General features: G+C 41.3%; 11 protein-coding genes and 4 long non-coding RNA genes across 25 annotated transcripts; 5 read left to right on the top strand and 10 right to left on the bottom strand.

Moving 5' to 3' along the window:
• Positions 1–528: 528 nt before the first annotated feature.
• Positions 529–10,076, bottom strand: aldh16a1 (aldehyde dehydrogenase 16 family, member A1). The gene is made up of 17 exons (XM_029835986.1): positions 9,783–10,076; positions 8,687–8,786; positions 7,741–7,867; positions 7,486–7,643; positions 7,324–7,401; positions 6,361–6,548; positions 6,003–6,161; positions 5,757–5,912; positions 5,513–5,669; positions 5,163–5,238; positions 4,714–4,819; positions 4,361–4,491; positions 4,098–4,268; positions 3,117–3,321; positions 2,808–2,993; positions 2,432–2,557; positions 529–1,816 (listed from the first exon to the last, which is right to left on the bottom strand). The coding sequence occupies exons 1-17, from the start codon at positions 9,870–9,872 to the stop codon at positions 1,655–1,657; spliced, it is 2,376 nt and encodes a 791-aa protein (XP_029691846.1). The 5' UTR covers positions 9,873–10,076; the 3' UTR covers positions 529–1,654.
• Positions 10,077–10,489: 413 nt separating this feature from the next.
• LOC101073735 (histone acetyltransferase KAT7-like) lies at positions 10,490–25,941 on the top strand. Of its 2 annotated transcripts, XM_011603671.2 has the most exons (16): positions 10,490–10,695; positions 11,612–11,724; positions 11,817–11,961; positions 12,755–12,967; positions 13,644–13,925; positions 13,997–14,079; positions 14,290–14,376; positions 15,296–15,394; positions 15,470–15,580; positions 16,460–16,651; positions 17,242–17,331; positions 18,121–18,261; positions 19,153–19,246; positions 20,275–20,421; positions 21,909–22,015; positions 22,746–25,941. In XM_011603671.2, exons 2-16 carry the CDS (start codon positions 11,674–11,676, stop codon positions 22,842–22,844), a joined length of 1,941 nt encoding a protein of 646 aa, XP_011601973.1. In that variant the 5' UTR covers positions 10,490–10,695; positions 11,612–11,673; the 3' UTR covers positions 22,845–25,941. The 2 variants fall into 2 exon arrangements, with proteins under 2 accessions (XP_011601973.1, XP_011601974.1); XM_011603672.2 differs by lacking the exon at positions 11,612–11,724.
• Positions 25,942–45,401: 19,460 nt separating this feature from the next.
• LOC101064466 (uncharacterized) lies at positions 45,402–49,719 on the bottom strand. Its single transcript, XM_003964385.2, has 6 exons — positions 49,633–49,719; positions 49,263–49,497; positions 48,893–49,068; positions 46,589–47,423; positions 46,013–46,149; positions 45,402–45,952 (listed from the first exon to the last, which is right to left on the bottom strand). Exons 2-6 carry the CDS (start codon positions 49,381–49,383, stop codon positions 45,521–45,523), a joined length of 1,701 nt encoding a protein of 566 aa, XP_003964434.2. The 5' UTR covers positions 49,384–49,497; positions 49,633–49,719; the 3' UTR covers positions 45,402–45,520.
• Positions 49,720–50,514: 795 nt separating this feature from the next.
• Positions 50,515–53,291, top strand: eci1 (enoyl-CoA delta isomerase 1). Its single transcript, XM_003964386.3, has 7 exons — positions 50,515–50,645; positions 51,540–51,665; positions 52,055–52,182; positions 52,268–52,414; positions 52,495–52,616; positions 52,697–52,875; positions 53,010–53,291. Exons 1-7 carry the CDS (start codon positions 50,603–50,605, stop codon positions 53,174–53,176), a joined length of 912 nt encoding a protein of 303 aa, XP_003964435.1. The 5' UTR covers positions 50,515–50,602; the 3' UTR covers positions 53,177–53,291.
• Positions 53,292–53,872: 581 nt separating this feature from the next.
• dnase1 (deoxyribonuclease I) lies at positions 53,873–59,135 on the bottom strand. The gene is made up of 9 exons (XM_003964387.3): positions 58,975–59,135; positions 58,454–58,592; positions 58,087–58,175; positions 57,840–57,926; positions 57,145–57,260; positions 55,243–55,355; positions 54,982–55,136; positions 54,817–54,910; positions 53,873–54,120 (listed from the first exon to the last, which is right to left on the bottom strand). The coding sequence occupies exons 1-9, from the start codon at positions 58,980–58,982 to the stop codon at positions 54,052–54,054; spliced, it is 870 nt and encodes a 289-aa protein (XP_003964436.2). The 5' UTR covers positions 58,983–59,135; the 3' UTR covers positions 53,873–54,051.
• A 1,502-nt stretch (positions 59,136–60,637) lies between these two features.
• Positions 60,638–67,695, top strand: naa60 (N-alpha-acetyltransferase 60, NatF catalytic subunit). 4 transcript variants are annotated; one of them, XM_029836615.1, is made up of 8 exons: positions 60,638–60,845; positions 61,522–61,621; positions 62,070–62,185; positions 62,573–62,702; positions 63,215–63,311; positions 63,861–64,095; positions 64,576–64,748; positions 64,833–67,695. In XM_029836615.1, the coding sequence occupies exons 3-7, from the start codon at positions 62,076–62,078 to the stop codon at positions 64,730–64,732; spliced, it is 729 nt and encodes a 242-aa protein (XP_029692475.1). In that variant the 5' UTR covers positions 60,638–60,845; positions 61,522–61,621; positions 62,070–62,075; the 3' UTR covers positions 64,733–64,748; positions 64,833–67,695. The 4 variants fall into 4 exon arrangements, with proteins under 4 accessions (XP_029692475.1, XP_029692474.1, XP_003964394.1 ...); XM_029836614.1 differs by having other exon boundaries at positions 61,522–61,584; XM_003964345.3 differs by lacking the exon at positions 61,522–61,621.
• Positions 67,696–67,903: 208 nt separating this feature from the next.
• LOC115249904 (uncharacterized) lies at positions 67,904–72,410 on the bottom strand. 2 transcript variants are annotated; one of them, XM_029836471.1, is made up of 7 exons: positions 72,222–72,410; positions 72,011–72,115; positions 71,877–71,943; positions 71,615–71,800; positions 71,430–71,490; positions 71,194–71,347; positions 67,906–68,260 (listed from the first exon to the last, which is right to left on the bottom strand). In XM_029836471.1, exons 2-7 carry the CDS (start codon positions 72,113–72,115, stop codon positions 68,162–68,164), a joined length of 672 nt encoding a protein of 223 aa, XP_029692331.1. In that variant the 5' UTR covers positions 72,222–72,410; the 3' UTR covers positions 67,906–68,161. The 2 variants fall into 2 exon arrangements, with proteins under 2 accessions (XP_029692330.1, XP_029692331.1); XM_029836470.1 differs by having other exon boundaries at positions 67,904–68,260; positions 72,011–72,410.
• Positions 72,411–78,206: 5,796 nt separating this feature from the next.
• LOC101065125 (all-trans-retinol 13,14-reductase-like) lies at positions 78,207–85,510 on the top strand. The gene is made up of 12 exons (XM_003964388.2): positions 78,207–78,607; positions 79,870–80,052; positions 81,170–81,308; positions 81,415–81,517; positions 82,533–82,728; positions 82,856–83,053; positions 83,486–83,605; positions 83,680–83,818; positions 83,898–84,007; positions 84,557–84,723; positions 85,022–85,181; positions 85,362–85,510. The coding sequence occupies exons 1-12, from the start codon at positions 78,442–78,444 to the stop codon at positions 85,508–85,510; spliced, it is 1,830 nt and encodes a 609-aa protein (XP_003964437.1). The 5' UTR covers positions 78,207–78,441.
• LOC105416410 (putative C-type lectin domain family 20 member A) lies at positions 85,322–92,951 on the bottom strand. Of its 3 annotated transcripts, none has more exons than XM_029836770.1 (7): positions 92,769–92,951; positions 90,834–91,018; positions 89,047–89,105; positions 88,016–88,405; positions 87,549–87,887; positions 87,202–87,287; positions 85,322–86,571 (listed from the first exon to the last, which is right to left on the bottom strand). In XM_029836770.1, the coding sequence occupies exons 3-7, from the start codon at positions 89,099–89,101 to the stop codon at positions 86,422–86,424; spliced, it is 1,020 nt and encodes a 339-aa protein (XP_029692630.1). In that variant the 5' UTR covers positions 89,102–89,105; positions 90,834–91,018; positions 92,769–92,951; the 3' UTR covers positions 85,322–86,421. The 3 variants fall into 3 exon arrangements, with proteins under 3 accessions (XP_029692630.1, XP_029692631.1, XP_029692633.1); XM_029836773.1 differs by having other exon boundaries at positions 86,451–86,890; XM_029836771.1 differs by lacking the exon at positions 90,834–91,018.
• LOC101065347 (cytosolic phospholipase A2 gamma-like) lies at positions 91,348–97,327 on the top strand. 3 transcript variants are annotated; one of them, XM_029836768.1, is made up of 15 exons: positions 91,348–91,438; positions 91,695–91,790; positions 92,263–92,324; positions 93,193–93,303; positions 93,665–93,807; positions 93,925–94,111; positions 94,207–94,312; positions 94,422–94,562; positions 94,733–94,798; positions 94,908–95,048; positions 95,118–95,264; positions 95,361–95,444; positions 95,659–95,813; positions 96,041–96,212; positions 96,756–97,327. In XM_029836768.1, the coding sequence occupies exons 2-15, from the start codon at positions 91,754–91,756 to the stop codon at positions 96,947–96,949; spliced, it is 1,746 nt and encodes a 581-aa protein (XP_029692628.1). In that variant the 5' UTR covers positions 91,348–91,438; positions 91,695–91,753; the 3' UTR covers positions 96,950–97,327. The 3 variants fall into 3 exon arrangements, with proteins under 3 accessions (XP_029692628.1, XP_029692629.1, XP_011601975.1); XM_029836769.1 differs by lacking the exon at positions 91,695–91,790 and having other exon boundaries at positions 91,405–91,438; XM_011603673.2 differs by lacking the exons at positions 91,348–91,438; positions 91,695–91,790 and having other exon boundaries at positions 92,029–92,324.
• Positions 97,328–100,964: 3,637 nt separating this feature from the next.
• LOC115250047 (uncharacterized) lies at positions 100,965–102,368 on the bottom strand. 2 transcript variants are annotated; one of them, XR_003888624.1, is made up of 4 exons: positions 102,243–102,368; positions 101,940–102,139; positions 101,736–101,852; positions 100,965–101,641 (listed from the first exon to the last, which is right to left on the bottom strand). It is a non-coding gene; the product is annotated as an uncharacterized lncRNA (long non-coding RNA). The 2 variants fall into 2 exon arrangements; XR_003888625.1 differs by having other exon boundaries at positions 100,965–101,644.
• Positions 102,369–102,485: 117 nt separating this feature from the next.
• Positions 102,486–103,460, bottom strand: LOC115250048 (uncharacterized). Its single transcript, XR_003888626.1, has 4 exons — positions 103,202–103,460; positions 102,890–103,113; positions 102,722–102,813; positions 102,486–102,602 (listed from the first exon to the last, which is right to left on the bottom strand). It is a non-coding gene; the product is annotated as an uncharacterized lncRNA (long non-coding RNA).
• Positions 103,461–110,820: 7,360 nt separating this feature from the next.
• On the bottom strand, positions 110,821–111,810 carry LOC115249933 (putative nuclease HARBI1). The gene has a single exon (XM_029836617.1). It carries the CDS (start codon positions 111,808–111,810, stop codon positions 110,821–110,823), a length of 990 nt encoding a protein of 329 aa, XP_029692477.1.
• An 8,901-nt stretch (positions 111,811–120,711) lies between these two features.
• LOC115249874 (uncharacterized) lies at positions 120,712–121,167 on the bottom strand. Its single transcript, XR_003888503.1, has 3 exons — positions 121,116–121,167; positions 120,948–121,039; positions 120,712–120,828 (listed from the first exon to the last, which is right to left on the bottom strand). It is a non-coding gene; the product is annotated as an uncharacterized lncRNA (long non-coding RNA).
• Positions 121,168–137,797: 16,630 nt separating this feature from the next.
• LOC115249873 (uncharacterized) lies at positions 137,798–138,322 on the bottom strand. Its single transcript, XR_003888502.1, has 3 exons — positions 138,202–138,322; positions 138,034–138,125; positions 137,798–137,914 (listed from the first exon to the last, which is right to left on the bottom strand). It is a non-coding gene; the product is annotated as an uncharacterized lncRNA (long non-coding RNA).
• Positions 138,323–140,516: the final 2,194 nt, after the last annotated feature.

Raw genomic sequence — 140,516 nt, forward strand, 5'->3', positions numbered from 1 at the left:
TCCCCCCTGAATTATCACTGTAATAAAGTAAGCAGAGTGAACCTGTAGCTTTCCACTGATGTAGCTATGCATTGTTTAAGGTGGACTTAAAGATTCAGCCAAATTTAACTCAAGGAATCTCCAGCATATAGGTTAATTCAGATTTAAAAAAAAAATTAAACAGCTGATATCAAATGTAAAGCAACTGTAAATTAAAAACTCCTTAATGCTTATTTAATATACCCGCCCAGGTATGACTTTCAAAATGTATTTGAGATCTGGTTAACGTACATGTGATGACTTGTTCAAAAGGCCACTGCATCTCTTTTACCATTTACGACAGTTCAATGCTTACAAGAAAAAAATAGTAACTTAAATGATGGTGCTTCAGCACATTTGACTGAAAATTCCAGTGACTCAGCACTCCTGCACTCTGTGGCGACTGTTCGCGATAAGGAGGAATCTTGTGACAGGAAACCCGTGACCTCAGTGCAACGCTGACTGGAACCAGTTTGAGAACATAAAAGAGGAACCACGACGACCACCATAAAACTTTTATCAGTTCGGTCTTTTTTATTTGATCTTGTTCTCAGTCTAGGATACAATTGTTTTCACACTTCTGAAATGATCAAAGCTGGAGTATTACAAAATACCAGCATAAGCAGATGAACCGTTTGTGAAACCTTAACTGCAATATTTTGACGGAAAAGGTTGCCGTTTGGCTGAAGGTAGGGTAATAATGTCAAAACAACAAAAATCAAAACACCAACATGTCATGTGCTTGAACAAGTGGTTAAAATAAATGTTCACCAAAGTTTAACTTAAAAAAGCAGACTGTACATCCAAAGAAAAGACATGAGTGAGTCAAATGACCTGTTTATTTAGCATTTTTAAACAGTGTTCCCCAGAAACACATATAGACTTAAAAATGCATACATTATAACAATGTGGCTTCAAACGGTTTGTAAGCAACATTAGTATCAACTCTACCAAAACTGCATTATTGTTGTTCAGTCATTGTGAAAACTAATATGGATGATGTAGCAGAATACTTTTTTCAGTTAAGACCATGATTTAACAATCAGAGGTCCATGCCTGACAGAAAATAGCAATAAACATAAACAACAGAGGTAGAATAACAAGTCTTGTGTTCATTATTGCATAATCCTGGTCATTCTTGTCAAGATTGTCCTTGTACACACATATTGTGCAATTCCTGCCACACCCAGTGACAGCTGGGATCGGCCCCAGAACCAGCTTGACCATCATTAGAAGAAAATACCAGTTAACAGAAAATATATGGAAGCTACTAAAGTTGCACCGCTACCACATTGCCCTTTTGAACTTTAGTGTCCTTCAAAATGTTCACGCTATTGTATCGTTGTTGTTTTTTTGCCATTCTGTAAAGTAAATAAAGAAGTTGATTGGATAATTTAGCAATACAACAATGCTTATAAAGATTATGGATGTCTCTTCACTTGAACCTTAATATATAAAGGTACCACTTTAGTAGTTAGAATCAGTTTAAAAGATTTATAATAACTATTCCAACAATCTAATGGTTTGGAATGTGTAATTACCTGGCTTTTTTTTCCTGTTACTTTCACCAATACGTTAATATTTTCAATCTTCATGTTACGCGTGTGCATGTTTAAGAACTTATTAAGGTTTATATTCATGCAGTAGGAATCCAAATGCTCTTCCACTCCACAGTGTTTCTCCACATTTCTTCCAGAATGGATGGATGAGTCCAGTCAGCCTCCTCTTTGTTTTCCTGGCTGAACAGGCGCAGGGTCTTCAGTGGGTTGGTGCAGGTGTGCTGGAGGTACTGACAGCCCTGCAGCATCAAATCACAAAGCAGAAGCTCAGGTTTAGCAAGATCCTATGAAAGAGAAATGCTTTCCTTCCAAACACATATACCATTTCGACCATCCTTGATAGAAATAGGTCCTTACAAGAACATCACTAAGTTAAAGCAGAGCAGCATGGATACCAGCTCTGAAGTACAAGGCTGAATCCCAGTTCTCCTTTTTACCCCCTCCCCTTCGTCTACCCTTGCTGCAGTGCAGCAGAAGCGACACTTCACTTGAGCCTTGTCATGGTTGCGGTGCTATTTGCAGTGAAGTTGCCATCAGTGTAACTATTAGCTGCAGCTGCATTAGCTCTTCATGTTTTTAAAATACAACTAACAATTGAAAATGTGGTTCAATATTTATGGGTAGTAGATAATTTATTACGTGATAAAAAAATATGGAGTGGCTTTACAGTGAAAATCGATAATTGCGCTTAGTTACATTAAAGTGCTTCCATTTTTTTGTCTACGCTCCGCCAATCACATCATTAGGTGCGGTGTATTGTGGAAACTTTCTCTACCCAGTCATCGTGACTGTGCAAAACTTAGGGCTAAGGGGTAGAATTGGGATTGAGCTCTAAATGTTCATCCCTCCCTCACCTCAGCGCTGCCCCAGTACCAGATGGCTTTGATGACACTGTGATTAGCCAGAGCAGCAGTCAGCTGGTCTCTACTTCCTGTGAGGATACTCACTAAACCTGCTGGCAGGTCACATGCCTGGAGCACCTGAAGAAAGAGAAATGCTTTATGACGACAATATCAATGTTTAAGTCGCAGGACTTTGTTTTCACTGGCACTTGTGTAAAGAACGGTCTTGCTTGGCAGGGCGGAACCCAAGTGTGTTTAAAGTGAGTAATAAATACATAAGTAAAAATAAATAATGAAACCCCAGCGTTGGAGGAATACTACCAGTGTGCTTGAATTTTCCACTTTAATGTAGAATTTGAATTTCTGTATTTACACTGATAGAACACACCTGAATGAACGTCAGGCCTGGCAGTGGATACTTCTGACTCGGGACTATGATGACTGCGTTGCCAGTAGCAACGGCTGCTCCAAGAAGCGTCACCAGAGAGTAGAGAGGATTGCTGTCAGGGAGGAGCACCCCCATAACTCCCACAGCTTCAGGCACAGAGAAGGCAAAGCCGGACTGTGGCATAGGCTGCAGGACAGAGAGTGTGGAGATCAACTTTAACTGTAACCTGGTTTAACATTACAAACACTCCATGCACTATTATATAGTGTCTGAAATATATTTAAAAAAAATAAAATAAAAATCACTCACCAGACTTCCTCCTTTGATTTTGTCACAGTAAGCTGCCCAATCACTGAGCCTAATAATGCTGAGCTCCACTTCTTTCTCAGCCTCGTCCATTGAAACACCTGTCTGAGTGCTAATTGAAGTGGCTACGTCCCGTCTCTTTGCCTCCAAGCCTTTGGCCAGAGAGTTGAGCGACTGGGCACGAGCCGATGGACTTTTTTTCATCCAGCTAGTTCAAAATAGAGAAAGAAATTTAAAGGATGATGGAAAATTTACCAAACACAGACTTCATTAAAACAGATTGCATTGTTTTGGCTGTCATACATTAGCTGTTGATTGATTCTGAGAAATGAAAATGCATTTACTCAAACACAATTTACAATATCAAAACCTAGCCTGAGTATTTCCCTGTGGTACTACTTAAAACTCAACAAACAGACCTTGATGTACTTTAACTCCACTTGAGTTATTAGTTACCTTTTTCTGTAAGATTTGATGTCAGGTTATGATTAGCAATGGAACAAAGTGAACTTTTCTCAATTTGGACTTTTGCATTTGCCACCAAAATGTTTCGACACATTTTTATTTTTCACAGATGGGTCATACAACTTTATAGCTGTGTTGACTCAGCTCATTCTTGCTGGACTTTGAGTGGTGAAAACAAACAGTGCCAGGGTTGCATAGAACTGTACTGTCTGTCAGGACAGTTTAAAGACTCCAAGGCAAAATGTCCTGACAAAGTTTCAGTATTAATTTAACTTTTACAACCGCGTTAGTGGTTATAAGGAAGAGAAGAGCATATGAAGTTTAACACGTTTAATATGAACAAATTAGGTTCTCTGAAATAGAAATTGTGTAATTAAATTATGGGTTTTTTTAAAAAAAAATCCATACCTAATCATATGTGCACATATTTGTGTTGGGATAGGTAGAAAATGGATATATTTTTAAGTGTAAATGACATTTTTTTCGTGCAAAAACAAAGCCACAGTGTGTCTGACTCACCCTGGCTGAACTTTGGATGCAGCCTCCACTGCATTTCGGACGTCTTTCCGGCCTCCATCTGGACAATAGCCTAATACACCTCTGCCCCCTGGGGACTGTATGGCCACACAGCCCCCAGACACAGATTTGCATGTCTTGCCACCAACAAACTGCAGGTAGTGTTTTGGAACACTGAGGGGAGATCAGAGTTGGGGGTGATGCATGTGAATCTGAGCATGTGGAAAGAACCAAGAAGTGCATAATTGGACTTTTCAGAAACTAACCTAGCACCCAGGTCATCAGGAATGACAACAGCAGAGGCTCCTGACGATCCAAACTTTGAGTAGTCGATGGTGGTGGGGGAGCGAGGATGATTAGACGAAAATGAGGGAGCCCGTAAAAACTGGTACAAACCCTGATAGAAAGCAAAGGAAGAGAAGATCAATGACTTTTCCCACTAATATTTATGAATTCTGAGTCTTTTATAATCTTTTTATACTTTTTTTTTTACTGTGTTTGAAACGCTGCCCTGCAATAAACTTAAAGAAACTAGAACACTGGAGGAAACGGTGGTTTGGGAACAAAACAGGTGCAGGATTCAAGTGTTCTAGACTTGATAAACAGCTGAGCAGCTCACCTCCTGTCCACCATCGGTGCAGGTTCCGCTGTCTTTGTGGCCAGAGATCGGCAGGCAGGGGTCAAACACAGAATAGGAGTTAACCCAAACTGCACCAACTGACAGACTAAGATGGAAGGAAAAAGAGGTCAGAGGGGATTTCCAAGTTTCAAACCAAAACAGCACGACTACGCAACAACATAAACAATAACGGCATTAATTGTGTTGCGCAAATACAAATCTTGTCAACTTTCTCAATCAATTATCAATAAATCTTTATTTATATAGCATCTGTTACAATCAAAATTGTTTCTAGGCGCAGAAATAATAAATATTTTATGAAGCTAACACAGAGCCATATTGTGAGGTGATGCAGATGGTTTTGAGAATGACGTTTTAATAATGTCGCATTGTAAAATAAAGAAAATAAGAACAAATTTAGGACACAATGAATAGATGTGTGAAAGCACCTCTTTGCTGTTTCCAGAGCAAGAGTAAGATCTTCAGTCCAGATGGAAGCTGCTTGCCCATGAGGAGTGTGGTTCCCTGTATGTAAAAGATTGTTGCTGTGGCTCAGTGGGAACATCCAATTAAAAACAAACTCTTGGTGATTTTCTGTTGGCAGAGAGTTGGGGTTTGTTTTTTTTACCCCATTCCTAGAGGTTTAAATACTAATTTAGATGTTTGATAATTGTAACTTTTACCTTTGGATTCCATACTAGATCATTTCTTGCTAAGCATTTTTACATTTTTCAACTTTTAAAATGTATCCTTTCATGTAGGATGTTCATTAATCTATAACAAAAAGATACTTCCTTACCAAGGGTCACCGCTTCTTTGCTGCTTCTGAACGTTAAAAGTGGAAGCAGTGGACCAGGAGGGGGGTTTACAACAAATGGAGAGGAGGGGGCTGATTTACACAGCACTGTGGGAGGGTACTGGGCACCTGAAGAGGGGGGTGTGCAGGACTGAACCAACTAAAAAATAGATGGAGATGCACAAAATGAGCAAGTTGGTGCTTTTCAGGCTGCTTCGCACAACCTTGGCTGATCATCAGGACCTACCATCGCCCCCTGGTGCTGAGCCTCTTGTACTGCAGCATCCACCAGCAGCCTATCATCGCTGGACAGGGTGATACATTTCAATCCAGCCATACGTAGTCTGAGGCGGGCTACCACACTCTCCTCCACTCTCTCCTGCACACACAACACCCAGTGGACCTGAGTGGGGAGGGAGGGGTGGACAGCAAGGTTATATGGAGGGTCTTAAAAAAATGGCCCGTTATATTTCCTCTTGTTTGTATCACTCACGTTGGTTTTTGTTCCGAAAGCAGCTTCTATCACCCCGTCCACTGCGCTGTCAATGTCTGCTGTATCAAAGATGATGAACGCACAAGATGATCCGGCACAAACTGACACAGACAAGGGAACCCCCATCCCTGCTGTGGCTTCACACAACATCGCGCCATCCTAAGAGATGCAGGGAAAAACACTGCTGTAATATTTTACAGTTGTTCAAACCAAAATCAGTGCAGGGCATTGTTCCACATTAGAAAATCCCAATTTCCAGCATTAAAGTCACAACTCTATACGTACTGTTCTACTAAAAAAAACTATGAATCTATGTAGTGGATATCTGATGTCAATCTCAACTGTCGCACAAACACACCTGTTTGTTGCCACCGTATGTGACATAGCTGATGCTGGAGCTCTGGGTCAATTTGGCAACCAGTGAGCTGTCACTCCCTGTTAATACATTAAGAGCTCCAGCAGGAAATCCTGCTGCCATAACAAGCTGTGCAAGCAGAAGGCATGGGGGGGCTTTGGCACGGCCAGGAACAACAATGACAGAATTACCTAAAAGGAAGATAAATCAACACCTTGTACACAATGAACAGGACCTTTTAAATACCTGAAAATGCAGTATAATAATTACACAAGGCTTTAATCTAATAAAAGAAACAAAATACAGTGGGACTTCTACTTACGAATGTCTCTACATGCAGAATTTTCAGGTTATGAAACGTCCTAACGGTAAATTTTTCCTCTCGTTACGAAAGAAATTTCAGGATAAGCAAAAATACGCTACCGCTGCTACTCACAGCTCGCGGAGTTTAGCGAACGTAAACATGTTTGTAGCTGCTCTGCCATTGGCTATTGCCTAGCATCTTCCTGTCATCCCACTGGCTAGGAGGGACGTCAATATGTAAAGATATGTGTGTATCCCAGCGTCGCCTTCGTTTAACTTTTATTTATTGTGGGTGTTCGAATGTTTGTCCATTAGATGGCGGTGTTACCACAAGTGTTAACGTTCGTTGCTAGTAATGACGGCTAATGTAAGATTAGCCTGTAATAAAGTTCATTTTGTTCCTGGAGAAGCCTTGCACTAAATTCCTACATTTATTGTGCGGTAATCTAATTGTAACATGTATTTGTTACATGTTTTGATGCATTTTTATGATTTATAAAAAAAATAAGTCCGAATTTTTGGGGGCTTGGAACGGATTAGGGCATTTACATGGAAAACGTGTCTCTAATTACATAATTTTCAGGTTACGAAACAACTTCCGGAACCAATTAATTTTGTAAGTAGAGGTCCCACTGTACGTAATTATTTGTGCGTTTGTGTTACCCATGGCCAGTGCTGGTATGACTTTAAGGAGAAGAGAATTAAAAGCGCAGTCGTCAGAGACAACTACTACCACCACACCTGAAACAGGACAATCAAATAAGCTTGATGTGAAGATGATGAAGGCTGATGAAGATTAACGCAATGCTACTCCTATAATCTCACCCAGTGGGTTCCAGCTGCTGATCAGAGTGTCTCTGAGCTGGGCCCAGCTGCTGTAGTACTGCAGCATTCTGACAATGGTGGACGGCGAGCCAGACACCCCACACAGCCCGCACAGCTCAGAGAAGCACTGCCCGTGCTGGCCGATGACGCTCACCAGCCTTGATTGCGGATCAAAGGGAACGTGTACAGACAGCTCCATGTTAGATGGAAGATGACCAGCGCTGCCGAGGTGTGGGAAAGCACGTTTCTGGTTACCTCAGCAGGACATTGGCCCTCTGGCGACAGGTCAGGTCACTCCACACCTGATAGCCCTCAGCAGCAGAGGAGGCACACTGGGAAATATCCTCATCCTCGGCACAAACTGTGCTGCAAATAACGCTGCCTAAAAAAACCGGAAAAGAGCAACTTTTTAATGATCTTTTAATAATGTAGACAAGTTTTAACTCTGTTATCAGACATATGTGGGTTATATTAATGGACTTGCAAAAACAATTTATAATATAAGAAGGGGCCAATCTTATATGACATGTTTATTATCTCTTGACTATTCTGTTCTTTAGCTATTTACTATTTCATTGTCATAAGTACTGAAAGCTATATCAAAAAAGTTGTGTTTAAATACAGTAAATTGGTGCCATTAATCATGTCCTATTTCATACAACTAGATATTTGCATTTGTATTACATGAATATCAAAGTACACCTGGTACATCCCAAATGATTAATGAAAAAGTGAATTAACCAATCATTAAATAGGCTCCATTGTTTTTATCAAAGTAAAATCCAAGTAATTAAAAAAAAAAAAATAGATGAGCTTGAGCCACAAAAGATTCTTTGCTGAATATTTTCACAAAATGAAGTCGACATAAAAATAGTATTCATGATAACACAATATAATTTAATCAAAGCTACACAACGCTTGTTAACGGGGAGCTTATGAGAATTTTATCTATAGGAATCATAAGTAAAAGCAGCAGCTGAGTGAGACTGGCTGAGAGTGTAGAGAGGAGGATGTCAGAGGTTCCATAACTGCTGGATCCAGGTGAAAACACCAGCAAATAGTAGGTGGTATCTGTGAAAGAAGTTACAGAAGCGCCTGCATGCTCAGGGCGCCCTCATACGCACTTCTAGCGCTAACGATCCTTCCAACATGAGTGATATTTAAGAGCTAAACCACTGCTGAGAGTTCAAGACCCACTCACCTGAAGAATCAGTCAGGGAGCAGCTCTGTCGGTCTGCTGGAAGGACAAATTTGCCATTTATGAACAAACCCAGAGAACGGGAGTGGTGATCCAGCCAGGCCTGATGGAGAACACATTTCTTTCAAGTTTGGCATTAAATGTTGCAATCTGTGGTGAAATCTCTTGGCATCAGAAGCATTCCCAGCTTTGGTGGGATACATGGCCTGATCCCTAAGTTTCTGATAGGACACATCCTAAAAAGAGGTTCAGAGTTTCCCCCCACATTTGATCTGTGATCAGATCAAATGTTGCCATAGGTGAAGGCTGTAAAGGCTGGACACTGACTGCTAATTGATGAATGTTTCTTTCGAAACCTCATCATATATAAAGCCCTGGATTTCAGATGACAACACAACCATCTGACGCCCAACATTCCATCACTGGAAAATGAGAACATAAGATATTCAAACATTTCCAATCATAGAGCAGCTCACCATAACGTAAAAAAAGATTTTACACTTTTTAAACAGTCTGAAGTCATGACAATTTAGGCCAAGAGACTTCTAAGTAATTACTGAATACTCCAGTCCAGCAATCATACTTTCAGATGCTGTCATTGGTATTTTTGCAGAAATGAACAGTCCCCAGTCATTGTGCAGTCAAAATCAGCTCCACATGTACGTGTGCTGGATAAAGAACAGTGAAAAGCCCAAGCAGAACATGTCAGTGATTTACAGACATTGGATCAAAGTTCAGAGTTTACTTCTCACGGAGTTTATCCACAACTTGCAAAATAGGAGAAATTAAAGCTACTATAAAATAATATTCTGGCATTGTGCAATCATTTTAACACAAGTGACTCAATGCAGGCCTTTAAGATCAATCGGGGAGCTCTTAAATCAGACTGAAAACGTAAAAGAAAAAGACACAGACACATCTACTACATGTACAGTCTGTCACATGTTTGTCTTGTGAGCCACAGCCGTCAAACTGTTAATGAACTTCGCATGAAGTAGATCTAACGAGAAAAGTGACCAAACATCCCCAACATGCATCACAGCATAACTTTGGGACATTTAAATCATGCGCTTATTGCCAAACTGATTAATAAATTTACCTGTGCAATAGGGTAGGTAGGAGTTGCTGTTGGCCCGGATTCCATACTTTGAAAAATATCGTACACTGTCTTGATGTTGCCAGTAGCCATAATATTTACAACTCAGAGGCAATAAATCTCCCTAGGGCAACCTACTCAGATCCTGGTGACTTTTCCCGCTATTGTAAAGTTGGGTGAGCTCAAACCTGGAGGTCAGTAACTGTGGATACAAGAAGGGGGGTCCCACTCCACGTCAAAAGCAACGTGCTACCTTTTCCGCAAACCGCTCAAAGGCGTCCGCCGTATCAAAGAGCGACATAGGAGGGACCGAGAGACTTCACTCAAGTTAACTTCCGGTATTGAGGTCTTCAAGCAAGAGCAAAGAAATAACAAATTAGATTAGAAAAACAAAATAGAATTTCTTTTATAGTTTGTAATCAATATGATAAAAATGTATTACAATACCAGTTTGATTTTTAAATTAAAACTGCAGACTTTAGATGTTGCTGCACTCAGTGTTACATAGCATTTTCTTCCAATTAAAATCAGCATAACCAGTTATTGCTGCGAATATGATAAGTTATGATTTTGACCGCGGTAAGGTTTCGATCAACGAGAATTTTCTTTCTTACTGCTGTAATTGGCAGTGACATTAATCATGACAGCTTGTTGGGGGTTTTTTTCCCCGACGGAGGTATTTTGCCAACGGACCTCAAAGGAAAAAGGCAGCTCGAGCATGCGCTGTACGACAACCAGGAAGTAAAGGGCGATTGATGGGCATTTTGAGCTGAGTTGGCTCATATCTGAAGCTGATTTGTTGTTATTACATATACAAACTGGAATCAAGGGCAGATCCGTTCGTGGTGTGGAGTAATAACTTGCCTGACAAGAACCATCTTTTTAAATATTTCTTATGAAAATGCCCCGGAGAAAGGTAATGCAGATATTTGATGTAGACTATGGCAGACTGCAAACATAATAACGTCATAGCTAATGTTATTCAGGGTACAAAAACGTTTTGTGAAAATAGCCTGTAACCTCTCTAGAATTAACTGTTGCGCGCAACATGCTAGTAATTAATTGCACAGTTAGAGTATGATCAAATGCTGGTGTTTTTTTTGTGTTACTAAGTTGTAGTTTGAGATGTGTTGTGCTAATGTTTAGGCTATCTAATGATTATTGCTAAGTTGTGAGAATGGCGCTGTCTCTTCTGTTTTTTTCCATAGCTGTGCTGAATCTTGCTGTTGTTCTAAAAGTTAATGGGAAATTTGAGATACTGTTTCAAACCGTTAATATCGGTAAGCAGCACTTATTACGATGGAGCAGACTATTCTTTTGAGTGTGAGGATGGAGCGAAGCGTCCGCCCCAAAACAACGCTGTGATTGGTCGGGAGTGAAAATGAGCGTGACGTCATCAGAACGTCTCGCTCCAACTCCGCCTCCTCTCGACTGTGATTGGTCGTAAATAGTATTCGCCTGTTCTATTAGCGGCAGTGTTACGCGTTTCTCCCTAATTCTTCTTCTTATTGTTTAAATTGTTGGTGTTTTGGTTGTTGGCAGTTCTATAGTGCTTACTTACTGTAAAAGTAATAATATTGCATTTGATCTAAAACTGGAGACAGGTGAAATACAGAACATTGTGTATATCAGCCTTGTCCATTTTTAGTGGACTTGGAAAACTCCAGATACCTTTATTTTGGGGAATTAGTGATTAAAATAAAAACAAAAATTTACTAGTCAGTAGCTACTTGAGCTCTGGTACCCCGACCCCACTCAGCAGTGTTCTCTAATGGAGAAGGATGGATGTGTTTAAACTTACTGTTAATGTTGTTTTTTCCAATTGGCGGCAGGTATTATTTCGTCCCACACCCATGGTAAATTGCTGAATTTGGTTTGACTGTTTATCGACAAAATGGAGCGATGTTTTTTGCCCACCATGGGATCTTTTCTGTATTATCCACTGGTAAAAAAACAAAAAAATAAAACCCACACACTCATTTTATTTACTGACAACACACTGAGTTGATTACTTTGTTGTTTTTGTGGTTTTTCCAGAGGACCGCTGGCAGCAGCTCAGATGGGACAGAGGACTCTGACTTCTCAACCGATCTTGAGCACACTGAGGCACCCAAGGGTTCGTGCACGCGCAGCAGTTCACGCCTAACTCGAGCATCTCTTCGTCTCAGCCAGAATTCTCAAGGTAAATGTTTAAAATAATTTCTTTACTAAACTAAAATGCAAAATAATATACAGCATAACCCCCCCCATATATAATTGCTGCCATTTTTATGTTTGTGTGTGCATATTTTTCTTGATGCCAAAGTTAATTGTGCATTGTTCTATTTTTATTTGATATTGTTTATGTTTTTTTTTCTGTCGTGTTATATCCTCAATTTCTAAACTCTTTTTAAAAGGAAAATAATTACAGTACGAGCCACAGTGGTGCAGTGGTTAGCGTTGTTGCCTTACAAGAATAAGGTCACGGGTTCAAATTCAGAGGCCAGGGGTTTGTATATCTGGCTACGCTGGCAGTGTACAATAGCCTCATCCACATGTTTGTTTATGACTCACAAGGTTTAAATGCAATTTAACCTTGCATGCTGCTTCCCAAAAAGATTGTATAATTTTATCAAATGTAATTTTGTATGTTTGTATGCATCTGTGTGTGGCATTTGGTTAAACTCTGGAAAAGTCAGCTGAGGACTGAATAGGTTTTCTTTTTTAAAAAGACACTGCTTCACTTGCACAAACTTCTCTTTTAGTGCAAGATTATTCATACCAATGAGGCTTCCAACATGTAGCTGCATCTTTTATTCGATATTTGGATCGAGTTGTATATTGGGATGGTAAACATTAACAACCCTTCAGAATCTCAAATTTCATCTTTTCAGTTGATTTCATACAAAAGTTTCTCAACCCCAAAAGAAATTGAAAAATGTAGTTGCATGTGCCATAGAATGAAAGAAAATTCTTCCCCCTTTCTTTCTCTCCAGATAGTTGCAACCCAGTAAGGAGCAGTTCTCCAGCAGCTGTGGGGGCTGAAGAGGCCCACGACACCGTGGCAGAGGCATCAACAGCAGTTGCTGAGTCCAGCTTCTCATCGGAGCGCATGGTGACACGCAGCCAGCAGTGGGCAGCAAACAACAAAGCCAAAAAATACTCACTGCGCCAGAGCAGGTCTTCAGGCTCCGACACAGAGGCTAATGGTGAGAAGGATTTCCTAAATCAGAACATGACTTAGCTGTGGAATGATTTCCACATTTTTAGACTTTAAAAAGTTCATGCGAGAACAGAAGAATATTTGGAAGAATCTGTGTGTTTCATTCACATATTGAAGTGCTTTGCTGCTAATGTTACGAGGCCTCTCTGATAACGCTCTGTTCCTGATGATAAAGAAGACACCAAGTGTGTTTTATACGTGGGATAAATAAATACCATTGAAGGCATCTGCAGCATAGTTTCAGGCACAATAGGTGGCATATCCACATATTCATTTTTATTACTTAGTACCCTCACAATGAATCTTTGTTGAAATGTGATGCAGGTTAATTCAATTCTTGAAAATATGTGTTGACAACAGAAAATCAAAGGCAAAAGACTTTAAAGCAGACTGTTCTCAGCATTTAGCTATCAGCATATGTTATTATCTTTTGAAATATGAAAAATTGATGACAAATTCCAACAAAAAATGATACGAAAAGCATCTTTGTTACATCTTTAAGTTGAGTTGAGCTGCAAAGGTTGCTAACATACAGATGTGTACATGAGACAACCCATTTTCTTTTTAAATTGTATTATTAGTCAATTAATTTGAAAGAGAAAATAATAATTATAGCATAGACTTATATGAAACACATTTTATTCCCTTCTATGTTTATGAAGACGCAAAACAAAGACCAGACCAAGATGATACTCCTCCTCGCACTCCAACTGGCAACACTCTTTCATCGGAGTCAGACATGGAGGTTTGCAGCCCTAGCAACGAAGTCGTGTCATCTAGCAACAATCCCATAGTTTCACAAGAGGAGGATGAAAGATTGGCCAAAGAGCTGTCACTGAAAGAGGCCGCGGCTCATGACCTTTCCCACCGGCCGAAACGACGACGCTTCCACGAGAGTTACAACTTCAACATGAAGTGTCCCACACCTGGATGCAACTCCCTGGGTGAGGACACAACCACTGTTGTGTGCTTTTCTCGTGTTTTCTACACTCATCCCCCTTTCTGTTTATTCTAGGACATCTAACTGGGAGACATGAGAGGCATTTCTCCATATCTGGGTGTCCTCTTTACCACAATCTTTCTGTTGACGAATGCAAGGTACGTAGCACAGCACAATTTATAGCAACAGTAATTCTCATTTTAAACCTGAAGTTTAAAACTGAAGCAGCTTCACTGTGATGGAGTCTATGGGGCATAAAGATAGCAGCCCAAACTGAATTTGTGAAGCCTAAATGAACATAGAGCTAGCTACTGTAATGATTTTGCTATACGATGTATGAGGGGACACAGTGTTGGTGATTTTTGCAGGGCAAAAACACAACACGTGACAAACCGGCTGAGGAAAGAACACTGACACACCGCCAGGATGAGAACAGACACTCCACAAGGAGCCAGGTACAATGAGTTTTACAAGCTACCTACTCATGGCATGTTCTCATATACTACAGGAACATTGTCAACATAGACAAAGGCACCACTTTAAGCCTAGGACCGTTTCTCGAGTCCACCTGTCTACTTCACCATGAAGGAGTATAGGAGTGTATTTGTGAACCTGGAGGTCAAGATATATTCTAGGCTCACCTTTTTAGCTGCGTTGCCTTAGAGGACAAAATGAAATTCTTCAGAATAAACAAAGGTATGGTGAGTAAGGCCTGTTTGAGATACTGTGGGTGTGAAAGTGTGTCATGCACACGACTTATGTATCGCAAGAGAAGACATGCAGCTGCAATATCACATGCCCATAATAGTAAAACAGAATTTTAATCAGATTTACACTTCATTTAATTATAGTCTCTGTAATATTATTATCTTTACCTCATTTCATAATTTGGCTAACCCGGAAGGACTGACAGCATATGTTTTATTTTCGAACAGTTGGCTGTATCCATATGTTAATTATGGGCCGACACTAATTTTTAATCATAAAATATTGCTAACAAGTTCAAATTTGAGTGGTTGTAGCACAGGTGGCTGATTTGTTGCTCTAATTACATGAAGGTTAATGGTCAAATCCTCTTGCCATCTACATGTTGTGTTCTTGTTGTGTTATTAAGTGTTCTTAATAATAATCACTGGCTTCCAATCACATATCTGTCAATGGGATATAGTGGTAGAAACAATGAACCAATTATAGTAGGAAAACAATCATTTATTTGTGTTGCTGTCTGTACACAAGTGTATACAGTAGATAATTGCTTCTTGGGACCCAGAAGACAAATCATTTTAATTTGTTGGTGGTTTGATTTTAGATCCTTGCAGAATTTATGCAGTGCAGAACTCCTTTTCTTTGCAATGCATGCCTCTTTTGTCTTAGGCTCCTTCAGATCGTCAGCTGCGCTACAAGGAGAAGGTGACAGAGATAAGGAGGAAGAGGAACTCTAACCTCAACAAGGAACAGAAGGATAAGTGCATGGTAATGTGATAACCACCTTTTGACCTACTTCAGAAACTGAATATTTAAAAAAAAAAAATCCTTCCTCACTTACAGGATCATCTCCAAAACCATGGCGTTAGCAGGGAGCCGCTGTTGGAGAACATCACCAGTGATTACGACCTAGAACTGTTCAGGAAAGCGCAGGCACGTGCCTCGGATGACCTTGTAAGGAAGCAATCTCATCATCATCTCCCTCTTTTGCTCTTTTCCCTCCCTTCTGTGTTTTTCTGTGACATTACTCATATTTTGTTTCCAGCCAGTTAGCATGTTTATCAGCCCCTTCCATTTAGTCTCTTTAGGCAGTTCAGGGTGTCGGGCTTTTTGAGAATTTTAAATAGTTATTTTTTTCTCCCAGATCGTGTTGTTTCCACTAAATGTGATAATTTTTGAGTGAGGAAAGAAATATTGGAGACTATGTCATGTGTACCCACTACCTTGGGGAGTTCCTCAAGGATCCATTCTGAGACCAATTATTTTCCCCCTCTACTTACTCCCACTCTGGCAAATGTTTAAAAGACATAAAATATTGTACCACCTATATGTAGATGATACCCAAATATCGAGAGGATGATAGATACACATCTGCTGAACAGTCTTCCAGACTCCTTCACGATTTCTGAGATCAGCAGATCAGTTCTTTCTTGTCATCCCCAAAAGTAAACCACAAAGACCAGGTGGTTGATCTTTTTCTGTGGCGGCTCCTAAACCCTGGAATGAGCTGCCATTAGACAGAAAAATGTCCCCCACCTTACCTACGTTTAAATCTCATCTTCAAACTGCATTTTAGTCTTTGGCTTTTAATGCAAGTGTTCTTTTTTAAAAGGTTGAAAAGGTCTTTTTTATTCTTAACTCATCACATTTTCTTAATCTTTTATCCAATATGTAAATCACTGTGCAGCACTTTGGAATGGAGTAGAATGGATCCTCTCCACAGTGTAATTAGAGACATTCTGCATTTTCCGCTTCGATTTCTTCTTGTTGTGTCTTTACCTTTTCACATCTCCCTGATCTTCCTAATCCTCCCTACTGTCTTGGCACATACAGGAAAAGCTTCGGCTGGCTGGTCAGGTGTCAGAAGGCAGCAACATGATTAAAACCATTGTGTTTGGGCGATACGAGTTGGATACCTGGTACCACTCGCCCTACCCAGAGGAGTATGCCCGCCTAGGGAGGCTTTACATGTGCGAGTTCTGTCTAAAGTACATGAAGAGCCAAACTATCCTGCGAAGACACACGGTTTGTTAGTTGTTGTTTTTTATACTGGAAACAGTCCGAGTTATAGCTTTATGGTAGACAATTTTCTCACTAAATAGATGATTGTGACACGCAATACAAGATTACGCTATGATTCTGTCTGCCAAGTTAAACCTTGGACAAAAGCAAACATTCTAGCAGTCTAATCTGAAACAATAACACTCACCTCCGTCCACCTCAGGTAGAGAATCGCTGAGAATTTATTTCATTTTTGTCCAAATGAAAGTGTAAAATTAAAGCAGGCACAAAATGAGTGCAGGCCACTTCAAACACTATTCACACTGTTTTGATGAAAACCAGGTAATAATTGCATTCTTGGACCAAACTATTGGGATATAAGCTGTATATTTTGTATCTGTGATGCAGTTTGAGAAGTGATACGGCAAATTTGGGGGTCAAACATTACTGGTGTGTAATGATTTATCAGGTCAGAGGTTTTAATGTGAGTAATAACACTCACAAGTGACTTTATTATTAACCTGTGATTCTTCTTGTTCTTGTTTATGTAGTTGGTTGGTTTTATGCATGTGAACTTAGCCCCATTGCCTCCTTTTTCCATATGCCATATTTAGGCAAAGTGTGTGTGGAAGCACCCTCCAGGTGATGAGATCTACAGGAAAGGGAACATCTCTGTCTTTGAGGTGGATGGAAAAAAGAACAAGGTAAGGCGCTAGTGTGGTCTTACCCTAAATACGTAACCTCTCTGTCATTCAAGACGTCTTGCAGCAATGGTTGAATATAGACTCAACAACAAAAAGAACTTCTGAACTGGGGTTTTTCTCTTTATTACATTAATTAATCAGAAGTAGGCCTTAACTGTGGAGGATAGAAGTCAGAAATCTACTGGACTCAATCAAAGAAGAGATCTTGAGGAGAAGCTCTTCAACATTTGTAAGAATGTAGACTAAAAAGTTCCGTTATTCAAGCACTCATATTTTCACTATGCAAGGTTGGATAGTGGTGTTTCTTTTGTATTATGCCTGTTATTGAAGGTAATATGGATAAATGGAAATACTTGTTATCTTAGACCTTTAGGACACAGAGAAGGTTTTGTATACCTTTATTTTATGTGTCATGGTGAACGCAAACTTAAATCAATTAAATCAACAATCAAGCTAAAAAGGAAATGCTTTTTTCTTTTTTGCTAAGTGCATCCCTATTTCCATCCCATGTGGTTTCCTGAGCTTGGCACATGCTTATTTTAAAAAGCAGAGTGCAAAAGAACAGCACAAGCACGTTGGACATTTTTCATTTTCTTAATGCATCATTGCAGGCAAGTTAGATCACATCAGCACTCATCCTCTACATCCAAGCGGAACATTGCTCTGAATTACATGCTAAACATTGAAATAACTTTCCCTAAAATGGAAAGTTGTGTTGGAAGGATGATCAATGCATGTGGGATGAGCCTATTGGTAAAAGTATTATGTATAATGATGTTCTTTTTGCAGATTTACTGTCAGAACTTGTGTCTGCTGGCCAAACTCTTCCTGGATCACAAGACTCTGTATTACGATGTTGAGCCTTTTCTCTTCTATGTCATGACTGAAGCCGACAACACAGGGTGTCATCTAGTTGGATATTTCTCCAAGGTAGAAATGCGAGGCTTCTATAGCTTCACCAATCCATTGCTGCATGGTAAATTATGTCCTGAAGAGCTAAGGGGAATCCGTTCATCATGTGTTGGATTTCCTTGCATTATATGACTGAACACACACTAAAGCCTTGGGAAGATACTTTTCTTCCTATTTTAAGCTTCCATTAATTCAAATAGATTTCAAATATTTCAATAATTTTTCAACCTTGTAGCAAACTAAGTATTATTTTTAGAGATGCTCCTCATTGGAACGCATGATGATTGTATTGAACTAAATTTAATGTCAGGTCCAGTATTTTATAGCTTAACTAATGAACATTATGCACCTCCTATACAGTAAATTTGCATTATACACAGCTCAGGACTAAGACCCATAGGAAAGAAAGAAGTAATTAAAGTGAATTGCAGTTTATTACTTCTTCTGCATTAAAAAGCCAGATGAACAACATTTTTATGGGGACCATTTGTTTGGCTGCAATACCAACGCTATAAACAAGCCATTAAAGCAGTCCTAAATATAAAAACATCATCCAAAATGCTCTGTAGCTGCTGTAACATCCTCATTTTATATTATTATTTCATGGATACTAGGTAGGAGGAGGAAATATTGAAACTATATTATCAGAACACAGATGTACACATAGACCAGTTAAGCAAAAAAGCACCTAAAAATGCTGCACACACGATGCTTACTTCTCTTACATTATTGCATTTTGCCCCAAGATTTGATTAAATGTTTAATTCTGTGTGTGCAGAGGTGGAGTTTATACTATCCTGTTGAATCCTTGTTTGAACATATGACAAACAAAGCTAAATACGTTAAGATAATCGGAGATCTGCTTTTGCCATTAAACAAGTTTTAGAACTTTGCTGTCCTTTCCTGCAGGAGAAGAATTCCTTCCTAAACTACAACGTGTCCTGCATCCTCACCATGCCCCAGTACATGAGGCAAGGCTATGGGAAAATGCTAATCGACTTTAGTGAGTACAGACAACAGAAGTACACCCTATTATTACCACCCTGTGAACTTCATCATTACCTTAAGAGTAGCCAAGAGATGCTGCACAGCAGAGCAACTGATTACTTTTTTGTATATTTTTATTGAAGAGAAATGCTTTTTGCTGCAGTCTGCCACTTTAGAAAAAAACAGCCCTTTTTTTCCTATTTATGAGAGCAGACCTTATGATCTAACTAGCGTGTCAGTAGATGCAGTACGTTGAAGTTGATGTTGTTTTAAATGAAAGGAAATCAAATTTATTTAAAACCCAAAATCACAAACATTGTTTTCCTTGGGTGGCTTTACAAGCTGCACATTCGAACCAGTTAAGGATAGACTTAAAAGAACCTTTCAACATAAATGAGTAACGCTGAAGTACAGCCTGGAAGAAAGAGAAATGCAGTATAGGTCACATATACAGAAGACATCAAATCAACAATATAATGTATATATTCTTTACAACCGGAGATATCATAAATGAGTTGGAGGATGTGGCTTAAATGCTGTAAGGGGACACTTTTGCTAGGGCCAGCCATTCTGTACTATGCTTTCTTCCCTGGTCTCCCTGACCAGTTGCCCCTGAAACATTGATATATGGAAGGCATAATGCTGCCATTAAATGACTGCTACAGCATGAACACATGGCTTTATATTTTTCAAAATAATTCACCCTTGTAAACGTCTATGATTGACTGCATGAAGCAGATGGTTCATACTTCATGACCATGTTTCATGCACTGCGTATAACAAGTGTACCTGGTACAGTTGCATTTACACTAGCCACATAATCCAAACGTGCTTGGGCACAGTACAGCTGCCTCGAAAGAGTGCACCCTGAGAAAAGGGTAAGCAAGGTTCCTTTTCTTCAATTATAGCTTCTACATCACATCATCAGTTTTGATTTCTCCTGAATATTCAGTGTTATTCAGGCAATATGCTGAAGCAGCATAAGGAGACACTATGCTGATGAATAAGATAAAGTACAGCTTACAAACATCTCTATCTTTTCAGGTTACCTGCTGTCCAAGGTGGAAGAGAAAGTGGGCTCACCCGAGCGCCCGCTGTCTGATCTGGGCTTAATCAGCTACCGGAGTTATTGGAAGGAGGTGCTGTTGCGCTACCTGTGTAACTTTCAGGGGAAAGACATTTCAATCAAAGGTAAGAACTACAAGACTACATGTCACAAAGACCTGAGCGAGTGGAAAAAAGAAAAGAGGTTCACGGGGAGATGGTGCTATCGGTAATACAGGCAAATGTAGTAAAGAGTAGCAGCAATAAAGTTCAAAAACGGGATGATCAAGTTAAGCCATCAAGTCGCTTCAGTCTATGCCAGGTCAGAACTGGTTTGCCAAATGCATTTCTGTGTTCTAACTCTTTTTCTTTAAAGGGGACTTTTGTAATTTTCTTTTTCATTGTTGCCCTTTCCATTACCCAACTGTAATGCAGTGCATTGCTATGTAATTGCAATGTAATGGAAACATTCAACTGCATTAATGTGTTGTTTTCTATCATTTACTTTTCACAAATAACTAACTCATGGCAAAAGAAAACTCTTCACACTCGATTTAGTACTTCAGTAATAACACCATGTTCCCTCACCCCCCACCCCCAGTTTTCTTTTGAGCTATTTTTCCAGTGTATCTTTCTGTTATTTTGAATTTTCTTAGGTGTTTTCAGCTCACAAAGATGGAACACTTGTCAATCCTCCCTGTCTCCAGTTCTCTTCAGGCTGTGCTCTGCCTTTACTGCTCATTTTTTGAGAGATTTATAAATTGATCATTTTTTTCCTCCCTAACTGCTTAAATGCAATTTTGCAATTTTGATTGTATCAAAATAATTAACACAACTCACAAAACCACACACTCAAACTGTAAAATGCCTCATATATCCTTCAAAATGAAGCGCTGCAACCAAAACTACATTATTAAAATCAAACTTTTGCACCAAATGGCACACAGTTCTTTCATTTTACCAGAACACTGCTGCGCATGAGTGCTCACCTGTGGTGTTTCTGCTTACTGCCTGTCTGAGCTGATAACAACTCACCACTGAGCTGTTTGGCCAGGTAGCTCATATATTATCCAATTAGCTAATGTGGCTCATTTTAAATGCCCACGTTTGAACGCGGCAAACGTGTAACTTTTGGTCAGATTGTTCTGTCTTATGCAGAGAAGCTGTCATACGGTCAGTGCATTTAAAAATGTGAGTTTTTAAATTGCATAATGTGTGTAAAGCATAAAATATGTTTGAAGTTTTGGAGACTTGAGAAAAAGTTTTTTACGCTGTGTGCCAATGTTAAAAACTGTGCTATGCGTGTTGTTTTAGTGTGTCAGCAATTTGGAAAAAACTAAAAACCAAACTTTATTTGACATGAATATAAAGTCGCGCGTTGATTTATCCATATTGTACACTATCCTGCATAAAATAAAAAATGTAAATTTAATCATTGATTTTCCTTTTTATTCCCAATTTGTCAGCCTGGCTCCTATATTTTCATAAAGCACAAAACATCTGCTTGATGGCTGCATTCTAATTGGCTAAACCAAAAAAACAGCTTGCTGTCTTTAGCATTCAGCTCAGACGTTTGTCTTTGTTACTCAACAGTAGTCTCTTATTCTCACCTCTAATTCTGCGTGTGTTCACAGAGATCAGCCAGGAGACGGCAGTTAATCCAGTGGATATCGTCAGCACCCTGCAGTCGCTGCAGATGCTCAAGTACTGGAAGGGAAAACACCTGATTTTAAAGAGACAGGTTGGAAATGATACCGCTAAATTCCTAGAATCTAAACAAATATTATGCAGTTTTGTTCATTTGATAGAGAATTTCATTTCTAGTTAGATATGTAGTTATTTTGGGGTTTTGGCCATTTAAAAAAAATGCTATTTGAACTCATAGTTATATGCAATATAGCAAAATTATAACAACTGGGTTAGTTGTGAAAAATTTGGGGATAAAACTGTGATGGGTGATGTGTTCATGGTTGCCTGCAGGTGAGTTACTATACTCTGGACTGATGAAGAGGACTTTGATCTGAGCCCACGTATAAGTTACACCTGAATAACTTATATTCAAAATCATGATGTGGCAGCTAAGGCGTTATTGTAGCCAGGCTTAGTTGATAGAAGCTACATTTTGAAGTAAGAAAAAGAACAGTTTAATAAAGGCTGCAGTGACCTTTTACATTTTTCTTTGGTTATCAACAGCAAAAGAACAGAAAGAGCTGTTATATTTCCTAAAATTGATCCAAGGATAGCAAGTACAGAGAGAACAACAGGGGGCTCAAAATGGACCCTTGAGGGAGCCCTTCAGGGCTACAGGGTCACAGAAGAGGAAGATTTGCCAATTTTGGCTGAAAGAGTTTACCTTTGGTGTGTGTCATTAATGTCAAAACACTCACATAAATAATTTTAGTTATTATTTACAGTGCTAATGTTCTGATTTGCATTTGTTTGAGCAAGCAAGTTCCCTTTTGTTTGTGTAGGACCTTATTGATGACTGGAAGGCCAAGGAGACCAAGCGGGGTCATGGCAAGACCATCGATCCTACAGCCTTAAAATGGACACCACCTAAAGGGACGTAGAGGATCTTTTCTCTCCAGATCCACCACGCACACACTGATCTTCCACTGCACAACAGCATGCTCACAGACACTAACACACTCTCCTGTATAAAACATTCGCAGCAGACGCAGTCACTCATTTCCAGTCAGCCGTTACTCTGGGTTCAGCAGTCACTGTTATGACTCAGGAAACTGCATTCAGTCCAGCAAACACACAACTGACATCATAGGATATATCAGATAAAATGACATTAGAACAAGGAAAATGTGAGAAGGGATAATCAGATTAAAAAGGGATTTTTAGGGAGACTGCATTTTCATATGACCCTGCATTAAATTAAATATATTCAAACTATATACAGTAGTCTGTGGAGCAAACCTGTCAGTTTAAATGTTCTCAAAGACATTGCTAAGCTAATTCTAAAATAAGAGTTATGGTTTAGATGTTCAGGAAACAATAGTCATCTAAAGAATGGAGATGGAGTCTCGACGGTGGTCTGTTGAAGACCATGACATAGCACCATTATTAATTTGTTTTGTTTGTTAATTTATAAATTGGGAAAATAATAAGAAAAAAAAAGACAGACTTTTCACAGTTCTGCACTTTTAAATTTATGAAGGCGTGGCACTTATGAATGTGTGTGTAAATTATAAACATTAATATGTTACAATTTTACATGAAAAATGAACCAATTGCACCATTTTTAACATTCCTTATAGTTTAATGTCTATTCGTGTCAGCAGCCTCTAGCTTTTAGCTAACAGACAAAAAGGCCAATTCCCTTTTTTAACTTTAAAAAGTCATGTTTTGGGGCCCTTTCTTATTAATATACACTTTGATCTAAACAAAATATGGCATTGTCAAATTTGTAAAATACTTTACTGTGCGTTCAGTTCCCTCAATCACCCTCTATGATCACAGATAATGCAAAAAGTAATGTATGTAGTTCATGAGCAACGAGGCAGCAGCTGGATACACTAATCTAATCTTGGACAGCCATTATTGAACCTGCACTGCATTGAACTCTGTTCTCGAGACGGTCCGCGTAAGGTCAGAAGGATGTTGACTCGCATTAAGCTGACAAAAGACCTCCTGGCCTGACGGTGACTTAGCAGATAGTATTATGAGTAAATATGCGCACGCCTGAGATTGAATTGAACGTGTCGGTATTCGGTTTTCAAAAAGTAATTTTCCTGTCAGTGCCAGTGTGTGTCTAAACCCAGAGCTGACAAACATTCTACAGAAAGAACTCATCACCTCATCTACTTATGTTAGCCATCCCCTCCTTTCTATAGCTGCCAGTGGCCGTGTTTGGACTGTTACTAGGATGACATTTACATGGATATGTGTTGTGACCACCTGTCTTCTCTTTGTTTTTTTACCTTTTTTTTCGTAATGACGGATGTGGAGCTTAAGTGTGTTATTTTTCTGTCATTTCTGTTTATTTTGGTAAGTTCTTAATAATATTTTATACTGTTTCTACCTCTAAAGTTTATCACTGTATGTTCATTGGGGTGGGGCATGTACTTTGTATGTTTTACTGTGATCTGTCCAGCCTTAGACTGTTTTTATACTAGATTTTGTTATTAAAATATATTTATGTTAAAATATAGGTCAACTGCATTGAACATAGATACAAAGTCCTACTATAGGAACGGCTACCTTGTGAATGTACATTTTTATGTAAATTTGAATATTGTTGGGAAGATATTTAAAGGAACAAGATGAGTCTTGGGTTCTAATATTGTCTTATTTTCCCAAATAAGACGGTTACATTTCACTTTTTATCATCTGCCATTTCTTCACTCTTTTAAAAAGAGACTTCTTACAAGAGGCACTGTTCTAAGCAGCATTAAGATTTTTAAAAGTTGGTATTTTTGACATGTTTACTCTCAAATAGCTTAAGAACAATCGCCAGGCACCATTTTTCGGCCTTAAAAAGGAAAACATGGGATAAAAATTGTAAAATAAGAAAAATGAAATGTAGGAATCCGCCCTTAAGGTGTGAAGGATTAGATGTGTGCTCTTGAAATTTGGCCAGTTTGAGGTTAGTTCTTACTTCGAATTCCAGCATCAAAGGTTCACAACATGGGATTGAAGCTCCACCCCACATCCTGGCTATAGAATGACATATGTCACATTATGACATAAAACATATAACTGATTTTGTTTGTCTTTTCCCATTTCACCCTGACTAAGGCTAGCTGAAGGCTTACTAAAATGCAGACCATAAATGTCAAACTCTTCCTAAAAACACTACAAAAGAGTTCAGACAGCAGTTAGCTGTGAAATCGGAGGCGTTTAGACAAAAGGTGGTCGTTGACGTTGTCCCTGAGTCCGTTATAAATCAAGTGTTTTTTGGTCTTCATAGCCTCAAGGTGTGTTTGCTTTTCTCTATTCAGAACAGTTGTGTTGAACTTCAGTGTCACAGTAGTTTTCTTGTTTCTAGTGTTGTTTTCTTTGTATCTTCTGTCAGATGTGAGATACAGAACATGTATGATTTCTCATTTATTTTTCTTCTCATGTTTGGTTCTGCTGGATCTTCACTATAGTTTTTCATCTTTGAAGCAGTTCTGGTCTCAACACATCCTCAATAAATTCTCAGAAATGTAACGGATGAAAATTATTCACGCTAATTCGTGTTTTTACAGGGAAGTGCCCTTACACCTGTCAACAATTAATTCAAAAATGGCTTGACTGCCATTTCCTTTTTTCGATGGTTCTTGTTTTGCCCATTGAAGCTACGTGTGTTGGACCAGAGTGCAGGGTTTTTATGTTTGATTCTGTTCTCACAGGACTCGTCTTGCCTTTCAGCGCAACATAATATCAGCAAAAGGACCTTCATTGCTGTGATCATGTGGGCGTATTTGAAGTTTAGGAGTCAAAGTTGCAGATTCTAATGTGCCAGTGGCAGCTATAAAAGACCAACATGTCACAGACTTCACATCAGGTGAACACACCTTTCACAGGCCACAGTGAGCTGTTGTAGTTCTGCCGGCTGCTTCCTATTTAAACTGACAGCAGAGACAGAAGTAGCGCTGCATCAACATGTAGCTTGGGTTGTGCTTTTGTACTCGCTTTCCTTCCAGCTTAATAAACACAGATGCTGAAACACCAGTTGAGGTCTGGTCTCCTGTGCTGCTTTGACTCGTGACTTGTGACCCAGAACCTTTTCTGCCTTCAGTTAACAGCCTTGTGGGAAAATCATCCATCAAAGTCAAACCAGTCATGTTAAACAGAAGTGAAATTATTTCAAACAGACCGGAGAACACTGAAGGACATGGGCCAGAATCCAACAAGCATCCTTTTTAGTATGAGTCTCTCTCTCTCTCTCTCTCTCTCTCTCTCTCTCTCTATACATATATATATATATATACACACACATATATATACATATATATATATATATATATACACACACACATATATATATATATACATATATATATACATATATATATACATATATATATATATACGTGCACGTACTGATAAAGTCCTGTTTTAAGCCACTTTGATATTTCCTTTAAACTTTAGGATTTTTTCTATATGTGCTATGTTCCACTATATATATATATATATAGTGTTTATATTACATTCTGTGAGACAATTTTAAAAGCAATAAGTAAATAATTGGAACATAGCACATATAGAAAAAATCCTAAAGTTTAAAGGAAATATCAAAGTGGCTTAAAACAGGACTTTGTCAGTGGTTCATGATTATTTAAACAGATACATATAGTAGTTTTATAGTTATCTCTATTGCTATACTCTTTTTCTTTATTATAGAAATCAGTTTGGTTTCAAATGTTTTCCTTGGATCAACTAGACTTTTTTAAAGAACCTTATAGAAATTCAGTTGCCTTTAACACCAACATGTAGACACAGATACACCACACTTCAGGTGGTACTGTGGTCCACCAGTTATAGTTCAGGTGGTACTGTGGTCCCCCAGTTGTAGTTCAGGTGGTACTGTGGTCCACCAGTTGTAGTTCAGGTGATACTGTGGTTCCCCAGTTGTAGTTCAGGTGGTACTGTGGTCCCCCAGTTGTAGTTCAGGTGGTACTGTGGTCCCCCAGTTTTTACACGGCATCTTTGCTGTGTAATGTGTTATCTGCGTAATTAGCTGGTGGCATCCTGTGAATAGGTCATTGTACCATGTATGAATGTGAATTGTGATCTAAAGACAACTTTGGTTCAACTGGAAGCTAGCCTGAGCAAACAAAGACCACGAGAATAGAATATGATGTCTCTCACCATACTTATGCAGATGACACAGTTTTATATTTCAATGTCATCACATGCATACAGCCCCTTACTTGCCCTCAGGAATTGAATTCAGGGTGGAAGCAGTTGTATTTGGCCCCCATAACAAAAGGTCAAAGATCACTGCTCACCTTGACTCCAAGTCACTGAAGGTCATACATCAGAGACAGAAACCTTTGTGGAATTATTGATTCAGACCTGAAATATAACAATCACTTTAAATCAGTCATGAAGTCTCCCTATTACCTTCTAGAACATGGCTAGAATCCAGGTATTATATGCGGAGAAAATGCAGTGAAAATTGCATTCATTTATCTTCAGTAGGTCACATTAGAACTCAATTGGGCAGCCGCCGCTGTCAGCATCCTCGCTAACACCAGGAAACGGGACCATATTACACCTTTTAAATCACTCCACTGACTTCCTGTGAGTCAATGATAGATTTAAAAACCTGCTGGTTTTCAAAGCACTGAATGGTCTGGGACCAAATTCCATCCTAGGTTTGACCCTAAGATCCTACAAAGCATCCAGACCCCTCAGATCATCTGCTGGGTTCCCTGAATCTGTCTTTTGGGTTCCCAGAATCAGAAAGAACTAAATATAGTGTTGCAGCATTTTGCTCTTAGGCTCCTCGCGTGTGAAACAAATGTCACCGCTTTTAAGTCAGGCAACCTCTGTTTTCTGTCTTCTAAATGCTCTTTTAGTTTGTTTTTATGCTGAGAATGTTTTTTTAATGTGATTTGAATGTCTTAAATTTATTTTTATCTGGGTATATTTGTCTGCCTGTGCAAGGCACTTTGAATTGCCTTGTGCATGAGTTATGCTATACAAATAACTTTACTTTGCCTTGTTCAGATTAGAGGTTCTATTGTGCAGCATACAGTAAAACCTCTGCTAAATACCCCAGTGGTCAACATTGATAGTTCATAAATATGTATGCGGATATATGCAGACACTCCTGTGGAGAAAATATGGTTTTATTCATTCATTTGCAACATGATGCCATCAGTAAATGTTCAAACACAGCGGGGTATTTCTTTTTTTGTGGACAGTTCAGCAGCTTGATTCTTTAAATTAGTGACAACAAACAAACATGAACATAATAGATGTGGGGGGAATTTGGGTGAATGATGCAACTTCACAAAGTGACATTAGGGTTATGGTGCAGACGGTGAACTGTGGCACTGGGCGTTTGCGGCACACGCAGACCACCTGTCACAGTGAGACCCCGCGACTCGCTGCATCCTCATCATCCTCATCATCCTCATCATCACCTGTTCGACCTGGGTTTAAAGCACTTTGTATTTACAGAGATTCTTTATTCTTCTAGTAGTCATCAGAATCCAAATACTCCACCAAATCTGAAAAACAACAATCACAAACAACAGTGTCAAATAACATTTTTGGGGTAACTTTTATACAGCTCATTATAATATTTTCCCTGCTGATCCAGAAACTAATAACGTTCAAGGTATCCAATTATCTAGGCACATAATTGGTGATACATGTATTTAGATATTAGCTATACTAAAAGCAAAGTACTATATTGCATATTGTGTACTATACAGTTATGCACTGTACAGGATAATAGAGAAGAAAAGGATGGATATGGTGCTCTCAAGGGAAATATTACACTATTGGTATACTTACAATAGATGATATTGGATGATATTGGACTTTACACACATGTAAAGATGATGTGTATCAAAAAGTGTTCATCCCAAAAGGTCAAGTGCTATAGCACCACCTAGATTTTATCTGTGCACGCCATGGCTTCATTGTTATCATTGCAATGCACAGCTCAGGACCACATTTCTACCTCTGCAAACCTCTTTTGGGAGCTCACAGTAGTTATTTTCTTGAAATCAAATATAATAATATGTTTTTTGTTTGTTTTTGCTGCGTCGATCCTAGTCTTGGCTCATCTGGTGACCTGGGCAAATTAAAAATTGACCATTAAGGTTTGTCACATGTGTCTCAATATACCATTCAAATATAGAAGTGTGTGTGTGTCTTTAACAGGTGGATCAAGCACATTGTCCAGTACAAACTGGACAAGAACAAAGTTGTTTTTTAAGTATGACCAGAACAAGATAAATACTGGAAGGACTGGGGGAGTGCAGGCATCCACCAAGCAGGTCATTCCCCCACAAACTGTGACTGGTACACGTAGGTTAGAAATATGAGATTACATAACATAATAGGCTGCTTTGCTTTATGAGCAAAGTTTTTGGCTTTGATGTTTTGAAGTCCACTGTCAAAAATGTCAAAGTCTGTTCAGAATTTGGAACATTACTGTACTCGTGTCTTACTTGGTCCATTGTCAACATCTCAGAGTCTTTGCCCTCTACAGGCACGCATTCACACACACACACCCACACGTTTATCCCGAGATCGACAGGAGAGTGGGTTCGAGGACAGGAGATAGGAGAAAGAAGAAAGGAGAAAGGAGTTGCCTCACCTCCACCTAAAGTCCTTTTCCCCATCAGCCCGACAAACATCTCCCCTTTATTTCCTGATGTTGTAATGCAGAGAGTGAGATTTAAAAGGAGCGATACACTTGAAGGTGTAAAGAAAGAGGAACAGTTTCTTCTGCTGCCATACTCACTTTCCCTGCCAAGTCTGAAAGAACGCGATGCACCTGGAATTAAACGTTACAGAGAATGAGACTTTTGAGTGTATCAGTGGATTTGTGGGAAAGAAAGACAGAAAGAAATGGGACAACAATAATATACAATGATAACACAAGAGCACAAATGATTTTTCCTTAGTTTTCTCTACCTGGGCTTCTTCCCATCAGGCCATGGAACTGCTGAGCTTTAGATCGCTTGATCAGGTCCACCAGCTGGTTGGCGATTCTTTTCTGGAGTGGGTAATCCTGAACACACACATGCACACACACACACTGTTCATTTTCTCATTCTCATCACACAGACTATTTCAGTGCTGAAGCTGCAACAGCTTCCGTATAAACTGAACCCTGCTTTCCTGCCATCTCAACAGCAAATAGAATATTACAATTATTAATTTCAAATATACATTCTCACAGTTCAAAATAATATATATTATATTAGCAATGAAATCTCTGCTGCCTTGTAAACGATATAACTATGTGAGTGGTTTATGCATTTAAAAATACCTTTATTGTTAATGTAACAATCTTATGTCTTTACATAAAATACTAATCTAATATCAGGTGGTTTTAAAACTTTTCTTGTGAAATAAGAACTTTCAAGAAAAGCCATTTTGCAGGATAAAAAAATCTATCGATGTCACACTGCATCGGGAAATTAAAGGGCATTTAAAAATAAAAATTAATTAGTATTTACTCAAAACTGCAACACAAAATAAATGACCTGTGTGTGCTTCTGCTGTTGGCTGCCTATTTTGTGCATCATCTGAGAGTGCGACACACGCCAATTACTAGGTAAAAAGACAAAAAACAATCTAAAATATTCTGTTTGGCTTTAAATTAGATCGCCAAAAGCGCTATAGGAACCATAAGGTCATGGCACATGAGGTGATGGTGCGTGCGTAAATTCATTTTTTACTTTTTCCATTACAACTGTCTTAAATGCAGTGCAACACAGACAAGTTATTACAAACCCAAAATCTCAAATTCAACTTTTTTTTACCTTCCAATTCTGCACCATCCATACCTCTCCGTCTTCTTCGTCGCTGGAGAAGCCCAGCGCGCCGAACACCTGCACGGCCGCCACCACCAGCAGCAGGACTCCAAATTTAACAGCCTCCATCTAACGTGGAAACACAAAACAGCCTTCAAAGAGTTTTTATTTTTTCTGCGCGCTTCGGTACTACGTGCACTTCTCTTATAAAGTCCTTGTGCTCGCTCCTCCCCCACCCCCCCAACCTTATATTAACGTGGATTGGCTATACATATAGGCTACCTTTTTTTCTACACTTACCTGACTCAGAGGTGACGTGTGGAGTCGTGCGTGTATAGAATGTGAACTGTTGTTTGGACTCATGATTGTTTTTAGCTTACAGAATATACAGAAACGTATTGTTTCCTCTTTTCTTTATTGATTTTACTTTATTTTTTGCTGCATTATTTGAGGGTTATCTGGCTATTTTGGGGCAGAATGATTCAGTGGTCATTTTTGTCACTATTATTTTATTTTTCCCTCAGCTGTCACTTTTGTGTGTGCGTGATTCTGCAGGTGGATGCAGCTGTGATGAATGCATGCTTACAGGCTGCTGCAGCTTCACTGAACAGCCAGAGCAGATATTACCTGCACCTCACTGACTCTCTTGTGCTCCTCTCTTCTGTTTGCCTTTTTTTAAATTTATGTTTCTAATTTTATTTGTTTCTTATTTTCTTATTACAACCATGGTTTTCATTGTGCTTTAGATTTTAGAGATATTTTGCTGGTAGATTTGTTTCATTTTTTCCCCTTCTGGTCTTTCTACTTGGACGATCACAAAAAAACCAACACCTAATTTCTGAATAAATATGAGGTTTAACAAACACTTTGGTGTAAATTCATAGTGTGTTTAATATATTACAGTTTTTCTGAATTGGTAAAAACTAAACCCAATTCTGTGAACCAAATGCTCAGTGCCCTAAATGCATTTATTGAATCAATCACGCTTCACCAAAACCATGAACAATTTTCACCAAGTTAGACACAATTTGGACATCTCATTTACCCTTTTTGCAGAACTTTAGACACGTCCCTCACTAAACCACTGTGACTCGCTTATGATACATAATGGCAGCCACTGGTGGCAGGAGTCCAACACAACTACAGCACAGGCATCATAGCTTACACACACAACCACTCAAAACTGCTCATGCTCCTCGCTGATGATGAGGAACTAACTGAGGGGCTGAGGCAGGAGAGCGCGAGCAAGAGGTGGTGGAAGATGAGGAGGAGGAAGCAGGCAAGGAAAAGCAAGACCGAGAAGAGCGATTTCAGATGAAATCCTTCCCACTGTGACAGACTACGTCCTTGTTCATGGAACGGCAATAAGGGAAGAAGGACAAAGAGTACCACCCAAACTCAGCATCTCTCTTTCCACCATAATCAGGGGATTATAGAGAAGAGAACAGATGTTAGCTGGTTCATGTTTTTGGAACTGCATATTCCTGTTTTGTAGAGTTGCCACGTGAGGGAACAGCAAGAGGCTCTCATATGGTCCTCTGAAGGTCCATTATACTGCGTGAGATATGTCAACCAGTTGTTAAAGACAACATATTTTAAAAGGAATCAACTGCGTCAGCCTTTCCACCATTGACCGTGTCCTCTAACGCAACAGGTGCACATGAAACACGTATACGAAGCTGAAATTGTGATGGGTGTAATTGGGACCCCAAAGCAGCACTCTGGAAAGCTGGTTGGTAAGGACCTTTATTAGCACACGGGCAAGCAGGAACTCAGGCAGACATGGAAACTGTCTGTTCTTCAGGCTCGGGGCCCACACAAAGTCTATGGGTTTCAAGCTCGGGGATTGGGTTGAGCTGAGCCAGAATGCAGAGCCGAGGGGGAGGACAAGAACCCTTGGAACCGTACTGTTCCGTGTACAGCAGGCAGGGGTGACAGAGAGGGGCTTACAGGAGACTGGGGATGAGCAGCAGCGACGTCAGGACCAGGCGGAGAAGTCAGGACCAGGTGAGCAGACAGGAACCAGAAACGCTGAAGCAGAAGTTGTGGTCAGGGACGGAAGGCTGGTGAGTTTACCGGGAGACAGGCGGTGCAGGCAGGTCAGAGGCAAACAGGTTCAGCAACAGGAGGTCAGGCAGGTAAGAAGTGCTGGAGAGTCTTGCATGGAAATGCTGAAGAACAATCTGGCAAGGAGTGAGAGTGCAGGGGAGGCTTATAAGCAGGGCTGGTTGGGAATAAGCTGCAGCTGTGCTTGCAGGTAGAGTGGAGCAGAGGCAGGGAGAGTGGAAAATTACTGGGGCAGAGGGACAGGAGGGAACTGGGGGAATGGGGCTGTGACAGAAATACCCTTTGGGCGCAACTCAAAAAAGGGCCAAGTAAGTGTACATTCACACAGACACATTCAGTGCTGATTGTTTACAGTGAAATATTACTCTACATAATACTGCCTTGCTGCATTACCTAAATATTATGGATGTATAGGAGTGCACATACTCTAAAGCACATGTTTGTGCTTCTGTAGCTATATATATTTTAATGTATAGATAAGATATATAAAAAGACTCCATGATTACATTTTTATTGTAATGTGCTTTTTGTTAACATTTAGATTTTGTCCTTAGGTGCGTACCATTAGTACCACTATCTAAATTGTGTTTCGAAAAATTTTCATGTACTGAACAGTGTGTTCTGTGGTAGTGTTTAGTGAATGCTCTTGTGCTTACATATTGACCGGCTTGCGTGATGACCTAAAAACATTGTTATATTTGGAGAACAGATAAAATGGTTCTGAGGCAAAGTGCCAGAGTTTGTGTGGATAAAGTGTGAAAATAGGGTTTTGTGTTTGCAGTTTTGAGGAAAAGGGTGGAAGGTTTCAAGAAATGGGCCATTGTGAAAGACTGTAAGGTCCATTGAAGTCCAGTGGCCTCTGATGCCACTGTACCCGTGGCTCTGCTCCACTTTCAGCCTACTGTCATGTAACCTTGTATTTCTACTGCCTATGTGTGTAAGTCACAAAATGGGGGAAAGAACCTGCTTGGCAGAAGTCAGCACTCTCCGAGTGTTTCTATTCCTCGTTTCTATTGTTTGTGTGATACTAAAGAAACAACAACAACAACAAAAAACCCAACTTTGTTCTGGTCCTCTTTAGTGACTGTGTTCATTAATTTGGTCAGTGATATTTTTCTGACAGTCTCGTACAGATAGACTTTGATATATTTCAAGTCACATTTGGCAATTTATCAAAATAAAAGTTGGCATTAACCTCTGCCCAGTCATTGACAATAAAGTCATTGACAGTGCAATATCAAGTTGTATCGAAGCAGATGCCGGTCTTGTCCGAACCCAGAAGGCAAGAACAATCATATCTATTTTTTTTTAGAAAGAATCGTAGGTCGGACAACAATACTGAATCCTCTTGCTGCTCTATTTGGGCTCTACCTTGGAAAACATAAATGTGTAATTTCTTTCACTACCTTAAGCTCTAATTTGATTATTCTGTTTTTGATTTTAGTCTTATCTACTATGTCAATTTAAACTAACATAATGTTTCATTGCCCACTGTTGTTATATACGCTGCAAATTTTAATTTTTGAAGAAATTGTTGGTGGGCTCTGTAACATTTGGCTCCTAACAAAATGAACACAACTCAACAGTCTACAGGTTAAAGATGGAAAGGAGATATAGATGTTATTTAATATCTGTCCACCTTCTGGTGTATTTTCAAAAGATTGAAAATATTTTTAGGTCAGAGACACCCAGAAATAGAGCTGGAAGAATACAACAGACTTGAAGTAAAACTGCACTCTTACTCTGATGAAAATACACAAAAAATTATTAGTATGGGTGACATTTTTCCAAGAAAATTCTTTAATGTGTCGAAACTATAGGACACAAAGGCAGGCAAATTGAATACAAGGGAAAGGTGTTCCATGCAGATAATGACACATTGCAAGTATGGAAACCGAATGTTCCCGATCATCTCCATCTGCAGTGAGCTGCTCATCGGCTGGTCAACGTTTATGCCCCGAAATCCCATCTTACTGACTGTTATTGTGCTCTTTGGTGAAGGTAAAACCCTGAGGCGCACTAACTCCCATTCAAGTTGTTTTTTTCCTCAAATTCAGATACAATACAATATATTCCCATTAACCATTAAGAAAGAAATGCTCTGACAGTGTTTCTATGTTTATAACGTATTTCATGCCTAAGAATGGGCTTATGATGCTAAGATCATAAAATATCTCACAGAACGCAGCTCTGATGCAGACGTGACAAATGAATAACCAACTCTTGCCAATGAGACTCCTCCTGTAGGCCATCTACCACACTAGCTGAGCACTGTTGCGTCAAACACGTCAAAGTCGAAGTGCGACTGTGTTCTGGCTGCAGCAGCTGTGATTAGTCTGTTTGGTCATTATGGATTTCAGTCTCCATGTATTCTGCCAAAGTTGACAGTAATGATATCTTTATTCAAATGAGTGTCATACTGCACACAAAGTTTCTACCAATGTAGCATGTAGCAACACACCTGGAACATCTGAATGCTCCCACATCAGGGGAACATAAACCTTCAAGACAGAGCAGTGAAGTAGGGAGGAGCAGGTTCTCCTCATCACAGACAAACAGCAGAAGCCTCAAGAGTCTCTGAACTATTTGTCAGCAGTTTAACTTGCTTAATCTGGGCCATCAGACAAAGACATCCATGAAAAATCCACAACTGACCACTGATTAGACCTTTATGTGCCTTTTGTAATGACAGAGATGAGTCTATACCACTCAATGTTTTGATAGTAGCTGCTTAAAATACAGGCTGCAATCTATCCCCTTTAGCAATCAGAAGCTATTGAGAGTCCAAGAGCTATCATCATTCGATTGTGCAATTCACAACTGACTGAAAAATGAAATGCCATATTAAAGCATTTCCATGCTGACATCATATAGAGACTCACCCTCCGGCAGGCTCAAAAATGCTTTGGAAAAGCTCTTTGGCATGGAAAATGTTTTGTAGATGAGCCTATTTAATGTGAAACGGGATGAAGCCCCCCACCCCACCCCTCGACGATTATGCGGATCTGAAAATGTTTGATTGGTCGGCGACAAACATCCAGTTTGAAGTGGGAAGTAATTCTAATCGGAAACTTTAAATTCTCGCTACACAGAGTTGGAATGTTCCCTCAGTGCTTGAGTGGTTTTCCTGTTTCGTGCCAGAGTCCAAAAACTTGCACGTCCCATTGATCAGAGACTCTAAACTGCCCCTAGGTGAAAGGGTTGTGTGCGTTTTGTGAGTAACTGGTGATCCATCCGTGCTCTGCTCACATCTCCTGCTCAGTGGCTGTTAGAGTAAGCTCCAGCCACGCCCGCTCCCCCACCACCACAAGAGATGGTTAACAGAAAATATGATATGATGTAAGTGAGGGACATCAGCATCGTTAATTAGCTCTTCTATTTTGTCTGAGAAGACACAAGAAAGAAATAAAGGTGAAATTGAAGCTGTAACTGCCGAACGTGCAGGATCAGGCCACCTGCTCCGCGGTTCTCCAGACAATCTTGCCAAGTCGTTGCCCCTTTTGTCTTCAAGCGTTCTGTCATGATAATTGAAGCGATTCACTGAAAATGTGGGGACGGAAGTGAATGTCTTGGTCATGCCGTCAGAGGTTCTCACTGAACAAAGACAAAAAGGGTCTGAATGAGTGTTGTGTGAATGACTGGATGCATTTGAGTAGATGCCAACAGCCAGTTGAACAGTGGAGGGCCACCGGCTGAACAAGGCTTGGAACCAATGAGGAAACTTTGTGTCAGATGTCTGTCCAGGTGTGAACCCAGGTTGGAATGCCTCAGGGCTATGTTCTAGTAACAGATTCACTGACCAAAAGTCCATTTTAAATGATAAGAATCAACGATTCATTAAATCATCCTGAACTGGATCAGAATTGTTCTTTACTCTTTTTATGTGAACATCAGCTTTGATCAACACACTGCTGACAGATACGTATTTGCATGATTTACAGTGTGCCTCCTCTCTCCGCTACCTGTCCTTCCCCTTCTCTCTCTATACCCAGCCGGCCATCAGCAGGAGGGTCCCCCTACATGAGCCTGGTCCTGCTCAAGGTTTCCTCCTGTTAAATGGGAGTTTTTCCTTGCAACTGTTGCTTGTTGGGGTTCAGGCCCTAGGATCCTGTAAATCGCCTAGAAACTATTTTAATTCTAACAGGTGCTATATACATAAAGATGATTTGATTTGAATTGAATTGATATCTAGTTCCACCCCCCAGCAGCAAACCAGCAACAAAATATAATGATTTGAATATGACACATAAATATACTGCATGCATGAATGCATAGGGTAACTAAGTAGTTTCTAATATCTAATTTGAAAGATTTTTAACTGTAAAATAGCATCAGAAACCAAGTGACTCTCTCATTATAATGGTTATATAAGATGATCTGCTTTTACCTGTTTATGGGAAAGAAGAGACATGGACTCCTTAAATTTGCTGTGTTTTTGGCATTATGGCTCTCACATTGTGCAATTTTTGACACAAAGTTAATGTTAGAACTTAAACTCTGGAGATGTTGCGCCCTATTGCTTTCCGATGAAACATTTCAAATGATGCTGTATGTAAGAGAATATAGGTAAGAGATATATATGTTTCATTTTGATGGTGAATTATCTAGAATGGAAACCTTCCGGGCCTTCTGTGGAACTTCCTTTTATCTACAAAAAGATTAAAGACCTCAATTGAGCAGCGAAAGTGGATGAAGAACAGAAGGTTAAAAACAAGAACATTTTAAATAAAAACATTCCATTTCTTTTCTGGCCATGTTAAAAGCTAAGAGCCCTGAGTATGGTTGAATGTGTTCTCTCTTATTTAGTCATTTGGCTTGAATTTCTTCAGGGTTTTTTTCTTTAAAGAGAAATCCTTTTTGAATTCCCACAGGAGAAATTGCTGTTTTTACACCGCATTAGTCCACACATTATTATACGCTCATATGGGGGATAGGTGTCAGTGTGTCAGACTGAGGTTCGAATATTTCATCTCTATCTCATTTTAAGCCATATTTAAAATGCCTCAAAATCTTTTCGGAAAAGATCAGATTTGATGTGTTGCTTGCTGATCACACTGGTGGGAACGATGATCTGATCTGGTCACCTAAGACAGGGAAATTGGGCTTGCAGTGTGAATGCACCCTTGAAAAGGCCCTGGGGCTTTGGTGCCTTGCTCATAGTCCACAACTTGGAACCAGCCCAGTCACCTACAGACAGCCACTTCTGCTTCACATAAATTTGCTTTAACGGATTTCTTTAAATACTTTTTAAACCTTTCTTCTCCGGCTGATGCTGATGAAGCATTGAATGTTTGTTTTTGAATTCCCTTTCAAAGGATCAGTCTAAAAAAACAATAAAAGTCTAATCACTGATACATGATAATATAGATGTAACTGTCTTTTCCTCGTTTGAACTGCCATCCACATTGAGCAGCTCCGTGTCTACAAAGACCTCAGGAGAAAAGGTAAAGAGATCAAGCCTCTTACAGTTCCTGGCTTCATATCTGAGCTCATTTGAGCCGTGCTCCATTGGTAAATGTATATTCTGCAGCAGGCTTGGAAAAACCATTACATATTTAATGCAGTGTAAATTAGAAAATTAGAAGATCTCAGTGTGAGTCAATGGCTTTTAATATTTGTTTGGTGTCGATACAGAAATTCTCAGAACGATCTTATCTACTGTGTTCTTCAGCTGGTCTCTTGCTTTTACACTTCACCACAAGGCTTACGAGTAACCCGGGGACATGGATGCAGCCATAGTTTGGATACAGTTAACCACCAAGGGAGCGATTCCTATCACACAAAATAGGAGGCATTTCCTCAAGCTGTCCGTCTGTTCTCCTGGGACAGGAAAACACAACACCCCTGACAAGAAGTGCTTCAACTACAAGATTTCTCTAGTCAATTTAAGACTACTTCATGGCTACGTATTACAGAATCTGTGTTATAAAAATTCTCATGCTTAACTATTATTAACTATTGTTTTTTTCACATGAGAGAGCTAATCTCTCCATAGTCTCCATGTCTACAGTACCTCGGGGTCTCCTTCTGGCTCCTAACTGCACTAGCTAATTATGCAATTATGAAAGCAGAGATGCTAATTCCCTGTTATTTCTTTTCTTCAGCATTTATCAGGATCCCAAAACTGCATTAACCTATAGCATGTTTGCTGCAGATACCCATGAATACCCCATTCAGGCCCTTAAAGGTTGAACAATGTTTTTCATCTTTATCCAGCAAGGACAGAAATCCAAAGAGACTCTAAACAAACTGTATTACCTGTGCTGTTGTGCATATCTTCATGGAACTCATTTGTAGATTCATGATGGTTTGCAGGAAGAGTCAGTGAGGAAATGAAACATTCCATGAATAGCAAAAAAAAACTGCTCAGTATTCAGGATGTAATCTCTTCGCATCGATGAGGTAACACAATTAAAATTGAGCCAACTGAGAGCGATGGGGAAATTTACGGCGTGTTTCTTTCTGCTTTACGGGAAATAACCGGTTAAAACCCTCTGTGAAATCAGCTGCTGGTGTATTTATAATCATCGCTGTGCTATCATGAGGTTAATTTTGATATTCAGTATCTTGTTCAATGTTACTCACTCTGAACAGACTGCCTATGCATGGAGGCATTTACATTGAATTAAAACCATAAAACTACCTCTCTGGCTATAAAAATGGCAGCTACAAAACAAAGATTCCGCCTTTAAGAGACTATGAAACTTCATAGTATGTTTTTTTTTCGTACTTTCTACCCAGATTCTTTTCAACCCAGAAGCGCTGTGAATTAATTGGTCCATACGTTACAGCCCGCCTGTTGTGGACCATGTAAACACAACTGGATTCTTTCCACCCACTTCATAATGAGATCATTCAATCATGTGTTGCACGAGCTTGTGCCCTGCTGTGACTTGGAGAGATATCTCCATGTGTGTTTTCACCTCGAATACTTTTACCTACATAATTTATCCTGTAAAGACTTACAGCTGGTGCTTAGTTTTATGTTTTTGAAAAAATAAAAATGATTCCATTCCACCAGAGTTGGCTTTTTTCTTGTCAGAAAGACATGTGTAAGTGCATCCCATCCAGCGATGCCTTGTTTTTGCTAATTGCGCTTTATAACATGTAATTAAATGCATCTTTCTTTTCTTTTACAGCAGGGAGTTTACTCCTTAATCTCCCTGCTGTGAAACATTCGGGAAATAATTTGGGAAATACCTTTGTGATGCAAAAGCTTGACACTCGAGCAGAGCTGACCATGATCATGATCATAAATCACTTAATTCTACCAGCAGTTTATTTTACTTAATATAATGTATTTCTGTATGTATTTTTATGCTCTACATCTCCGCTCCTCTCCTCTCCTACCTATTCTATCCTCTACCTGTCCTCCCCCTTCTCCTCCCTCTCTACCCAGCTCCCCAGCAGGAGGGTCCCCCTACATGAGCCTGGTCCCGCTCAAGGTTTCTTCCTGTTAAAGGGGAGTTTTTCCTTGCCACTGTTGCTTGTTTGGGGTCAGGCCCTGGGATTCTGGAAAGCACCTTGAAACAATTTTGATTGTAACAGACACTATATAAATAAAGATTGATTGACTTAATTGGTCTAATTCTGACCTGTACAAATGCAGGAAATCATCTACTTTGCGAATTCAATTCAATTAATCTCTTTTTATACAGCGTCTGTTGCAATCAAATCCTTCCTGTTTTAACTTGTGATCGTAACCAATGCTTGCGATGTAGTGGAAGAGAGTGAGAAACTTCAATAAAAATATTGTATTTATTATTGTTGTTGAATATTGTTTAAGTTATTTTTTTTGGGGTGACAAACGCTGACATTGGGTTCAATGTAGATTTTATTATGTCAGTTTCTATCACCAATTTTAATCTGTTTCTCCCTCTCTCCCATCTGAACAGGGGTGGCCTATCCAATCAGGGTGTTGAAGCTTTTTTTATTTTATTTTTTTCAAAACCAGAGATTCGTGGATAAAAATGCACAGATTCAAGACTCAAACCTTTAATTACCACGTGCATGGTTAAAAATCCCTTAGGCTTCACTGTAGAATAAATTGAATATATTTGGAGAGGTTACCCAAGAGAGGTTGGTGTCATTGGGAATTTGTGGTAGGGTGGGGGTGAGAGTGGATCTGTCTATAGCCTTATGGCTTGTCGATAAATACGGTCCTTCCTCTTTGAGGTCCTGCTCCTCATACTCCTGTACTTCCTATCAAGACCAGCAGGTGTGTGTTGGGGGTGGTAGGGGTCTCTGATGAGGGAGATCAGATCCGCAGTAGCTGTTCTTGTGCCACACCATTATGTTGAGGTAAGGATCCAGGTGAGGTCGACACAGGAACATTCAGGAACTTGAAGCTGACGGCATGCTCCACCTCCAGGACCATCCCCTTCATCTTGTTCAGGGAGAAGTTGTTGCTGTTGCAGCATTCTACTAGACTGGACTCAACTGGGTATCAAATGCTGCTAACAGGTGGAATGAGAAGTGTGTGCAAGGGTCATGTCAAATATTGATGGATTTAAAAGTAAGACTCTTCTAAAGTTGGTAGAGAAGGAAAGAAGTGAGCCTGGGAGACCTTCAGATTCAGACTGAAACTGCTGGTAGCTTGTCTCATCTTCTTAACCGCTCTGTCCCTTTAAGGGTCCACAATGGGTGAAGGCAGGGTCCACCCCTGGACCAGTCCCCAGTTCATTGCCAGGCCATATATGAGTATTTGTGAGTTCGGTACCTTGCTCAAGGGTACCTTGGCAGTGCTCTGAAGGTGTTCTGGCACCTTCCCCTACTACCAGAACATGGGGGCTCGAACAAAGAACCCTCCATTTCTCAGCTGAGTCCCCAACAGGCTCATGAGAAATTAGGGTGTTGGTGAAACTGGTCAAACATGTCCGGAAAAGTCATTCCATCGATTCAAGAAACCTGAATGCTTCCTGCCTTCTTCTTGCCCCTTTCTGTCTCTTGTGTGCTGCATGGGCAGAGGTGTTGCCTTGGTTCCTGTGTTTCGTGGCCTCCAATCAAACCAGAGCATCAATCAATCAATCAATCAATCAATCAATCAATCAATCAATCAATCAATCAATCAATCAATCAATCAATCAATCAATCAATCAATCAATCAATCAATCAATCAATCAATCAATCTTTATTTATATAGCGTCTTATACAATCAAAATTGTTTCAAGGCGCTTTCCAGAATCCCAGGGCCTGACCCCAGACAAGCAACAGTGGCAAGGAAAAACTCCCCTTTAACAGGAAGAAACCTTGAGCAGGACCAGGCTCATGTAGGGGGACCCTCCTGCTGATGGCCGGCTGGGTAAAGAGAGAGGAGAAGGGGGAGGACAGGTAGAGGATAGGATAGGTAGGAGAGGAGAGGAGAAGGGTAGAGGAGAGGAGAAGTAGAGTGAAGGGGAGGGAGAGGAGAAGGAGGAGGAGAGGAGAGGAGAGGAGAGGAGAGGAGAGGAGAGGAGAGGAGAGGAGAGGAGAGGAGAGGAGAGGAGAGGAGAGGAGAGGAGAGGAGAGGAGAGGAGAGCACAGAAACACACACAAAAAATATGATGTACAATCACTTCAGCGGGGCCGGAGGTCATTATGCAGCTCCGAGGGCGGCGATACCTGTAAATAAATAGGGAATCAGCATAACTAGTCTGCTTGATGAGGAGAGGAAAGGAGAGGAAAGGAGAGGAGAGGAGAGGAAACCATGACTCAGTGGGGTGACAGAGGCCTGTCAGGTGATCATGTTTCTGGACCCCGGCAGCCTTGGCCTATAACAGCATAGCTAAGATGTGACCTAACGATTAGACGACCCCCTAAGTATGATAATTTGTCTGTCTATGATAGTAACTGGAACTACTGAATTGGTAACAATAAGCTTTTTCAAAGAGGTAGGAAGGTAGCATGAAGACCCAGGCTTATGGTGGTTTTGTTCAGGCCTCTAATTTTCATGATCCAAGAAAGCTAAAATTATCTCCTGTTTTGGGGTTCAGTACTGTTCCTCTAGTTGAGATTGCTCAGACTCAAGCCTTTAAAGCAACTTCTGCCCATATTCAATCCTGCAACTGCCAGACCACCTCGCCCCTGCCCAAATTTGTCTGCTTCAACTCTCCTCACAATAAACTCAATTAAGCGGCTCTTCTGCCTCCTGTTTTTGAGTCCAGTTAAAAGAAAAATGTAAAACTTTTTAAAACAATTTCAGGGAGAAGGGCAAAATACCAAAGGAACAAGAATGGACACCCTGGCCTCTGACAGGGGACCCATATTAATACCTCCATGATGCAAGGGGGATTTTTTTAAATGAATTTATGATGTAATATAAATACAAATAGGGACAGATGGATGGCGACACACACACACACACACACACACAAATGTTACCCCAAAGAAAACAAACTAACAAATTAATAAGCAATCTATTTAATTTAAATCAACTCTTTCTTGTGGCTGGCAAAGAAATCTTTCATCATGCATTGTGGAAAACCAGCACAAAACTAAAAGAGAGTGGTCAATATGCTTTGTAAAACGTCTCTGAACTGCCTGTGGTGAAAGCACTTTGTTTAGTTGTTTTACAAATGTAAACTCAGCTTTAAAGGCTGACACCAGAGAAAAACTGTTTCATCTTTAGAGGTAACGCTATTCAGTTTTTTTTTATTAATACGTCATAATGTTGGTTTATTTCTTTGTACTATTGCGCCATCTGCTGGTAGAGATGACCATCTACATCTACTTACTGTACCATAAACAAAAAAACAGGCAATCGGTATAAAGGTACAAAAAAATAGATAAAAATAAAAATTCCTTCTAATAATATATTCACACTGACAGGACCTCAGAAAATTGTCATTCTGTTTTTGTCAGCTTTGGAATTTACTTACATGCCAGCCAGCTTCGTTACAGGGACATTTCCCTCTGTAAATTGCTGTTTGTCTTGTGTGGACTCTAACTCCACAAGAAACACTTTAATTCCATTAAACTAGCCTTAAATAAACTCATCACACATGTTTTAATTACATTGATGGCTGAGAATTTCTCCCAGCATTACAAGACCAGCATTAAGACCAAATCTTGAATTTAAATCAGTCCCAACAAGAATGGTCCAGTTTATCCTGATCTTTCCCAGAAAAAATACAGCTCAAATCTTTTCACCATAAAAGCATGGTCAAACATTTAGGGTCCCAAAAAAAATTGCATAATTCAGGTGGGAAAGCAAAGACAAATTTCTTCCACTTGTTGTTATTCTTATTTTTTGTTCTTATTGAGAATCTAAAATCATCCATTTGAACTGAAATAAGTGCACCGGTCAAATTATTTTCACCACTTTGCAACATTTTAATTCAGGAAAGTCTCATAATAAAAGGTTCACCTGGGCTGTGAACATACTATATTCAACATATCTAACAACATTTTTTAAAATTCTGTGGTTGTATTTTGATAAAAACAAATCTTTGATCCCCACGTGAAGTATAAACTCTAATTCTCATAGACTGTCGTTTCTGATAAGGCAAGAAAGAAAGGTGTTAAGAAGAAACAGCTTGTGTCACTCATTCAATTTAATCAATTGTCCTTGTGCCGGCAGACAGCAGGAAACATTTCCTGCTGACAGACAAGACGGAACAAAAACATTATCTCTTCTACAGAGGTTATAAAACCTCATCTGTGACGTGAATGAAGGCATTTATATCAGTATCTGACAAAATCAGGATGTGTAATGTGATAGATATTACATCAGGCCGATTGAACCCATATGAAAGTACATAAATCCAAATGGTGGTACTATTGTGTGCATGTGTGTGCATCCATGCATGTGAGAAGACTAGTTTTATGATGACAAAACACATTTAGATATAAAATGCTGTTCAAAACTACACATTTTAATTACACATCAAGCAGTTTGAAAATAAATTTGGATGATGAAGAACGGCGACGCCTGCTCTCTAACGTTTGACTGGATTCTTAATGTTCTTCCATTAACAGAACAAGACTGATGTTCTCAATTTGTATTGAGAGATTGGTGGCTGCAATAATCTCTTTAGATCTCCACTGGTCGAGAAGCCGAGCTCCACCTCCTATAGTGTAAGAAATGAGTTGAACTCATACATGTTTAAATTCAGTCCTCTCGGAGCACCGAAAGGACCACAGGTAAGTCCAGGCAGTGGCATCATATGCCACAATTCCAATAAGCACTGCAGTTTGAACCCAGGTCAGGGTGCTTTATCAGAGTTTGTCCACTAAATAGGCCCTCTACAGGAGACAATAATCTATACTTTGACCTTGAAGGGCACCTTAGAGAGCACTTGTTCATGTTTTGATCACTAAAAAGGCACCATTGAGGTTGACTGTTAGGACACCACCAACCACATCGAACTTCAAAATACTGGTTGGGAAAATGATCTATGCTGCTATTTTGTTCAACATAGATCGATTTCTACCTGACCTGTCTATAAAGATGTTATTTTAGGATTTACAAAAAAAAAAGAAGCCGTATCATATACGGTGTACCGAGCAACATATACTGTATAGCTGAGCCAGATTCATTGATCAGTCACTCAGAACATTAAATTTCAACATCATCATGTAACATCATTATGTTCTCCTCATGATGTTACAGAATAAAGGTCCTCCAACTGGATTACTTGAGCAGATATGTAAATTTGAGCAGGTTTTAGTTAACAACATCAGCAAAGTACACTCACGAATCACGCTCTCATCCTTTTTTTGTTTTTAGCTTTTTTGCCATGTTTTCAGTGCACGCGGCCTTAAACAGTGGTCGTGGAATGCGGCACATCGAGGGTCTGCAAGCGATACGTCGGTGTGCGGGTGTGTTTGCGCATGAGGCTGTGTACAGCGTGCCTATATCGCTCTGACATCAGATTGTACAGCAGGGGGTTGATTGCAGCGCTGAGGTAGAAGAGCACAGAGGACACCAGGTTGAAGTACTGAGACAGGTAGTACAGAAAATACTGCGAGTCGATGTGCGTATTATTGAAGGTTGTGTCATTCTCTGTGGTGGCCAGGTTCACTGGTGTCACGGGTTGCGTGTTTGCGTTTCCAGCCTCATCACATTGTTCAGCTGGATCAGTATGTGTTTCATTTTCAGGGATGGAGAAGCTGGTGTCTCCATCAGCGTGTGTGTTAAGTTGGGCTTCTGCGACTACATCACGGGTGGTCTCGTCATCCTCCCCAAGGGCCTGTACTACCGAACTTTCAGTCTCAGATGGGTGATGTGACAAAGCATAGTCGAAGTTGACAAATCCGTCTGGACCGCTGTCGCCAAGCACATGTGAAGTGTTGCCCGTGTGTCTGTCTGAGCCCAAAGTAAAAAAGAAAATGGTCCGACCCACATGGAACGGCAGCCAGCACAGGACAAACACCAGGACGATGACTCCTGCAGATGGCGAAAAGGACAAATCCACACAAAATAAGTGTTGCTCATTTAAAAAATGAACAGCTGGAAAATAATAATCTCAGACATTGATAGCCAATAATTGCTTGAAGGTTATCTGATTTTCTTGACCACTACATCCCCTTTAGATTCATGAAATCTATCTCAGCTCCACATGGGCCAAGGCAGGAGACACCCCTGAATGAGTCGCCAGCTCATTGCAGGGTCCTAGGTGAGCATTTGGGGGTTTGGTACCTTGAAATGGGGGGAAGGGCCAGGACACCCTGAGCAAGGTACCCTTCAAGCCCGTGCCAGGAATTGAACCGATAACCCTCTGCTTCTCAGCTCAGTCCCCTAAAGACTGAGCCCCCACCACCCCACAATTGCGCTCATATTCAAGCAACAGGTGTTTGCAAGGTAAGTGGTGGTGACGGTTTCTCACCCAGCATTTTGACAGTGTGCCGATTGTTCAGATCTCTGCGGCTGTTGTGCGAGCGGAGCCAAAGGGTGCGTCCAATCAGGCTGTACACCAGACCCAGGATGCACACAGGTACCAGGAAGTACATGTTAGACAGAACCAACATGGCTGACAACAGTCCGGAGGAGACGGCGTAGTCCGTGCAGCGGCACTCTCGCACGTCCATCTGCGTTCTGTCACCCCCGTCCATGTCTTCTCTTCCACCTCCCTCGTCTTCTTTCATTTTATTCTGTGTCCTCTTTCCCTCACCTTTGACTGGTCCTTCTTCTTCTACAGCACTGTCTTCATGCTCTTCTTCCTTCTTATTCCTTTCTCCAACTTCCAGAGTTTCGTCTCCTCTGTTGAACCCCTTTGTCACTGCATCGCTTTTACTGCATTCATTTATCTCTTTGTCTTTCAAATTAATTACATCAAGTTCTTCATCCTTCAAAACCAAATCTGTAATTTCTCTTTCCCTTGCACCTATTATAAATCCTTTCTCTCCTTCCTTGCCAGTCCATGCTCCATTCTCCCTCCATCCAGTGAGTCCTTGGTCCTCACTGCCGACTTCCTCCACACCAACTATGACCAACACCGGTGCTGCACTGATGGCTGCACCCAGCCAGATGCAGCCAATAATAGTCCTGGTCCTGCGGCGTGTGACCAGAGTCTTGGCTGTAAATGGCCAGCAGACCGCCAAGTATCTCTCCAGGGAGATGAAAGTAATATGCAGGATGCTGCAAAACGTGCAGCATTCAGAGAAGAACATTGTCAGCTTGCAGGACAGTTCTCCAAAAGGCCATGGTCTGGGCCTCCAGAGCTGGAAGCGATGGAAAAACAAGAGAAGATGAGCCAATAATGCTGCCCTGCTCACATTAGCATTCTGATCAACATGTGACACGAGCACATTTATTGACATTTCAATTTAGCTGCTGCAGGAAGTCCAGACCCTAATTCTCAAAGTGACTTTCCACAGTTGATACGCCATTCTCGAAATTTTGAAATAACTGTGCACATGAAATGGATGCCTAAATAAAGTGAAGTCACCTGTTATATTTATATACATTTTTCTGAACCACTAATTTTCCCTTTCAGGGTCTCAGGTAGGGGGCTGGAGCCTATCCCAGTGGCCTACAGTTGATACAGAGGCACCCCTGGATGAGACCTGAACTCTTTCCAGGGCAACTATGTGAACTATTTTTGACTGTGCTGTGATTCTGCTGCTGATTCACAGTTATTTGCTGGCTTCTCCATGCAAATTAGCCGTTGTTTAATGTAAACTCCAGATTAGCCTGTATTTGCATGAGCTTTACATAAATGTGATTCCCTTATTCCTGACCTGTGCGGTACTATAAACACTTGACAATAAAGCATGGTGGATGAGGGACAGTAACATTCCCTTATAGGTTACATGTTACCCAAAGGGCAATTGGGGGAGGAGGGGTGCAATGGCACTGAATGTTAAGGCATGGAGAATAAGGAATGGCAGGTTGATATTGGCAAGCTGTAATTCAGCTTTCAAGTAATTAATTTTGCGACAATAACAGTGATTTGAATGAAAATAATGCACAATAACTTTGAGATATATTGTTTTTCTCTTCTCTAAATGTTGCCAGTAGAAACCAAGCATATATAACTCCAGTTTCTCAGAAATCAGTATATACATTAAATGTGGAACCTGTTTTGCTTTTGTTGCATTTTGTGTTTATTTTTTTTTATTTTTTTTATCTTTATCATTTGTTGATGGGCCAACTTGATAAGAATTCTTCTTGGAGTCTTTTTGGACTTCTCATTTTTGGTGTCCAGATATCATACATCTTTGAATGTAAGGCATTTGTTTCTCACTTGAGTTTCATCTCTCAATTAACGTCAGTCTCCATCTACAAACTCAGTTCAGTTTAAATCAGTTTTACTCAAAGTGTGCATTCAACAGGGCAGGCTGTCATTATTTTTGCTTCTTTTTTTTAAACACAGCTTGTTTCTTCCCTCAAAGCGCCCGCACGCACACACTGCTGCCATAAAGCTTTTCACCGGTGAACACCTGATGGTAAAAATGATAGAAGAATGATCCATAACTCTAGCTGCCCTATTTCACTTTGGCGTGTAATACAAGAAAACCTAATTTGGCAGCAGGGAATCTCCTCAGGCTAAGGGAAAGTGGACCTATTTTAACCACACAGTGAGATCACAGCACATCAAATAGACAAGCATTTGCAATACATCATCAGGCCACATTAGGATGTATAGTCATATATGCATCCTGCACTCATATAGACTCAATGCATGTACCTTATACAGGTCCACTGGCAGCAGCAGCAGTATCAAGATGTCGCTAACAGCCAAGCTGCTCAAGGAGAGGTAGGTAGAGCTTCTCATGTAGGGTCGAAGCCAAACCACCAGAATCGTTAGTATATTTCCCAGAAGTCCAAAGAGCATCAGTGGGATATAAATGATGGTTACACACACTGGAATATGGAGAAGTGATTAATTTATGTGAACTGTAGTGACTCTAGAACAAATCAAACAAGAATCAATATAGGGCTGTTATAGCTTGGTTGATAGTTGCATGATAGCGTTATATTTATAGTATTTTCAATACCTTGATAAACAAAAAACATGTACAAAAAAGTCTACAAGGTATAGCTCAGTTTCTACCCACCTAACTCTGTCAGTCCAAACACTGGTTCCTCCCACTGGCATTCTTGATTCAAACACTTCTGTAGAAAGCCTGAAGCCAGACTACAGTTTTCGTCTTCACACCCACTGCCGCTTTCGTCCATCTCCAGAAAATCTGTGATGTTGCTCAATGTGGACCATACAGAGAAGTGGAGTGGAGTGTGTCCTCCAAGTTAGAGGACACAGAGCTGGTGCCCACCTATAGATTATCTGTGAAGCTTGATCACAGCAGGGAGACAACAAACGACAAGAATAGTTAACAAACATGATCGCTGTGACAGAAATTACAGAAAATCTAAAAACATGGAATAGAATAACCTTTAAAATTGTACATACAGTATAGTCATTTTTACCTAGCTCGCCATTCTTTATCGCTAGAAAGAACTCTATGTTATTGTACCCACTGACTGAGAGGAGCTCCGTTTTTATCTTGGTTCCGCTCTCAGGTTGTTTGCTGGTGAGTCAGTGACTTACACTTACACATCACATCTGTCTCTCGCTCCCCCCACATCATCCTCTGCCTCACCCTCTCACAGCTCATCGTTTTTTACATTCTAATCAATTGTCATGAACCAGCTCCGGGCTCAGACAAAGTAGGGAGAACACACAGGATGGATTTTAGAACAAAGGGAATTTATTGATGGATAGTACAAAACAACAAACCAGACACAGCCAGGGTCGTCACATCAATATTCCAATGTAAAAAATGTTATGCATGTTTTGACAGATTTGTAATTTCAAAGTGTGATGTCCAGGTGGCCATAAACAGACATTTAGATATACTTGTGATTTCTGGGTGCAAGACAAGTTTCAGGTCAGGGGATTCATTTTATTGGAAGAGTTTGAGAGAATTCCAAGGGAAAACAGCATCCTATGGTAACTTTTGAATATAATGTTCAAGTGTTTTAGTTAGTTTTTTTAGTTACTTTTTTTTAAAGCCTCAGTAATGTAGATGAAGTGATGATAATGGTAAAGCTAATAGATACAGTAGCAAAAAAGTAAACTGCATTTAAAAGTGATACTCCTATAGGTACCTTTACTCCGTATTCTTGATATTACCATCTCCCATTCATTATATAAATGTCAATGAACTATGGTTTTTTATGTGACCTTTTATACTTTTCACAAGGGTATTGAGCTAATATGATTCCATGCACAGTTACAGCATTAAATATACAGTATATAAACTCTTTGAAGGAGGTCTGTTGTCTTTACGCGAGAATTCCACTTGTTATAACACTCCAGTGTGATAGGGGGCGCTAGAGCGCTGCTCTATTGCTGGTTAACAAAAGAAGTCCTGATTCCTGTTCTGAGACAGACGAGATGGCACTTCGAGGGGCATTTAGGACCAGATGCGGTTTATTAAGTATGTCTTCATGTCCATGTGAAACTATTAACTGTTCAACCTATTAATGACTTTATTACTTGGAGGATTCTTTGTGCATTTGCTTGATTGCTGGACTGTTTTCTGGTTTGCAGAAACTAGAGCAAAGGTCAATGCTGTCTAACCCTAACCTTTACACGTTTACCATTCATTGGCCATTTAATTGCAAACGAACACCGCCATTAACTGTTTAATTATGTACGGATAGTTAAGGAATACAGACCAATATAGATTTCCAGGTACTGAAACTGATATTCAAATAGCAAATCAATAAATTAAATGCGCTGGCATGTTTGTAGGGGGGAAAGTTTCACCATAATCTATGGCAATGTTGATCTGCTGTATTTACGTAAAGTATCGATCTTTTATCAAGCAAATTACAAATTTGAATTTGACTGAAGAAGAATAATAGCGTCATTGCTTTTTTAGTCCACTAGATGCTGCTGTTGAGTTTTGTTCCTTTTACAGCAAAGGTTACCATCTTATTTTAATTGCATTAAAATAAAAATTGTATTTTAGTTGTCTTCTTGTCATTGCTTGTTCTGTTAAACTTAAATTAGAACTTTTGTGACTTTTCCATTCATCTATGTTTTATTGTGTTATGCTTTTTTGGACTTTCTTGCTTTTCTGTACTAATGACTAGAAAAAAAATTAAATTACAAAATTAAATTGTATACCTTTTTTAATATTATGATGGAAATTTTTATTTTTACTTTGCAATAGTGAATGTCTCATATTCAAAAGAAGATTTAAAGAGTATGTTACAAGAACAAGAACTCTTTTCCTTTAAACATATGTCACGAGTTGTGTGTTCACCTGGGAAATTTAAGGCAACTTTTTCACTTCTCTAATGTATGTGTTTATGTCTGTCTGCAGGTTTACTTTCCCAAAGACTTCCCCATGGTAATCATGTCAGAGGGTGCGTTTCTCCTTTCCTCTCCACCCATCGGAGGAACAACTCCACCGCACCTAAGATTAAAGTGGATTTTGACCAGACTGCAGGTGCCAAGATATAGTGTAATCTGTTGTGTTCCCCTTTTGACTTAAATTGTGAAGTTTTGGAACATTGTGGACAGCTTTTTGATCTTTTAGCGTACTTCAATTTGTCAGGCAGTGACAGCTTCATTCAACAGACATGTTTCATCAAGTCATCTTAGGGGGGGGGCGGGTGCTTTTTTTCAAATAGGGCTCTTTTAGGTTTGGATAGCATTTTCTCTTATGATGCAAAATACTGCATAATAGCATTATTTTGTAGTTTGTAGTCTAAAAAAGGCAATAAATTTAATGGCTTGAAAGAGTGCAGTTTGATAAATATACAAACAAAAAAGAAATTGGGAAGTGGTAAATTGTTTCTCACAAGACTGACGATTACCTCCTCTGTCCGTCTGTAGGTGTGTCTATAATGACCTTGCAAAATCCACCAGTCAACAGCTTAAGTTTAGACTTCCTCACAGAATTCTGCAGTGCTTTGGAAAAGCTGGAGATGGACAAGAGCTGCAGAGGCGTCATCCTCACCTCAGTAAAATCCAACATTGTTGCTTTTATCATCATTATCAGGTAGAAGTGCACAGTTTCCCATGCACCTGTGTGGTTACTGAATCCAGGGTCAGCCCAAGGTGTTCTCGGCTGGGCTGGATATCATGGAGATGTATGGGAAAAGTCCAGAACGCTGTGGGGAGTTCTGGAGAGCTGTTCAGGAGATGTGGCTGAAGCTTTACAGTTCCAACATGGTTATCATTGCAGCAATTAATGTAGGTATAAGTTAAAAGCTGATTAAATGATTACACATTAAAAGATACTTGATCATACTTTGCCCCCCTCTTTTCCACAGGGTTCCAGTCCCGCAGGCGGGTGTCTGATGTCTATGACCTGTGACTACAGGATAATGGCGGACAACCCTCGTTACAGCATTGGCCTTAACGAGACACAGCTAGGCATCGTAGCACCATTTTGGTAAGAAACCATAAATATGGAAACTGTAGTCATATTCAGGAGGAATTATTCCATATGAATTGACTGATTTCTGGTTGCAGGTTTAAAGAAACCATGGTGAACACAGTGGGTCACAGAACTACAGAAATAGCTCTGCAGCTAGGACAGCTCTACAGCCCCACAGAGGCTCTAGACATTGGACTGGTGGACAAGTTGGTACCTGAAGACCAGATCATCACTACAGCCACACAGACGATGACCAAGTGGTTGGCTGTTCCAGGTATGCTGCATAGTACTTAAAACATAAGGTGATTGTGAGCGTTGTGCAAATTTGGTAAAATTCAGTTTATTCTGATAAAACTCTGGAGCTGTAGTGAGACTTTTTGTATTGCTACTTTCCAAATCATTGCACAGACCACGCCAGACAAATAACCAAGTCCATGATGAGGAAGCCGACCATCGACAAGTTAATGTCCAAAAGAGAGCCAGACATCCAGAACTTTGTCAGTTTCATCACCAAAGACCCCATCCAGAAGTCGTTGGGCCTGTACCTGGCAATGCTTAAGAAGAGAAAGAGCTAATGAAGAGTAAAACCACTACTGCCTTCTGTGTGTTGTGTTAATTGATAAGCTGTGTTAAAGTTCTTAATGGTGAGAATGAATAATACACATTGATTAATAAACATCTAAATGCACTCAGGTTGCACTGCCTTCACTCATTTTCATATTTGCTCTTGTGGCACAAGTCAGCGGTGCAGAATTCATATAAACATTAAGGGTTACTGTCTTAACGGGGTAGTCCTGGTCTTGTGCATCTGTACAATGAAGCAGTGTTTTGTAATGATGTTTTAGGCAGAGGTCAAGAAAAATGAATGTAAATATTGGTGGTCTACCTCAAGCAAAAGAACTCAAATAGTGTTAAGTGTTAAATAGTGTTAAGAACTATACAGTCACTTCAATAACCTGGTAATCTTTTGAAGTAATTAGATAAACAAAAATACTGTGACCAGTACCATGAGGTCATAGGTTTGTGGTCACTACATGTGGCTGAAATGCTGCTGAAATTGACCTCTTTAACAGTAAAGGAATATTAACTGTGTGTAACTTGTTTAGCGATGTAGGTGTTCTTGAGGAGCTTTTAAAATCCTGAGGATTTTAAAGGATTAGGATTTTTTTTAATGGGGACACTGAATTGTACTTTGATTACTTTAATTAATTACATTTTTGATTTGGTATTTTATAGCATGACTGAACTATATATATATAAATATATCATAGTCAATATTTGCACAAGGCTTTCTTTATTTGTTTCACCTCTAATGCACTTTCACATCTTGTTTTCATGAATGAGTGAGTAATAATGCATCCTTCTTAGAATGTGCTGGTGCTTGTTTTAACACTGTCAGCTGGAGACTGCTCCCCATCACAGAGTAAAAACTGCATCATCCTCGGTGTTATTATTCAGACAGGAAGCTCCTGCCAATCAGGTTCACCTCCACAGGAAAATGGTCGCTGACAGCCAAGGCCTGGGAGAGGCAACAGTGGGAAACATCAAAATTGGTCTAATATAAACATTACAACATAATCAGACAAGAAGCGGTGTGCACCCAGGACAAGTCATCACCTCATAGCATGTCTACCATACAGAAAAGAACAACCAGACACACTCACATTCACACCAAATATCAGTTTAGAGTTGTCAATTCCACTATCACCCAAATGCATGTTTTTGGACTGTGGGAGGAAGTATTAAGGGAGTTCCCATGCAGATACTGGGAGAACATGCAAATTCCACACAGAAAAGCCTGTAGCACCATAGGTTCAAACACAGTTCCGTCTTGCTGTGCATGTTTGCTATATTACATATTATTGGAATTAACAGTAGAATCCCAGCAGCTGGACAACTGCAATTTTTGTATCCAGTGATAGTGACGCTACTACCTTTGTAGTATATGCATTTATTACTTGGACCTATTGCTACTGTTTGTGCCATAAGGAGAACCTTTAGGCTATTACTAAGCTCCTGCTAGAATTCTAGGTTTACATTTTGACACGTATTTGCCAATTATTTGCCAAAATATATCATTCTTTAAATCAAAACGAAAAACAAACCATGTACATTAATGTGAATATTGGTGCAAACGGGCCCTTTAAGGATTGTTGTGACCTCAAATAATGGGCAATGTGTAATTAAAGATGGTGTTTTGATTTGTTGTGTTTACCAAACTGTGGATGAGGTTCAAGTCCATCATGTAGTCGTAGACTGCAGCGCTGTGAGGTACCACTCCACCCATCATGTCAGCGGTGACCACGATCCTGCAGAAAGGAGTCGTGGTTTGAAGCCTCTGTTACTGTGGATGAGCGTGAGTGATTCTTAATGTGCGCACCTGTCATATGGACAAATCGTGTGTGTCACCGTAGTGTCTTCATCATCAGTTATCAGCCAGTGGAAACTCTTGTCGGTGAAGAGGCGGATCTGCTGCCACTCAGAACGCGTCACATAGTTACAGCCCGCGTTGAAGTCACCCAGCAGCAGGATGTCCTGTTGGACAAGTGCAATGGTTGAGTTTGTCCCATTCCCAGGACATGTTGTCTGAGTTCCATGGATTGTGATTTATTTTGGGTGGCATGTAAAAAAAGAAGTTCACATTGGTCTTCCAGCGGTGGCGGACATCAACTACCACATCATAGAGAGCATCTATTTCCTTCACAGCGCTGTTTGGAGAGGTGTGCTGGGGAATCAAGACAAAGTTCTCCACAGCTAGAAAACAAATTATGGAGGATGAAATAAATGGAGCAATTGAATTTATATAAATTAGACTGCATCAAAATGTTTAAATATTTAGGGCAAACTATCCATTTGGCCCTAGATTTGGAAGCCAAAAAGTACATGATTTTTGATCAGATAAACATTTCTCAAAACATTTATATTACATTTACATTTTAGGTATTTAGCAGATGCATTTTCAGAAGCAACTGAGGCACAATCAAGCCATCATGAAATTGAGACCATTGAAAATAAAATATTAACTTACAGTCCTATACTACCTTGTACAAACACACCTACCAACTAACAGTACAGAGCTATGGAAAGGGAGTGATGAGGGACATAAACAGGGCGAAGGAAAGACAAGGTGAAGAGAGATAGGAGGAGAAAGATACCGGTAAGTGCTGTTAGGAGAGTAGGTGCTCTCGGAAGAGCTTTGTCTTCGAGAGCTTTTTGAAGAAAGGGAGGATTGCCCCTGCTCTGACAGAGCTTGGGAGGTCGTCCCCCCATTGAGGAACAAGGTATGAAAACCATCCATGCCTAATGTGGGCTGCTACATGTAACCAGTGGTGCTCTATCAGCAGTGGGGTCATGTGGGCCTACTTTGGTTGGTCGAAAACCAGATGTGCCACATTAGTCCAGACCATCTTAGGCAGATTCACTACACACATTGGGACGTCCTTTAGAAGGGCATTACAGTAGTCAATGTGGAAGATCAGCATAGCTCGTAGTAGCAGCTGGGTGGCATGCTGGTTAGGAATGGAGGGATTTTTCTGATCTTGAATAAGGTGAAGCGGACTGAGGCTACATGATCAAAAAAAGTCAGTTGATCATTAATCATGACTCCAACATTTCAAACACCCTTGGTAGAAGCAAAGAGACAACTGCCCAATGTAGCGATGAATGGATTGGGTGGCTGAGAAAACCGAGATCTATGGAAGGTTCAGTTGGAGATCCTGCATCGATGCAGATATGAAACTAAGGGTCCATGAGGGTGAAACAACAGGCACATCTGAGTGTCATCTGCTTAGCAGTAATATGAAAAACCATGTAAGCGGATGATTGGCCCCAGCAAGGTCGGTTTATGGCAAAGGACAGCAGCCCCAGCACCAATCCATGGGGGACCGCAGTGGAGAGCTGAAGGAACCAAAAGCTGACCTTACCGTGACACCCTGACTGAATACCCAGTTAGATCAGATTCAGTACCCTGCTGATTCTGGACTGACATCATCGGTATCTATTATTGTCTGTGTTAGGGGTCACAATTTTACAATAAATCCTTCCTCACCACCCTGTTCAAATGTAAATAAATGACTTTTTGGTTGTAGTGCCTGCCCCCTATCACAGGGGTCGTCAACCCAGTCCAACAAGACCCACATTCTGGCAAGATTTTCTGTCATCCCAGGTCATCCCAGCTTTCATGCAGAATCCCAACGTCCTTTGTGAAAGTGGTTGTTTGCCTAGTTGGACTTGAAACCTGGCTGGAATGTGGGTTGATCACACTACCCTACGCTTTTCCAGTTTTCCTTCTTCCAGGACACAAAGCTATATGTTAATTCCTTGCCTGACTATCTCCCATGATAACTGAACAGGTCCTCAGCAAAGGATACATGAGTTTGATTTTTTGTAATAGCAGTGTTGTAATCCATGAAAAAAAACCAACCCAAAAACCAAATTGTGGGATTGTCATGACATGTTGACTTGTCTATGCATGAAACAGCAAACAGTCTGTTTAGTTCAATAATCTTTCACTAAATAGGAGACCACGGGATGTAGAGTGTACCTGTGTGTTTGGAGGAGAACATGACCACGAAGGGCTCTCTGTTGAAGGTGTCCGTCCCACAGGGCTCGCAGCCATCATCATAGGTGTAGTTTTTAGCCACAGACACTGTGTCTTCCCTGGAGAGAGAAGGCACCCCTGAATATATACTCGATATTTTCTATGAGTTTAGAATTTATTTCAAGCATATACTGTATATTACATTAGATAATAAGACAGATCTTCAAGACTCAAAATCCTTAGTGCCAAGAAATGCTGGTTTGAAGGATTAAGCACAACTTTCCTTTATGATATAAAATGTTTTCATTTTCTCATGTGAGATCTTCCGATTCAGACTTGTTGACACCCTTGCATCATACAGTTTTAATATCTTGAGGGGCAAGACATTAAGAAAAGTGATTCATGCATTTTTTATTTTGCATTTCCAGCTTTGCTTGTTAAATAAATGCGGTTTTCAGTCTACATTTCAAGCAGAGACTAGAATGTAATGATCACAAACACCAGCCATTCAATACATAAGCATTCGAATGAATAAGGGAAAAAACAAACTTTTTCCCCCTCGCTTACAGTATCCAGAGTGGAGGGTAAGATTATTTTTTTCTGTTATTTTCTACATTCATAGAGACAAAGTGTTCAGCATCCAAAAATGATTTTTACTAACAATAATTTGTAATTAAAATGAATTTGATTGTGTATACCTGTAGAGGAAAAGATATCTCTCCTTGTAGCTGCTGCGACCCAGAGGTTCACTGACGATGAAACTGTATCTGAACGGAGGAGAACCTCTGCAGGAAGCACACAAATGGATGGAAGCATCATTAAAATATGCATATATGGTGTGCAGCATTATGAGTTACTCAGCATATCACTCATGTCAAAACATTTTGGATGCAATGACATGTGTGTTTAAACTGCATGTGCACTTCTGTGTGTCGGTAGGCTTACTTGTTGATGTGCTCCATGAGTTTTTTAGTTGCTGACAGATCACTGTCTCTGACCTCTTGGATCAGAATGATGTCATAGCGGTGGACAATCTGCAATAGAAACATCAAAACCGGAGTGTTGTTTTGGATCCAAGTCAGTTCCCATTCCAACTCATGCCAAACATTGCATCCATACGTTTGCAGCGTAGTGGCCAAATCTAATACGCACCGCTGATGAGGTAAAAAGTAAAAGTAAAAAGTAGCTCACAGAATTTTAATGGTTGCATGAATATTTGATGCTTTAGCCATTACACTAAGCCGAACTATTGTTAGAGTATAGTCTATCCGTGCAGTTACAGACTATATTGGAAAAAGACGCATTTACAGACCTTGCTGATGATATTCATGAGAGTCACGTTGGAGGCTTTTGTGTCTCCAAATGTCCTGATGTTGAAGGCGCCCAGCAGCAAAGAGTGTGAAATCTGCAGCAGGGCCACAAACAGACCCAAGACACATGCTACACGCATCCTGAATCAGAGAAGACAGATTTCAGAATAAGTTAAAGTGTCGGTGTATTTTTGCTTTCTAAAAAAATACAGACAGATTAGGGAACTTATGCATGTCACGAAACCTTGGGATCCTCTTTTAGTCTCATTGTGGGTTTGCAAAACAAATGCAACACCTGTGTCATCTGGACGCGTGACTGCTGTCACCTGTTCCCTACTTTTATCTGGCTAAATGCGAAACCCTCTGTTGTCCTGCTATGGTTTTAGATGCAGGATTAATGTCAATGCTAATTTACATTAATAGAACTTTCTTTACCTAGACTTTTAACAGTTTTTACATGTACAGACCAAACTTACACTTTACATTTTATTTTTATTTTACAAAGTCAAAGGTGCATGTCTACCTGCTCATGGGGCAGAATGAATACCAGGGCTGAAGAGGAAGGAGAGGAGTTCCGTTAAGAGCGCAGCACAGAGGCTGCTTTGTGTGAAAGCCCCTCGGGAGCCAGAGACATCTGAGCAGACTCACTGACGTGTCTCTTCAGGTTACTATTTACCTGAAAATGCATGTGATGGGATCCACGTAGGGAGGAGTTAAAGAGGAGGGAAGGGTTAAAAAAACAACATTTAACAATTTTATTGGCAAATTAGATTTTTTGATTATTTTCCATTTTATTGTGTGATCTTGATTCACTGCTGCTTGTACTATCGTCCATGTGTGTCTAGACCATAGATGAAGCTTATATTTACGCACAACATTTGCTGTGGCAATGAGAAGGCAACAGATGGAATTACAAGATGATAAAGAGTTGAATTAACATTGTATCTGCTTGAAAGTTGTTGTCCCCCCCCCCCCCCCCCCCCCCCCCCCCCCCCCCCCCCAGCTGATTCTGTAATAAATGATTTATCTAATTGGCTTTGGTATTCCTAGGAAACAGAACAGCAGGCTCTGACATGGAGTCACACAGGAATGCCAGATGTGACCAGTTCCATGCATCTACTAGCCAATAATCTGTTAATGTGCAACATGAGAACTTCTGTCAGGCATCACACTGGCAAAAAGTAAGTGGGGACATAGTTCAGTGCCAACAGCATAGTGCCACAAATACACCAGAATAGTTTAGGAAATACATTAACAGTGCCATGACAAGCCTTCACCAATTCCAGCTTAAAAGCTACTGAAACCTGTTGCACAAGTTATTGAGAACCAAACAGATGCTCCTATCTTCCCTGCTCTTGAGGCTTAAATGTTGTTATTCAGGTCACACGAGAGGCTTTTCAAATACAGTCCTAAACCTGAACATAGATCAGCCATGTATTCAATGAATAACATTAAGTTTTATGCTGTATGTTTGTGCTTGTGCTTGTGTGTGTGTGTGTGTGTGTGTGTGTGTGTGTGTGTGTGTGTGTGTGTGTGTGTGTGTGTGTGTGTGTGTGTGAGAGAGAGAGAGAGAGAGAGAGAGAATCATTCATTCACATAAGCATAGTGAGACAGTCTCAGGAATGAGGGGAAAAAAGCCAAATAACCCAGTAATATTAGACAGACTTTGGGTAAAGTACTATTGATTGAAACAACAAAAAAACGTTAGAGCAGTAAAACCCATTTGTGCAATTCAAGAAGTGATTAAAGTTACAAATGTTTTTTTCATGACAGAATGTCTTTATTATCTAAAGGCTAAAATGGTTAAATTCTGTAAAACAAACAGGAAATCTATGGGAGGAAGTGTAAAGAAGAAGAGGTTTGAAAACTGAAAATATTCAAAATAATCTAAGAGTGCTTAATGTGTGCATTATTGTTTTCCATATTTTGCTTTATTTTTCAGTATTACATTGTTTTTCTCATCAAATGGTGGGAAAGTGCCTTGCTGAAAAGGGTTTACTGTTGAGGATGACATGCCTTGATATTTTGCAGATGATTAGTTTCCACTTTCAAGAAGAAAAAAACTATTTGCCAACCACCAACGCTACAATAATAATTTGCAATAATCGGAGCGCACGGAAGTGTCGTAACACCTTCTTTTTACGACACCGGTTCATCAGGTTACGGTAGGGTCATACAAACAGGAAGTAAACATCCAGCCGTGAATTAGCGAAGTAAGGGAATCTCCGGCTAAGGTAGCATCCTGTGCAGATTTTGGCACAGTAATGAAACGGTCTTGTGAATTACAGAAGACTGTTTCTTCATGATGCTGTGTCCAGTGTAGTAGGAATAACAAATCATACCACTGGACGTCATTCTTTTTCACATTTCCTTCGTTCTGGCTGTAGAAACAAGGTACCTGACCATAGCCATTACCCTAGCATAGCCGTGGTTATCGTGGAAATGTTTTACTTCTAAGTAGTTGCTTACTATTTAACAATATGTTCTGTCATAATTTTTTGATAATAGGGATGCTGTTTAAGTGTTGTGCTTTGGCTTTCTGGGTGAAACTTTATTTTGTTGACTGATACCTGGATTTAAGAAGCACCGCATTTCTGCTCACGCACACGCTTTTGACGATGCAATGTTTTGTTGTTGAGTTTGGTCGTTTTCTGCGTTTCACAACATAGACAATATCCAAGGTAGTTTTCTCTGTCAACTGGACTGGGTTTCAGTTCTGAACTGAAGAAGCCTTCTGGATAGAAGGCGAAACGTCTTCAAGAGAAGAAACCCAGTCCAGTTGACAGAGAAAACTACCTTGGATACAATGACCTGGATGACTGAGAATTTACACAGACAACATAGACAATAGAAATGTATAAATCCGCGTGTTGATGGTATTAAATTCTATGCAGGCTTGACCGTGTCGAGTGACTGACACTGTTGTGAGCCTCATCAGTACTGGTCAAGTGTTAAAGTTCAACCCCATGAATCAAAGAAATGCAGTTGCATATAAATGTTTTATAAATTTACTACATTCACATTTCGTTTCATTATTGAATACCCAGGTTAACATTTAAATTCAATTTAGGACAACTACTTCAGACGTCTCCAAGCAGATTTATACAACGTTTCTTCGGCGGTGGGCTGTGATGTGGGTCAAACACAACCTCTATATGCAGAACACCCTGGTATTTCTGGTTGACTTATTGTGGCATGCTTAATCATACTTTAAATAATAAAACAGATTGTATATAAGAAGAACCAATTTATACCATCCAAGTTTAAGATTATTCATTATTGGAGAACATGAGTCCAAAATACGTTTGACATTAGTATCTCTAGTTGAATTCAAGTTGGGATAATACAAAGTGGCACAAGTCCTTTTTATCAGGTATCAATAGGTACACATACAACCCTTTAGTGGTATTGTGATGGCTATTCACATTATCTGTCTGAAGTTTCATGATTGATGAAGTCAGGAGCTCTACTCTCTTCCCACTGTGTTGAACAAATACCATTATGTTATATTAGAATTGACTAGATGTTGTATAATATTTTAATATCAAAACTTGTGATTCAAATCCATTTATTAGGATGCATATGCAAAGCCGCTTTATTTTATGCTGTCCTCTTAAGGTGTGAATGAGTGACGTGGTGCCTCCCACGGCTCTCAGTGAAGTCCAGCTCCGCTTCCTCTGCCATAATGACATAGAGAATGTGAAGTTACTCTGCAGTGACTGGTTCCCCATCGAGTAAGTACCATGTTGCATACTGTATTATAATCGAAAAAGTTGGCTTCTTTAGTTTTGTTGCCTTTAAAGTGTCATAGTTTGGGAGCTACTGTCATCTCTTATCCAGATTGTTTAATGAGTCCACTTTAAAGTCATGTGCACGTGTGTGTGTGTGGGTGTGGGTGTGAGTGTGTGTGTGTGTGTGTGTGTGAGAGTGATAAATGGTCAGTTCATAGGGTAGTTATATAAAGTACTAAAGTAGTAACCATGTGAAACTATCAATAATTCTCAAACAATTAAATGGTCAAGGTGTCAAAACTAAAATAGAAATGTCTATATCTTAAATAACATCATAACCTTGTCAATGTTAAGAGCCTAATCTGCCTGATCTGTTCTGGCTTACTGCAGGTATCCGGACTCATGGTATCAGGACATCACCTCCAACAAGAAATTCTTCTCCCTCGCTGCCACGTTCAGAGGCAAGATAGTGGGAATGATTGTGGCCGAAATCAAAGGCCGGACCAAAGTACATAAAGAGGTATAAAGCTCAGTCTGCTTACGTCAAAAGTTTAAAGCTTTATGTTATACAGCAAAGGGAAGAATGTGATGCTGATTTACATGACATAAAATAAATCGCTGGTGAAAGGATCTGCTCTAAATCACTGATGGTACACAGCTGAATTTAGCAGTGATTTAATTACTTATTATTAGTGATTTATAGTATTCACATGTGCTATATCAGGTATATAGCAGAAATATTTTTCAGTAATTTTGCAAAATTTTTTTCTTGACCATAGATTATTTAATAAAGCATCTGTATTTTCTATTCACAAAAAAATGACGTTTTCATCTATTTAAATATATTCAGTAATTTATTTTTTAACTACTTCTACAAGTTAATATTTTTTTATTGGTCTCATTTGGTGAAATCTTTATTTTAGTGGGACAAAAAGTTTTTTCAACAGAATGCCTCATATCTCAGAAGTTGAAAGTAACAGAAAAGTGGTCAAAAGTATACAAATCATGATTTCTGTCTTATTTCTTGTTTAGGATGGAGACATTCTCGCCTCCAGTTTTCCTGTGGACACGCAGGTAGCCTATATCCTCAGCCTGGGAGTAGTCAAAGAGTTCAGGAAACATGGCATAGGTACTGCTGCCAGCAGCACACACGCGCATCTGTTTGACTCCTTTCAGATTATATATTGAATATCAGTTATGTAAACACAGATTTGCTCTTTAGAACAATAGATTCATCTCTTCTTATTCTTATAAACAGGCTATTATTGTGCTAAAAAAAACTTGCTCTTAATGATGACTGCCAGAATCATTGCAGAGTAAATCATCTTTTTAATACAGTCTATTTGAGAGTGGGACTCGAGGGATTGCTGGGTGAGGCGGCAGGTTATGGACTATCATTCTGGTCAGAGAATCAAGGCGCTTCTGAAGGAAGGTGTGGACAAGTCTCACTGGGTTTTATGTATTTTATTCCAAGCTGAGATCGGGTAGGAAGCTTCAGCATTACGGCTTACAGAGATGATGAACTTATAGCTTCTCCCGTGGGAGGGAATCGCAGTGTCACAGGGCTTCAGCCGGTGGGGCTTTCGTACACAGTCAGATCTCTAGGTGTCTCTGGTAAATTACAAAGCTTCATAATGTGAATCAGGTATGGAATCACTGTGTGGTGTCCCACCTTCAGGCTCCCTACTGCTGGACAGTTTGAAGGAGCACATATCAACAACAGCTCAGGACCATTGTAAGGCCATCTACCTACATGTCCTCACCACCAACAATACTGCCATCCACTTCTACGAAAGCAGAGACTTTAGGCAGCACCACTACCTTCCATACTACTACTCCATACGCGGTGTTCTTAAAGACGGATTCACATATGTGCTCTACATCAACGGGGGTCATCCACCCTGGACAATATTATATCCTTTTATATCAATTGTTTGTTTTAGGATTCAAGATGGCAGACACAGTACATGGATATTGATGCTAATGATAGTATGAGGCATCCCTTCAAGAGTACCAATACGTTGCTTCGTGATTCATCTTGATCAAGTTGTGTTTGTTGACCCTTACCACTGAGTAAAATTGTGCAGGTGGATTTATGTTTTACATGCATTTGATCCCATTTAATGTTTAAATTAATTAGCTTGAACCAAGATTTTAATCCTAATAGCTCGAATCCAAAATGCAGCCCAAAAGGTAAGAGTGTTTAGTAGGAGTTTCATACAGTTTTGTTTTGCAGCACACTATGTTTTAATTACAAACTATAACTGAGAACTACGGTAGATAGTCAATAATTAATACTTTACGGCTGCCATCAAAAACACTCGATCCTTGCTTCATCGTGTTAAAAAACAATTTTCCAGCATTATCCCCTTTGCCTTAACTTTTTGTTGCACTGATTATATCCAGCACATTGGTTCCACTATAGCCAGCCTGAGCCCCTGCTCCCTCCCTCAGAGGTTGTACCGTCAAGCCCAGTCCCTGCTGCGCTCTCTGCTGCCCTGGTCCAATATTGCGTCTAAGACGGGCATACAGTACAGCCGAACAATGTGATGCGACTCATAGGGGGGTGAGAGCTGCCACAACGCCAGCATTTATTATTTCTTTTAATCCTTCAGTGTTATTTATTGCTGTGTTTGCATTTTTCCAACAGGAGGAATGTCTTCCCTCGTACACGCTGACATGTAGAGCTACAGTCCTTGTTTCACCCAGCTCAGTCTCGGGGAATCCAGCTGCTGGTTGAGCCTTCAGGCATTTGAACAATGTTCCAGATTCACTTCAGGTCTGACTCAAGATTCAGGTCTGCTTCTGCAGTTCTGGACCTCACATGTTGCCATTTTGGACAGAGATAAAACCGGGGGTATTTGTCAAATTATCTAGTTTGTGCACTATTCCAGATCCAGAAAAAGAAATCAGTTTCATAGTTACTTTAGATAACACTGAATGTCAGTGTTGCCAACAGACCTTGTCTCTGTTAACCACACCGACTGCAGACACACTGACAACACAGTACCGGTAGATTGAAGTTTTACTCGTGTATTTTGTTTCATTCTGTCTTATCACTGTTACAGAGACTGTATACTGTTTGTATATTATATATACTAAGTTAATATATACACTTCTTTAAATATAGTCTGTTGTATGCTGTCCATTGATGAAAATAGTTCATCCCCTCTTCTTTTAGCTGTACTATAAAATCAGATGACAGTTACTTTTCCTAAAGAGAGTTAAAAACCATCTGGCATCACCCCTGATCTGCCTGTTCTAAGGCTCCTTTGACATAGTGTGTTAAAACTCCACCGTTCCATCAGATCCAAGTATTTTTTTAAAGTGTTGCATGGCAAGAGCTTATGTCTGTGCCCAGTAAAGCTGAGTGCAACTTGAGTGTTTGAGCTGCCAGGCGGTGGGCTGCAGGAAAAGCTCCTATCATATTGAATTTTGGCTGTGCCCTGTAGTCCACAGTAAGCAAACCATGCAACCCATTCTATATAAAAGCATTGTAACAGGCCCAGGACAGAATGCATATGTGAGCAAATTATGTGGGACAGAGTAAAGTTTAGACTTGATTGTTTTAAATGAATATCCTAAACATCTATGGAATTTCTTGGCATTTTGCTGAAAGTTAGCCCAGAATTTGGAACGTTATTTTAATTTGGGCTACAATAATATGCCCCTGTGAAAGTTTAACACGACTATGGCATGACCCATCTTAATTCTTTTCAGATGTTTTTAAAGAGAATTGAGGATATAGGTGCTACTAGATTTGTACTAACACTCCGGCTGATGCTCAGAAGTGTTTTATTTGCATGTCCAGCAGAGATGCGTGATCCTACTTAGCATATAGAATGAAATATAAACATGCCCCCGGATCATGCACACTCACGCAGTGGTGTGTGATTGTCTATATGCCGACCTTAGAATCCAGCAAGGGGCCATGTTGGTTAGATCTGTCAATAGAAGATACCGTAAATTCCACACTATAGAGTGCCCCTGACTATAAGCTGCACCCCCAAATTTAATAAAATTTCAGAAGAATTCCACATATAAGCCGCACCTGGCTATAAGCTGCAGGTGGCCACTTTGAAACAGGAAATCTTTATGGTACACAGAAAGATCATTTAAAATTTTTAATTACTAAACATTGCAGTGACACAAGTGTAAAATTACATTATTTAATTACACAGTAACACGTCGGTTAAAAAAATAACGAGCCTACCGGCTGTTGATCAATAGTCTTTATTTTAAAAGCTGCATCATAAGCATTTATTTGTGTGTTGTCTATGGCGAGGGTGTGTACATGAAGTGCAAAAAGACTGTTCAAAACACAATTAAAATAGCATCTTTCTCGGCACTTTACTGTATCTCTTCAACCTGTGTGTCTTGCTGACGCGCTGCTCGAGCGCCCTCTGGTGGCTGCTCGGCCGTAAATATTCAAATACAGAAAACTTAAGTTATCCCAGTGGGGCAATTGAAGAATTCATAAAAATCCTTAAGCCGCAGGGGCCAAGGCATTGGAAAATTAGCATCTTATAGCATGGAATTCACGGCACATTTAGTTAGATGTGCTGGCTAAACATCTCTTGTGGTTGTCTGATTGCATTCAGTTGCACTAAAAGATTAAATTAAAAATCTGCATTTATTGTGACAGTGAGGGTCTTTATCAGCTTACCAGCCCCTCGTGAGTTGTTCATATGTCGAATGCAATAGGAATATCTTTTTTCACTGATCGTAGGGTCTCCGCTGTATGACAGTTTACTAACGTGTGTTTTACATCTCAAATATGTTGTCACAACCCAGAGCCTTTTTCATTCCTGACATTGTAGTTGCATTTGTATTTGAGAGACTTGAGTAGAATAAGAAAAAGTCTATAGTTGCAAGAATTGTCAGTCTATATCAAAGCAGCCGAAGCATAAATAGGTTGGGATGCACTGTATAATATAAAACAGAATGCCGTGTGTCCAAAGGCAGAATATAATCAGTATGTTTAGATTCACTGTTTTAGTAAATGTGTGTCACATGTTTATGAGATTAGTGGAATTTTGACTCAATTCTGTTTTTATTCCTTTTTCCCCACAATGTTCAAAGGCACATTTCAGAGCCATAAGTTGCTGTTCATGCACATCCATCACAGCTGTGGCAGGGATCCACCTTGCTATTTCCTTTACAAACTGCAGATTGTCTTAAAGGTTGATTCAGCAACAGGTTTTTGTTGAATCTTCCAATTTGTGATTATTCTTGTTTGATTTTTAAAAGGCTTTGTTTTTGCTGTTGATGGAATATGCGGTAACGGTGTTGCTAAATAGCGAGAGAGACAAAATAAAATAAAATGACCTCCACAATGTTATAATTGTGATCTGTTGTATATGTATGACACTGAGCCAGTTTTTCCAAAACAGTAAAAATGGGCCATCTGAAGTTGTATTGAACACTGTTTTACTAGCAACATCTTTTAAAATGTCTACAGGATCATGTTTATCACTCCTGCAACCTTTTAATAAATTTCAGTTGCTATAATCACAGCGGTGGAATGTTTTTTTCATTGTTGGTTTATATTTTATCCGTCTGTCTACCTGCCTACAACGCCTTTGATCACCTTTATTGGTCGTTCACCTTTGACGCTCCAGACATTTGACCTCATTTGTTTGGAGCCGTAAATGAGAGGCCTACACGTGCATTTTGGGAAAGTGCCCAGAGGTGATTCTTATTAATGACAAACAGCCATCACATTGAATGTTTGTTTATCTTTCTCTTTAAACTGCTCAGCTATTACATCAAATTCATTGGGATCATCACAGTACCAAAATAAGAATGCAGTGATGTACTAATTAAATTGGTATAAAAATGTGTAGGAGCATTAAAATATTTGTACATATACATGTTTTACATATTTTCATTCTCAGCTGCAGCTGATGCAGCACGAATGGGGGTCCATGATGCTGGCTCATTTTCAGCATAATGAGGGCTGTTGGAGGACAGACTGGATCATCTCAGAGGACAGTTTCGGATGGAGTCTGGTTCTTCTGGATCTCCAATAGGTGTCATTTCTTCACCTGCGTCCTTGGGGTTGTGGTTGATCCATTCCTGCCAGAGACATGCAAACGCAACCATAGTATTGACAGAAGAGCATGGTCTTCATTAAAGAAGAAAGCTGCTGCTGCCAATCTTTCAGGATCCTCCTAGGGCCTTCATTTAAGACATCATTCATTGCGTTATCTAAAGAATGGCCATTTATTTATTTTAAATCTTATATTTGAACATTTTTTTTTGGCAAGATTAAGTTCAGAATATCAATCAATCAATCAATCAATCAATCAATCTTTATTTATATAGTGTCTTATACAATCAAAATTGTTTCAAGGCGCTTTCCAGAATCCCAGGGCCTGACCCCAGACAAGCAACAGTGGCAAGGAAAAACTCCCCTTTAACAGGAAGAAACCTTGAGCAGGACCAGGCTCATGTAGGGGGACCCTCCTGCTGATGGCCGGCTGGGTAAAGAGAGAGGAGAAGGGGGAGGACAGGTAGAGGATAGGATAGGTAGGAGAGGAGAGGGGTAGAGGAGAGAAGTAGAGTGGAAGGGAGGTAGAGGAGAGGAAAAGGAGAAGGAGGGGGAGAGGAGAGGAGAGGAGAGGAGAGGAGAGGAGAGGAGAGGAGAGGAGAGGAGAGGGAGAGGGAGAGGGAGAGGGAGAGGGAGAGGGAGAGGGAGAGGGAGAGGGAGAGGAGAGGCACAGAGCACAGAAACACACACAAAAAATATGAAGCACAATCACTTCAGCAGGGCCGGAGGTCATTATGCAGCTCTGAGGGGAAAAGGAGAAGGAGGGGGAGAGGAGAGGAGAGGAGAGGAGAGGAGAGGAGAGGAGAGGAGAGGAGAGGAGAGGAGAGAAGAGGGAGAGGGAGAGGGAGAGGGAGAGGGAGAGGGAGAGGGAGAGGAGAGGCACAGAGCACAGAAACACACACAAAAAATATGATGCACAATCACTTCAGCGGGGCCGGAGGTCATTATGCAGCTCTGAGGGCGGCGATACCTGTAAATAAATAGAGGGGAGGGGCGGGGGGGGGGGGGGGGGGGGGGGGGGGGGGGGGGGGGGGGGGAGCAGAAAAACTACACAAGAATCAGCATAACTAGTCTGCTTGATGAGGAGAGGAAAGGAGAGGAAAGGAGAGGAAACCATGACCCAGTGGAGTGACAGAGGCCTGTCAGGTGATCATGTTTCTGGACCCCGGCAGCCTTGGCCTATAACAGCATAACTAAGATGTGACCTAACGATTAGACGACCCCCTAAGTATGATAATTTGTCGGTCTATGATAGAAACTGGAACTACTGAATTAGTAACAATAAGCTTTTTCAAAGAGGTAGGTTTTGAGTCTGATCTTAAAAGTAGCGATGGAGTCAGCCTCCCGTACCTGGACAGGGAGATGGTTCCATAGCAGGGGGGCCTGGTAGCTAAATGCTCGGCCCCCCATTCTACTCCTGGAAACTCTGGGAACCACAAGTAGACCAGCATTCTGAGAGCGGAGCGGTCTATTGGGCTGGTAAGGTATCACTAGCTCCTCCAGGTAGGATGGAGCTAGGCCTCTGAGGACCTTGTAGGTCAAAAGAAGGGTTTTAAAAATTATTCTAAATTTAACGGGCAGCCAATGAAGCGACGCCAGTACAGGAGTAATGTGATCTCTTTTGTCAATACCTGTCAGAACTCTAGCTGCAGCATTTTGGATCAACTGGAGGCTTCTTAAAGAGTTGTTTGGACACCCTGATAATAAGGAGTTACAGTAGTCCAGCCTGGAAGTAACAAATGCATGGACTAACTTTTCAGCATCATGCCGCGTCAGCAGTTTCCTGATCTTTGTGATGTTCCTCAAGTGAAAAAAGGCACTTCTAGAGACTAATTTAATGTGTGAGTTGAAGGAGAGATTTTGATTAAAAGTTACTCCTAGATTCCTCACAGAGAGACTAGATGTTAATGAGATACCATCTAGAGTGATCATGTGATCTAATCTATCCCTGAGAGGTTCAGGACCAAACACCATGACCTCAGTTTTTCCTGAGTTAAGGAGGAGGAAATTTGAAGACATCCAGGACTTTATGTCTTTAAGACAGGTCTGGAGCTTCACTAACTTCTCTGTCTCCTCGGGTTTCATGGATAAATAGAGCTGAGTGTCATCAGCATAACAATGAAAATTTATCCCATGCTGCCGAATAATGTTCCCTAAGGGAAGCATGTACAATGTGAAGAGGATTGGTCCGAGTACAGAATCTTGAGGAACTCCATGGCTAACCCTACTGTATGAGGAGGGAACACCATGGACATGGGCAAACTGGTATCTATCAGATAAGTATGATCTAAACCAGTCTAGTGCTGTCCCTTTAATCCCAATCACATGTTCCAGTCTCTGTAACAGGATGCTGTGATCAACTGTATCAAAAGCAGCACTGAGGTCCAGCAGAACCAGCATAGAGACCAGTCCATGATCGGAAGCTATGAGAAGATCAATAGAATAGAATAGAATGCTCTATCAACACAGCTTTTGATTACACTGGGGAAGAATTTGAAAAAAACATTCTGGGTTAGATTTTTATGCTGAATTAAACTAAAATTGGCATGCTGATTCCAAAATTGCAGTCAATTTCTTTTTTCTAGCACATCAAGTTTTTTTCTCCACAGCTTCCCCTCCAGATAAGCCACTGGTTAGCTTTAGTAAGACTTGCCAGCTGATTACAACTGGACTCAGAGTGTGGTGAGAGGTGTGCTGCTCCCAATAGGTCAGTACTGTCAAAGTCCTATAGGGGATGCTTTGAACTACCTATAGGGGATCCTATAGGTCAAAAACCTCATGTGATAAAGAAAAACTGAGATAAATTCTTCACCCAAAATTAGTTAAAAACAGTTGTCAGGCATAACTCAACAAAAATTGTGTTCCCCAGTGTTATTAAAGGCTGGTTCTTGGAAATTAATTCTTCTGTTAAGTTTCCCTGTGTTCGAGTTGGCTTAATCTGATGAGTATTTGTACTCACGTTGACACTGGCGTACCAGGATCTGGTTTTGCTGGGCGGTGAATTCTGGTGGGATTCCAGATGTTCCTTGTACTGGTCCGATTGTTTGAACCTCAGTGCACACTGACTGCACTGAGTCTCCATGTAAAGCTCTTGTATAACGTTCTCATAACGCCTGGGGGTGGGAAATGATACCATTAAACACTGGGATCATCAAAAATGTGACTTTCAAACTTAAGTGTCCACATTTAACTCACCGCTTCATCTTTGTCTTTGAAAAGTCCTGGAGGTCAGGGGCCTCCTCCTCTGACTGGATTGCTAGAGAGTAATAAATATTGGAAATCAATGGGTCTGAGAAAGTTTCACAAGTTTGGGTTAATTTAATGAAACATTGAGAACATAAAGGTTGATGTTAAGGTGGATATTGTTTGTACAACAGCACCTGCACTTGGGGTCCAGGTGCTGTTGCTGTGTGGGGCTTTGATGACACCGGCAGACAAAAGATATGCCAGCAGGTCATCAATGCTCTTCTGGCTGAGCCTTTTCTCCGGAGCGGGGACCTCTGGGAGTTTGATGACGCCGCTGTTCAAAAGTTTGGACAAGAGGTCATCAACATCCAACCGCGGGGCTGCGGAGACGCAAGCACAAGTCAATTACAAATGCTAATTTGCTATGACAGTATTCATGAAGGCAGAGGAGCGTACGCTGGTGTCCGGCAGGCACGTTCCAGGTGGGATGCTGGACTGGCACCTTGGGTCTCCTCGTGTCCACCTGATGGAGAAATTCCAGTTAGTTTGGGATGACTGACGAGCATATCAATGCTTAACAAGCTGCTCACCGGCTGTCTCGGGGTGATCTTGGGGAACAGGGGGTGGTTAAGGTGGCACGGTGCATACTCGTATGAATGCAGTTGGTGCACATTTGGTGGCTGTCTGCGGGACATCTGAGGAGCCATGTGGAAATAGTTTGGAGGGTCAGGTGGAGTGTGGAGCCAGCCCATTCCACCACTCACTGGTGGGTAGTGCATGTGGCCGCGAGGGCCCTCAAACCTTCTCCGGTCCACTACAAAACTCTGCTGAGGGGCTCTCCACTCATTTTCCTCCCAGTACAGTCTCTCTCTGCGTAGTTTTTTCATGTGCTCATCTTCCTCATAATTGTGGACACGTTTCCTTCTCCTGGAGTCATTCATGAGGCCCCCCCGAGGATGACTCCTTGCTGAAGTGTACTGATAATTCATCCTGTCTAAAGTGACGTGAAGAAAGTAAATCAAAGGAAGATGAATCAGTCAAAGTTTATTTATATAACACTTTGCAAAAACCAAAAAAGTGACCCAAAGTACATTACAAGACAAGACATATGTGGACAAAACCCCAAACAATGAAAAGCACAGTGAACGTGTGCAACGCTGCGGGGTAATTACAGTAAGTATATAAATAAATAAAATAAGTAAAATTATCATTTTAATTATTATTCATTAAAGGAATAAAAAAGATATCTTGATACAAAGATGATTCTCAGAATAATAGAAGATGGAATGAGTCAATTAAAAGTCAATTTAAATAGATGCATCTTGTTTTAATTTATATAGGTCATAATCAGTGGTGGTGCAGATGTGGGGGGGGGGGGGGGGGGTAAATTGCTTCAACAATCTGAGATCAAAGCGAGCAAATGAAGGCTCAGCCTACTTTATATGGAGTGCACATATGCCAACTCTTGCAAATCTAGTAATGCTGCACTCTTTTGCTAACTTTGAGCAGATTACAGTAACTTTAAGCAGAGGGCTAAGAATCGTCCTTTTCCTGCTTTAAAATATCACACACTGCCCTTAAAGTTTCAAGCTGATGTTTTGGATTTTGCAACACAGTAAACATAGTAAATAAGCAATCTGGTGTATTAAAAAAACTGCTAAACTGTAATCATTCATTTAATCCACATTGGATTATTTTAGTCCTATTGCAGCAACTCTTACCTTGTTCAAAGGGTGGTCATTTGTTGAATTGCAGGGTTTCACATATACAGGAACTGCCCCACACCAAGATCAATGGTTTGATACTTGCATACATCAAAGCATGAAAGGATATATAAAAGTCTTTGATCTCAGAGGCACTGGGCGTGGCCAAACAGAGTATGATTTTGAAAAAAAAAACACATTCACGTCTCCTTCGCTTGCATCTTAAATTGTCCTTGTAAGGATCTATTTTTTTTGTAGATGTTTTCCGCCGTTTTTCAACTAGGTAAACCTGATGAGCCTTAAATGATGAATGAATGACTTGAAGATATACTGAGATATGATAGATCGAGCTCAGGGGTCGGCAATCTTTAACACTCAAAGAGCCATTTCGACCCGGTTTCCACGGAAAAGACAACACTGGGAGCCGCAAACACTTTTTGACATCTGAAAAGAAGATGTGTGTGTGTGTGTGTGTGTGTGTGTGTGTGTGTGTGTGTACTATTTAAACTTGTAAATATTGTGTTGCTTATGAAATCCATGCAGTCCATCCATGTTTCAGAAAATTAAATTTTATTTATTAAATGAACACATTTTGAACTCTTACAAAAAATAAAATAAAAATCGTAGAGTTGAAGGTCTCTTTCAAATGAATTAAATGGCGTTTGCCGTCATCCTTTGAACTTTTGAAGCGTGTAGCGGAGCCTTGACCTGAATTTAAAAATACAATGGGAAAGAGCACTATTTGATTGAACAATGAAATTAAATATCTGCAAAATAACTGCCTGAATATTTATTTACCCTGCGGGACTTCTGCTCCTGAACCTCTGCGCACGGCGTCTGCAAATCAGGGCTGTAGGAAGTCACTTTCATCTTTACGCAGGACAGTAAGCTGCCGTATGGGAGGCGTGAGCGGTGTTTGTTTTTAACATAGTTCATGGTGAAGAATAGCTGATGATTATAAAACACAGATCTAGTCTTTTTTTTTCTCCTACTCTGCGCGCAATGGCTCACAACGGCTTTGCGTCTTGATTTCTCTCCCGCAGCGATCTCTCATTGGTAAATGAACCGCCTTTAGGATCATAAGAAATAAAATTTGGACTTTATAACTTTAAATAATGGCTAACTTAAAGTGACCAAAGATGTGACATCAGGTTCTGTGTTATGGGAACTTCTCCAACATTGCGCAGTGTATTTTTGGTCTCTTCGTTGTTATTTATCCCTCTTCACGTCGACCTAAAACCTCTTTCACCGCCACAGAACCACGTGGTCAATCAGATGTTCGCTGATCAGTTTCATAAATTAAAAAATCAGCCCGAATCTGCAGAAATAAAGGTCTGTGTCTCGCTCACTCTGGTGTGAATGCTGCACTGAGATGCTGAAGGAGGGGGAGATGTCAGCTGACTGAGACGTTTACGTTCAAATGCAAGTGATCGTTAAAGTTTTGTTTGTTTATAAAAAAAAATAGTAAGTTAAATTTGATGAAAGCTATCGTTCTTGACTGTGTTAAAGTTAAAAATGCCTTCGAGCGAACGAATGATAAACGGATTTTTTTGTGTGTGTGTCAAATCTGCCTTCTAACGCGTCAAGTGCTGCCAAACGTTTCTGAAGAAGGCGAATACTGATCACCGAAATTGCACAAGGTCTGAAGAAAGAAGCTAAAGACTTTGGCTTGATAAGAAGACATGATACACGTTTTTGAGACAAATAACATACACTTTAATCGGACACTTATAATTTATTTTCCCAAGCCATGAAGAGCCGCAACATAAGAATGAAAGGGCCGGAGCCGGAGGTTGCCGACCCCTGAAGTGAAATATTTTAAAATTTTAATTAATTCTGCCGTGTGATAGAATCTCATCCAAATATATGTATAGCACATTTCTAAATACATAATTTTACCAAGGTGCTGCACATTGATTTACGTATATTTACATATAAGAACAAGGTTAAGAAAAACAAAGTTAAAGGAAAATAATTTGACAGGAATAAATCAAAGGATAAGAAAGCACCATAAAAACCTGACTTTTCAGTACTTAAAAAAAATGTAACTATTAGATTATTTGTCAGTAAGGCTTGGATTGTGGTTGGTAGCCCGAGGACGTCTGAAGTGTTGTGGCTGTTATAGTTCCTTCTCGCCACTAGAGGGCTCTGTGGTTCAAGTAGAGTGCTGCTCCCTAAAGCGATTTCATAGCTTGATCAACAACCAAAGTTTCCTGTTTTTGTCCTGTTTTCTGTTTACAACAGACCATTCTGACATGTAACTGATCCCACCCACTTATTTGGGACCATTATGGTAACATATGCAAAAGAATAAAAGGGGGGTCTATTTAATATATCAAAAACAAACAAAAAATTAAAATAAATTCTAAAATAGATGGGTAGCGAGTGAAGGAAAGCAGGGGTTGGGGGGATGTGGGCGTGCTTTCTGGTATATGTTAAAAGGTGAACAGCATCCTTTCTTTAAACCATCTGTACATCTGGTTTATTCCACTGTAAAGAGCATTACAGTAGATGAAGCCACCACTGAGAGACGCCTTAATACATTTTTTAGAGTCAAATATCATTAACATTGTTTATAGACTGCACAGTTGTGATTCTGTCCTTAGACCCTTAAACTTTAAAACGTTTTTAGGGAAAAAGAAGAAAGTGGCCTGAAGGACAGAAGACACCCTTCAGCACTAATATGTGAATTTATGTGACATGAATATGCAGTATAATTTTGGATATGGGAAGGGAAGAAGTGTAGGTGTCTTGTACCCAGCATTCTGAATCTACAGCAGCATTATTGAGCATTTCTGTGTTCACCAATGGCTGAATTCTTTCAGAAAATGTGTATTAAACAGAAAGTAATGGTTGAATTAAAAAGAAAATCATTGATGTAAGTTTTGGCTGAGGGTCATTCTAAATTTGTTAAAGCAGCACACACAGTGCTGCGGCAGTCATGACCTGGAGCTCACAGCATAAATAAGGTTCTCTTCTTTCTCCCTTGTTTCCTGACCTGTCACAAACTGCTGAGTGTTCTTCTCCAGCTTCCTGAAGATAGGAGGATACAAAGACATGGGAAACAGCAAGCAATCATCATAAACAAAGTTCAAACTATTAAGTTGAAAAAATGTGGGTTTGGAGCACCAAAAAGGCATATATCGTATGTGTAAATACATACATTGTAGTCAATACAAATTTGATCTACATTTATGCTTTGAGGTCTCTCTGTATTTTCCAGATGTTTTCATTTATTTTTGGTCACTATAAGCTGTGGTGGCCATTGCTGAACTTGAGGGCCCAACTTGCCATCAGTTCATGCAACACATTTTTTTTAATACCACATAGCAAAAGAGTGGTACCTCTTTATACCCTTCTGGGGAACCTCTTTTCTAAGGACATCCTCTTTGTTCCTGTTTACTGATTCTGTAGACTTAGGTTTCTTATTCTTCTGCATGTTACCTATTTAATTAATCTTGGATCTAAATTCTTCAGATTTCCACAAATAGTCGATTATGTTCCATGACTTACTGGGCAAGCTGCAAAACACTGTTGCGTGTTTTCACGAAACTTTAAACATTTAAATGTTAGAAAGAAAAAAAAAAATCCTGAATTTTTTTAAACTGACAAGGTGAATAATATCTAAATATTACATTTATTTCTCATGAGGATACTTGAAAAAGGAGCAAAAAGCTGATTAATAAAGGAAAATACAACTTTAAATAGGATTCTCCCACAATAAAACATTTTGAAATAAACCAAACAAAACACATGGCAAAACTTAACTACTAATTAATTAACTACGGCTCCATTAATAATGAGTTAAGATCTGGCATTTCCAGATGGAATCTCATCCCACAGGATATGAGTAATAGAATAGAAATAATATAGCTTCTTTATTTCTGGAGATATCTCACAAACAATTTGACAAACAGAACGGCTGGATTTCAAGGTTCACTTGCAACAGTGGGGGATTGCAAAGGAAAAAAGCTGAAGTTCAGTAGAAGATGATGGAAAAGAATCATCCTACACCCCCAAAGCTGAATCTTTTTTCTCCTGATCTAAAGATCATTAAAAATCTGTGGATCGCCACCATCAAATCAAATCAAATCAATCTTTATTTCATAAAGCTTTGCTTTGTTCAGAAATCTCAAAGAGTTGGAAGATTTTTGCAAGGAAGAATGATCTCACTCAAGTGAGAACTGAAAGAGTCTTGGCCAAGCTAGGATACCATTAGCTTGGGATGCTACTGTAAATTAAAGTTGGCACTATGGTATGCTTGAAATAGGATCTTGAGTTTAATCCATTTAAAAGGTCAGCCAGCGATATTTACTGTATCAAAATCACCCACATGTTAATGTGATTAACTCTGGTGTGATGAGCCACGTTAAAATCTACTAGTTCTACATTTGCCCTGCTCATAACGACCTTCTAAAAAAGTCTTTTGTACCTCTGCTGTTGTTCCTGCTCTTAACCACATTGGAATAAAATGTAGCTTTTACAGATAAAATATACAACTACACAGTATATCAACCACCCAAACCAAACAAACCTTTAAAAACTTTCTATACTGTAATTCATCTTGTCTTTTTCTGTAACTTGAAACATGTCTTCTAAATTCAAGATTATTAATTTAATATCTAGCATGTGCTAATCAACTGAGGCATTTTTTTCTTTCAACCTTCATAGATTCTGTCTATTTACTGTTCTCAGTCTTGTGTTGGTTGCTATAGTTACACACTATTACAATACGCTGCACTGGTTTTCCACCATCACGCTGTATAAAAGTGTGACAAATTGTTTAGGCAAAATAGGACAGTTGTTTTATCTAGTACATAAAAATGTTGGACTTTTTCAACTGGATTTTCCCAAAATATTTTGCTGTAAAACAAGGTTCATGTTCTTTTGCCTAAAACAATGTCCTTGTCATATTTTATACACCTCATTTCCAGTGTGTTTTTTAAACTAACCCTGAAAAAAGACATCTTTCTATTGCGAGGCCATTTAGTAGAGTAGAAAATGAAAAAGTGGTTTGTGGTGTGACGAACTGATAAACAGCCGGTTCTCTCTTCTTTGCCTCTCTCGTGCTCAGCGTGGAGAATTTGGCTATTTCAGCATGTACAATTTCTAAAATGTCATGCATTAAATGTCCCTTTCCTTCAGCTTTTAAATGAATCCATCAAGTCCTCCCCTGTAGTTCACTGCTAAACTGGCAGGAGGGTTGTTCACCTTCACCTCACTCATTTTAAAGCCCATCTCTTTCATTTAACCCGTCTTTCTTTTTAATTTGTTTGTTCCTCTAAATTCTGCCTTCGGAACTGCGACAGGGACTCACTATGTTGTGGTGGCTGGCGGGCGTATTGAGCTGCGTGCTGCTGGTGGCGGTGATCATCTTCTTCTGGACCACTGGGCAGCGCTATAAGGTGTTCAGGGAGAAGAGCCTGAGACCTCCAGGACCCTTGGTAACAGACAAGAAACAGAGAGATGACAGACTGAAGAAAGGTGAGAAAAACTCTGCGGTTAAACACAATTCTGATGGTAATTTAGTAAAACAGTGGAAAACTGTGGAGTAAATTTCACTCCTGTTCATCCTGTTTGCCATATAAACAGTTCTTACTTAATAGACATTATTTATATATGTTTCCAGTATGATGCATCATTTGAACTCATTTTTTTCTAAATCTCTGGAGCCTCTTAGACTGAACCAGTAGACTGGAATGTGGTTTGGTTGCTCTTGACAACATAGTTTCTTAATACCTCTGACATGCATCTTTGGTGTTCACATCCACATTGGATTGTTAGAATCTGTCCATATGTTTTATTCCATATAAAGGTATCTTGTGTCTGACTAACTGCTGGGTTGATGTGAAACTCCATTTTCATGTTACTAAATTGGGCAAAATTGTAAATTTTAGTCATCCTCTGGTCTTAGAAAGGAACATTAGCAGGTCATCAATATAAATCAACCACAGCTACACAGAATCCCATAGCAATCAATTAATAAACACACTGACTGACTAAGCATCAGACAGATTTACACCCTTGGGCCTATAGCGGTCCCACACAGCATGGATTGTTCCTCTTTTCCCCTTATGACCAGTTTTGAGCACACAAGAGACTGTTTAAACTGTTCAGTGGGCGTTGTACTATGGTTTATGTGAAGGCTCAATAAGATCAAATATTCCAGAAATGACTTTGTGTTTGCTCAGCATTGAAATTCTATTCTCTTACACTGTATCTCAGACTGGACTAGGAGGTCTCACACTGGTTAAACAGTTCAAACTCTTCATCTACAACAACATTAACCAAAGCCTGACAAATAAATCAGTCTGATTTCTATCTTATAAAACTCTATTATTATTGATTTAACAAATGTTTAAAACAGCTCAAAAAGCCAATAAGGGACAACATGTGTTTGTATTTGAAGGAATTTCATCAATTTTTGATCTATTATATTCATAAAGTGGACCTGTGCAGCCCACTCAGGTCTTTAGACCTTACCTTGATCAGATTGGAAATAATAAAATTTAGAGATAATCAAAGTGTGTTTTTATTGGCGTGACAGACAAGTGGTTACACAAACCACAACAGTATTAAATACAATAAAAGCTGTTATAAAGTACTTGAATGATTGTGAATATAAAAACCTGCATTTTTATCATCAGCAGATTTGAGTTGGGGTTTTTTTCCCATGGAAAAATGTCACAAAAGCATTCTGAATGAAAAACTGGCAGGCTGATTTTGAATTGCACACCTGTGTGCAGGTTTTCGTGTGGATCGAGTACCTGAAGCCCTGGACGCCATCATCATTGGCAGTGGTGTGGGAGGGTTGACAGCAGCAGCTCTTTTAGCCAAGGCAGGGAAGAGGGTTCTAATCCTGGAGCAACACGATCAGGCTGGAGGATGCACACACACCTTTGAGAATAAAGGATTCGAATTTGACGTGGGTAAGCCGAGGAACTTGCATGTAGCCACATTTATGCTCCAACAGCGGTATTTTGTAAAGCTCACTTGTCAAAATAAGTACATACAAAGATGATTCTGTTATCTACAGTATACATGTGTCACGTGATGGCTATTTTACATGCCAGTAAAATAGCAGCAATTTGATTATTTTATGTCAATGTTTAAAATGAAGATATGAAATAAATGTTTAATTGTTTTGCCTGTAACTTTCCCACCCTTCATAGGGTGAACATTTAAACTAAAGTGGGGTTGATGATATTAGGATATAATTAGTCTGAAATTCGACACTAAAACTCAAACAACAAAGGCATATTATACTTCCCAAGATTAAGGGTAAAAATGCATAACCACCCTCCAAAATCTAAGCTCGAAGCCATTGAGTCCAAATGCACATTTGTGCCAAATTTAGAGACAAGCCATGAAAGTGTTGTAGGGTTGTTTTCACAGTCTGGGATGGCAGACAACCACACCAGCAAAAGAGCTGTTTAACTCAATGATTGGGACTATTATATAACCAAATATTGATAAGTGATAACTGACAGAGTTAGTTATTTGCATTCTGATGTGGTTCATCTGCTTTTTATATCACATCACCAGCCATTAACATAGGTTTGAAAAAAAGCAAACACTAATTGGACAGCACATCTACACATGTGACGTACAAGAATTAACAGCCCAGAATATCAGCCAAGCTACATTATCTCTATGTATCACCATGTATCAAGGTCCTGTCTCAAAAATGTTTTTTTTATACATTAAGAGTAAACATCAGGTGATCTACCTAAAAGATTAATTGTTCCTGACAGTTGCTTGACAAACTTGCTGAACAAATAAACAGCAACAACATATAAATCATTGTTATAAACTTAATCCAATCTCTTTTGTCCATCCAAAGACACATTTTTTAATTAGAGCCTAAACCTGTGTGTGTCTTAACAAACATAATATGTGTCTGCAGGCTTTGTTTGCTGATGAATCGATGCCATGAATGAAAATGAATTACATTTTTTACTGATTTAAGGTTTTTTTGTTTGTTGTAGTGTGATGTTTAATAGATGTTATTGAATAACTCAAGTTGACTCTGCTGTCCACCGCCAGGTATACATTATTTAGGGCAGCTTCATGAAAACAGCCTGCTGAAGGTTGCACTGGATCAGATCACGGAGGGACAGCTGCAGTTCACGCAGCTGGAGGAGCACTTTGACACGCTGCTCCTGGGGCCACCTGACCAGCGCAGGTACAGGCCAGGCCTTCAACTGCGACACTTAATGCACATATGTGGGATCTGTGAATCTCCACGGTCCTTCTGAGTCTCTGATACACCCTCCTCCTGTCACTGCCAGGGAGTATCACATCCATGCAGGGAAGACTGAGATGGCAGCCAGCCTGAAGAAGCAGTTCCCCGGTGAAGAGGACGCCATCGATGAGTTCATGAAATTGATGAAGGTATATGGACAGGAAATGTTGGACCACATGCACTGTATTTTGCAAGTTTAAATGCTAATTTTAAAAGACATTTCCACGAGGTAGGGTGAACATAAGTCTTCTTCAAAAAGTTCTTTGATTTGTAGTTCTATAGGTTGAATCGGCACAGATCTAGCTAATACACGTCCTCATCGAAATATCCCAAGGGCATCTGGCCTCAGCCCTTTGTCCATGCTGACAAAAACCAGAGGGAAACAGGATGTGGCTCCCAGCAGAACCTTTCATTTCTCTCTGCAATAACAGGAAATAGGGCTTCCTTCTATTTCACTCTGCTAATAAGGTTTCAAATTCTCTATAATATTACAGTAGACTGAATTATTTGAAATGTTGGATAAAAGAATTACATGATTAAACTATAATGATTGAGAAATTAAACAATAATGATCTGGCAGTATATGATTTATGAGAATGAAAACTGAAATTAGGCATTCTAGACTATCATTACACCTGATCAAATCAAACACGGAGTTAAATTTCACTTTTTCTTCTGTCTGAATTTACATTTAAAGTACCTCATGGCTACAGTCAGAATTCTCTGGCTTTCCATCTTGTTCATGACCACCACAATTAGAAAAGCTTCTAAGGCCTTATGTTCTCTGCTGTGTAGGTGTCACCATTTAACTTTTAACTTCTCAGATTTTTCTTTAGAGGATCTTTACCGTGGACGAAGAGTTTGTTCTGAGAAATTAGCCCGATGAACCAAATAAATTATTATTGGGCAAAAGTCACAGACCAAGAAAAATGCTGAATTTGAAAGCCCCTTGGGAATAAACTTTAAGTTTAATTAAAATAGTGAGGATTCACTCAATGTGGAAGAAATGCAGGTTTTCAGTAAGGGATGAGAGAGGCAATAAGACAGAATGAGGGAACTCATCTTCTTGTCTCATCTTCTTTTGATTGCATTTCTCACAAGGTGACATCTAAACAGTTTTTATATATTTTCATACATGTAACTGTGTTTTCCCACATCCTTTAGACAGCCTCACAGCAGACGCCACTTGTGGCGATCTTGAAGATCATACCATATTGGATGGTTAACTTCCTGGTTTGGACTGGATTCTTGGATCGCATATCTTCAGTGTTCTCTCTTGCAGCAACCACCCACTCAGAAATCATATCCAGGATAACAAAGAACAAAGATCTGCAGACACTTTCTGCCTATCTGTTTTATGGTACGCACTCACTCACTCACTCACTCACTCACTCACTCACTCACTCACTCACTCACTCACTCACTCACTCACTCACATGTAACTTTACACAACATGCAATCTGTATTTCTTAATTTATCGTTTTCAGGTGTCCCCCCAAAGGAATCCAGCTTCCTTATCAATGCTCTCCTCCTTCACCACTACAAGCGGGGTGCCTACTATCCTCGGGGGGGTGCCAGCGAGTTTGCCTTTCACATCATTCCTGTCATTCAGCAGGCAGGGGGAGCTGTACTGGTCAGGGCCCCAGTTCAACGGATCCTACTGAATCAGCATGGAAAGGCTTGTGGTAAGAGAGTGTTCAAGACTGTACAGGCAAAGACAAGCTGACTTTCATCCCAGTAAGAAGCTATAATTTAACCATAAACCCTCACCATGAATCCAGATTGCACACAATCTTTATGATTATGCTGATGAGAGGCCATGTAAACATACACAATAGTGGCTATAAGGACTGAATAGTGGACTTAGCTAAATGTCCCTCCCCACCAAAGGGATATCCAACACTGGTTTAGTTTGTACCTTAAAAAGGAAAAAAGACAAAAAGTGATGTGATAGACGAGTTCTGTTTACACTAATTTAAGAAGAGAAGTAAAAAAATGTCCTTCTTTACTTAGGATCAAACTATCATGGTCCAATGTGCATTCTACTTTAGCTCCAATCTACTCACCCAAATATTGCAAAGAATTCTAAATATTTAATATGAGTTGTATGTTGCCAGGGGTTACAGTGCAGAAGGGGCAAACAGAGGTTGAGGTCCTTGCTCCAGTTGTCATCTCCAATGCTGGAATCTTCAACACTTTCCAGAAATTTCTGCCTAAAGAAATTCAGGATAAACCAGGTAGAATAAAGCATAAATAATGGTCAGATATCATTTTAATTAATCTTGTCTGTATCCTGCCATCTTGTTCCCAGAGGTTCAGTCGTTGCTGGGTATGGTGCGTCACGGTATGGGCTCCTTCTTAGTATTTGTTGGTCTGGATGGGTCCAAGGAGGAATTGGGCATTGTTTCAACTAACTTCTGGATGTATAAAGGCAATGATTTAGATTCTCTGTAAGTATTTGTTGTTACTTTTGTGTAAATGTTTAACGGTTGAATGACTCTAAAGGAGTGAACCTCTGTTTGTGTCAAGAATGGAGAGCTACTTTTCACTGAGCAGGGAGGAGGTCCTAGGGAATATTCCCATGATGTTCATAACCTTTCCATCAGCTAAAGACCCCACAGCTAACATCAGACACCCAGGTAACGCATTCAAATGTAAAGCCACTCAAGCTTGTTTTCATATTGGATGTTAAATTCATTCATGCTGTGTATTCCCATCTGGAAGATTTTTCAAAAGATTCGAAGCAGCAAATTCTGAATCTTTGGAGGGGATGTTCCATTTGATAAACCATCAACCTTATCTCAGGTTTTTCCCACCATCTATGAGATAATAAAAGCTAATTTTATAAAATTAGTAGCTTTAACTTGCTTTTTTGACCTGAAATTTACCTGTTAGGATTTACGGTATTGACTTCTGAAGAGCTGATGCCTAGTGAGCAAAGCAAAACATTATTGCCAGCTTTGCAACGTTACAAATTGGGTTACTCTCAAAAAAAATCATCAACATATAATCTAGTATATACAAGACAGTAAATATGAATAAACCATGCGTTGATGTCTGCTGTAGTTCTGCTGTAGAATACTTTTCCTCATTCAATCACAAATTGGGCATTTATTTTAAAAGACACATAGTTATCAATGGAAACACATGTGACCACACGCTTCCCTTCCCGTCACATTGCCCTGCAGGTAAGTCCTGCATGACTTTGCTGACCATGGCTCGCTATGAGTGGTTTGAGGAATGGGAGGGGACAAAGCTTGGGAAGAGAGGACAAAACTACCTGGATCTGAAGAACAGCATGGCTCAAGAGCTGCTAGACTGGGCACTGGTCATCTTTCCTCAGTTAAAGGATAAGGTGTGTATCCATATTTGTAATGGCAGGCTAGCATTTCTGTGGCTCATATATATATATATATATATATATATATATTTTATATTTATTACCTGGAAGAGGTGGTTTGTAAAAAAAAAAAAAAAAAGTAGCCAATCAAGTTAATTTATCAGCAAACTCTATTTGTACAATTTCCTGCAACCTAAAATAATTGACATTTTCCAGTTGTCAAAAAGTTGCTGGATAAAGTCATCCTGATTTATTTATTTTATTTAATATAGTCTTAACTTCTTCATTCTGTGTATCTCTTTGCATGTTCCAGGTCGTGATGATGGATGCTGCCACTCCTCTAACTAATGCGCACTATTTGGGTGCTCCACGAGGTGAGATGTACGGTGCAGAACACAATTTGGAGCGCTTCACTCCAGAAGCTGTAGCAAGGACAAGACCGCAGACACCCATTAGTGGACTCTACCTGACAGGTGAGCTGCGCAGGGTCTCACGTGAGAATTCAATACTCTTCTAATGCTGCTTAATGTGTCTGTCAAGAGCAATTATTTGCAAAATGGGCTTTAAAATGTACTTATTTAGTTCTAAACGACTTTTTTTTTTTGCTGTCATTTTTAAAAGAGATGCTGGTCTTGGTGTTTCTGTGTGTTTAGGTCAGGATGTTTTCTGTAACGGTATGGCGGGGGCTCTGCACGGTGGACTACTCTGTGCTTCTGCTGTCCTCAATCAGATCCTTTACATTGATCTCCTCGCCTTGAAGAACCGCCTCAAGCACAATCACCCCAATCTCAAGCTTCCCTAGTGAGAGGGTGATTGGTTCAACACATTAAATAAACTTTCCCCAGAATTTTTTGATCTTCTATTAATATTAGGGTCCATTCAGTGTTTAGATTTTAATAAGCATGATGAGCATCTTCGTAGGTCATTCAGAATGTGCCAGGTGAGAAACCCCTTTGGAGACGCTTCCGTGGTGCAAATTTAAAAAAAAAAGGTTTATGCTGTATGTTGGAAATATAATTGCACATTTAAGTCATGATATTTTTTTCCGTTCCCCATTAATAAACACCTTACAAACTGAATATGAATGTATAACAATTACATTGCAAGACTTAATACATTACTTTTTGCCTTTGAACCAAAGATGGTAATGATTGACAGATGCAACTCTCAATATTGTGTAACAAAAATTGTCTCTTAAATGTGATGTACTGTAAATCCGACCCACACTGCGGCCTTCCCAGTGAAAACAAAACCAAAAGTTTATTTAAAGCAAGGATTTGGTTTTTTCAAAAGGAAGTGAGAAGCTGTTATGAGGTTAAGAATTGTCATTTGTTGGCGTTTCTGGTATCAGCCTGTATTTACTCCCAAAATACTTCAAAGATTGCAGTACAGCCAGCCATAAATTTCATCCTAAAATTTTACTACTCACAATCCCTCCATTTTCAGCAAGCAAAACACATTAAAGATATTGATTGCAAGATTGTGGATAAAATACATGGTGTGATTTGCCTAGTAAACATTTCAAAATATACATTTGATGTTGTAATTAGGTACAATTAAATTGCTAAGAGGATTCTAGATTTTAGTAGTGTAATATATGTGTTGGTTTCCAATAGTATCTAAGTACCATTATCCATTACCTTAAAAAAACATTGAAGCATGTCTTTTCATCTACATATGAATAAGCAATAAAGAAATGGGTTCATTCCAATATCATTTGCAGATGATTGTCAGAAGACTGGAAATGTGTGTAGATTCTCTCCTCTCCTTTTCTTTCAAGCTGAAGATCTTCCCATCAGCCTGTTTCCTCCACGTCACCATTATTCCTTGACTCAGGCCGTGTTGCTTGAGTGTCTGTCTGAACTGAAGAACACAGACATTTTATTCTTTACTCCAAAAAAAGAACACATAAGAAATACACATGTATTTCATCAGGTGTGTTACTACAAAAAAGAAAATCAATTAAGAAATATTAACAATGTATTCAACTTTATTGATATAGTGTCTGTTACAAACAAAATTGTCTCTAGGTCCTTTACAGAATCCTGGGGCCTGACCCCCAACAAGCAACAGTGGCAAGGAAAAGGATCTCTTTAAGAAGAAGATCTCTTCAGCAGGTCCAGGCTCATATGGGGGATCCTCAGGTCCATACATAGAATGAGAGCAAAGATGATGGCCAAATCTATGGCCAAATTTAGATCACATATATTTAGATTACCACAGAGTTTACATTCACTGTAAAGAGTTTTCAAACAGGCTGAATGAGTCCACTTAAAAAATGCACAGTATTTTGAAACTTCAACTGGACCCTGATGAAGGAAATAAAAGTCTAAATGTACCATAATGGATAGGGTGCAGGCTCGATATAAATCCAATTTAACAATACTATTCTTAATGTTGCACCCATAAATCTCATTTCCTTGATCAAAATAAGATTTGTCCCATTTTGGTTGCAAACATGGTCATAATATTCTGCTTGTTCTTCAACATTACCTGTTGCAAGATGATTTCTGCTGCATCCTCCAGGTTGACAGAAGAATGCTGCACACTTACTTCCACTCTCACAATCTGTCTTTTCTCTTAAAAAAGCAGGTGAATAATAAGTTTATGAGATATACACATTCTATCTATCTATCTATCTATCTATCTATCTATCTATCTATCTATCTATCTATCTATCTATCTATCTATCTATCTATCTATCTATCTATCTATCTATCTATCCATCCATCCATCCATCCATCCATCCATCCATCCATCCATCCATCCATCCATCCATCCATCCATCTATCTATCTATCTATCTATCTATCTATCTATCTATCTATATATAAAACTCACCCATTTGACAGACACTGAAGCGCTCTGAATCACAATTGCTGACTCTCATCTTGTTTTTATAAAAGACCCCACAGGAAGTCCGATTCCTGGCATGTGTTTCATTAATATTGGTCTTCGCACGCAGGAAAGAAGTGGAGCTTCCATCTGACCACTTCCAGGGGCCTCTGTAAAGGCCTATCCATATTTGTGGGCTACTGCTTATTAACTGTATTTGCTCATTCTCAGATTTGTCCCTCACACTGGCCAGATCAGTATAGTGCTGCCTGCAGTAGCTCTGAGCATCCATCCAGGACATGGGCTTGTTCACAAAAATGAAGCTGGGCAAAATTGGGCTTTTATCTGGAAAATGGAAAAATGTTACACACCAATTATTAAAAAGGGTTTCAAAGCAAGTTGATGTGACATTACCTGATGTTAAACATCTAACCATTTTAGTGGAAAGCATTGAAAAAATTTGTGTTTCTCACCATTGTAACAGACAAACGTATATGGATTCAGGCAGAATGCATCATTCCATAAACCATTCTCATTCATTCTTGCACAGTTCTGCTGACCGCCGTGGTTGTTGGGTTGATTAGATTTCCACATCCTGAACTCTGCACCTTTGTTAACATAAAAGTCATCCTTTTCCAGTGACCAGCTCCAGCTATCAACATCCAAGGACAGACCCAGCCAGATTTTCTCCAGAGTAACTGAACTGGCAATATTCCTCAGCTCAGACAAGTCCTGCTCACTGTGAACTGAGCCCAAATCAGCACTGAACTCCTCCCTGCAGTGGCTTTGTGCATCTGTCCACTTCATTTTTCTCTTCACTAGGTTGTAGTTACCAGCAAAACAGGCAGGTAGGAAACACAGTCCTATGAACAGAACCAGAGCTTCACTGTTGTAACTCATCACATATAAATGGGTTTTCTGTACAACACTTTTATGGGATTTATTTGGTGGAGATCAAAATTTGGGACATTTTTTGCCTCCAAGAAACAAAGACTTCCCTTAAAATCTGTGCATGTGTTTCAGAAACTGAATTATTAGAAAACATAGTAAAACATTCACAACAGCAAAGGGCACACCACACTACGCTTTGTGGTGATAACACAAATCAACTTTGTTCTGAATTAACTAAACATAGCCAATTTGACCAGTCAATTAGAACTTTGAGTGAGCAGATTTTGTTATATTTGAAGAATTGGTTGTAAAACAGAAGAGGAAATTTTTGGTTCTAAGCAAGTAATTATAAATCACAAATGTTTTCTTTAAAAAGCTTCCACAGTGCTCTGATTTTAAAAATGAATACTGAAAAACTCACAGCTGATCATCACATAAATCATGTTTAATGCTTGAGAATGTTCACATTTCAGGTCCCGCATTTAAAATGCAATGATGGACAACATTTTGAGAAAAGAGGATTAAAAGGAGATTTTCTCATTGATCTCACCTGAGATGTGACATTATATGTACTGTATATTGTTTTTTTAAGAATGCATTGAATTTCACTAACCTGATAGGAAAATGATACCAGTTTTCAGCCCCATCTCAGGCGAGAATGTTCTCATGATGCTGGAATAAAAAGAGAAGAGCAAAATCTGAACAAGAGCCTGAACAAGAATGTTGTCATTTGCTGCAGCTTTGAATGTGGCTTCAAATCCTCTGCCCTATCTAATGTCACAGCACTTTGCAATAATGCCCAATTTGGTTACTATGCAAAGACATGATGGGATGTTTTTATTGCGCCACCAATAGATTGTTGGATTGCTACATTTTTTCCCCAGTAATTAATCCCTAAAATTCATAAAGGTTCATAAAGTTGTCAATGGAAAAAATCACTTTTAGTCTTACAACCAAATCCAGCAAAGCTGAAGGAAAATGGAGCCTCTTACACATCAGTGTTGTGGTTTCCAGACCAGCTGTTAGACAAATGAGTCCAGATCCTTGCATACACAAATATCTGACAGAGGAGACTTTGAACGTGCAAGGGCAATTCTCATCCATCCATCCATCCATCCATCATAGCAGTTACTGTATTGTGTTAATGCAACCCTGACAGCAGAAATGTCAGGGTTGGATAGGATGAATAAATCATTCTATAAGATACTGATATGCCATTTTAAAGGTATTTGACTTAGGGTACCTCTCACGAGTCACACGAGACAGCATTTACGGAAATACTTTGTATTTCATTTTAATGAACATTAATGGCTTTTGTCTCACAGTGAATCCACAGTGAAGCCATCTGATGAATAGGATGTTCTACCAGGGGAGACTGATACAAGACAGAAAAGACAGAGCACTCAACACGAGCCTGGTGGAGTGTCTGTGATTGTGGCCTCAAGGAAAGAGGGAAAATGAAAGTGCTGAAATCACAGGAGACAGCTGGGTATAGTTTTTCTAAATTAACTTTTGCTTGGCTTCATTTATTACATCATTTCCATCATACAGTCATTTTACCTCATGCTCTATGGGACAACATTAAAAGTCCACTTGAAAGTATTTAAACACATTCCATAATTTCCCGATGATGTCATTAATAACAATAAGAGTAAGAGATCTGATGCACAAGTATATTTCAATCATTTTTCTTGTATTTGGAAAATGTAAATGATTGAAAAATAACCCTAACCCTAACCCTAATGTTTTATTTTATTTTTAATGTTAATAATCACAGCTTTATCCACTGTGTGTGTGTGTGTGTGTGTGTGTGTGTGTGTGTGTGTGTGTGTGTGTGTGGGTGTGTGTGTGTGTGTGTTTGGGGGGACTGAGATACTGCTGCCTCCAGTCTTTGTGCTTTAGTTCCAAACAGAATCCCCAGAAGATCACAAGCATGTCGATGGAGCCCCACCTCACCCGGTCCAACTTCCTGTCTGAAGTTTAGGATGTCAGGATGTTGCCACAAGTGTACACTTCTGTCCACATGAATTTTTATGACAAAAGACCCTTTTAACAAATAGTATCTTTGTGTTATTATTTTGTAAATCTCATAATTAAATTAGTTTAGTTCACTGTGGGCCAGAAGCAGAAGTTCCTACAGGTAATGACCAAAACTGTCTAACAAGGAATCAACCACTAAGATCATTGAGTGGATGGATCTGTAATAATTAATGTGACCACGTAGAAACTAAATATGTCTGCTTTGGGGTAACAAACATTGACTCAACTGCAGTCAAGGTAGAGATAAAAACTGTCTTTTAAGGATAAAACATGTTTAACATTAATCTGACATTCAGAATCATAAACGTAAACAATACCAATTTTTATTTTCAGACCTAAATGAATCTTTAGTTCAGTCACCTCCATTGCAGTGGTGTGATGAAGGCTGTCTGTGGTTTCAGGTGGTGTTTAAAAGGTCAAGGACATAAATTCACATCCAGGACAAGTGTGCTGTTGACCTGAAACCGCTGCAGGCCCTGAACGCCCTACAGGACTTCGTGGTCTTTATGGAGCACCAGGCTAGTGGGTGTCTCCCATCCATCTACCTGTGGGGGGCGCCAAATCATAGAAAACAGCAGAAGTGAGAGCATGTCATGTTTGTAAGTGAGAGCATGTTTAGCTACATTGTGTAGAGTAAATAGTAGGTAATAATAGTACTACAGCAGAATATACAATGTTAGCCATTGTGTCTTCAATTTGAATTATTTTGATTGTAAAACTTTTCACAGGAGTTCTGTCTTGACATCCAGGAAGAAACATTATGAATCAGATGCAGGTTTTAGGTCTCACCCATTAATTAATCATTGATTGTTTTACCAGCAATATTGTCATCGACTTTACTTCCTTTTGGTGGACAGTTTCATAAACAGGTGCTCAGTAAATACAGTTTAGTGTTGTTTGAACGCTGATCTTTTAATTTTGTAAGAAACAAGTCGAGAGCCTGAGAATGATCAAAGGGTCTAATGGTGAGTCAAGCAGTTTCATTCTGAATATCTCTTGCCTCTATTTTATTTAAAATTTTTAATGCAGCACTTCAGATTGACTCCAACTTTAATGCCTCTGGAATTGACGTTACTTCACGTTTTCATACAGGTGTTTTTTGAAATATGGGATAATGTTTGAAACATCCCCAGTTCTAAGCAATAATACATCAGTCTATAGCATTCATGCAACAAAATCTTCATTGATTACAATAGCAATGACATTTTTGGATTTCTTTAGGACTCATCTTGTTATTGAAATAATTTTTGCTCCTTTTCCTGGGACCAAACATGATGTGAATGACACTGACGGCTCCGTTTGCCCGCATGAGCATTGGTAAGATGTAAACAGTTTGAATTCTCCTCTTTGGAGAAGATTTCATAATGTCTCCAAGGATTCTCAGTCATCCAAATATTGTTTACTTTAGTTGACTCAACGTTATAGTTTATTTTATTTCATAGGTTTTGTCATCATCAGAGAGAAATTTCTGTAGTTCTAGCTGCTCCTATAACAAATGAGTTGTGTCATGTGATTTTCTTGTCAACTTGCCAACGCAGCAACTCTGGGTTTGTGCATGCCCGTGCGTGAATGACTTCTGCTGGGGCACACTCAGCTGAAGAATGTGTGTGTGTGTTTAAACTTCCATCAACTGTCATTTTTAAACCAAACCACTCACCTCTGACTGGTCTAAATCTCTGGTCTGCATGTGGGACCAACCCTTGCTTTATTGTCACATAAATCTCATCCACAAATGCTAGCATGAAGTCTGGAATAACCGGTTTTTTAGCCACAGTGATTTCCCTTTCAGTGATTTCAGCAGTTCTTGCAAAAGCAGTCGACATCATGGAGGCAAATGCACACCACTCAGAGGTAAGAGCTGGTATAAATCTGCTATATATGTTATTCATATGTCTGCTCTGTGATACTAGATAACTACTTATCATTGCTTCCACTGCAGAGATGTTTGTAAGACTTTGCACAGTGAATCATTCCTTTTGATTGTAGATTATTTTTCTATTTTGCTGCTACAGTTACGCCATGTTCATCAAACGCTTTATTCACAGAGTAAGACTCAGGTTTAAAGGACTTAGGAGAGACTTGCAACAAAGACTATTAGACATAGGAATTTCAAAAGAATAAATTAAACAAAAAACAATTGTAAGAATGACTGCAAACGTAGCTCGTGAAAAATCAAAAAGATCCAAGCCCCATCCTCAAACTGATGAAGCAAATCTCCTTTTTATCTGGCAACCATAGTCATATATAATTAGCTTAACATCTGTAGTTATATTAATGTATTCTTTGTTTTATTACCTTACTCAAAACCTGTTCTTGGTCCTTTGCGTAATAACGCTTTTTGAACCACAAGGAACTAGCTCCAGTGATGTACTCATTCTATGTCAACACCATTGCATAAATCCATGTATGAAGTGCTTGAGGCAACCCAGTTCCCTTTCTACACAACAAATTTAGTTAAGAAACAACTCCAAAAATATTAACTAGCTGGGTTGTTACGTTAGAGGATGTGTTAGTTTAGCTCCAAGTTCAACTGTTTGATTACATTTAATTCAAGACAATCGTCCCAGTGTAACTCCAAGTCAATCTGTTTGTTTTCAGCACAAATTTACTTGCAATTCCCAGACTCTCAAAAATTAAAACAGATTGCTGAGCCTCGGCTATCAGGTACTTCTCCTATGATGACATTAATTGTGATTCAGCTGTTTTTTTGGTCTTGCAGGAAGTTGTCCGTCATTCCCAGTCTCTTTGTGCTGGCGAAAAGGACTACATCCACAAGAGGAAACATGTGGTTCTGGAGTCACTCAACAGCCACGGCATCAATTGTGAAGCTGTAAGAAAGAACACTCCCAACAAACACAACTACTGAATAAAACAGTCAATTTTCTCAATATCTCTTCCCAGGAAATGCAATTATTTGCTTCATAAATACATTCAATTCAACTCTTTATTCAACTTCATTTATAGGGCATTTGTTACAATAAATATAGACTCCACCTTACAAAAAAACAGAGCTTGACCTCTAAACAAACAACAATGGCAAGGAAACTCTGGGTGCCCCTCAGGTCATCTGAGGGGCACCCTGACTGTTTTGCAGTTGAGTGTGAAAAAACTGACTGAGTGGACCAATTTCTGCATGTTCATTAGCACGTTAATCCTACCATGTCTTCCTTATGTCTATATCACATCACCAGGACGGGATTCCACATATCGCTCTGTTGGCCTCTGGTGGGGGTCAGAGGTCATCGGTGGCTTTGATTGGCTTCCTCTCTCAGTTGCAAGAGGAACGTCTGTTGGACACGCTGTTGTACTTCGGAGGAGTCTCTGGGTCCACATGGTGATAACACTAAAACAAACCAGCAGAAGAATGAATAAGAATGATGTCTTTCTCTGATCACCACAGTACAGTGGAAGATAACAGAAGTGGATCTAAATGTCTTCTCTTTCCCAATAGGGCCATGTCCTCCGTGTACAGCGATCCACAGTGGAGCACCAACATGGACAAAGCAGTCACCAGGCTTTTAGATCCTGGAGTAGAACTGGAACAGGCTCTGGCCTGGTTGAATGAAAGAACAAAGGAAGAACATTTCTCTCTTTCAGACATCTGGGGGGTTTTGACCTCTGCAGGGATGATGAAACAGGTGCCAGAGCAACATCCATTATTCATCAAATGCCACACTTGAAATTTGAATGAACAGAAACATTTAAAAAAATAAACTCCCTTATGTTTGATTAGCTGGACCTGCGGAATCTTTCTGATGAGGCCGACAGAGATGCTGCCAACCCTTATCCTATTTACTGTGCAATAGAGAAAGAATGTTTCTCACAAGGAACTATAGAGGGTACTTAAGATACTCTTCCATGTTTCCATCACACGTGGAATATGTAGCAACATACGTATGTGTAAATCAATAACTGTGCTTAGTGTGATGTAAAGTCTCTGATTTTCAGGAAAATGGTTTGAGGTGACTCCTCATGAAGCTGGTTTTACGGAGTTGGGAGTTTTCATTGAAACATCTCTTCTGGGCAGCAAATTCCAAAATGGAGAACTGAAAGAGAAGAAGCCAGAGATGGACATGGTCAAACTACAAGGTAAAGACTCCACAGCCTGACGAAGGTTTTCAACTAAAGACACCAATACATGTATGCTTGGATTGCTTCACTTTTATAAAATTTCAAGTTTACCTTACCAAGGCTTTGTGTGTGTGTGTGTGTGTGTGTGTGTGTGTGTGTGTGTGTGTGTGTGTGTGTAAACCTGGCAGGCATTCTTGGCAGTGCGTTGGCTGATGAGTCGACCATCGGAGATTTCATCCCTCCTTGGCTGGATGGTAAGTGACAGAGACACGAATACTAAAAAAATACTAAATAAATCTGAAAAACCAAATATGTACATGAGTAGGAGACACACTCACACACTCTCTTGAATGTGGTTTTCAGTTTCAGGGCATGTCGATATTTCTGTTGAAGAGTACCTTCGTGTCTACAATGCCATGAAAAAACTAGTAGCCCTCACCAGGATCACCATTAAAGATATTAGAGCTTTGTCTGACCTGGACAACCTACAGAAAATGCTAGAAGGTAGTGATGATGACCATTCTGACCTTTAAGGATCAAAACAGAAGCAACAGAGCTTTTTCTGTCTTTCAGATAAGGTAAATCATAATGATTCTGCATGGCAGCAAGCGAAGAGTGAAGAGGAAAGAAAACATCTGTCTCAGAAGTGGACTTTGGAGCTCCTGGCAGCAGTGGAGACCTGGAGCCGAAGCCTGGAGGATGGAGCTTTTAAAAACCACGGTCAGGAGTGACCAAGCAAAGCCAGTCTTGCTTTAGTGTTTGCGACAAGCCTTTTTTTCTACTGAAGAGATGTTTATGTTGTGAAATTCTTTCCAGTTTCCCTGCTAATTGAAAAAGTCCTCCCTCTGATCATAAAATGGGAGTGGGGAACTATGGCAAATTTCCTTTACCAGTACCAAGGTAAGAAAATAGACCTGGTGATAATCAGCAATCTATCAAAATGGAATTTTATTGAGGAAACAGTCAGAAAACCAAATAAAATTAAGTCCAAGTTAAATCATTTATGTGTAAGTAGGAATCCAAATGACTGTCCTTGACAGAGTAACTCTGAGAAAAATAGAATATTAATAAAAAATATTAATTTGAAGTAAAATATTCTTCTGTTGCTGGGCAGATTCCAGTATTCCAGTTTGCCTTTATCCTAAAGAGACAATCAACCTGATAGACGCGGGGCTGGAAGTAAACGTACCCTACCCTTCCTTCCTGGGAGACAGGAGAGACATCGACCTCATCATTGCACCAGAGTACAGTGCTGGAAACATGTTTGAGGTGGTGCAGAGATGTATTTATTTGGACTGTATTTTGCATGCTAAAGCAAATGTAACCATTTAGCCTTAACTCTTTGATGAGCAGAATGATTCTAAGGAACATTTTCATTATTATTAAAACAAAGCCCATTGAAATTTTCTCCACCTGTTTAAGTTGGATTTGTAACACACAGAATGACAATTTCAAGGTTATTTACTGGCACGGCTCTCACCATCTGCACCCTTCAGACCCTGACTCTTGCCAGAGCCTACGCAGCTGCAGTAAAGAAACCTTTCCCAACGATAGATGACAAAATCCTGGAGGAGAAAGACTGGCCCCAGGACTGCTATGTGTTTGAGGGGAAAGAGAAAGAGCCCACCATTGTCTTCATGCCGCTCTTCAACAGAAACAACTGCAAAGGTTAGCTTAGCGTTTTGCTTCACAAAGTACCTCCTACTTATTGTGCTTGAAGACAAAATAGAAATAATATTAGCCATAGAAACAAACATAGAAGATTTTGAATTTTTAAAAACTTTTTTCTGTGTTGCAAATGTTCATTATTACTAGTTCCTTAGTTTAATGTGTCTTTTGGGGGGATTTGAGACATGTTAAAAGATCTGCTCAACTTCTATGATATCCAAAGTTTAAAAGCACAATGTTTACAAAGAAGGTGTGTGTCTTAACCTTGCCTAAATTCCTTTACACTTGAGTGTAAAACACACAGTTTCATACCTGGGTGAATGATTTACCTTTGGGCTTCCAGTAGGCCTCTTTATTGCCTGAAACCATTCATTTCTTTGATGCTTGTTTCAACTAGTTTTGTTTTTTTAATGACCGTTTATAAATGTGCATTAAAGGTAAAACTTTTCAGTAGTCAGCATCTTATATATCTAATATCATTGTTCAATTTACTGCATATAATATCAAAAATATAACAACTTTGATTGTCACCGTTTTCTACAGATGCAGAAGAGTACAAAGCCAAAATGGAGGAGTTCTCCACCTTTCAGCCACCATTCAACCAGGAGAAGATTGAGTTCTTGTTGCAGAAGGCGAAGGCCAACGTGAAGAACAACAAGGAGATTCTGCTCAGGGAGATTAGAAAGGCTGTTCTCCGCAGGCAGAGCAGAAACCATGGTACCATAGTTCATAGCTGAAAAGAGTTTAGTGTCAGAGCTGTCGTCGTTGAAAAAAGAACTTTGCTGCACTCAAGTGGACAAAAAGGAAAATAATAGGGGTCTTTCATTTCCCTTTCACAAGCAAAAGAAATGACTAGACTAGCAAAAGAAATGACTAGACTAGAACATAATTTAACAATAACTTAAGAGATTTTTATTGTGTTATCGACATTCAACACGTTATTAAGAAGTCAATTAAGCAGCCAAAGTATGACGACAGTGTGAGTGCGGACGCTGTATATACAGGCTCCGACCACTAGAGGGAACACTTTACTAAATGACACTCAAATGAAAACGACACCCGTGTCCCGTTTTAACTGTGCACTGAATAAAATACCTAAAACTTAAAAAACTCCAGATTTGTCTCTACCGTGTTTTTTTGTTTTTATTTTTAGACCGGGCCGTTGATGTAGTTGCGGATTTTTTTATTTTTATTTTTTTTTAAAAATACATATACACCCAAACATCAGCCAATGGGAACAAAACTGGCCCACACATTGGAATCACGTTGGGCTCCAAAACAAGCGCACCGTACGTGCTCCGGGGTGGGGTGACATGATGACGTCAGGCCTTTATGTTGGCAAATCACGGCGTGCACGGGGCGGGCTCGTGAGGCTGGAGTGGTGCGCTAGCAGGCTAAGTAGAGAAAGAAAGCTAAGTAATCGAGAGAGTGAAGAGGAGCTAACGCTTTAGGAGAAAGGCAACACATGATGCACAAATGCAGGGCGTCTTTGAGCACCTCTGGCTCCAACTGTTCTCATAGTAATCTTCACGGTTCCAGCTCCTGCTAACCTCACCGGCTCGGTGAAGTCGCGCCAATCACGCTCCACTTGACAAACTGGACGGGTTCTCGAATTTCCCACAAACAAACAGGTCCACAGATTAGTGATTCTCTGCCGGTCGTCCCGGGTCACCGTGCTTCCCTGCACCGGTCGTCCGCTCATCACTTTGGTTGCCGGAACGTCTGCAGGTGACTTCATTGCCAGTTCCCTCCGGAGCTTATCCCACACAAGGCTGGCCTGCACAGCTGCCAATAACTTTTTCCCTTGTTTACCTTTGCATGATTTCGTTTCAGGGATGACCTTCAATTAGATTTGCATCACAATTGTTCCAGGTTGTTTTTGTGCCATGGTTTTAAGGAAACCAGGAAGATCCAGTTTCTCTTTTAACCGACGGTCTTTTGCAGGTTCCTTGACGAGGCGAGGAAAGCTACTGGCCCCGATGGCATCAACTCCAGACTACTTAAGGACTGTGCAGATCAGCTCTGTGGAGTACTCCTGCACATCTTTAACCTGAGCCTCAGTCTGGAGAGAGTTCCACTACTGTGGAAAACATCATGTGTGGTTCTGGTTCCTAAGACTGTGCACGCCAGGGAGCCCAACCACTTCAGGCCAGTGGCTTTAACCTCTCTTATGATGAAGACCATGGAAAGGATTGTTCTCACCCACCTCTGACAGCTGGTGGATGGCAAGATGGACCCTCTACAGTTTGCATATCGACCGGGCATTGGTGTGGATGACACTGTCATCTACCTGCTGCACCGGTCACTTTCACACCTAGAGGGCAACAGGAGCACTGTGAGTCATGTTCTTTGACTTCTCCAGTGCCTTCAACACAGTCCAGCCATCATTGCTGAGAGGGAAGCTGGAGGGAGACAGAGTCGACTGTCACCTAGCTCTCTGGACCACCGACTACCTCACCAACAGAGTGCAGTACGTGAGGCTCCTTGACTGTGAGTCCGAGGTGGTAGTCTGCAGCACGGGGGCCCCGCAGGGTACAGTTCTCTCTCCCTTCCTCTTCACTCTCTACACATCGAACTTCAGCTACAACTCAGACAGCTGTCACCTCCAGAAGTTCTCCGATGATACAGCCATCGTTGGATGTGTGTCTGAGGGGAACGAACTGGAGTACAGGGAGGTCATCACCAACTTTGTCGCCTGGTGTGAACTGAACCATTTGCGCATCAACGCCAGCAAGACAAAGGAGGTGGTGATCGACTTCAGTTGGAAGGCTTCTCACATTGCACGTGTGAACATCCAGGGCTTGGACATTGAGATCGTGGAGGAGTCCAAATACCTGGGTGTTCATCTCAACAATAAACTGGACTGGACTCACAACACAGATGCCCTGTACAAGAAGGGCTAAAGTCGTCTCCATCTGCTGAGCAGACTGAGGTCCTTTGGCATGTGCAGGACACTGCTTAGGACTTTTTATGACTGGCATATGGTTAAGAAACAACTCCAAAAATATGGTGGCATCGGTGATCTTCTATGCTGTGGTCTGCTGGAGCTGTGGAAGCTCAGCACGGGTCGTCCGCTCATCACTTTGGTTGCCAAAACGTCTGCGGGTGACTTCATTGCCAGTTTCCTCCGGAGCTCATCCCACACAAGATCGCCCCGCACAGCTGCCAATAACGTTTTCCCTTGTTTTTCTTTGCATGATTTCGTTTTAGGGATGACCTTTCATTAGATTTGCATCACACTTGTTCCAGGTTGTTTTTGTGCCATGGTTTTAAGGAAACCACGAAGATCCAGTTTCTCTTTTAACTGGTGGTCTTTTGCAGGTTCCTTGACTGTTGTGTGGACACATTTTCAATACTGCATTTCCCTCCTACAGTATCACAATCATTCTGCTGATGAACAGGGAACCTGTTCTAGTTTTGCTATTGTGATAAGTTGACCTGTAGTTAAAGAGGCATCGGACTCTTTACATTTGTGCTGCCGTGAGCAGGTTTGCAAGGCGTTGGTGCCGTCATGGATAAAATTATACTTATGTTGTCATATCCTTATCAGCCCGACTCCTCGGGTTGGTGTATGTTTTTCATTGACATCACAACATGCTGATAATCCTGGAGCCTCAAGTGTGCTCATCGAGGAAATTCTGCCACCGCTTGCACCTTAGATTGCAACGGAACTGCACCCTGGGAAGAAATGCGGTGGCCCAAGAAATCAATCACAGACCAAACTGGCATTTGCTCTGGGTTTACGATCAGGCCATGATCTGCCAGTCGCTGAAAAACCTGCCCAAGGTGTGTCAGGTGCTCGTCCGCAGATGGACTTGCTACCAAAATGTTGTCCAAATAGACGAACATAAAGGTGAGGTCACGTAATACCGAGTCCATCAACCGCTAAAAGGTCTATGCTGCCCCCTTCAGGCCAAAGGGCATGCACAGGAACTCAAAAAGCCCAAACGGGGAATCACCGCAGTCTTGGGCACATCCTCGGCATGCACCGGAACCTGATGATAGCCATGCACCAAGTCTACTTTGGAGAAAACGGTAGTGCCTGCCTAGCGAACGGAAAAATCCTGTATGTGCGGAATGGGGTAACGGTCATGGGCTGTGATGTTGTTAAGATGCCGAAAATTGCCACACGGTCGCCAAGTGCAATCTGCCTTGGGCACCATATGGAGCGGAAAGGCCCATGGGCTGTTAGAGCACTGCACAATTCCCAGACGCTCCATTGTGGCGAATTCCTCCTTAGCCGTCACCAAATTCTCAGCGTCGAAAAGGAACCCGCCCTCATCAGAGCCCAGAAACAGCAGCATGCTGTCCATAAGGTCTACCGCCGAACCATCGACCAAACCCGGCAAGAAAAGCAGTTTATACGCCCTTTCCGCGTCGGACTGACTGTACTTCCGGAGCAGGAGCTCCTTGAGCGCTGCGTACTTGCCGAGCAGTGGCCCGCAGCAGCTGCATGACACGGAGTGTGGATTGCTGGTCCAGAGCCGCCACCACCAAATAATATCTGGAGTCGTCCTCGGTGACTCCTCGCAGGTGGAACAGCGCTTCGACATGCTGGAACCACGGGGCCAGATCGCTCTGCTAGAAGTCGGGCAGCTTCACGGACGCGGTGAAGCTAGCTGGCTGCGTGTGTCGGGGCAACATGACCAAAGAGGAGATACCTTCGTCTACTGCCTCTAACATGTTCAAACGGGGTCACCAATGTGGCAGGACGAGGAATGACTAGGACAGAGCAGATGGTTTGGACGTCTTTATTCTGCATCCACCAGACAATACTAAATGGCGCGTCGAACAGTGCATTAACTCCAGGGCTAACCACGCCCATAACCCCATACATCACCTGGGTGTGAGATACACCCCTATGTGTCCGCCACAACTTCAAATATATATTCAACATGCAATCCCTTCTGATAGAATGGTGATGTGAGTACCGGGTCATAATTAGTTGGTCTTTCAATAGAAATGACATCCAAACGATAAAAGATGATTGGAAGCACTGATGGGGGAGGGGGGGCAGTCTGATAGTGTTTACGAGCTGGAGAAATGTCTGCGGTCAGCAATTGTTGATTTCCAGCCCAGAATGCATATGGGCTGTGTAGCGTCTGATTTCTTTGGATTTGATGAGTTTCTTTGCATTATTCATGATCCTTCAGACGGCTGATGTTGCTGCTGGGGAGGGGGAAGTCCACATGAGCAGGTGTTAGTCTTTCAGAGCACTTCAATATGTCCACTGAGCCGTGCAGTCATTTTCAGACGTAGTTGTTCCAGAATAGTTCAGCAGCGTGATCATCATCTGTGGTGGGCTCAGGCTCAGTTTCTCATGGCCTGGATTCATTCATCAAACATCATCAGCACTCTCTCTGCAGGATGGGCAAGTTTTAGTGTGTAATTCGGAGACGGATTTCAGTAGCATGAGTCGTCAATCATTTCTGCTGGTAAAAGAATGTTTTTTGATCAATTTCAGAGAAATTTGACTTGGAACAAAAACTTTATCAAGTCTAATTAGTTTTATTAATTACTCACTATTATATCTTATATCTGTCCATGGACCCTGAAGCCATACAAGCACGTGTAGTCAGCATGGCCATAGTTGGATTCAATTCGCAAGTCTATGTAATTGAAAGGAATACTGTCATGATCCTGCATAGACAAAAGACAAAAGAGACACTTTAGTTCTGAAAAATATGCACCATAAATAAAAAAACTTCTCTGCAATGTCCTCCTTACCTTCATTGCAAACGTCTGGGTTGGGTTACCCTCAAGATCGTATATAAATTTCCCAAGATGCACCGCTTTTTCATCCAAAGATTGTAGTCCCTGTCAGAGACAAGTCAGACCCCAGTAAACCCAGTAAAGAGTTCAATAAACAGGTGGCCATGGCTACCCGGAAATGACCAACAGTTCCATGGGATTGGAGGATGTTGTCCCTGAGGAGAAAATAAGGTTGATATCAAACAAAACAAACAACCTTTTAGCCAAAGATAGCTGTTTCTGTGTGGAAGAATATTAGGGAATTAGATCAATACTCACCTGAATGACAGTCGCTGAAACCACTTTTGAAAAAAGTTGAATCCCCAAAATCTTTCCTCCCGCGATCCTCTCACAGGTGCTGGAGGATCATTTTTTGTACACTTTGGCTCCTGCACATCAAAACAAAAATACACCAAAACACCCCCCCCCCCCAGTGAGATCAACATGAATCCAGACCTTTGAATTACACTTTTTCTTTTTTTTTTAATCACAATTTTCAAAGCTTTATATCGTACCGTGAGAATCTAGAGCAGAGGTGGTCCAGAAATTTTCATTTGGGAGCTGATAGTTCAGTTTCTCCTTCAAATAGTGCAATGCAGGTTGAAGCTTCTCTATGTGCATCATCACATTTTCAAACCTCTGATTGGTGCAGTAAAAGTGAGAAAAAGCCAGTTTAATGATCCATGCCTACCTAATGGATTGATGACAGTCCCCAGCTGTCTTTATGTTACTTCAAATATATATTCAACATGCAATACCTTCTGATAGACTGGAGATGTGGTTACCGGGTCATAATTAGTTGGTCTTTCAAAAGAAATGAAGTCCAAATGATAAAAGATGATTGGAAGCACTGATGGGGGGGAGCCAGTCAGATAGTGTGCAAAACAGATCAAACATCTAATATATGTTTACGACAGACGACTTACTCAATGCAAGGACCACCAGACTCGAGAAAATGAGCCACTTGGTCTTGCAGGTACTGACTGTATCTTTAGTACTGCTGGACATGCAGCTTCCTGAGGAGCTCGACTCTGAGGAGCTCGACTCTTTAAGGTAGCTCAGGATGCGTTTAGTGTCATAGCTGTCCTCGCCAATGGTGTCAGATGTTGTGTCGCTTGTAATTATGGGTTTTTGCCTCCGCTTGAAAACTCTGGATTGGAAAGAAAGTGGAACAGTGGGACCCTGAAGACATACAAAGAATGCACTAACTGATGTGGTTGTAATTTTCTGTACTGTACCTGTAAACTCTCTCTCTGTAACAAATGGTCGGATTTCCATCCTTGTCGTAATACCCCATTTCTAACAGTCTCAAACTTCTTCGCTTGCCTATAAACAAAGAGCAGATTCACTTCAGAAACTCTTCTGGGGCCTGGTTAAATGCATGTTTTTGTTAATAGCAATAGATGGAAAACTCATAAGAGAATGGGCAAGGTAAAAGCCAACAGAAGTAATCCAAAAAGACAAAAATGGAAATGATTAGGATTCAAGAGTGAAGAAAAAACGATCCGACAAACCATTTAGTATGATAGACATTTTGTGCCAAAGCTGCGTCGTTCATTTAAACCAACGTATATATTATGTACTGTGTGTTTGCCAACAAAAAGTCTAGCAGTCTCCAACCCTGAAGCAGTATAAATGAAAGCTTTTAGTTTTAAAAATGCTTTCATGCTCTGATCCATCAAAGCTTAGTAAAGCTTTACATATAGGAGCACACACATATACACCTTGTGAATAATTACAACAGAAGGCCCAAGATTCTATGTGGCCAAAAATAAGCCTAATTACAAAATAAACAACCGATATTTTTTTGGCTATGGCTTTGTCCCGCATTAACTATTTTAAAACAAATGCTTCATCTCACCCTCAGAATAATCTTAGGACTGTCTTTTCAGCTCTATATACCATTAGTTGAAAGACCCCCAAGAACTGCAAAAAGAACTTGCAGGGCAGATACTTTGTGCTAACTAGCCGAGTGAATCATGCAGGAGACATTTCCTTGTCGCCTATAAACCCAAACTGAATGTTTTGTCAGTCATGAGTCCGGCCGGGTGCTCCCATGTGAACGGCTATAAGGTGGATAATTGGAAACAAAACCTTTCACATTTTCAATACTGCATTTCCCTCCTACAGTATCACAGTCATTCTGCTGATGGATCATTTTGGCTACAGTGGACTTTCTTTTTTTCCCTGAAAGATAAAGGTGGAATGCAAATTTGGAATGATGATTTTTGCACCCCCGGATATTAGAAATAAAAGTGACAGAGCTTTTTTTCACCCTTGTGTTGGAATAGGAAGTGCCCAAAGAGCTAGAAGGGTTCTGGGTTGAGTCGCTCACCGTCTGTCAGCATAGAACAGGGAACCTATTCTAGTTTTGATATTGTGAGTTGACCTGTAGTTAAAGAGGCGTCGGACTCTTTACATTTATGCTGCCGTGAGCAGGTTTGCAAGGCGTTGGTGCCGTCATAGATATAATAAGACTTATATTGTCATATCCTTATCAGCCGGACGTTTTCCCTTGTTTTCCTTTGCATGATTTCGTTTCAGGGATGACCTTTCATTAGATTTGCATCACATTTGTTCCAGGTTGTTTTTGTGCCACGGTTTTAAGGAAACCACGAAGATCCAGTTTCTCTTTTAACCGGCGGTCTTTTGCAGGTTCCTTGACTGTTGTGTGGACACATTTTCAATACTGCATTTCCCTCCTACAGTATCACAGTCATTCTGCTGATGAACAGGGAACCTGTTCTAGTTTTGCTATTGTGATAAATTGACCTGTAGGTAAAGAGGCATCGGACTCTTTACATTTGTGCTGCCGTGAGCAGGTTTGCAAGGCGTTGGTGCCGTCATGGATTAAATTATACTTATGTTGTCATATCCTTATCAGCCTGCCTCCTCGGGTTGGTGTATGTTTTTCATTGACATCACAACATGCTGATAATCCTGGAGCCTCAAGTGTGCTCATCGAGGAAATTCCGCCACCGCTTGCACCTTAGATTGCAACGGAACTGCACCCTGGGAAGAAATGCGGTGGCCCAAGAAATCAATCACAGACCAAACTGGCATTTGCTCTGGGTTTCCGATCAGGCCATGATCTGCCAGTCGCTGAAAAACCTGCCCAAGGTGTGTCAGGTGCTCGTCCGCAGATGGAGTTGCTACCAAAATGTCGTCCAAATAAACGAACATAAAGGTGAGGTCACGTAATACCGAGTCCATCAACCGCTAAAAGGTCTATGCTGCCCCCTTCAGGCCAAAGGGCATGCACAGGAACTCAAAAAGCCCAAACGGGGTAATCACCGCAGTCTTGGGCACATGCTCAGCACGCACCGGAACCTGATGATAGCCACGCACCAAGTCTACTTTGGAGAAAACGGTAGTGCCTGCCAAGCGAAACGGAAAAATTCTGTATGTGCGGAATGGGGTAACGGTCATGGGCTGTGATGTTGTTAAGGCGCTGAAAATTGCCACACGGTCGCCAAGTGCAATCTGCCTTGGGCACCATATGGAGTGGAGAGGCCCATGGGCTGTTAGAACGCTGCACAATTCCCAATTCTCCATTGTGGCGAATTCCTCCTTAGCCGTCACCAAATTCACAGCGTCGAGTCACCGCGCGCATGCAAAAAAGGGAAGACCCGTGGTGGGAATGTAAGGGTGAAGAACAACAGGAGTCCTTGCAAGGGAGAGCTGAGCAGCAGTTCAAACTTCCTCTCTCAACTCCGCTCTTCTGCTGCTCGCTTACCTCTTTTATTTGGTGCATACAAGATTTATGTCAATCAGGACCTCACGATTCCTTGTTTCCTATCTACTTTTCCCATCTTTACGACTTCCTCGTCTTATCAAACAGGGTACCTCCAAGTGCTGGTTATATAAATAGCTCCAGCACTTGATTTAAACATTCCTTTTCTTAAACACTCCTTAAACACTCTAAATCTACTCATCCTAGCATTTAAACGATAACAACAATAATTCTTCTCACATTTCCCTCCTGTTTATCGTTAAATGCGTCTAGATTCTCATCATCAGTATTACATCTTTACATTTTCATGAAATTTCAATGCATTACGTCATTTCCCTAGAAACACTTTTCTTACACTCAGAGTTCAACATGGTTACAGCTTAAGACATCTTAAACAGTTAATTTACATCTTGCATCACATTTGTCCATTCTTTTTCTGATTCCTCTTCATCATTGTCCAGTAGAAATTGTTCTTCCACCTGCAGCAAAGTACTAGTAACAGCTGATCCCACGAGCCAGCCAATGCAAACCCGAACAAGAGGTACTACACAACAAGCTAGTATGGCTAATACTAGCAACACTATCCCTATCATCATTCCTGTCTTGAACAACAGTTCCCTCCGCCTTGATAACATTTTTGGAAGCCAGTCTGGTGGAGGACTACCATCGTCAATCATAGCTTTCTGTAGCTTAGTTAAATTTTTCAATGCACTATCTATCAAATGACCGTCCGCATCATTCTCTGGGATGAATGTACAACAGTAATCTCCTACCATTGCACAAACTCCTCCCTGGAACGCAACTGTGGTGCGGATCTAGCATTAGCAGCATAAATTATGACTGTATGATCATTGAGATGTACTGGAGCACACACTCCTGACCAGTTTGCTGGTAGGTCTGCATTGTGTCCACATAACCACCATCCCTTATCCACTAATTGCGTGTCTTTGTCTCCTGGCGCGAAAGCGGGATAGTTGCATGTACAGTTATAACCTTCTGGACACATCTGTGTTGATTCATTTAAGGTAAATAAACCACATAAGTAACGGGGGTCATCAATACACTCCTGTTCGCACTGTTCGGAACTTTTATTTTGCTGTAGACATGTTTTCCGATAATACCGATCAGTTGTAAAGTTTAACTTCACATCTCCACTGACTCCCAGTGCGCATGACGTATAAACAACTTTACAGACATCCTTGTGTAACGACCCCAAATCTCTACCACCACTTCGTGCATAACAGTATGTGTGATTTATCGCACCTAGCACAGGGACTCTGGATCTATTGGCTTTCCCTGCCATTGTCCGTAGTGGCACTTGGGTGCAGTTGCTGCGAGCGAACCACGTTCCATCCAACATCTTTAGTGTGAAGTTCGTGTCACGGCTTAGCCCTATATGGACAAAACACTGTCCTACACTCCCTCAATCAATCAATCAATCAATCTTTATTTATATAGCGTCTTATACAATCAAAATTGTTTCAAGGCGCTTTCCAGAATCCCAGGGCCTGACCCCAGACAAGCAACAGTGGCAAGGAAAAACTCCCCTTTAACAGGAAGAAACCTTGAGCAGGACCAGGCTCATGTAGGGGGACCCTCCTGCTGATGGCCGGCTGGGTAAAGAGAGAGGAGAGGAGGGAGGACAGGTAGAGGATAGGATAGGTAGGAGAGGAGAGGGGTAGAGGAGAGGAGAGGAGAGGTAGAGTGAAGGGGAGGTAGAGGAGAGGAGAAGGAGGAGGGGGGGAAAGAGGAGAGGAAAGAAGAGGAGAGGGAGAGGAAAAGGAGAAGGAGAAGGAGAGGAGAGGCACAGAGCACAGAAACACACACAAAAAATATGCACAATCACTTCAACGGGGCCGGCGGTCATTATGCAGCTCCGATGGCAGTGATACCTGCAAATAGATAGGGGGGGGGGAGTCTGATCTTAAAAGTAGCGATGGAGTCAGCCTCCCGTACCTGGACAGGGAGCTGGTTCCAAAGCAGGGGGGCCTGGTAGCTAAATGCTCGGCCCCCCATTCTACTCCTAGAAACTCTGGGAACCACAAGTAGACCAGCATTCTGAGAGCGGAGCGGTCTATTGGGCTAGGGTATCACTAGCTCCTCCAGGTAGGATGGAGCTAGGCCTCTGAGGACCTTGTAGGTCAGAAGAAGGGTTTTAAAAGTTATTCTAAATTTAACGGGCAGCCAATGAAGCGACGCCATTACAGGACTTATGTGATCTCTTTTGTCAATACCTGTCAGAACTCTGGCTGCAGCATTTTGGATCAACTGGAGGCTTCTTAAAGAGTTGTTTGGACACCCTGATAATAAGGAGTTACAGTAGTCCAGCCTGGAAGTAACAAATGCATGGACTAACTTTTCAGCATCAGGCTGCATCAGTAGCTTCCTGATCTTTGAGATGTTCCTCAAGTGAAAAAAGGCACTTCTAGAGACTAATTTAATGTGTGAGTTGAAGGAGAGATTTTGATCAAAAGTTACTCCTAGATTCCTCACAGAGAGACTAGATGTTAATGAGATACCATCTAGAGTGATCATGTGATCTAATCTATCCCTGAGAGGTTCAGGACCAAACACCATGACCTCAGTTTTTCCTGGGTTAAGGAGGAGGAAATTTGAAGACATCCAGGACTTTACGTCTTTAAGACAGGTCTGGAGCTTCACTAACTTCTCTGTCTCCTCGATTTTCATGGATAAATAGAGCTGAGTGTCATCAGCATAACAATGAAAATTTATCCCATGCTGCCGAATAATGTTCCCTAAGGGAAGCATGTACAATGTGAAGAGGATTGGTCCGAGTACGGAACCTTGAGGAACTCCATGGCTAACCCTACTGTATGAGGAGGGAACGCCGTGGACATGGGCAAACTGGTATCTATCAGATAAGTATGATCTAAACCAGTCTAGTGCTGTCCCTTTAATCCCAATCACATGTTCCAGTCTCTGTAACAGGATGCTGTGATCAACTGTATCAAAAGCAGCACTGAGGTCCAGCAGAACCAGCATAGAGACCAGTCCATGATCGGAAGCTATGAGAAGATCATTAGTGACTTTAAGAAGTGCTGTTTCTGTGCTGTGGTGAGCTCTAAAGCCTGACTGAAACATCTCAAACAGGCTGTTCCTCTGCAGGTGCTCCAGTAACTGAGTCACCACCACCTTCTCTAGAACTTTAGAGATAAAAGGAAGGTTGGATATTGGCCTATAATTTGCCAAGACATCAGGATCCAGTGATGGTTTTTTAAGCAACGGCTTAATCACTGCCACCTTGTAGGACCGGGGTACATAACCTGACACTAAAGAACCATTGATCTGGTCCAGGATAGAACTGCCTATCAGTGGTAGAACATCCTTCAACAGGTGTGTTGGGATGGGATCTAAAAGACACGTAGTGGTCTTGGATTTCTGAATTAGCGATGACGCCTCAGAAAAATTAGCGATGACGCCCTGTCATCGGTTTAGCAGTTACTCGCGGTGTATGCATGGAAACTGGTAGCATAGAACAAACATAACAACTATGGCTGTGTCCGAAACCACCCCCTATACCCTACGTAGTGCACTTAATCGCGTGGACGCCATTTTGAAATAGTGTCCGAATTCTTAGTGAGCATCGCGAGTGCACTCAATGTATCCCACAATGCACTGCAAAAAGTAGTGTACAACCGATGCACCTGGGCTCGGTAATATATCCCATCAGGCTTTACGGTATCACGTGGTAATCTGTCGATGGCGGGTAAACGAGCAGACATGACGTACAAATGTATGTAATATTATGTTATTATTATTATATTGGTATTTGTTTCACATATCTTACTAGAGCGTAAAATTATTTCACTTTAGTTGAACATTGCTGCCTCCATTTTAAATGTTTTTGCCTTTATTTATTTATACGCGACTATAAGCATCTTATTAGATTACGTACCGCTTTAATTCTGCCGTACTAGAGTCGGTGAATTTCAAATGCAAATTTAAGGTACTGTAGGAGTGGTATTAATATAACGCTGGCTTGAATTGATTTCTTAAGGGAGTGACGATGATATAATTAAGATGATCCGATGCCGGATGGAGAAGGACCACCTCTTCTCCGGGAAGAGGTTTTCTGCTGCAGCAGGATGGGAGTGGGTGGTGGCAAAATGTTATTAAATACTGTATTGTATTGCTGTAACTTGGAATCTGGTGTGATCACAATCCAGAAACTAAACTGATGGACTTCTGCAATTTGTTTATGTCCTTGTTCCAATTTGTAGAGCTGTGCTGAGGGAAATTGGCCTCACTGGTAAGCTGACTCCAGCACGAGCAGCCAAAAAGTGGGAGAACCTTAAAAAAACCTACAAGGTTTGTAATAATTGCTTTAAATTTGGTCTAAATGTAACAGACTAATAATTATAGGAAATGTTGCATTACTGTTTGAATTATTCGCTTATTCCCTATTTGTAGGAGCTTCGGAGACCACCATCAGGGTCTGGGACTGAGTCTGGGGAGGTCACAGCTGACAAATGGAAATAGTTCCCGCTCATGGATGAGGCAATAGGTGGCAGGCCCTCCATTCGGCCCCTATGCCTCGTTGCCTCAGCCTGGGTGGAGGGCCATTCGACGTCAGGCTCCTCACATTCAGTCCTGGAGAGACCTGATGGTGAGTCAGGGACAGAGGAGGAGCAACCAGGGCCAGCAACACACAAGCGCCAGCGGCGCGATAGGATCCTGGAGCTGCTGGAGAGGGCCGAGGAAAGGGCAATACAAGAGGAAGCCAGGGATGAGAGACTTTTAGATCTCTTAGAGCAAATAAAAGAAAAAATGTAAAAAAGTATATATTAAATTGTGTAATTGTACTGTTCTGTTGGTAATATTAAATTGTTTAAATCAAGTTAACTTCCATCAAAGATTGCTTTCTTCGCATCATATGGTTGATGACAAATGCTTTATTCAAAGTGTAAATTTAATTGATACAGTTTTTGATTTTGAAATGAAAACTATTTACATAAACACACACATAAAGAAATTGCATTTATCCAATTTGGATTATTTAATAACTATTTACAAAAATGGAACACAAAAGTCTTTCAAATTAAGAGGAACCAGCTAGGTTCAACAGACATCATGCTCCAAAACGCTAGATTATAAAGACCAGTCCTAAATGTAATCATGCTCTTGGAGAGCTGGTGGGAGGTGGGTTGGTGCTGACAGGGCAGCAGCGAGTCTGTTCCGAATTTGCTCTCCACATTGTAGGTCTGGCTGCATTTGACCAGTGTCATCTGACCCAAGTGCATCTTCTGAGGGTTCCATGCTGTCACCATTCTGCAAGCACACATTGTGCAGAATGGTGCAGCATGCAGTGACCTTGGTGGCAAATGCAGGCTTCACCTCCGGAGCTTTAAAAATTATTGCCCGCCATCTGGTCTTCATAATGCCAAAAGCCCGTTCTATCACAGAACGGGCTTTTGCATGATGTCTGTTGAACCTGGCCACCATCATATTCGCCACTGGCTCCCTGTACGGTGTAACCAGAGCTATAGGCCTGGACATACAGGGATAGCCACCATCCCCAACTATACAATATCCCTCAGGTGGGTACAGTCCCTGAACATACAGAGGGCTGTTTCTCAGGACTCGCGCGTCATGGACTGAGCCTGGGTAGCCAGTAAAAATGTCTATAAAAAGGCCCTGGTGGTCACACACTGCTTGCAGCTGGATGGAGTAGAAAAGCTTCCTGTTGAAATAACACTGAGCATGTGCACCTGGGGACTTGATTCTAATGTGGCACCCGTCAATGCTACCCACCACATTTTGAAGAGCCGGTGATCCCGACAGGCGCTGAAATCCAGCAGCAATATTCGGAATGTCTACCAGACCTGGAAATTTGATGGTCCGATTCTTCAGGGACAGAACTTTGTCTGACATCCTGTGAACAATGTCAAAGACTGTGGAACGTGGAATTGAAAATCCCCTTGACACCACACGGTAAGAGGTTGCGCTTGCCAGCCAGAAAAGGTACACTAAAACCTCCACTTCCAGACCCCAGCCATGGTCAAACGGTGAGCGCAGGACATCGATGAGTTTGGCCACCGTTGACCGAGAGAGACGGAAGTCTGGGCGGAGGTCAGTTTGGCCATCAACGTACATCGCCAGCAATGGAACATGCCTGTTCTGCACACAATACTGTGATGGTTGCTCGTTCTGTTGGTAAAACAAAGTTGTTGTTGTTTTTTTTAAAGGCAATTTTCCACTGTGCTGTTTGATACAATATGATCATCTTAAAATAACACATAAATGTGGAAATCAATCTACCATCAAATGTCCACCCCCCCCCTCCCTCACTTACAGTTTGATATCTGGATCTTAGAGCCAAAATTGCCCTTCGGACGCATCTGTTCCTCGCCAGACGGCGGGATCGCAGCAAAAGAATACTAAAGAGTACGAAAAGCAGTTCTGGAGCCATTTTGTGATGTAAAATTCCTGTATGTAAAATTCCTGTATTACTTATATAGATATTTGAGATTGTACCATCATGTCATGGCGCGAAAATGTCACCGGACACTAATTATTTGAGATAATAAGGAAGTGTTATGTTATTGTTATTGACATTAATATTTTAATCTATTATTATTATATAAAGATAATAATAGGGTAAAATATTGCACTTTCAAAGAAACAAGCGCTGAATGTGTTTGGGTATGTTTCGGATGGGTTAAAATAATTAAATGGACCTGGCCACTTTTCCCGGGGAACGGGGAACGGTTCGTTATTATTATGCGACAACATTACGTCATTTTACGTGCGCCGTAGTGTCCGTAGTGTCCGTGGTGTCCGAAAGCTAATTTTGAATTGAGTGCGCTACGTAGTTCACTCAATCCATGTCCCCCATGTAGTGAGTAGTGAATAGGGAACGAGTGTGTGGTTTCGGAAACAGCCTATGATTACATAACAACAATGATGCCGTGTCCGAGCTGTGAAATTAGCATAGCGCCACCATGTATTCAAACTGTAAGTGTGTGAGGACTCTGGATTTTTTTCTAACCACGAATGTTCTAAGTGGCTATCTACGGTGCGTTTAGTGCGCGTGTTGCTCTCATCCTGTCTCAGAGTATTATTCTGTCTCTGATTACCTCCCTCCTGTCAGAAATCCCAAAGGCCGAAACTCGCAAGTCCCGCCGTCACAGCACTCACCACAATTAGGAAGAACAACTTCATTTCCTTTTAGCTCTCCTTCACAGGTTCCGACGGGGTTCAGCCGTTGCTGGACCTATACAGGCCGTCAGTCGTTTACGGAGAGTCCGCCACTGCTCCCTCGCCTTCACCTGGAAGAATTTTCTGTTTCTTACAATGGGAAAGGTGTATCCACGACAGTTTCCCGTCCACTTGAACTGCAGTCTTTGTGGTCAGCTGTACTTGATAAGGACCTTCCCACCTAGGCATGCGCTACCTCTTTCGCACAAACTTCTTCACCCACATGTAGTCGCCCGGTTGAATCGGTTCCTGGGGGGTGGAATCTGTGGAAGACACAGGACTAGGCAGAACATTTACAGCGTTCACACCTCGGTTGAGTAACACTTTTTTTAGATAATCTGCTATTGTTTCTTCAACATGTTCTAACCCATTTGTTGTTGCAAAGTATGGTAGGCAATAAGGCCGCCCATATAATGATTCAAAAGGTGTGATGCCTGTTTTCTTGTGTGGTGTTATGTGCATTCATAATTTCACCAGGTCGAGACAAAATATCCAGTTCTTTCCTGTCTTGTCCATACCCTTCTTTAGTCTGTTATTAATAGTACCGTTGACTCTTTCAACTAATCCTGCACTCTGAGGGTGGTATGCACGATGATTCTTCAAATCAATTTCCAAAGTTACTCCTACAGTTTTCACTACCTCATTTACAAAATGGCTTTCATTACTTCCAGTTTTTCTGGCTCCTGCAGCCGACCTGGTTCACTTTTTGGCCCAAAAGGTGAGACGGCGGAGGAGAGGAAGACGGGCCGGTGCCCTGGCGAGACTACGCAGGAGAGGCTCGCGCACAGCGCCGTGCGCGAGCCTCTCCTGCACAGTCTCGCCTGGGATCTTTCTGTCCAACGCCAACTCACTTTGTAACAAAATGGACGAGCTGAAGTTGCTGATGCGGATTAAAGACTTCTCCACCTCGTGTGTTCTCTGCTTCACTGAAACCTGGTTCAGGAAAGAGACACCGGACAGCGCGCTCCTCCTCGAGGGATTCCAGCTGTTCCGTGCCGACCTGATGTGGTCTGGTGCACTGATGTGACTGTGATCTCTCAGCACTGTTCTCCTGCTTTGGAATACCTCTTCATCAACTGCAGACCCTTCTATTCTCTGCGTGAGTTCGCTTCATTCATTCTGGCCTCTGTTTACATCTCGCCAGATGCGGACGTGCGCGAGGCTCAGCGCACGCTCGCGGACTGTATTCAACAAGTGGAGCGGACCTATCCCGACGCTCTGGTTATCGTGCTTGGCGACTTTAATCAGAGCAACCTGAGTTACGATCTCCCCAGGTACAAACAGTTTATCAAATGCCCCACCAGAGCAGAGAACACGCTGGATCACTGCTACACCACAGTGAAGGACGCGTATTGGGCTATCCCCCGTGCTGCGCTAGGACTGTCTGATCACGTGATGGTCCACCTGAGGCCCACATACAGACAGAAACTTAAACTAATTAAGCCATCCGTGAGCGCCACGAAGAGATGGACCAGTGAGGCTGTGGAGGAGCTGCGCACGTGCTTGGATACAACTGACTGGGACATGTTTAAAGGGGCCACACATGATCTGGATGAGTACACGGACACTGTGACCTCATATATCCACTTTTGTGAGGAGTGCATTCTACCAACGCGCACTAGGGTGAGTTATTCCAATGACAAGCCCTGGTTCACACCGAAACTCAGACAGATCAGGAAAGAAAAGGAAGCAGCGCTGAAAAGTGGAGACAGAGACTGCTACAGAGAGGCCAAATACCGGTTTAGCAAGGAACTGAGGAGAGCTAAATCTGTGTATTCGGAGAAAGTTCAGCAGCAGTTGCTAACGACTCTGCTTCTGTGTGGAGAGGCCTGAGGCAGATCACCGATTACAGGCCTCAGGCTTCAAAGGGTCAGGACGACAAGGCCCTTTGTCAGAGTCTGTCCCTCCACTATGCCCGCTTTGACACCTCGTCAGCCATGCCCAACACCTCCCCTCCCCCCAGTGTCACTGCCCCCATGGACCTCACTCCATCAAAGGCAGTTCCCTCCTCCTCCCCCCCTCCACGCACCATCACTCACCATCAGTCCCCCCCCAATCACTTACCACCAGTTCCCCCCTCCTCCCCCCCTCCATTCATCATCAGTGAACAGGATGTGCGAAGGCAGTTCGCCAGGTTGAACCCGCGCAAGGCCCCTGGCCCGGACGGCGTGTCTCCTTCCACCCTGAGGCACCGCGCAGAGGAGCTGACTCCTGTCTTCACAGACATCTTCAACTCCTCCCTGGAGTCGTGCCAGGTGCCAGCCTGCCTCAAAACCTCAACCATCGTCCCTGTCCCCAAGAAGCCACTGATCACTGGGCTTAACGACTACAGACCTGTGGCGCTCACCTCTGTAGTCATGAAGTCCTTAGAGCGCCTGATCCTGCCACACCTCAAGTCCATCACCACCCCCCTCCTGGATCCACTGCAGTTTGCCTACAGAGCTAACAGATCTGTGGACGATGCGGTCAACCTGGCCCTTCACTCCATCCTGCAGCATCTGGACTCCCCGGGAACCTACGCAAGGATCCTGTTCGTGGACTTCAGCTCTGCATTCAACACCATCCGCCCCGCTCTGCTACAGGACAAGCTGTCCCAGCTTAGTGTGCCTGCCTCCCTCTGCAGGTGGATCACTCACTTCCTGACGGATCGGAGGCAGTATGTGCGGCTGGGGAAGACTGTCTCGGACTCCGTCACCATCAGCACTGGATCACCCCAGGGCTGTGTACTTTCCCCCCTCCTTTTCTCCCTGTATACAAACTGCTGCACCTCAAGCCACCAGTCTGTCAAACTGATCAAGTTTGCGGATGACACCACCCTCATCGGGTTCATCTCCAATAGCGACGAGACTGCCTACAGGAGGGAGGTGGCTCGACTGGTGTCCTGGTGCGGACACAACAACCTGCAGCTCAACGCTCAGAAGACAGTGGAGATGACTGTGGACTTCAGGAAAGTCACAGCCCCTTTGCCCCCCCTTGCCCTCATGGACTCCCCCATCACCATCGCGGAATCCTTCCGCTTCCTGGGCACCACCATCACCCGGGACCTTAAGTGGGAGCCAACTATCAGCTCCCTCATCAAGAAGGCCCAGCAAAGGATGTTCTTCCTACGGAAGCTGAGGAAACTCAAACTGCCTCCCAGGATGTTGGCGCAGTTTTATACGGCCATCATCGAGTCCATCCTCACCTCCTCCATCACCGTGTGGTATGCTGGTGCCACCGCCAGGGACAGACTAAGGCTGCAGCGCGTCGTGCGCGCTGCCGAGAAGGTGATCGGCTGCAGGCTTCCATCCATCCAGGACCTGTATATCTCCAGGACCCGGAGGCGTGCAGGTCGGATCACGGCCGACCCTTCCCACCCTGGTCACGGACTGTTTTCCCCCCTCCCCTCAGGCAGGAGACTACGGTCCATTCGGACCAAAACCTCCCGCTACATGAACAGCTTCTTCCCCTCTGCCATCAGGCTGCTGAACACCAAGTGACTTATCACTTAAGTACCATGTACAGCAGCCAGTCGGACCCATGAACATCACATTACTCCTGCATTGACCTGCACTATTTCTTACCATTTATGTATATACTGTATATATGTCTTATTTTATTTTATTTATCTTATTCTAGTGTTGTGTTCTTTATGTTGAATGTCGCAGCGTCACACCAAGACAAATTCCTAGCTTGTGTAATACTGTGTATTACATGAACAATGGCAATAAACCTGATTCAATTCAATTCAATTCAATTCAATTCATTGTCACTCCAGATGACCTTTGGGATGCCAAACCTGGGAATGATCTCTCTACATAGGACTTTTGCCACTGTCAGTACATCTGCTTTTGCCGTGGGGAAAATTTCTACCCATCTAGTAAATCCAACTAACACTACTAGACAATATTGCTTACCTTCACATGGTGTTAGCTGAATAAAATCTAGAAAAACTGTGTGAAATGGGTGATTTGGTAATGGTGTAGTACCTGCAGGGGCCTTCAATCCTCCCTGTGCGCTGTGTTTTACACAAATAGCACATTGTGAACAAATTATTTTTGAATATGTGTGAAATCCTATAGTGTAATAATGTTCATTAACCATCTGTACCATCCCTCCTGTTGAGACATGGCATGGCCCATGGCTCACTTATGCTGCCCATTTATGCATATTCCGGGGAAGGATTGGTTTATTGCCTATGGTTAACAGTCCTTTATCATCCAGTTTGGCTCCTCGCTTCTTCCATGTGGCCTTTTCTTTTTCTAGAGCACTTTGTTGCATTTCTTTTAGAATGTCGTTGTCCGCAGATTCTAAGGTAAATGATTCCTCATCATTATCAAGAAGTGTGTTGTGATTTGCTGCAGCCTTTGCGGCTTTGTCTGCAAAGGCATTGCCTTGTGAGACTGCGTCTGTGTTGTTCGTATGTGCAGTGTATTTACATACAGCTATTTTGCGTCACATCCCAGGTCCTGCCATCTTTTCTTAAGTGGTTTAGCAATAGAAACATGTGGTACAGAACCTGACACTTTGAATAGTGCTGCTGCTTCGGCGGAAAGGCTTCCTGCCGTGCAGACAGCCATCTGACCACACACATATAGATACATAATTACAATCATTTGTGGATCTTTGAGTTTAGCAAACTGCTCTGCATAGCTTGTTGTGCCTTGTGAGTCTGATTTACAGATTTCACCTATGCGCGCCACGTGCATGGTTACATGCAAGTTAGCTTGATTGTGGAGCTAGGCTTCAGGCTGTTAGTATGACAGAGCTTTACCATATATCATAGTAATTGGCTCAGAGAATGGAGGGGGCTGCTTTTTGGGAATGTCGAGTGACCAGTATTTACTGCACGTCTCTCCTACTAAGATTGTTAAAGAATTACCTAACACGGTTAGTTGTATTTCTGGTTTGCCTTCAGCAAACAGGAAGATGGTTTCTAAATCTAAAACATCTTGTAAGTCATCGTTTTCAAATTGGTCCAATTTTGTGCCCTGATTTTTTTTTTAAATTTCTGACATCTTTTTCCGGTTCTAGTCATTACTGGGGTGGATTAGAACCTTGCTGCTCTCCTCTATTGTATCTCTGGTCACGTTGTTTCTTTCTGCAGTCACGTTCCCAGTGTCCATAATTTTTACAATAATGACACTGATCATTTTCACGGGAATTGCCTCCTCCTCCCCTTCCGCCTCGGCTTGGGAGAGGGTTGGCATTGAAAAACATGTCTGGGAATTGATTCTTACTCTTTTGGCATTGTCTTTCAGCATGCATATCATATTGTTCATAGCAGTTTAGGGAACAGGTTCCAAAATCAACTTAATGTCTCTCTACCCAGGTTTTTATCTCTGCTTTTGATCCCCCATGTACGTATAGCTTGCTTTAACTGCTGTTGTTAGGGACCTTCTGGTTCTTCCGCATACGGAATTCCACTATTCTTCCGGAACACATCTTTCATTCTGATACTATAGTCTTCAAAACTTTCGTCAGTCTTTTGTCTCGTGGCCGTAATGGCGCTGTAGTCAGCTCGTCTGGTAAAAGTAGTTCGCATGCGTTCGTACAGTCTGTCAAGTCTGTCATTTAGTTCTCAATCGAACTTCCACAGTTGGACGTGTAAACATGAGCCTGGATATTTGTCTTCCATGTGTTTACATGATGCTGGGATTTTGAATTCAGCACCTTTTGTGGAATGTTGGTTGCCCATGTGTGCACTTTATTTATCAGTTTTTATGTATTTGGGTGGAGATTTCTGGTCTCCGACTGAACAACCCTCAAAACAACCCTCAGTCCCTACTGGAGATCTAGTTCAGTCCCTCTGCCGTGGCCTTATAGCCCCCCGTTCCCAATCAGGAGAGTATACACCAAGCTTCTACCTCCGAAGAGGCGGGTGTATCTTGCCTCTGCTTCTCTCCCGATGACCAGGCAGGTAATCCCGCGGTATTTCAGTGTAGCGCTTTTCATGTCTTATACTCACTCCGTTGTTTCTATGGTTTCTCTCTGAGTTGTTTTAGCGCCTTCTTCCCGTCACTGGAGATGGTCGCCCTGGGAGGATGAAGACCGGCATTCCGTCAACTCGTGATGAAAGGTCTTTCACGCGAACGTCTTTTTAACTCCAGCTGTGCACAGACTTCGGCGTTCGGTCGTCCCACGGTGCTCCTCTCCAGGTCTTGGAATCCGGCTCGAAGGACCAAATTTTGTGAGGGTGAAGTTTGTCACCCACGATGTTCTTTACTGTTATGTTAAGACTCAGACAAACCACGCAAACAACTGGATTCCGTGCAAGGGAAAGCTGAGCAGCAGTTCAAGCTTCCTCGTCTGCTGTTCGCTCGCCTCTTTTATTTGGTGCATACAAGATTTATGTCAATCAGGACCTCACGATTCCTTGTTTCCTATCTACTTTTTCCATCTTTACGACTTCCTGGTCTTATCGAACAGGGTACCTCCAAGTGCTGGTTATATAAACAGCTCCAGCACTGAGTTTAAACATTCACACATTCCTTTTCTTAACAACATTCCTGAAACACTCTAAATCTACTCATCATAGCATTTAAACAATAATAGTAATAACAACAATTCTTCTCACAGATACGGTGAAGCTAGCTGGCTGCGTGTGTCGGGGCAACGTGACCAAAGAGGAGATACCTTCGACTGCTGCCTCAAACATGTTCAAACGGGGTCACCAATGTGGCAGGCGGAGGAACGACTTGGACAGAGCAGATGGTTTGGACGTATTTATTTTCCATCCACCAGACAATGCTAAATGGTCGAACAGTCGAACAGTGCATGAACTCCAGGGCTAACCACACCCATCACCCCATACATCACCTGGGTGTGAGATACACCCCTATGTGTCTGCCACAACTTCAAATATATATTCAACACGCAATACGTTATGAAAGAATGGAGATGTGAGTACCGGGTCATAATTAGTTGGTCTTTCAATAGAAATGACGTCCAAACGATAAAAGATGATTGGAAGCACTGACAGGGGAGGGGGGGCAGTCTGATAGTGTTTACAAGCTGGAGAAATGTCTGCGGTCAGCAATTGTTGATTTCCAGCCCAGAATGCATATGGGCTGTGTAGCGTCTGATTTCTTTGGATTTGCTGAGTTTCTTTGCATTATTAGTGATCCTTCAGAGGGCTGATGTTGCTGCTGGGGAGGGGGAAGTCTACATGAGCAGGTGTTAGTCTTTCAGAGCACTTCAATATGTCCAGTGAGCCGTGCAGCCATTTTCAGACGTAGTTGTTCCAGAATAGTTCAGCAGCGTGGTCATCATCTGTGGTGGGCTCAGGCTCAGGTGCATTTGATACTCACATCGACTGTAAAGTAACGCGGGGCTGAGGGGATGGTGTCGATTGGGGAAACAGACTTTAAAACATGATCCAGGGTCACATGGCTGACGGTAATGGTGTGGGAGAGTTCAATAAATAGGTTGCCATGGCTACCTGGAAATGACCAACAGTTCCATGGGATTGGAGGATGTTGTCCCTGAGGAGAAAATAAGGTTGATATCAAACAAAACAAACAACCTTTTAGCCAAAGATAGCTGTTTCTGTGTTGAAGAATATTAGGGAACTAGATCAATGCTCACCTGAATGACAGTCGCTGAAACCACTTTTGAAAAATCTTTCCTCCCGCGATCCTCTCACAGGTGCTGGAGGATCATTTTTTGTACACTTTGGCTCCTGCACATCAAAACAAAAATACACCAAAACACCCCCCCCCCCCCCCCCAGTGAGATCGACATGAATCCAGACCTTTGAATTACACTTTTTCTTTTTTTTTAATCACAATTTTCAAAGCTTCATATCGTACCGTGAGAATCTAGAGCAGAGGTGGTCCAGAAATTTTCATTTGGGAGCTGATAGTTCAGTTTCTCCTTCAAATAGTGCAATGCAGGTTGAAGCTTCTCTATGTGCATCATCACATTTTCAAACCTCTGATTGGTGCAGTAAAAGTGAGAAAAAGCCAGTTTAATGATCCATGCCTACCTAATGGATTGATGACAGTCCCCAGCTGTCTTTATGTTACTTCAAATATATATTCAACATGCAATACCTTCTGATAGACTGGAGATGTGGTTACCGGGTCATAATTAGTTGGTCTTTCAAAAGAAATGAAGTCCAAATGATAAAAGATGATTGGAAGCACTGATGGGGGGGAGCCAGTCAGATAGTGTGCAAAACAGATCAAACATCTAATATATGTTTACGACAGACGACTTACTCAATGCAAGGACCACCAGACTCGAGAAAATGAGCCACTTGGTCTTGCAGGTATTGACTTTATCTTTAATACTGCTGGACATGCAGCTTCCTGAGGAGCTCGACTCTGAGGAGCTCGACTCTTTAAGGTAGCTCAGGATGCGTTTAGTGTCATAGCTGTCCTCGTCAATGGTGTCAGATGTTGTGTCGCTTGTAATTGTGGGTTTTTGCCTCCTCTTGAAAACTCTGGATTGGAAAGAAAGTGGAACAGTGGGACCCTGAAGACATACAAAGAATGCACTAACTGATGTGGTTGTAATTTTCTGTACTGTACCTGTAAACTCTCTCTCTGTAACAAATGGTCGGATTTCCATCCTTGTCGTAATACCCCATTTCTAACAGTCTCAAACTTCTTCGCTTGCCTATAAACAAAGAGCAGATTCACTTCAGAAACTCTTCTGGGGCCTGGTTAAATGCATGTTTTTGTTAATAGCAATAGATGGAAAACTCATAAGAGAATGGGCAAGGTAAAAGCCAACAGAAGTAATTCAAAAAGACAAAAAATGGAAATGATTAGGATTCAAGAGTGAAGAAAAAACGATCCGACAAACCATTTAGTATGATAGACATTTTGTGCCAAAGCTGCATCGCTCATTTAAACCAATGTATATATTATGTACTGTGTGTTTGCCAACAAAAAGTCTAGCAGTCTCCAACCCTGAAGCAGTATAAATGAAAATGCTTTCATGCTCTGATCCATCAAAGCTTAGTAAAGCTTTACATATAGGAGCACACACATATACACCTTGTGAATAATTACAACAGAAGGCCCAAGATTCTATGTGGCCCAAAAATAAGCCTAATTACAAAATAAACAACCGATATTTTTTTGGCTATGGCTTTGTCCCGCATTAACTATTTTAAAACAAATGCTTCATCTCACCCTCAGAATAATCTTCGGTCTGTCTTTTCAGCTCTATATACCATTAGTTGAAAGACCCCCAAGAACTGGAAAAAGAACTTTGCTGCACTCAAGGGGACAAAAAGGAAAATAACAGGTGTCTTCCCTGTCCCTTTCAGAAGCAAAAGAACGACAAGAACATAATTTAACAATAATTTAAGAGATTTTTATTGTGTTATCGACATTCAACATGTTCTTAAGCAGCCAATAAAGCAGCCAAAGTATGACGACAGTGTGTGCGTGCGGACGGTGTATATACAGGCTCTGACCACTAGAGGGAACACTTTACTAAATGACACTCAAATGAAAATGACACCTGTATCCCGTTTTAACTGTGCACTGAATAAAATACCTAAAAAATTATAAACTCCAGATTTGCCTCTACCGTGTTTTTTTGTTTTTATTTTTAGACCGGGCCTTTGATGTAGTTTCGGATTTTTTTAAATTTAAAAAAAACAAAAACAATATACACCCAAACATCAGCCAAGGGGAACAAAACTGGCCCACACATCGGGATCACGTTGGGCTCCAAAACAAGAGCACTGTACGTGCTCCGGGGTGGGGTGACATGATGACGTCAGGCCTTTATGTTGGCAAATCACAGCGTGCACGGGATGAATTTAGATTCTAAATCGATTGTCCCATTTCCAAATGGAAACCGTTGCAGGGCAGATACTTTGTGCTAACTAGCCGAGTGAATCATGCAGGAGACGTTTCCTTGTCACCTATAAACCCAAACTGAATGTTTTGTCTGTCATGAGTCTGGCCAGGTGCTCCCATGTGAACGGCTATAAGGTGGATAATTGGAAACAAAACCTTTTTACATTTTCAATACTGCATTTCCCTCCTACAGTATCACAGTCATTCTGCTGATGGATCATTTTGGCTACAGCGGACTTTCTTTTTTTCCCTGAAAGATAAAGGTGGAATGCAAATTTGGAATGATGATTTTTGCACCCCCGGGTATTAGAAATAAAAGTGACAGAGCTTTTTTTCACCCTTGTGTTGGAATAGGAAGTGCCCAAAGAGCTAGAAGGGTTCTGGGTTGAGTCGCTCACCGTCTGTCAGCACAGAACAGGGAACCGCTTCTAGTTTTAATATTGTGAGTTGACCTGTAGTTAAAGAGGCGTCGGACTCTTTACATTTGTGCTTTCCGTGAGCAGGTTTGCAAGGCGTTGGTGCCGTCATAGATATAATAAGACTTATGTTGTCATATCCTTATCAGCCGGACGTTTTCCCTTGTTTTCCTTTGCATGATTTCGTTTCAGGGATGACCTTTAATTAGATTTGCATCACATTTGTTCCAGGTTGTTTTTGTGCCATGGTTTTAAGGAAACCACGAAGATCCAGTTTCTCTTTTAACCGGCGGTCTTTTGCAGGTTCCTTGACTGTTGTGTGGACACATTTTCAATACTGCATTTCCCTCCTACAGTATCACAGTCATTCTGCTGATGAACAAGGAACCTGTTCTAGTTTTGATATTGTGATAAGTTGACCTGTAGTTAAAGAGGCATCGGACTCTTTACATTTGTGCTGCCGTGAGCAGGTTTGCAAGGCGTTGGTGCCGTCATGGATAAAATTATACTTATGTTGTCATATCCTTATCAGCCCGCCTCCTCGGGTTGGTGTATGTTTTTCATTGACATCACAACATGCTGATAATCCTGGAGCCTCAAGTGTGCTCATTGAGGAAATTCCGCCACCGCTTGCACCTTAGATTGCAACGGAACTGCACCCTGGGAAGAAATGCGGTGGCCCAAGAAATCAATCACAGACCAAACTGGCATTTGCTCTGGGTTTACGATCAGGCCATGATCTGCCAGTCGCTGAAAAACCTGCCCAAGGTGTGTCAGGTGCTCGTCTGCAGATGGACTTGCTACTAAAATGTCGTCCAAATAGACAAACATAAAGGTGAGGTCACGTAATACCGAGTCCATCAACCGCTAAAAGGTCTATGCTGCCCCCTTCAGGCCAAAGGGCATGCACAGGAACTCAAAAAGCCCAAACGGGGTAATCACCGCAGTCTTGGGCACATCCTCAGCACGCACCGAAACCTGATGATAGCCACGCACCAAGTCTACTTTGGAGAAAACGGTAGTGCCTGCCAAGCGAAACGGAAAAATCCTGTATGTGCGGAATGGGGTAACGGTCATGGGCTGTGATGTTGTTAAGACGCCGAAAATTGCCACACGGTCGCCAAGTGCAATCTGCCTTGGGCACCATATGGAGCGGAGAGGCCCATGGGCTTTTAGAACGCTGCACAATTCCCAGACGCTCCATTGAGGCGAATTCCTCCTTAGCCGTCGCCAAATTCACAGCATCGAGTCGCCGCGCGCGTGCAAAAAAGGGCAGACCCGTGGTGGGAATGTGAGGGTGAAGAACAACAGGAGTCCTTGCAAGGGAGAGCGGAGCAGCAGTTCAACCTTCCTCTCTCAACTCTGCTCTTCTGCTGCTCGCTCACCTCTTTTATTTGGTGCATACAAGATTTATGTCAATCAGGGCCTCACAATTCCTTGTTTCCTATCTACTTTTTCCATCTTTACGACTTCCTAGTCTTATCGAACAGGGTACCTCCAAGTGCTGGTTATATAAATAACCCCAGCACTTGATTTAAACATTCCTTTTCTTAAACACTCTAAATCTACTCATCCTAGCATTTAAACGATAACAACAATAATTCTTCTCACATTTCCCTCCTGTTTATCGTTAAATGCGTCTAGATTCTCATCGTCAGTATTACATCTTTACACTTTCATGAAATTTCAATGCTGTTGGATCGCAATACCTTTGTGTGTAGCTGCTAATCCGCGTGTTCTTTGAATGAAGACTTAAAGAAGAAAATACCAATTTCCAAATGTATTTTAACAATAGAACCAATTCGAGATACAAATATTACAGAGCTCCGGGCCAGTTCATAACCCTAGCAACAACAGAGTCAATTGCCAGGGCACGAAGTCTGACAACCTAACTATCCCTTGGCCCAGTCTTTTATAGAAACACACATGCAAATTCTCAATGTTCATGCAATCCAATCCAGATCCCCTGCTGGGATGGCCTCGTCCTCTTCCTCCAGTCCCATTTGGTGTTGGTAGAGTTCTTCTTTTCCATTGTTTTCCCAGGTAGCCAGATCCCATTCTTCATGCAAATGTGATCATCAAAAAAGTGCTGATGTCGCGTTTATAATGAGTGTTTGACACCCCCTGCCTGACTGGCTCCTGAGATAACAATAGAACAAACAACAATCCTGCAAATGGAATGTCTCTGTTCTTTATTACATTTACCAATGAGTCTACCTTGCCTAACTTCTAAGAGAAGACAGAAACATATGGTGAAACACATAACAAGATAAAGACAATTCTCAACAATCCCCCTTTTGGCCTAGCCTAAGCTAGGCCAATACAAACAATTCATTGACAACTCCTCTTGATGTAATGAAGAATAATAGACGTTTAATCATGGTGCCATCTTCTTTAGATGTTCCTCGATCCGTCCAAGCGTTCTCTGTGAATTACCTGCTGGGGTACATTGATTCCAGTAATACCAGTGTTAGGGTTAAGGTGTTAGGGTGTTAGTATGTTAGGGTTAGGGTTAACATGTGATGTTCACTCTGCAACTTCAAACGGACCAGTCCACCTGGGCTCTGACCACTTTCACTTAATGAGTCTCAGAAGAACCCACTCAGCTGTGTGTGGAATTCCTGGATCCTCACTGACTGGTTACAGAGGTTGCCTGTTGGGAGAAAACTGAGAGAGTCGTTTTTAGTTGAACAAAATAAGATTTATATTTCATAAAAGTGCTGGGCTAGCCTATGGATTTTCTGCTCCTGGTCCCGGAAAGGGAACACCCCACTCGAGCTCAAAGGGGGTGAATCCTGTTCGGGAGCTTAACAGAGCTTCTTACTGACATCAAGGCTATTGGAAACGCCTGTGTCCATTTCATTCCACTGTGAGCACATATCTTGCCAATTTTGCTCTTCAGTGTTTGATTCATTCTTTCTACCTGCGCCTAACGCCTTCTCTACTTCTTGTAAATCTTTATTCTTGAAATGAGTTCTATTATTAGACCTAATTTGTTTGAAGAAACCATGTGTTGGAATATATTGATTAATCAAAAATTTAATAACGCTTTTTGCATCTTCTACTTTTACGGGAACCGCCTCTGAGCAGCCAGTGTATGCATCCACTGCGACCAAGAGGTATCGGAACCCATTGACCCTAACTAACATATCAGTGAAATCTATAATTTTCTTGCCCTGCCATTGGGGCAACTGGAAACTTTCCCTCATATGGTCGAATTGTTGATTTTACGTTAAATTGTGTGCATATTGAACATTCTCTGCATCATTCGTGGTTTCCCGCAGTGTTCTCAGGCCGTGGGCCTCTTCCAGAACGGCATCTAACAGACCGGGCGGGAGAACAGGTCTGCCGTCTGGGACCCGCCAAATTCCTTCAACTTTCACAGCCCCCCTTTTCCTTCCAATCAGTTTTTTCATGTGGAGAAGCTCCTTCTTGATCACAACCAAGTCTTTCCCTGTCGTATCTTGGAAGCATTTCATGAACCGTTTTCTCTACCAACAACAAACTGTAACTTGGTTTATAACCTGCTGCCTTCGTTGCTGCCTGATCTGCCGCCTCATTACCTTTTCCCTCTAAGGAGTTCTCCTTGCTGTGACCTTTGCACTTTACAACTGCGACCTCCGCTGGTTCCACGAGTGCCTGTGTCAGTTGCCTCATCTCTACTTCATGTTTTATAGGTGAGCCTGATGCTGTGTTAAACCCTGCCATATTTATCCCTTCATGTGTGTATGTTATGTGTGGTGCAGTTAAAATCTTGTCCATCCTGGTCTGTCTAAGTGAGGTCATGGTGAATGCTGCTGAGCTGACCAGTGATACCAAACTATGTGTTGTAAGACTGTCAGAGCATGACCCATCACTAAATGTGGTGTTTTTTGTAAAAAATTGCTACCCCTGCCACATGCCTTACACATGGTGGCTGCATGTTTTCAATGGGATCCAGCATTATACTTGCATACATTAATACTTTCCTGTCACCCCCTTTTTTCTGAAAGAGAACACCATTTGCTGTATGTTCTCCTTCAGAAACATCCAAAAAGAAAGTATCCTTATAATCTGGAACGGCCAAAACATGCGGCTGTGGTGAGTGCCTGTTTAAGTGCAATGAATGCTTTCTCTCCCTCAGTTCTCCATGTTAACCGGGCTGCCAAATCACGCATTCCCTGTTCATTCACCATTGTACGTAGGGGCGTAGACTTTTCTGAAAATGCAGGAATAAAATGTCTATTATAGCTTGCGAGACCCAGAAATGACAACATTTCCTTTACAGTCTCTCATACCACTCATTCTGTTCAGCAGTAAGGTCAACCTGTGCAGCCACACCTTCAGGCCCAACACACAAACACGGTGATGTAATCATCCAGAAATTTCCTTATAACTTTTCTCTAAACGCATCCTGATAGACCTCATTATTCCCACGGTCGTAAAATAGGGTGACATGATAGGGATCAACTGGCGGGGCAAAAGGACTTAGCATCGACAACCAGGTGAGGTCTCAGGCTCAAGTTCTCCCCAATAAATGTCGGCCCACACCCCCTGTTCTGGAGAGGGTGTCGGACTCATCAGCATTTGTCCCTTCACACCTTGGTGTGAAATACAGCAGTTCAGTTTCAGTCCATTAGGAAATTGCACCACAAGACCTTTGTCTCCACACAGAATTGCTGCTCCTGTCCTCACAAGGAGATCTCGTCCCAACAGGTTGATATGGCAATGCGGTGAAATCAAAAAAGGGTGCAACACAGTCTGTCCGGCAAAACGAGTCACTAATGGCCCAGAAAACGGCAGTCTCTCTGGTCTCCCTGAGAACCCCACAAGCTCGATGGTGTCAGATGAGATGGGCTCCGGTGATAAATTCCATGAGATGGTGGAACACTGCCTGGTACCTCCGGGTAGTTGTGATATGGACAGTCCCTTTGCCAATGACCATACCCTTTGCAGGCGTGACACTGATCTCGGCCTAAGTACCCGCCTATCAAGCCGTGTCTCCCACACATGCCTCCCCTTGGACTGGCTCAATACGGGTTTATCAGAGCAAAATCCTGTTGCGGACATAACTGATCTGGCTGCACCTGCCGAGGAAACTGCTGAACCATCTGTTTCTCTTCCTTTTGTTTATCATTAAGCTTTTTCAGTGCTTCATCTAACTGTATTTTTAGGAGCTGTTCCTGCGCTGTCATCACCTCCTCTTTCTTTCCCTGTTGTTTAGCTTTAAATGTGTTGATGTGGTGTGAAAGATGTCTCTCCCAGACATCCGCTGTGCTGCCTGGAAGGTCAGGATTTCCTTCCATGGCTTCTTTCACTAACTGTGGAAGTCCTAAAATTATGGCCTGACGGAATAAAGTGGTGTGCAAATTATCTGAGCCAGGATGGCACCCTGTGGCACACATCCATTCCTCTTTACACCTCGTAAGGAACCCATGTGCCGACTCACTTTCCTCCCACTTAAATCTTAAATTCTGCATTGCTCCTGGAGATACTGGAAATATTTGTCTCATAGCTTCACCAACCCTGGTTGTACAAGGTCCAAAACGTGCAGCATTAGGTCTGTCTTTAATGCCTGCTGCTACCTCAACTTTATCCAAATCCCAGAGAGACACTTGTCTCCCTAGAATTCCTCTAAAGTCTCCCATCGCCAACTGCATGCTCTGTGTTAAACTAAAAAGGCTGGACATCCACTTGCCGCCTCCCTCTGCGGGTGGGGGCATCTTATCCACTAAACAACAATTGATGTCTGTAATTGCAAATGGAACATATACCGGTTCCTGTCCTCTTCTTTTCTGTATCAGAGGGGCCTGGAACTGCGGAGTTCCTGAAACGGGCCCCTTACTCTGCGTGTGTATTTCTGTTTGACCCACCTCCTCATTATTTATGGCCCTTGTCAGTGGTAAACCTCTGTACTCACACTCACTCTCTTCCCCTGATTCTGATTCATAATTTTCCATACTTGAACCTGGATCTTTTTCATATAATTCTGTCCGAGATTCAACAGGCTCCTGATGCTCCAATTCCCCAATAAATGTAGCCGGAAGTTTGAGGGTGTCTGTCTTATTCTCACTCTCCTCTTTATCACTGCCATAAATCAATCTTGCCTTCTCCTCCCTGTGCTCAGCCCTGGCAAATCCTCCTGAGGGATCAGCTCTTTTCACTTGTTTTATATGATTGCTAAGTGTTTTAAAGATATTTAATGTAGATTTTTGACTGTCCTGTTTTTTAAATATAGTTTGTTGGGAGATTTTAGGGCAACCCACCTGAACTTCCTCTCTAAATTCATTTTTTCCTAACTTATCTCCAACCTCTTTCTGTCTCTGTTTGATCCTTCTAACCTGTCTCCAAAGTTCACACACTGTCTCACGTAACTCCTGTATTTCTTCATCTCTGTCCACATCTAACTGACCACTATTAATAGTCAAAACTGGCAATTGATATGGGGGTGGGGAAGTGGTAGTAGGTAATGATGGGTAAAGAGTGGTGTTAAGTGTCAGTGTCTGGTTTAGATCTTTTAATAAAGGCTTCTCTACATTGGGCACTCGTGTGACCCCCCTAGATCTGCAATAGTGCACCGCTGCACCTGCCACAGCCACAACATGTATCCTTCGACGCTTATCTTCTAACTCCTTACCCTGTTTTTTCCATGATATTCCTGCTATAAAACCTAATTTTGGATTATCCAAATGATCTTGTAATCTAGTGTGAGTTTCTGACTCCCACTTACACAATGCTTCAGCTAAATTAACCTTCACCTCTGGAGGGGGAAGTATCTTTTGCTTCTGAGCTTCCTTCCACAACTTTTTTATTGCATCCAATTCTCTTTCCCTGTCCTCTTCTTTGATGCCACTCACCACCTGATCAAGATTCCACTTCCACTGTTCTTCCACAGACCGAGGATAGGGAGAACATTCTCCCTTATCCCAGCACGATTTACCACATTCTAATTTCATCTTTAACTATGCTCCCAAGTGAGATTGAATGTGAATGACTCCAACGGTCAACTCAATGCCTCAGTGAAACAAGCTTCTAGACCAAACTCCGTTGATCCGGTTCCACTCTGGGGGTTGATTCCCAAGGACAAAGAGCCTTTTAATTCACGTTCAGTCTGGCACTTTTCCAACCCACACAAAAACACAAATCTCGGGCGTCGGGAGTGTCCGTCCCGTCAACTACACTCCGAGTCCCAACCCAAATCTCTTTGATATACAGTGCACTGTATATGCAATACAGCACTGTACTAGTTCCGGTTTACTTTAACCATACTTACGGACTCTAATCGTACTTACTAACGGACTCTAACCGTACTTATTTACGGACTCTAACCGTAATTCCTAACGGACTCGAACCGTTCTTATTTACGGACTCGAACCGTAATTCCTGCAGTCATTTCAATATTTTCTATATTTGTATCTTGAATTTATAACTAGTGTGGCAGGGCGTGGCCTGCCCTCCGAACAGGTGCCATATGGAGGTAGTGCCTTAATTGGTGGGTGGGGAGAAAAGGTTTATATATGGCACTGCCTCCAGCTGACTTTAGTTGTTTTCCCCCTTCGACGGTACGGCGGGGTTGTGGCTTATCTGGGCGGTTCGACCAACAAACTGTTTCACAGCGCGAGCATGCTGTTTGGCAGCGCCAAGAAGGGTGGTGCTTCCTCCCGCCATCCTTCCACCTAGAACTCTTTGCCGTGAGGGCACGCGCGCTAGTTTACCCTGGGCAGGTAAGGCGCAGCAATGCGCGTCACTGACTTCCTCCACTCAGTTGATAAAGGTTAATGGGGCTGTCCTTGTTGCAGTTGACTGCCGGCTGGCGTCGGTGGGTCGCGTTGCCCCAGCGGGAACCCTTCACGGAGTGGTGGCGCCACCAAACAGTCGGCACGGACTACCTCGCGTACTGGACCCACTGCTGCTTTGGCTCAGACTCTCTCCTGTTCGCTCTCGCGCTCTCTCTCTCTCCCCCCCCCCCTTCGCTCGGGGGACGGCGCTGAGACGTAGTGGTGCCGCCGAGGCGACCACGGAGCTATTGCTTTCAATTTTAGACTCTTAACAGTATGTAAATTGTATCAATTTACATTTACTTTTGTTGGTTTTGTTGCTTTTTGTGTCTTGGTTGACGTTGTTTTCTTTTGGACGACCGGTCGCCATTTATTCGCTTGTCTGTGTGAGGTGTGTGTGTGTGCGTGTGCGCTCGTCGCGTCTTTTTGTTTATCATTGTAAATTTAATTGTCGTCTTTTCTTTGTGGACAGGTGCTGCGGGCCACGGCGGGGACCCAACCCCTGGTGGAGGGCGTTTTTATCACACCTCTCGTGTGTAGTTTTGTTTGTAGTAGCACGGGTGTTTTTAGTTTGTTTATCTCCCCTAATTGAGTTTCACCTGCCGGTGGGGCCCCAGCCCTGTCCACCCCCTTTTTGTTTGATTTTTGTACAGCCGAGTTAGTTCGGTGTCGAGTTGGATTTAATAAAATTGTACTGCCTAACCCTCAATCCTGTCTCTGCCTCTGGAACCGAACCGTATCTGCGCGTGCCTGTTTCCGGTTAATTCCTGGGGTGAAATTCCCCAGGTGGCGTTGTCATTGACCGTTCCACCTCTCTCCACCCCGCCACACTAGGACACTTCAATTGACAGTGACGACAAATTTTTGGAAATTGCCAATATGCAGAGCTTTGATTAAAAAGGTGTCTGCTTACCTTTTATTAGGGATCCCTTTGTCATCAGTTGTCCTCCGAAGTGACCGTTGTTGAATTCTTTGCCTCAGATGACTTCTCTGTTTTCATCACGTCAGGGTCACCAAATTGTTGGATCGCAATACCTTTGTGTGTAGCTGCTAATCCGCGTGTTCTTTGAATGAAGACTTAAAGAAGAAAAATACCAATTTCAAAATGTATTTTAACAATAGAACCAATTCGAGATACAAATATTACAGAGCTCCGGGCCAGTTCATAACCCTAGCAACAACAGAGTCAATTGCCAGGGCACGAAGTCTGACAACCTAACTATCCCTTGGCCCAGTCTTTTATAGAAACACACATGCAAATTCTCAATGTTCATGCAATCCAATCCAGATCCCCTGCTGGGATGGCCTCGTCCTCTTCCTCCAGTCCCATTTGGTGTTGGTAGAGTTCTTCTTTTCCATTGTTTTCCCAGGTAGCCAGATCCCATTCTTCATGCAAATGTGATCATCAACACCCCTGATGTCGCGTTTACAATGAGTGTTTGACACCCCCTGCCTGACTGGCTCCTGAGATAACAATAGAACAAACAACAATCCTGCAAATGGAATGTCTCTGTTCTTTATTACATTTACAAATGAGTCTACCTTGCCTAACTTCTAAGAGAAGACAGAAACATATGGTGAAACACATAACAAGATAAAGACAATTCTCAACAATGCATTACGTCATTTCCCTAGAAACACTTTTCTTACACTCAGAGTTCAACATGGTTACAGCTTAAGACATCTTAAACAGTTCATTTACATCTTGCATCACATTTGTCCATTCTTTTTCTGATTCCTCTTCATCATTGTCCAGTAGAAATTGTTCTTCCACCTGCAGCAAAGTACTGGTAACAGCTGATCCCACGAGCCGGCCAATGCAAACCCGAACAAGAGGTACTACACAACAAGCTAGTATGGCTAATACTAGCAACACTATCCCTATCATCATTCCTGTCTTGAACAACAGTTCCCTCCGCCTTGATAACATTTTTGGAAGCCAGTCTGGTGGAGGACTACCATCGTCAATCATAGCTTTCTGTAGCTTAGTTAAATTTTTCAATGCACTATCTATCAAATGACCGTCCGCATCATTCTCTGGGATGAACGTACAACAGTAATCTCCTACCATTGCACAAACTCCTCCCTGGAACGCAACTGTGGTGCGGATCTAGCATTAGCAGCATAAATTATGACTGTATGATCATTGAGATGTACTGGAGCACACACTCCTGACCAGTTTGCTGGTAGGTCTGCATACGCATTGTGTCCACATAACCACCATCCCTTATCCACTAATTGTGTGTCTTTGTCTCCTGGCGCGAAAGCGGGATAGTTGCATGTACAGTTATAACCTTCTGGGCACATCTGTGTTGATTCATTTAAGGTAAATAAACCACATAAGTAACGGGGGTCATCAATACACTCCTGTTCGAACTGTTCGGAACTTTTATTTTGCTGTAGACACGTTTTCCGATAATACCGATCAGTTGTAAAGTTTAACTTCACATCTCCACTGACTCCCAGTGCGCATGACGTATAAAGAACTTTACAGACATCCTTGTGTAACGACCCCAAATCTCTACCACCACTTCGTGCATAACAGTATGTGTGATTTATCGCACCTAGCACAGGAAATCTGGATCTATTGGCTTTCCCTGCCATTGTCCATAGTGGCTCTTGGGTGCAGTTGCTGCGAGCGAACCATGTTCCATCCAACATCTTTAGTGTGAAGTTCGTGTCACGGCTTAGCCCTATATGGACAAAACACTGTCCTACACTCCCTGTCATCGGTTTAGCAGTTACTCGCGGTGTATGCACGGAAACTGGTAGCATAGAACAAACATAACAACTAGAATGATTCCGTGTCTGTGAGCTGTGAAATTAGCATAGCGCCACCATGTATTCAAACCTCACAAGTGTGTGAGGACTCTGGATTTTTTTCTAACCACGAATGTTCTAAGTGGCTATCTACGGTGCGTTTAGTGCGCGTGTTGCTCTCATCCTGTCTCAGAGTATTATTCTGTCTCTGATTACCTCCCTCCTGTCAGAAATCCCAAAGGCCGAAACTCGCAAGTCCCGCTGTCACAGCACTCACCACAATTAGGAAGAACAACTTCATTTCCTTTTAGCTCTCCTTCACAGGTTCCGACGGGGTTCAGCCGTTGCTGGACCTATACAGGCCGTCAGCCGTTTACGGAGAGTCCGCCACTGCTCCCTCGCCTTTACCTGGAAGAATTTTCTGTTTCTTACAATGGGAAAGGTGTATCCACGACAGTTTCCCGTCCACTCGAACTGCAGTCTTTGTGGTCAGCTGTACTTGATAAGGACCTTCCCACCTAGGCGTGCGCTACCTCTTTCGCACAAACTTCTTCACCCACACGTAGTCGCCCGGTTGAATCGGTTCCTGGGGGGTGGAATCTGTGGAAGACACAGGACTAGGCAGAACATTTACAGCATTCACACCTCGGTTGAGTAACACTTTTTTTAGATAATCTGCTATTGTTTCTTCAACATGTTCTAACCCATTTGTTGTTGCAAAGTATGGTAGGCAATAAGGCCGCCCATATAATGATTCAAAAGGTGTGATGCCTGTTTTCTTGTGTGGTGTTATGTGCATTCATAATTTCACCAGGTCGAGACAAAATATCCAGTTCTTTCCTGTCTTGTCCATACCCTTCTTTAGTCTGTTATTAATAGTACCGTTGACTCTTTCAACTAATCCTGCACTCTGAGGGTGGTATGCACGGTGATTCTTCAAATCAATTTCCAAAGTTACTCCTACAGTTTTCACTACCTCATTTACAAAATGGCTTTCATTGTCACTCCAGATGACCTTCGGGATGCCAAACCTGGGAATGATCTCTCTACATAGGACCGTTGCCACTGTCAGTGCATCTGCTTTTGCCGTGGGGAAAATTTCTACCCATCTAGTAAATCAATCTAACACTACTAGACAATATTGTTTACCTTCACATGGTGTTAGCTGAATAAAATCTAGAAAAACTGTGTGAAATGGGTGATTTGGTAATGGTGTAGTACCTGCAGGGGCCTTCAGTGCTCCCTGTGCGCTGTGTTTTATACAAATAGCACATTGTGAACAAATTTTTTTTGAATATGTGTGAAATCCTATAGTGTAATAATGTTCATTAACCATCTGTACCATCCCTCCTGTTGAGACATGGCATGGCCCATGGCTCACTAATGCTGCCCATTTATGCATATTCCGGGGAAGGATTGGTTTATTGCCTATGGTTAACAGTCCTTTATCATCCAGTTTGGCTCCTCGCTTCTTCCACATGGCCTTTTCTTTTTCTAGAGCACTTTGTTGCATTTCTTTTAGAATGTTGTTGTCCGCAGATTCTAAGGTAAATGATTCCTCATCATTATCAAGAAGTGTGTTGTGATTTGCTGCAGCCTTTGCGGCTTTGTCTGCAAAGGCATTGCCTTGTGAGACTGCGTCTGTGTTGTTCGTATGTGCAGTGTATTTACATACAGCTATTTTGCGTCACATCCCAGGTCCTGCCATCTTTTCTTAAGTGGTTTAGCAATAGAAACATGTGGTACAGAACCTGACACTTTGAATAGCGCTGCTGCTTCGGCGGAAAGGCTTCCTGCCATGCAGACAGCCATCTGACCACACACATATAGATGCATAATTACAATCATTTGTGGATCTTTGAGTTTAGCAAACTGCTCTGCATAGCTTGTTGTGCCTTGTGAGTCTGATTTACAGATTTCACCTACGCGCGCCACGTGCATGGTTACATGCAAGTTAGCTTGATTGTGGAGCTAGGCTTCAGGCTGTAAGAATGACAGAGCTTTACCATATATCATAGTGATTGGCTCAGAGAATGGAGGGGGCTGCTTTTTGGGAATGTCGAGTGACCAGTATTTACTGCACGTCTCTCCTTCGCTTACCCACAAATCAACCATTCTATCTACAGACCACATTCCTTTCGGCTGTGGTACGAATCATTAACTGGAGCCAAGAGATGAGATCTCTTCCTAATAGATTTACGGGACATGTGGTGGAGATCACGAAAGGGGCTTTAAGTATGATTCCACTTACAGGGTCACAAACATCTCCAGGGATTGACATTCTTTCTTTGGTTACGAGAACATTTGCTGATCTCACAAAAATCTGTGTAGAGGTTGGCTTCAGGGCTATTAGATCTCTAATTACTGATTTACCTGCACCCATGTTTACTAAGATTGTTAAAGAATTACCTAACACGGTTAGTTGTATTTCTGGTTTGCCTTCAGCAAACAGGAAGATGGTTTCTAAATCTAAAACATCTTGTAAGTCATCGTTTTCAAATTGGTCCAATTTTGTGCCCTGATTTTTTTTTATTTTTTCTGTGAGGGTGAAGTTTGTCACCCACGATGTTCTTTACTCTTATGTTAAGACTCAGACAAACCACGCAAACAACTGGATTCCGTGCAAGGGAAAGCTGAGCAGCAGTTCAAGCTTCCTCGTCTGCTGTTCGCTCGCCTCTTTTATTTGGTGCATACAAGATTTATGTCAATCAGGACCTCACGATTCCTTGTTTCCTATCTACTTTTTCCATCTTTACGACTTCCTGGTCTTATCGAACAGGGTACCTCCAAGTGCTGGTTATATAAACAGCTCCAGCACTGAGTTTAAACATTCACACATTCCTTTTCTTAACAACATTCCTGAAACACTGTAAATCTACTCATCGTAGCATTTAAACAATAATAGTAATAACAACAATTCGTCTCACAGATACGGTGAAGCTAGCTGGCTGCGTGTGTCGGGGCAACGTGACCAAAGAGGAGATACCTTCGACTGCTGCCTCAAACATGTTCAAACGGGGTCACCAATGTGGCAGGCTGAGGAACGACTTGGACAGAGCAGATGGTTTGGACGTATTTATTTTCCATCCACCAGACAATGCTAAATGGTCGAACAGTCGAACAGTGCATGAACTCCAGGGCTAACCACGCCCATCACCTGGGTGTGAGATACACCCCTATGTGTCTGCCACAACTGCAAATATATATTCAACACGCAATACGTTATGAAGGAATGGAGATGTGGGTACCGGGTCATAATTAGTTGGTCTTTCAATAGAAATGACGTCCAAACGATAAAAGATGATTGGAAGCACTGACAGGGGAGGGGGGGCAGTCTGATAGTGTTTACAAGCTGGAGAAATGTCTGCGGTCAGCAATTGTTGATTTCCAGCCCAGAATGCATATGGGCTGTGTAGCGTCTGATTTCTTTGGATTTGCTGAGTTTCTTTGCATTATTAGTGATCCTTCAGAGGGCTGATGTTGCTGCTGGGGAGGGGGAAGTCTACATGAGCAGGTGTTAGTCTTTCAGAGCACTTCAATATGTCCAGTGAGCTGTGCAGCCATTTTCAGACGTAGTTGTTCCAGAATAGTTCAGCAGCGTGGTCATCATCTGTGGTGGGCTCAGGCTCAGGTGCATTTGATACTCACATCGACTGTAAAGTAACGCGGGGCTGAGGGGATGGTGTCGATTGGGGAAACAGACTTTAAAACATGATCCAGGGTCACATGGCTGACGGTAATGGTGTGGGAGAGTTCAATAAATAGGTTGCCATGGCTACCTGGAAATGACCAACAGTTCCATGGGATTGGAGGATGTTGTCCCTGAGGAGAAAATAAGGTTGATATCAAACAAAACAAACAACCTTTTAGCCAAAGATAGCTGTTTCTGTGTGGAAGAATATTAGGGAACTAGATCAATGCTCACCTGAATGACAGTCGCTGAAACCACTTTTGAAAAATCTTTCCTCCCGCGATCCTCTCACAGGTGCTGGAGGATCATTTTTTGTACACTTTGGCTCCTGCACATCAAAACAAAAATACACCAAAACACCCCCCCCTCCAGTGAGATCGACATGAATCCAGACCTTTGAATTACACTTTTTCTTTTTTTTTAATCACAATTTTCAAAGCTTCATATCGTACCGTGAGAATCTAGAGCAGAGGTGGTCCAGAAATTTTCATTTGGGAGCTGATAGTTCAGTTTCTCCTTCAAATAGTGCAATGCAGGTTGAAGCTTCTCTATGTGCATCATCACATTTTCAAACCTCTGATTGGTGCAGTAAAAGTGAGAAAAAGCCAGTTTAATGATCCATGCCTACCTAATGGATTGATGACAGTCCCCAGCTGTCTTTATGTTACTTCAAATATATATTCAACATGCAATACCTTCTGATAGACTGGAGATGTGGTTACCGGGTCATAATTAGTTGGTCTTTCAAAAGAAATGAAGTCCAAATGATAAAAGATGATTGGAAGCACTGATGGGGGGGAGCCAGTCAGATAGTGTGCAAAACAGATCAAACATCTAATATATGTTTACGACAGACGACTTACTCAATGCAAGGACCACCAGACTCGAGAAAATGAGCCACTTGGTCTTGCAGGTATTGACTTTATCTTTAGTACTGCTGGACATGCAGCTTCCTGAGGAGCTCGACTCTGAGGAGCTCGACTCTTTAAGGTAGCTCAGGATGCGTTTAGTGTCATAGCTGTCCTCGTCAATGGTGTCAGATGTTGTGTCGCTTGTAATTGTGGGTTTTTGCCTCCTCTTGAAAACTCTGGATTGGAAAGAAAGTGGAACAGTGGGACCCTGAACACATACAAAGAATGCACTAACTGATGTGGTTGTAATTTTCTGTACTGTACCTGTAAACTCTCTCTCTGTAACAAATGGTCGGATTTCCATCCTTGTCGTAATACCCCATTTCTAACAGTCTCAAACTTCTTCGCTTGCCTATAAACAAAGAGCAGATTCACTTCAGAAACTCTTCTGGGGCCTGGTTAAATGCATGTTTTTGTTAATAGCAATAGATGGAAAACTCATAAGAGAATGGGCAAGGTAAAAGCCAACAGAAGTAATCCAAAAAGACAAAAAATGGAAATGATTAGGATTCAAGAGTGAAGAAAAAACGATCCGACAAACCATTTAGTATGATAGACATTTTGTGCCAAAGCTGCGTCGCTCATCTAAACCAACGTATATATTATGTACTGTGTGTTTGCCAACAAAAAGTCTAGCAGTCTCCAACCCTGAAGCAGTATAAATGAAAGCTTTTAGTTTTAAAAATGCTTTCATGCTCTGATCCATCAAAGCTTAGTAAAGCTTTACATATAGGAGCACACACATATACACCTTGTGAATAATTACAACACAAGGCCCAAGATTCTATGTGACCCAAAAATAAGCCTAATTCCAAAATAAACAACCGATAATTTTTTGGCTAAGGCTTTGTCCCGCATTAACCATTTTAAAACAAATGCTTCATCTCACCCTGCAGAATAATCTTAGGATTGTCATTTCAGCTCATTATACCATTAGTTGAAAGACCCCCAAGAACTGGAAAAAGAACTTTGCTGCACTCAAATGGACAAAAAGGAAAATAACAGGTGTCTTCCCTGTCCCTTTCAGAAGCAAAAGAACGACTAGAATATAATTTAACAATAATTTAAGAGATTTTTATTGTGTTATCGACATTCAACATGTTCTTAAGCAGCCAATAAAGCAGCCAAAGTATGACGACAGTGTGTGCGTGCGGACGGTGTATATACAGGCTCTGACCACTAGAGGGAACACTTTACTAAATGACACTCAAATGAAAATGACACCTGTATCCCGTTTTAACTGTGCACTGAATAAAATACCTCAAAATTATAAACTCCAGATTTGCCTCTACCGTGTTTTTTTTTGTTTTTATTTGTATACCGAGCCTTTGATGGGGTTGCAGATTTTTTATTTATTTATTTTTTAAATACATATACACCCAAACATTGGCCATCGGGAACAAAACTGGCCCACACATCAGGATCACGTTGGGCTCCAAAGCAAGCGCACCGTATATGCTCCGGGGCGGGGCGACGTGATGACGTCAGGCCTTTATGTTAGCAAATCACGGCGTGCACGGGGCGGGCTCGTGAAAGAAAGCTAACTAATCGAGAGAATGAAGAGGAGCTAACGTTTTAGGAGAAAGGCAATTGTCAACACAGACAAGGGAGCAGAATTCTAAGCGGACTGGCTGTCTTCCTAGTTGACTACATGAACAAGTTTATATGTCGTTTATCAACGACTGTGTTTGCTCAAATGCCCGAGGTGAATTTGGATTCTAAATCGATTGTCCCATTTCCAAATGGAAACCATTGCAGGACAGATACTTTGTGCTAACTAGCCGGGTGAATCATGCAGGAGACGTTTCCTTGTCACCTATAAACCCAAACTGAATGTTTTGTCTGTCATGAGTCCGGCCGGGTGCTCCCATGTGAACGGCTATTAGGTGGATAATTGGAAACAAAACCTTCAAGTCATATACCAACGCTTTGTTTGGACTGGTACTGCTGAGACGAGGAGACGCAAGGTTAAAACACAGTGAACTGCAGCGTTACATTCAGAAAACAAAAGTTGTAAACTATTGCAAAAGTGGAGAGCGAGTGATGTCCCACATGATGCACAAATGCAGGATTTCTTTGAGCACCTCTGGCTCCAACTGTTCTCGTAGTAATCTTCACGTAATCTTCCAGCACCTGCTCACCTCACCGGCTCGGTGGAGTCGCGCCAATCACGCTCAACTTGACAAACTGGACAGGTTCTTGAATTTCCTGTTCATCAATAAAGGATTTGTCAACATTTTGTTGTTTTGAGTCATGCGGGTTAGCTT

This window comes from Takifugu rubripes, chromosome 5, assembly GCF_901000725.2.
Source record: "Takifugu rubripes chromosome 5, fTakRub1.2, whole genome shotgun sequence".
NCBI lineage: Eukaryota > Metazoa > Chordata > Actinopteri > Tetraodontiformes > Tetraodontidae > Takifugu > Takifugu rubripes.

Coding starts and splice junctions, on each gene's coding strand:
- aldh16a1 (XM_029835986.1), bottom strand. CDS start 9,872: ATGGCTACTGGCAACATCAAGACAGTGTACGATATTTTTCAAAGTATG. Junction 6,162..6,360: donor CATACGGTGGCAACAAACAG/GTGTGTTTGTGC, acceptor TGCATCTCTTAG/GATGGCGCGATGTTGTGTGA. Junction 4,269..4,360: donor CCTGATGACCTGGGTGCTAG/GTTAGTTTCTGA, acceptor ATCTCCCCTCAG/TGTTCCAAAACACTACCTGC.
- LOC101073735 (XM_011603671.2), top strand. CDS start 11,674: ATGGAGCGATGTTTTTTGCCCACCATGGGATCTTTTCTGTATTATCCA. Junction 12,968..13,643: donor CTCCGACACAGAGGCTAATG/GTGAGAAGGATT, acceptor ATGTTTATGAAG/ACGCAAAACAAAGACCAGAC. Junction 15,395..15,469: donor AACAGAAGGATAAGTGCATG/GTAATGTGATAA, acceptor CCTCACTTACAG/GATCATCTCCAAAACCATGG.
- LOC101064466 (XM_003964385.2), bottom strand. CDS start 49,383: ATGGACGAAAGCGGCAGTGGGTGTGAAGACGAAAACTGTAGTCTGGCT. Junction 49,069..49,262: donor GTTTGGACTGACAGAGTTAG/GTGGGTAGAAAC, acceptor TCCATATTCCAG/TGTGTGTAACCATCATTTAT. Junction 47,424..48,892: donor TGCCAGTGGACCTGTATAAG/GTACATGCATTG, acceptor CATCGCTTCCAG/CTCTGGAGGCCCAGACCATG.
- eci1 (XM_003964386.3), top strand. CDS start 50,603: ATGGCACTTCGAGGGGCATTTAGGACCAGATGCGGTTTATTAA. Junction 50,646..51,539: donor GACCAGATGCGGTTTATTAA/GTATGTCTTCAT, acceptor GTCTGTCTGCAG/GTTTACTTTCCCAAAGACTT. Junction 52,183..52,267: donor GAGGCGTCATCCTCACCTCA/GTAAAATCCAAC, acceptor TACTGAATCCAG/GGTCAGCCCAAGGTGTTCTC.
- dnase1 (XM_003964387.3), bottom strand. Junction 58,176..58,453: donor TCATGAATATCATCAGCAAG/GTCTGTAAATGC, acceptor TTTCTATTGCAG/ATTGTCCACCGCTATGACAT. Junction 55,356..57,144: donor GTTCTCCTCCAAACACACAG/GTACACTCTACA, acceptor TTTGTTTTCTAG/CTGTGGAGAACTTTGTCTTG.
- naa60 (XM_029836615.1), top strand. CDS start 62,076: ATGAGTGACGTGGTGCCTCCCACGGCTCTCAGTGAAGTCCAGCTCCGC. Junction 62,186..62,572: donor AGTGACTGGTTCCCCATCGA/GTAAGTACCATG, acceptor GGCTTACTGCAG/GTATCCGGACTCATGGTATC. Junction 62,703..63,214: donor GGACCAAAGTACATAAAGAG/GTATAAAGCTCA, acceptor TTTCTTGTTTAG/GATGGAGACATTCTCGCCTC.
- LOC115249904 (XM_029836470.1), bottom strand. CDS start 72,409: ATGAATTATCAGTACACTTCAGCAAGGAGTCATCCTCGGGGGGGCCTC. Junction 71,491..71,614: donor CACCTGGACCCCAAGTGCAG/GTGCTGTTGTAC, acceptor ATTACTCTCTAG/CAATCCAGTCAGAGGAGGAG. Junction 71,348..71,429: donor TCAAAGACAAAGATGAAGCG/GTGAGTTAAATG, acceptor TCCCACCCCCAG/GCGTTATGAGAACGTTATAC.
- LOC101065125 (XM_003964388.2), top strand. CDS start 78,442: ATGTTGTGGTGGCTGGCGGGCGTATTGAGCTGCGTGCTGCTGGTGGCG. Junction 81,518..82,532: donor AGTTCATGAAATTGATGAAG/GTATATGGACAG, acceptor CACATCCTTTAG/ACAGCCTCACAGCAGACGCC. Junction 83,054..83,485: donor TCAGCATGGAAAGGCTTGTG/GTAAGAGAGTGT, acceptor GTATGTTGCCAG/GGGTTACAGTGCAGAAGGGG.
- LOC105416410 (XM_029836771.1), bottom strand. CDS start 89,101: ATGAGAACATTCTCGCCTGAGATGGGGCTGAAAACTGGTATCATTTTC. Junction 87,288..87,548: donor CTTCAGTGTCTGTCAAATGG/GTGAGTTTTATA, acceptor TGCTTTTTTAAG/AGAAAAGACAGATTGTGAGA. Junction 86,572..87,201: donor CAGAAATCATCTTGCAACAG/GTAATGTTGAAG, acceptor TGTGTTCTTCAG/TTCAGACAGACACTCAAGCA.
- LOC101065347 (XM_011603673.2), top strand. CDS start 92,214: ATGAAGTCTGGAATAACCGGTTTTTTAGCCACAGTGATTTCCCTTTCA. Junction 92,325..93,192: donor CAAATGCACACCACTCAGAG/GTAAGAGCTGGT, acceptor TTGGTCTTGCAG/GAAGTTGTCCGTCATTCCCA. Junction 95,445..95,658: donor TTTCCTTTACCAGTACCAAG/GTAAGAAAATAG, acceptor GTTGCTGGGCAG/ATTCCAGTATTCCAGTTTGC.
- LOC115249933 (XM_029836617.1), bottom strand. CDS start 111,810: ATGTACGTTGATGGCCAAACTGACCTCCGCCCAGACTTCCGTCTCTCT.